Source organism: Lissotriton vulgaris, chromosome 1_1, assembly GCF_964263255.1.
Source record: "Lissotriton vulgaris chromosome 1_1, aLisVul1.2, whole genome shotgun sequence".
Classification (NCBI taxonomy): Eukaryota; Metazoa; Chordata; class Amphibia; order Caudata; family Salamandridae; genus Lissotriton; species Lissotriton vulgaris.
The window spans coordinates 36,638,380-36,782,558 of record NC_141685.1 but is presented as its reverse complement, the minus strand read 5'-3'; the positions used below and the strand labels follow the sequence as shown (position 1 = coordinate 36,782,558).

At 49.4% G+C, this 144,179-nt stretch overlaps 1 long non-coding RNA gene across 1 annotated transcript; it reads left to right on the top strand.

Moving 5' to 3' along the window:
* Window positions 1-52,619: 52,619 nt before the first annotated feature.
* On the top strand, window positions 52,620-127,150 carry LOC147737089 (uncharacterized). Its single transcript, XR_015309596.1, has 3 exons — window positions 52,620-52,672; window positions 54,504-54,618; window positions 126,557-127,150. It is a non-coding gene; the product is annotated as an uncharacterized LOC147737089 (long non-coding RNA).
* Window positions 127,151-144,179: the final 17,029 nt, after the last annotated feature.

The window sequence follows — 144,179 nt, the reverse complement described above, 5'->3', positions numbered from 1 at the left end:
AGGACTTTCAGGAATTTTCACCTGGCTAGGGCTGCTAGTTTTGGTGCCGCTACTCTGTTGATGGGGGTTCCTGGGGACAGTGTGCCCCTGGGGTCCACTGGCCTCCCTGTCCTTCACAGCCCTGGGCTGATTGAGGCAGGGTAGAGAGGGGCAGGTTACCTGCTCCAGACTGGGTCCCACCTTGGAAGGGTCCACTGACATCAGGGGTCAGCCAGGCCAGGCCTGGCTACCTCTGGGGCAGTTTCTTCACAAGGGGTAGGGTCAGTTCCCTGAGGAGGCTGACTCTCACCTAATGTCTGCTGGGGGAAGACTTTTCTTCCTCCCCAATGCTCTCTGTCTGAGTGGAGTGATCCATAGTTTCAGGCTTCACAACACTGAAATCTGTTTGAGTTTGGGCTGTGACCATCACAGCCCTTCCAACCTTTTCAGGAAGGAACTCTGTCTGGGTTTGGGCTGTGGCCATCACAGCCCTGCCAACCTGTTCAGGGAAGTCTGCTTCAGACTTGGCTGTGGCATCACAACCCTTCCAACCTTCTCAGGGAGGAAATCAGCTTGAGCTGGGGCTGCAACTGTTACAGCCCCACTAACCTTTTTGGGAAGGCCTACCATTCTGGAATGGGTTTCCTGTTCTACCTCAGCCCAGGCTGAGATCTCTAAATCATTCCCCAGCAGACAATCTACAGGCAAGTTAGAAGACACTGCCACTCTCTTGGGTCCAGTGACATCTACCCAGCTGACATTAACTACTGCCATGGGATAATTTGTCTGCACGCCATCAATGTTGGTCACCTGATAGGTGAACCCAGGTAAGAGTTGCCTTAAGGGGACTAGACTGTTAGTCACCATGGTGATGCTAGCCCCTGTGTCTCTGTAGGCTTCAACTTTCTGGCCATTGATATGGGGCTCCTGTCTGTACTTGCCCAACGTGTTGGGTCAAGCAGTGAAGTTGGCAAACCCCATGCCATTTTCACAGACAAGAGTAGCTGTGGTAGGGGACCTGGTTAGGCCAGAGTCCACCTGTGTTTCCCAAGTAATGAAGTAGTGAAGTAGTGTGGCTCACTGGTTAGAGGCGGCAGACCCGAGAGCAGAGGACGGCCTGGGACCAGGGTTCGATTCCCGGCGCGGCAGGTTTCTGGACCAGGGTCAGCGGACTCGATAATTCTCTCGCCTCGGTGCCCACTCTGATCAGCGATCACACTCGGCAACTCTGGGCATTAGCTTGCCTCATCTTCACTAACGGCCCCACCAGACCGCCGGGGATGCCTGGTCTCACCCTGGAGATACCCATTAAGGGACCATCTCTCAGGGAAGCCAGGAAGGGTTTCGCAGCGGTCGAAGCGCCTTGGGACCCTACGGGTAAGTAGTGCGCTATATAAATGCCAATACATACATACATACAAGTAAACCCAGCCAAATTCTTGGGGGCACTCCCACCACCTGGGGGATTACTACTAGTAGTAACAGGAGGTGTTGGGGTATTACTTGGAGGTATGTTTTCCTTATTGCTGGCCTTGGGGCATCTGCTGTCAGTTTTCCAATGGCCAGGCTGTTTACAGACATGGCAATAAGGTTTCTTAGCTACAGTGGAAGGAGTTTGGGACCCACCCCCTTCAGAGGATTTTTGGGGCCCTGTTGTGGGTTTGTCTTTTGATTTATCTCCACCCTTCTCCTGAGGCTTGGTTGTATCTTTCTTTTGGTCGCCACCCTGATTTTTAGGCCTAATCCTGGTTCTGACCCATTTGTCCGCCCTCTTACCCAATTCTTGAGGAGAGGTAAGATCAGAGTCCACCAGGTGCTGATGTAAACGCTGGTTCTGACAGTTACTAAGTATTTGCTCTCTCATGATTAGATTGTACAATCCTGTAAAATCTGTAACCTTACTTCCCAGCAACCAGCCCTCCAGAGCCTTGGTGGCACATTCTACAAAATCAGTCCAGTCCTGAGTCTGTGTCTTCTGGGTGTCTCTGAACAACAACCTGTATTGCTCAGTGGTTAATCCAAACCAATCAATCAGAGCACTCTTCAGGACAGGGTAGTTGTTAGCATCCTCATCTCTAACAGCAAGGAGCTTATCTCTCCCTCTTTCCGAGAAGGAGAGCCACAAGATTGCTGCCCACTGACTTTGGGGTACCTGCTGAACTCTGTAGGCCCTCTCCAAAGCAGTCATCCATTTGTGGATGTCATCCCCATCTTTGTAGGGGGGCACCATCTTACTTAGGTTTCTATTATCATAGGACCTGTCTTTATCCTTAGGGATATTGCTGCCACCAGTGGAATCTAATCCACTCTGTGTAGGCTCTCTGGCACGAGCCAGCTTCTCCTTGGTCAATGCAACTTCTAATTCTTGCTTCTGGATCCTCAGTTCAGCCTCTCTCATCTTTGCCTCATGCTCCTTCCTCTGAGGGGTAGTCGTCCTCCTCCTAGTAGGGGCATGTGAGCCTCTGGAAGCATTGGAATGATCAGATCCACCTGAGTTGGATCTTCTCCTTCTATACTCCCTGTTAAGTCTGCTTGAGGGTCTGTATGGGCCCTGCCCATGTAGACTCCCATGTAGACTTACGTTAGCCTGGTTTAGTCTTCCAACTAAGACCTGGCTATCCCCATCCTCGTCTGAATCATCCTGGCCCTGTTTCTGATCCTCATCATCATCATCATTATTATCATCATCTTCATCATCATTGACTACATCAGTGATAGGGGCTCCAGTAGTATCATCTTCAGAGGGGAGAACCTCTTCTCCATTCCCTCTAGGGTCTGGTTTGGGGATTTTTAGAGCCTCAGACTCATCGAAGCGCTCTAGGAGTTGTTGAATGGTAGGGTTTTGCCCTTGTTTCAGCTTTCTTGTGGTACACAAGTGCCTCAACTCCTTAAAATTAAGCATAGCAAATTTGGAGGGTCACCACCAACAGGGTTGAGTCCACTGGGCTCTCTTGCTCCAGACATTGCTCTAGTGAGGTGGATGTGTTGCAATCTACCTACACTGCTGTTTACCTACTAAACCTTCTCCAGGTGTTGTAGTCAGGGTGTGCTAAGCCCGATCCTCTACAACAGCTAGGTTCAGTAGAACTTAAGTATTCTATCCTTGTTTTTTGTGTACCTAAAGGTACTTGTATGATCTTTCAAATGATATTAAAAAAGATTACAACGGTAAAACAACAGCAAGCTCAAATCCCAACCGCTGCACACCAATGTGAAAAGTTGGCCTGGTATATGCTGCTCACTAGTTCTAGTGATCACCTTGTACCATGCCAAGCAACCCTTATGGTGGTGGTTGTAAGTCAACCTTATAGGCCAGCTATGCTAGTGGTATTGTGGACAGAGCAGTCTTAGGCTAAACTCTTGAGGGCATGTGAAGCCAGCTGTTTTACCATATGCAACCCCCTTGAATACCAAATGAAAGGACACCACACAAGATATATATTGAAAATATATATGTATTTATTTCTAAAAGTATCCCCTATACTCTTTATGAGCACAGAAGCACAATCGTTAAAACAAGTTAATGATAAAATATACAAAAGTTGCACAAATGATGGATGAGCCAAGTGGCCCGTCAAACCATATACTAAAATAGTGGTGTGAGAACCACCAATCGAACACTGGTAAGGCCTAGGGCCTTGGGAATCGCTGGGACTACACTGAGCTAACAACAGTTAGTGAACAGGAGGCCCACGGGATGCGCGTGCAGTTCTAAAAGTTACACGCGTGCACCCATTGATTACAATGGTGCGTAAAAGTCACAAAGTTACAGAAAAGGAGTTCTTCCGGATGGCCTAGAACCTAGCAACTTGAAGCATAGACACTAGAGGTGTATTTCTACACAGGAGCACCGGAGTGCCAGCTTTACCTCACCCACAGGAAGCGGGTGCACAGGTGTGAAATTGTGTCGGGTTTCGTCGTGCAGTTCGTTGGAGCCTGAAGATGAAGATGCTGCAGGCAACCAGGAGAGAAGAGTTCCGGTGGATCCAAGGGTGGATCGAAGATGCTGAAGACCTGAAAGCAGAGGGGACAGTGTTCAAAGTCACCAGCCAGTGACCGGCGTGAAACTAGGAGGGAACCAGGTGATGTCGGGATGCTTCAGGTTGATGTCGAGAAGTTTGTCTCTTCAGCCACGTGGACACGGAGTCATCGACGACAACCAGAAGTGATGCACGAGCTGTCCCACGAAGGCTCTAGCTGATGGTGTTGTCGGCTTCTTGATTGGAGCAAACAGGCCTTGGCTAATGCAAGCCACGCAGGAATTGAAAAAGGCTTCTTACTCAGACCAGCAAGGTCTGAGGGGCTGCTCCTTTTTACAGGAGCAAGGGCCAGTCTGGGGCAACCAGACCAGTGGTGTAGATTGTAGATTTCGTCGCCAAAATGGCCACTAGCCAGCGGGTCAGGGACCGGGCAGACGCGTCGAGCAGGAAAAAGCAAAAGGGCCCCACGCAGATCTCGTGGATGCTGGAGGGCTGATCTTTGGTGCAATTAGTGCTCGGGGCTGGGGCTTCTCAAACCCCAAAGCACAGGGTCGAAGGTGCCTCGGGTGCTGCGCAGTCAGCTTCTCTTGGACTTTCCAAGATGGCCGGTTCCCAGTCTCTCAGTGCCTCCACGGGTCTCAGCTTCACAGGGAATCTGGATCGGGCTGTGAGATGTCTGGGAGTCTGGGTCTTTTCAGGCTCTGGGCTCGGGCTCCATCAGGAGGCAGCGGCAAAGCAGTTGTCGATCGCTGGATGGTGTCTGTATTCACAGGGTGGTCACTCCTTGGCCACAAGGGAGATATTCTTCAGTCTTTTGAGCAGCAGAATGTCGAAGTCCAGAGTTTCTTCTTCTTCAAGTCGAGTTTCAGGATAATCTAAAATCTTGGGACACAGCTCCTACTCTTAAACCAAATCTAGGGGCTGGATTACCTGCTAGGTCCCTCCTATGGGTGGGACCAGGAAGGGGGGTGGTTACACCGCCTTTCCTTTGTCCAGTTTCGCGCCATGACTGAGGCTGGAGAGCCCCAGCACCGGTTTGAACTTGCATATGCACAGGGACACCTTGTGTGCCCCAGGCATGTCTCAATCTATTCAGCCCTCCCTAACCCACTACACAAAATCCTATCTGGGGTGGTGCTAGCACCTCCCAAGGCAGGAAACCCTTTGTCCAAGCCTCCCTCGCTGGAAGGACTTCTCCCAGCAGCAGGAGGTCAGACTTGTGTCTGTGGTCGCAGCATTCATTTTGTGATGCTGAGGCTCATGTTTAACTTTACCCGGGTTTCAGGTTAGGTACATGTCGTGTCCCTCTCGAAGGGTGGAATGCTACCCCTGTCGCCAGAATTGACGAGGGGGTAGTATTCCAATTCGTATGACACCTTACTCGACATGTTTTGAAAAAGCCAAACAAGAGTTAGCATTTAACCGCGAGGTTCATAATGCACTTAAGAGTATATGGTAAGGCTATATCCTAGAACAGCTAAACAAAGTGGTTCCAAAAGCTGCAGACAGGCTCAGCTCATGCCAGAGCACCATCTCACATGAAACCAAGCACTCTGCCTCCAGGATTGTTAAGGCCTGCCATAGGAGTGATTTATAGGTTTATATGCGTCTAGATATAAGGTTAGATATAGGAATACTATATCTGATTACACCACCTTGCCCCAGCTGAGTGATCAGCCAGTTGTGTCAAATTGTGGGGCCAGCCAGGGGTGGCATAATACTGCAGCCCCTGGTAGGCCATGGTGGCACCTATGCCCTGGGTACCTATGGTACACAGTACAGGGGCCTATAAGGTGGTCCAGTATCCAATTGGTAATGTACCTAAGGTACATGGAGTCCATTTTAAGGAGAGAGCAGATAGCCTGGGGCCCTGGATAGCAGGATCCCAGGCCAACTAAGTCGAAAACCAGCTAAACACTAGGCAAAAGTTGGGGGTAACCATAGTCAGATATCCAACTTCCTGCAGTGATCTAGAAATGGAATGCACAATATATACAATGTGTGAGGTGCATCGAATATATAATAAGGGCTAAGAGAGCAAGAAAGTCTCTTGTTTTGTACTTGTCTTTGAGTGATATGTACAAATGTAAATAATTGTGTATATATATATATATATATATGTGATATTAATGTATTTGTGTTCATAATAAGAGGATTGAAATTCAATACAGATTAATCTGAATCAAAAAATAAGTGTATGTTTGATGTTGGTTCTTTTGACTGCAGATACTAGAAAATATCAGATTCACTGAGGAAGATTTATTCTGATAGGAAGAGATCAAATTAATTTTCTCTTTATCTTACTATTGAGTATCTTTATTCATCCCGAGGCATTATTTTTTGTTAATATCTTCTTCAACAGAGGACGCTTCTATCTCTTCTAGGTTAGATTCTTCTGCAAAGATATCCAGAGTGTGTTGAATACTTTGGCGCTGCCTCTCTCGTCATCGAGCCTGAGATCGGGTAGAGTCCTCTTGGACCGAAACGACTTACAAGCGTCGCAGTGTTCCTCCTTGTGCTCCGGAGAAAGGCATAAGTTACAAACTTGATGTAGGTCGGTGCGAGGGTACTTGGCGTGGCACCCAGGACAGAAATGGAATGGAGTCCGTTCCGTTTGTAGAAGGCCGGCCCTACGTAGCCCGACGGTTGCCCACAAGGCTTTCTATCAATAATGGAGAGTTTGTCGATCAATCTGAAATGCGGAGAACAAAGAAATGCATACCTAACCAATACAGTTGAGGGTAGAGTGTATTGCTGCGCACCGAGGGGAACCCGAGGGACGGTTTCGGAGCGCAGCAATACACATCTGAACCCGTTGGGGGTAAAAAACAATCTAACAATGGAGTCAATGCCCATGCGCACTATCACCGAAAGGAGGAGTCACCTTACCTCGTGACTGGAAAGACTTCTTCAAAGAAAAAAAACTTGCAAACATCCGGACCCAACACAAGATGGCAGGAGTATGCAAAGCATGTGCATCTACAGCATACATGCTTCGAACAGAGGATTAATGGCCCCAAATCCCTGCCGTGGTATCTTGTCATGTTGTGGATGAGTGTGCCATGAGATGTGATGAGGCAGGCTATAGTGCTTGGTGTGATTTGGTCATTTTTGACAAGGTGGAGTGCTGAACGGGTAGGCAATTTTTGATTTTCTTTGTTTTTGAGATTGTGTGATATATTGCGGTACCTACTGTATGATGTAAGTAAATAAATTTCATTGCTAATATACCATAAGGATTTGGGGTGAGTGTTATTAGGGCCGAAGTCTTGCTGATTATATGCAGAATAACAGGTCTGGGAGGTCACAACTGACTAGAGCAGGTTAGCAGCTGCACAGGCCTTGGGCATTGATCCTATTGAGGATAATATGTGACGGGCACTGGTGACTGGAGCTGGCTAGCAACAACGCTAGCTTCTGGTATTCATTACAGGCAGGGTAACAATGCATGTCAATATTGACTGGAACTGATTAGCAGTAGAGTTGACCTCTGGTTTGTAGATTAGCTGTATTTAATGTACAGGGGTCACTACTGACTGGAGTTACTTAGCAGGATAATAGGTCTCATGGAGCCAATACTGACTGAAGCTGGTTAGTATGATCACTAGTCCCAAGGTGCTACTAATGACTCAAGTTGGCTAGGATGATAACAGGTCCCAGGGGCCAGTACCAACAGGAGCTGGCTAGTAGGCTTACATACAGGTCCAAGGGGCCACTACTGATTGGAGCTGGCTAAAAGAATAACAGGCCCAAGAGTGGTGGGGTGCGAGTGGCACCAGTGATTGGAGTTGGCTAGAAGCATTGACAACCTTTGGTATTGATTAAATGCAGGATTCCTGGTCACAGGAGGCACTGTTGAATACAGCTGGCTAGCAGCAGTGGTGGCCTCTAGGAAGAAGGAATTGAGAAAGCATAACTGGATATACTGGTTTCTTCAATACCGATAATTGGTTACACATGAACGCCACAACATGCATTGATATATTACATGACAAAATTACAATATTCTTATATTAATTTTAATGTGACTGTTCGCCTTCATATGCCTGCAAAGTTACATGATTCTATTAGGGCTCAGAACCATTTTATTTAGTGATGTCCATCTGCACACTTTCCTGCATCTTGTAGTAAATTGAACATTGACAAACAGAAGTGTTATTTCCAGAAACAGTGAATTCTGCAGCTTGTCTGTGTATCTTTTATCTGCACCTCACGGACTCCTCACATTCTTCTCGAGAGGAGATCCTGCCTCCTCCTCATTAGTGTCGTTTCAGTAACTGTTTCTATCACGTGTTCATGTTTCATTGACTTGTATTAGGAGAAAAGTGTATAAAAATACATTGTGTAGCATTAACATTATATACTCCAACTTGCTTTAGGGTGGATGCTCTCGTGCATTGCAAAGACAATTGTCACTTGTTAGTTTGCTTGGCCTTTTGCTATTTTTGCATTAAATGTATGATAGATTTGTTGGCCTCCCGTTGTGTTGTGTTTTATTTTACATATCATAAGAGATGACGAGGAAAATGACAGTCCAGTATACACATTCTTCATATAAATCAACTCACAGTATACGGTTCTGGAGGTTCAGTCCCACAGACATTATCTCTAACTGAACGCAGGCGCTCTAGGAAGCATGTGCTTTTCAAACCAGTTGCCCTCTGATGCGGCGTCCTCGCTATTGGATAAGTCAAAATGTCCTGAATTTTAGGAGGGTTGAGGTTCTTTAATTTCGACTCCATTTTACATTCAACTCCATTTTGTGTTGCCTTTACACAGGCAGAAAAATTACAAAAAACAATTTGATGGGACAGAATGTAGATCAATGTCTTACATTCACCCCAGTACAAGGATCTGGGCCTTTTTGCACTCCACACCACCCTGGGTTAGATAATGGCTTTATGCAAATCAGCTCTGACCCTGTGCCCCATGGGAACAGTCCAGTCCGAACTACAACAGCCATATCTTTCCCAGACCGGAATCAAGCATCCGAGGACCGGACCGGTTTCGAGGTAACACCTCTCATCAGCCCGGCTAGCTTGACTCCAGTGGTGTGGAGGCTCTGGGACCCACGTCTGAGCTACCCCAGTACACTCAGGGAGAAAATTACAAAAAACAATTTGATGGACAGAATGTAGATCAATGTCTTACATTCACCCCAGTACAAGGATCTGGGCCTAAATCCATCGTTTTTTGCACTCCACACCACCCTGGGTTAGATAATGGCTTTATGCAAATCAGCTCTGACCCTGTGCCCCATGGGAACAGTCCAGTCCGAACTACAACAGCCATATCTTTCCCAGACCGGAATCAAGCATCCGAGGACCGGACCGGTTTCGAGGTAACACCTCTCATCAGCCCGGCTAGCTTGACTCCAGTGGTGTGGAGGCTCTGGGACCCACGTCTGAGCTACCCCAGTACACTCAGGGAGAAAATTACAAAAAACAATTTGATGGACAGAATGTAGATCAATGTCTTACATTCACCCCAGTACAAGGATCTTGGCCTAAATCCATCGTTTTTTGCACTCCACACCACCCTGGGTTAGATAATGGCTTTATGCAAATCAGCTCTGACCCTGTGCCCCATGGGAACAGTCCAGTCCGAACTACAACAGCCATATGGATTAGTTACTTACCTGTAATCCTAGTTCTCTTCCAGGGGATCCTCATCAAAGTCATAAGCATTAGAATATTCCCGCCCATGCGCGGGACCCCAGAAACACTATATTATATGTGCCCCACATATATATATACACATAAAAAATAAGCAATAGCAGCCAAATCACATTAGAGCTGAAATATGCTGTGAAGAATTTCCACCATATATGCATAATAAGCATTAGAAACATGAGAAACAACTCCAAAAATTGTTAAGAAATCGTTTTAATGCTCAGAAAGCAGTAGAAATTCTCATAACTCACTGGAAGCATAGGAAGCTCCCAGGCTGCATTGCAAATACACAGTCTAACTAGACTGAAAAGCTAACCTGTAGCTGAATAGCAAAAAACTGACACTGTGCCTTTAAGGCACTCAGGACCCCCTGTATCCCATCATGCCCCAGGGGTGGCAGTTAGGTCAGTTGTTCTTTTCGGAGACTGACAACAAACCCAATAACAAACAGGATAACAATATCTCCTTAGTAAAGAATATCCTTTGCCCGGGGAGGCGGGAGGGTTGCTTATGACTTTGATACCCCTGGAAGAGAACTAGGATTACAGGTAAGTAACTAATCCTTCTCTTCCAGGGGATCCTCATCAATAGTCATAAGCATTAGAATAGAGTAGCGAGCCTCTGCTCATCTCTGCGGGCAAAGGAAAGATAAGACAGAAATCTCATCAATAAGCCTGAGTAGACTAAACAGACTACCCAAACAGATTCCTCAAGGAGGCTTGCCCCACTTGAGTGTCGGTCCTGGAATCAGAGTCGAGGCAGTAATGCCTCGTAAAGGTATGCACTGATTTCCAGGTCGCAGCCTTGCATATTTCTGACATGGGAACGTCATGCAAGAAAGCCACTGTAGCCGCCTTCCCTCTAGTGGAATGCGCTTTTGGAGACATCAACAAAGGTTTTCCTGCCAGTTGATAGGCCAACTTAATGCAGGAGACAATCCACCTGGAAATGGACCTCTTTGCTGCTGGAAAGCCAGTCCTCATTGCACCATAGTTCACAAACAGTTGGTCCGTTCTCCTAATCCCTTTAGTCTTTTCCAAATAAAACTTAAGCACTCTTTTAAGATCTAAGGAGTGAAGTGACCGCTCGGCCGGGGTCGACGGATTTGGAAAAAAAAAGAAGGGAGGGAAATAGACTGATTTATATGAAAATCAGAGATGACCTTAGGCAAAAAGGACGGGTGAGCCCTTAGAACTACCCTGTTATGGTGGAACACCGTATAAGGTTCCTTTGCACAGAGCGCCTGTATCTCACTGACTCTGCGTGCAGAGGTTATCGCCACCAAAAAAGCTGCCTTCCAAGAGAGATGTTGTAAGGAAGCCTTGTGGATGGGCTCGAAGGGTGGCGACATTAACCTTGATAGAACTAGATTTAACTCCCACGGAGGAGAAGGATTTCGCACAGGGGGATACACTTTCTTCAACCCCTGGAGGAAATCCTTGACCACTGGAACCTGAAAGAAAGACACCTGTTCTGGTGTCTTCCTGTAAGCCACAATAGCTGACAAATGAACTCTGATGGAAGCGTACTCCAAACCAGCAGTTGCGAGGGAAAGGAGGTATGGTAAGATGACGTCCTCCTGCCCCTTGAGCGGATCCAAATGATGATCCCTACACCACAAGTAAAACCTTTTCCACTTGAAGGAATAGGACGCTCTCGTGGACGGCCTCTTAGCCTCCTTCAAAATGTTCATGCATTCTGGAGGCAGGTTCAAATGCCCGTACTGCAGGACCTCAGGAGCCATGCTGTTAGGTTCAATGACGGGAGGTTGGGATGCATTATCCTCCCGTTCATCTTGCTCAACAGGTCCGGTCTGCAAGGGAGTCGTTTGTGTGGACACACAGACAGATGTAGAAGGTCCGGATACCACCACTGCCGAGGCCAGTCTGGAGCAACCAGGATCATTTCCATGTTCGTCCTGAGGAGCTTGGAAACCACTCTCGGAATCAGAGCCAGGGGAAGGAACGCGTATGCGAACATCCCTGTCCAATCCAACAGAAGAGCGTTCCCCTGCGTCCCTGGTCTGTGGAACCTGGACGCGAAGGCGTGGCACTTGGTGTTTTCGTCGTCTGCAAACAAGTCTATGGATGGACATCCCCAGCAACGAAAAAGCTCTTCTACTACTTCGTCGTGTAGCACCCAGTCTGGCTGATCTTCGAAGTGCCTGCTGAGTGCGTCTGCTTTGACGTTCAACTCGCCCAGAAGATGCACCGCCACTACCGTGAGACCTCGAGCGAGGATCCAATGCCATATTGCTTGAGCCTCCCAAGACAGTGGGCGAGATTTTGTGCCTCCTTGTTTGTTCAGATAGAACATGGTTGTCGTATTGTCTGTCTGAACCAGGACCGAGGTGGATGTGATCGCTGGCAGGAAAGCTTTGAGAGCCAGGAATAACGCTCTTAGTTCCAGCATGTTGATGTGGTATGTCTGCTCCTGCGCAGACCACTGGCCTTGAATCTGGAGCGGACCCATGTGTGCTGCCCAGCCGTGCAGGGAGGCATCTGTCACTATAGATTGGGTTGGAATGGGCTGATGAAACGGCACTCCCACCATCACATTGTGTCTCTGCGTCCACCATCTGATGGACTCTTTTGTCGCTTGGGAAGGATGGATTTGGTCTTCCCACCGTCCAGTTGCCTGGTCCCACTGATCCTCCAGAGCCTGTTGCAGAGGGCGCATTCTCAGCCTGGCGTGTGGGATGAGAAAGATGCAGGACGCCATGGAACCCAGCACGGACGCCACCTGTCGAGCTGTTGGAGGTCGAGACACTAGCAGAATCCCGCATTTCAGGTTCATGGAAGAAAGTCTCTCCTCCGAAGGAAACGCTCTTCCCACGCTTGTGTCCAGAACGGAGCCTAGGTAGTGGATGGACTGCGTAGGCCGCAGGACTGACTTTTCCAGGTTCACGTGGAGGCCGAGCCTGTGAAGCTGCTGCAGGCACAGATGCAGATCTTGCTCGACCCGTACCGGAGATGGCCCCTTTAGGAGCCAATCGTCCAGATATGGGTAAACGAAGAGACCCTTCTTGTGAAGAAAAGCCGCCACCACAGCCATACATTTGGTGAAGACTCGTGGTGCGGACTTGAGACCGAAGGGTAACACCTTGTACTGGTTGTGCTTGTGTCCCACAACAAACCTCAGGTACTTGCGATGTTGTTGCGCAATCGGGATGTGAAAGTACGCATCTTGCAGATCCACCGAACACATCCAATCTCCGGCTTGTAGATGAGGACATATTTGGTGAAGCGCCAACATGCGGAACGTTTCCTTGACGATAACTTTGTTTAGGAGTCGTAGGTCGAGTATGGGTCTGAACTTGTCCTCCTGATCTTTTTTGGGGACAAGGAAGTATCTGGAGTAAACCCCCTTACCTCGTAGAGCGGGAGGAACTTCTTCTATCGCTCTTTTTTGCAGCAGGATCTTTACCTCTCGTCGGAGCAAGCTTAGTTGGTGAGGGCAAGAGCTCTTTGGAGGAATGCTCTTTGGAAGGGTACGGAAACGTATCCTGTATCCATTGCGCAGTATATTCAGCACCCACTGATCTCTTGTGATGCTGACCCACTCTGCCAGGTGTTGCGAAGCATTTCTTCCCACCGGAGTGGGCTACGGCGTCAGAGGAAGCCACTGTTCAGGCCTTTCCTCCTCTTGTGGTGTTGGAGGACTGCTGATGGCCTCCCCTGCCTCTACTGGGCTTGCCACGAAACTGGGGTTTCCCTTGCGTTTTGTTCTGGGACCACTGAGGGGTTTGAACCCTCTGTTGAGCCCCTCTCCCCCTGTTGGATTTGAAGCGGCGCTTGAATTCCTTTTTCTTCTCCAAGCCCACCGCCTTCACTGTGTCCAGCTCAGTCTTCATTAGGGTCATCTCTTCGTCCGCGTGTTCCCCGAAGAGAGCGGAACACGAAAAAGGGAGATTTAGAATCCGATGCTGAGCATCCGGTTTCAGGCCCGTAAGGCGCAACCAGGCCGATCTTCTGGCACAAAAACCATGGGAATAGGAATGAGCCGAAAGCACCGCCCCATCCGCGGCCGTGCTTATCATCTGGTTCGCCACCAGACACCCCTCCGTAACAGTTTCCTCAAAGTCTTTCTGGTCCTCTTTCGGCAGCTTGGCTTTGAATCGTTCCTTCGAGTCCCATAAGGCCCTGTCATACCGACCCAGGAGCGCAGCCGCACTGGTGACCTTGAGAGTGGAGGCGGCAGAGCTGCAAACCTTCCGACCCCAGGAGTCTTGGGCTTTGCTGTCCTTATCTGGAGGGACTGAAGATGAACCAGCAAACGCATGTGTCTTCCTCGCCGCAGCCACGATGACCGAGTCCGCTGGAGGGTCAGACTTCACAAACACCGGGTCAGAAGCCGCTGGTTTGTACTTCTTCTGCATGCGTGCCGGTACTGCTCTGATCGCTGCTGGGGTCAGGAAAACCTCCTTGACGGGGTCCATAATCCCCGGAACCAAAGGCAGCAGAGGTCTGGAGATGGCCTTCTTGTGCAAGGTTTCAAAAATGACTGTCGTCGTCACTTGAGGGACAGACATTTCGATGTTCAGTTTAAGTGCACCTCTCTGCAGAACATCCAGGTACGTGCCAATATCATCCACTGGGGAGGACCTGGACGTCGGACTGTCTGTCAAAGTCGGCGAGTAGTCCCTCTTGGACGATCTGGTAGACGAAGTGGAGGAGGTAGACGGGGTACGTCTACGTCAATGGTGAGAGCTACGTCTTCGCTCCCTCGATCTCCTTGAGTACTCCTCTCGTCTAGGGGAGCGAGACCTGACCCGATCTCTTGGCCGATGTTCCCTCACGGGGGATCTTGCTGGAGACCTCACGGGAGATCTGCCCCGGGGAGATCGGGACCTCTTCCGACCCTCCCGTCTAGGTTCTCTAGTCAGAGATCTAGATCTTCTCCGGTCTTCCAATCTAGGTTCCCTCGTGGGAGAACGGGATCTTCCTGGCGCTTTGGAGGGTAGCGTCACAGGGGATGTGCGTCTGGGAGGGCTACGCTTGTCCATCTCCTCCACCAGGTTTTGGAGAGGAGACCTGTGGTGTGGGCTGGCATATTCCTGCATCTGCCTGGTAGGCCCCTCGTCTCTCCAATGTTCCAAGGACCTGTACCATCTAGGCGACAGCCTGATGCGTCCCGCTGAAGGATCTGGACGGCGTTCAGAGACCTTGTGTATAGGGCTTCTGGACCTTGAATGCTCAGTAGAGGATCCAGAGGACCGATAAGACGAATGGTGAGAAGCAGACACTGTCACCATGGCCTCATCTGAGTGTCTCGACGTCGAGCGTTCTCTTCTCGCAGCCGAACGCCTTCGAGGAGTCGGAGGATCAAACAATCTCGACCTCGGATGTCCATGAGAGGGTCTGTAGTCCCTCGACGTCGAGCGGCGAGGAGCAGCCGTCGATGGAGCTTTTTGCTTCAACGTCGAACGGTGGTGTCCTGTCACCGACGGGGACCTCTGCCTCGACGCCGAACGACGATGTCCTGTCGTCGACGGAGGTTTCTCCCTCGACGTCGAACGGCCTCGTCCTGCCGTCGACGGAGCTTTCTGCCTCGACGTCGAACGGCGTTGGCCAGCCGCCGACGGAGAACGGTGTCTCGACGTCGAATGCCTGTGCGACGACGGCGGAGGGGAATTGGGCACCCTCGACGCCGAGCGCTGCTGCTGCACCGACGGAGACCTAGCCCTCGACGCCGATCAACGAGCCACTGTCGACGGCGGAGGGGTCACCCTTCTCGACGCCGGTCGTCGCCTGGTTGACGACGGCGGAGGAGTAATGGATCTCGACGCCGACCGTCGCCCGGTTGACGGCGGCAGAGTAGCCTTCCTCGATGCCGAATGCCGCCCGGTTGACGACGGCGGAGGCGATCTTGATGACGGAGCTGGTGCTTTCGATGTAGTCGACGTACCTGGTCTTCCCCTCGACGGCGAGCCCGCCGTCGACGTCAGTTTCGAAGAGGAAAATTCCACCTGTGGATCTTTTCTCAGCGCCGAGCTCGACGCTGAAGTCGACGGGTGTGAAGACTTCTCCATTGAAGAGGCATGAGTCTTCTTGGAGCTCTTCTTCACTGGGGATTTCCCTCTCGAAGCTCTGTGAGCCAGGCCATAAATTCAAATTCTCTCCCTGTCCTTGAGAGTCCTGCCTGACAAGTTCTCACAATGAGGACAGGTCTCTGGATCATGGTCTTCAGGAAGACAAACGATACAGACCTCAAGGCTGTCTGTCTTGGCCTTCTTGCTGTTACAAGAAGGACATTTATCAAAGAGTGAAGGCATTTTTTCAGAGGAAAATGCTCTCCAAACTGCTCAAAAAAGCAGTATCTTACTTGACTAGGTGTAAGACGTCGAAGTAAGAACAAAAAGTTGTCAAAAAGAAGTGATTTTTCTGAGAAAAACCAGAAAAATAGTGGAGCTGTGTAACCAGGGTCCTTCACTGAAGGAGCCGGAAAGAACAACTGACCTAACTGCGACCCCTGGGGCATGATGGGATACAGGGGGTCCTGAGTGCCTTAAAGGCACAGTGTCAGTTTTTTGCTATTCAGCTACAGGTTAGCTTTTCAGTCTAGTTAGACTGTGTGTTTGCAATGCAGCCTGGGAGCTTCCTATGCTTCCAGTGAGTTATGAGAATTTCTACTGCTTTCTGAGCATTAAAACGATTTCTAAACAATTTTTGGAGTTGTTTCTCATGTTTCTAATGCTTATTAAGCATATATGGTGGAAATTCTTCACAGCATATTTCAGCTCTAATGTGATTTGGCTGCTATTGCTTATTTTTTATGTGTATATATATATATGTGGGGCACATATAATATAGTGTTTCCGGGGTCCCGCGCATGGGCGGGAATATTCTAATGCTTATGACTATTGATGAGGATCCCCTGGAAGAGAACTTTCCCAGACCGGAATCAAGCATCCGAGGACCGGACCGGTTTCGAGGTAACACCTCTCATCAGCCCGGCTAGCTTGACTCCAGTGGTGTGGAGGCTCTGGGACCCACGTCTGAGCTACCCCAGTACACTCAGGGAGAAAATTACAAAAAACAATTTGATGGACAGAATGTAGATCAATGTCTTACATTCACCCCAGTACAAGGATCTGGGCCTAAATCCATCGTTTTTTGCACTCCACACCACCCTGGGTTAGATAATGGCTTTATGCAAATCAGCTCTGACCCTGTGCCCCATGGGAACAGTCCAGTCCGAACTACAACAGCCATATCTTTCCCAGACCGGAATCAAGCATCCGAGGACCACACCGGTTTCGAGGTAACACCTCTCATCAGCCCGGCTAGCTTGACTCCAGTGGTGTGGAGGCTCGTCTGAGCTACCCCAGTACACTCAGGGAGAAAATTACAAAAAACAATTTGATGGACAGAATGTAGATCAATGTCTTACATTCACCCCAGTACAAGGATCTGGGCCTAAATCCATCGTTTTTTGCACTCCACACCACCCTGGGTTAGATAATGGCTTTATGCAAATCAGCTCTGACCCTGTGCCCCATGGGAACAGTCCAGTCCGAACTACAACAGCCATATGTTTCCCAGACAGGAATCAAGCATCCGAGGACCGGACCGGTTTCGAGGTAACACCTTTCATCAGCCCGCCTCGCTTGACTCCAGTGGTGTGGAGGCTCTGGGACCCACGTCTGAGCTACCCCAGTACACTCAGGGAGAAAATTACAAAAAACAATTTGATGGACAGAATGTAGATCAATGTCTTACATTCGCCCCAGTACAAGGATCTGGGCCTAAATCCATCGTTTTTTGCACTCCACACCACCCTGGGTTAGATAATGGCTTTATGCAAATCAGCTCTGACCCTGTGCCCCATGGGAACAGTCCAGTCCGAACTACAACAGCCATATCTTTCCCAGACCGGAATCAAGCATCCGAAAACCGGACCGGTTTCGAGGTAACACCTCTCATCAGCCCGGCTAGCTTGACTCCAGTGGTGTGGAGGCTCTGGGACCCACGTCTGAGCTACCCCAGTACACTCAGGGAGAGTGTACTGGGGTGTAGTTCGGACTGGACTGTTCCCATGGGGCACAGGGTCAGAGCTGATTTGCATATCGCCATTGTCTAACCCAGGGTGGTGTGGAGTGTAAAAAAACGATGGATTTGGACCCAGATCTTTGGACTGGGGTGAATGTGTGACATTGATCCACATTCTGTCCATCACCTGTTTTGTTTGCAATTGCCGCCATAAGTGCGCTGGGGATGCTCAGACGTGGGTCCCAGGCACTCCACACCACTGGAGTCAAGCTAGCCGGGCTGATGAGAGGTGTTACCTCGAAACCGGTCCGGTCCTCGGATGCTTGATTCCGTTCTGGGAAGGACATGGCTTTTGTAGTTCGGACTGGACTGTTCCCATGGGGCACAGCGTCAGAGCTGATTTGCATATCGCCATTGTCTAACCCAGGGTGGTGTGGAGTGCAAAAAAACGATGGATTTGGGCCCAGATCTTTGGACTGGGGTGAATGTGTGACATTGATCCACATTCTGTCCATCACCTGTTTTGTTTGCAATTGCCGCCATAAGTGCGCTGGGGATGCTCAGACGTGGGTCCCAGGCACTCCACACCACTGGAGTCAAGCTAGCCGGGCTGATGAGAGGTGTTACCTCGAAACCGGTCCGGTCCTCGGATGCTTGATTCCGTTCTGGGAAGGACATGGCTTTTGTAGTTCGGACTGGACTGTTCCCATGGGGCACAGGGTCAGAGCTGATTTGCATATCGCCATTGTCTAACCCAGGGTGGTGTGGAGTGCAAAAAAACGATGGATTTGGGCCCAGATCTTTGGACTGGGGTGAATGTGTGACATTGATCCACATTCTGTCCATCACCTGTTTTGTTTGCAATTGCCGCCATATGTGCGCTGGGGATGCTCAGACGTGGGTCCCAGGCACTCCACACCACTGGAGTCAAGCTAGCCGGGCTGATGAGAGGTGTTACCTCGAAACCGGTCCGGTCCTCGGATGCTTGATTCCGTTCTGGGAAGCACATGGCTTTTGTAGTTCGGACTGGACTGTTACCATGGGGCACAGGGTCAGAGCTGATTTGCATATTGCCATTGTCTAACCCAGGGTGGTGTGGAGTGCAAAAAAACGATGGATTTGGGCCCAGATCTTTGGACTGGGGTGAATGTGTGACATTGATCCACATTCTGTCCATCACCTGTTTTGTTTGCAATTGCCGCCATAAGTGCGCTGGGGATGCTCAGACGTGGGTCCCAGGCACTCCACACCACTGGAGTCAAGCTAGCCGGGCTGATGAGAGGTGTTACCTCGAAAACCGGTCCGGTCCTCGGATGCTTGATTCCATTCTGGGAAGGACATGGCTTTTGTAGTTCGGACTGGACTGTTCCCATGGGGCACAGGGTCAGAGCTGATTTGCATATCGCCATTGTCTAACCCAGGGTGGTGTGGAGTGCAAAAAAACGATGGATTTGGGCCCAGATCTTTGGACTGGGGTGAATGTGTGACATTGATCCACATTCTGTCCATCACCTGTTTTGTTTGCAATTGCCGCCATAAGTGCGCTGGGGATGCTCAGACGTGGGTCCCAGGCACTCCACACCACTGGAGTCAAGCTAGCCGGGCTGATGAGAGGTGTTACCTTGAAACCGGTCCGGTCCTCGGATGCTTGATTCCGTTCTGGGAAGGACATGGCTTTTGTAGTTCGGACTGGACTGTTCCCATGGGGCACAGGGTCAGAGCTGATTTGCATATCGCCATTGTCTAACCCAGGGTGGTGTGGAGTGCAAAAAAACGATGGCTTTGGGCCCAGATCTTTGGACTGGGGTGAATGTGTGACATTGATCCACATTCTGTCCATCACCTGTTTTGTTTGCAATTGCCGCCATAAGTGCGCTGGGGATGCTCAGACGTGGGTCCCAGGCACTCCACACCACTGGAGTCAAGCTAGCCGGGCTGATGAGAGGTGTTACCTCGAAACCGGTCCGGTCCTCGGATGTTTGATTCCGTTCTGGGAAGGACATGGCTTTTGTAGTTCGGACTGGACTGTTACCATGGGGCACAGGGTCAGAGCTGATTTGCATATCGCCATTGTCTAACCCAGGGTGGTGTGGAGTGCAAAAAAACAATGGATTTGGGCCCAGATCTTTGGACTGGGGTGAATGTGTGACATTGATCCACATTCTGTCCATCACCTGTTTTGTTTGCAATTGCCGCCATAAGTGCGCTGGGGATGCTCAGACGTGGGTCCCAGGCACTCCACACCACTGGAGTCAAGCTAGCCGGGCTGATGAGAGGTGTTACCTCGAAACCGGTCCGGTCCTCGGATGCTTGATTCCGTTCTGGGAAGGACATGGCTTTTGTAGTTCGGACTGGACTGTTCCCATGGGGCACAGGGTCAGAGCTGATTTGCATATCGCCATTGTCTAACCCAGGGTGGTGTGGAGTGCAAAAAAACAATGGATTTGGGCCCAGATCTTTGGACTGGGGTGAATGTGTGACATTGATCCACATTCTGTCCATCACCTGTTTTGTTTGCAATTGCCGCCATAAGTGCGCTGGGGATGCTCAGACGTGGGTCCCAGGCACTCCACACCACTGGAGTCAAGCTAGCCGGGCTGATGAGAGGTGTTACCTCGAAACCGGTCCGGTCCTCGGATGCTTGATTCCGTTCTGGGAAGGACATGGCTTTTGTAGTTCGGACTGGACTGTTCCCATGGGGCACAGGGTCAGAGCTGATTTGCATATCGCCATTGTCTAACCCAGGGTGGTGTGGAGTGCAAAAAAACGATGGATTTGGGCCCAGATCTTTGGACTGGGGTGAATGTGTGACATTGATCCACATTCTGTCCATCACCTGTTTTGTTTGCAATTGCCGCCATATGTGCGCTGGGGATGCTCAGACGTGGGTCCCAGGCACTCCACACCACTGGAGTCAAGCTAGCCGGGTTGATGAGAGGTGTTACCTCGAAACCGGTCCGGTCCTCGGATGCTTGATTCCGTTCTGGGAAGCACATGGCTTTTGTAGTTCGGACTGGACTGTTACCATGGGGCACAGGGTCAGAGCTGATTTGCATATTGCCATTGTCTAACCCAGGGTGGTGTGGAGTGCAAAAAAACGATGGCTTTGGGCCCAGATCTTTGGACTGGGGTGAATGTGTGACATTGATCCACATTCTGTCCATCACCTGTTTTGTTTGCAATTGCCGCCATAAGTGCGCTGGGGATGCTCAGACGTGGGTCCCAGGCACTCCACACCACTGGAGTCAAGCTAGCCGGGCTGATGAGAGGTGTTACCTCGAAACCGGTCCGGTCCTCGGATGCTTGATTCCATTCTGGGAAGGACATGGCTTTTGTAGTTCGGACTGGACTGTTCCCATGGGGCACAGGGTCAGAGCTGATTTGCATATCGCCATTGTCTAACCCAGGGTGGTGTGGAGTGCAAAAAAACGATGGATTTGGGCCCAGATCTTTGGACTGGGGTGAATGTGTGACATTGATCCACATTCTGTCCATCACCTGTTTTGTTTGCAATTGCCGCCATAAGTGCGCTGGGGATGCTCAGACGTGGGTCCCAGGCACTCCACACCACTGGAGTCAAGCTAGCCGGGCTGATGAGAGGTGTTACCTTGAAACCGGTCCGGTCCTCGGATGCTTGATTCCGTTCTGGGAAGGACATGGCTTTTGTAGTTCGGACTGGACTGTTCCCATGGGGCACAGGGTCAGAGCTGATTTGCATATCGCCATTGTCTAACCCAGGGTGGTGTGGAGTGCAAAAAAACGATGGCTTTGGGCCCAGATCTTTGGACTGGGGTGAATGTGTGACATTGATCCACATTCTGTCCATCACCTGTTTTGTTTGCAATTGCCGCCATAAGTGCGCTGGGGATGCTCAGACGTGGGTCCCAGGCACTCCACACCACTGGAGTCAAGCTAGCCGGGCTGATGAGAGGTGTTACCTCGAAACCGGTCCGGTCCTCGGATGTTTGATTCCGTTCTGGGAAGGACATGGCTTTTGTAGTTCGGACTGGACTGTTACCATGGGGCACAGGGTCAGAGCTGATTTGCATATCGCCATTGTCTAACCCAGGGTGGTGTGGAGTGCAAAAAAACAATGGATTTGGGCCCAGATCTTTGGACTGGGGTGAATGTGTGACATTGATCCACATTCTGTCCATCACCTGTTTTGTTTGCAATTGCCGCCATAAGTGCGCTGGGGATGCTCAGACGTGGGTCCCAGGCACTCCACACCACTGGAGTCAAGCTAGCCGGGCTGATGAGAGGTGTTACCTCGAAACCGGTCCGGTCCTCGGATGCTTGATTCCGTTCTGGGAAGGACATGGCTTTTGTAGTTCGGACTGGACTGTTCCCATGGGGCACAGGGTCAGAGCTGATTTGCATATCGCCATTGTCTAACCCAGGGTGGTGTGGAGTGCAAAAAAACAATGGATTTGGGCCCAGATCTTTGGACTGGGGTGAATGTGTGACATTGATCCACATTCTGTCCATCACCTGTTTTGTTTGCAATTGCCGCCATAAGTGCGCTGGGGATGCTCAGACGTGGGTCCCAGGCACTCCACACCACTGGAGTCAAGCTAGCCGGGCTGATGAGAGGTGTTACCTCGAAACCGGTCCGGTCCTCGGATGTTTGATTCCGTTCTGGGAAGGACATGGCTTTTGTAGTTCGGACTGGACTGTTACCATGGGGCACAGGGTCAGAGCTGATTTGCATATCGCCATTGTCTAACCCAGGGTGGTGTGGAGTGCAAAAAAACAATGGATTTGGGCCCAGATCTTTGGACTGGGGTGAATGTGTGACATTGATCCACATTCTGTCCATCACCTGTTTTGTTTGCAATTGCCGCCATAAGTGCGCTGGGGATGCTCAGACGTGGGTCCCAGGCACTCCACACCACTGGAGTCAAGCTAGCCGGGCTGATGAGAGGTGTTACCTCGAAACCGGTCCGGTCCTCGGATGCTTGATTCCGTTCTGGGAAGGACATGGCTTTTGTAGTTCGGACTGAACTGTTCCCATGGGGCACAGGGTCAGAGCTGATTTGCATATCGCCATTGTCTAACCCAGGGTGGTGTGGAGTGCAAAAAAACAATGGATTTGGGCCCAGATCTTTGGACTGGGGTGAATGTGTGACATTGATCCACATTCTGTCCATCACCTGTTTTGTTTGCAATTGCCGCCATAAGTGCGCTGGGGATGCTCAGACGTGGGTCCCAGGCACTCCACACCACTGGAGTCAAGCTAGCCGGGCTGATGAGAGGTGTTACCTCGAAACCGGTCCGGTCCTTGGATGCTTGATTCCGTTCTGGGAAGGACATGGCTTTTGTAGTTCGGACTGGACTGTTCCCATGGGGCACAGGGTCGGAGCTGATTTGCATATCGCCATTGTCTAACCCAGGGTGGTGTGGAGTGCAAAAAAACGATGGATTTGGGCCCAGATCTTTGGACTGGGGTGAATGTGTGACATTGATCCACATTCTGTCCATCACCTGTTTTGTTTGCAATTGCCGCCATAAGTGCGCTGGGGATGCGCAGACGTGGGTCCCAGGCACTCCACACCACTGGAGTCAAGCTAGCCGGGCTGATGAGAGGTGTTACCTCGAAACCGGTCCGGTCCTCGGATGCTTGATTCCGTTCTGGGAAGGACATGGCTTTTGTAGTTCGGACTGGACTGTTCCCATGGGGCACAGGGTCAGAGCTGATTTGCATATCGCCATTGTCTAACCCAGGGTGGTGTGGAGTGCAAAAAAACGATGGATTTGGGCCCAGATCTTTGGACTGGGGTGAATGTGTGACATTGATCCACATTCTGTCCATCACCTGTTTTGTTTGCAATTGCCGCCATAAGTGCGCTGGGGATGCTCAGACGTGGGTCCCAGGCACTCCACACCACTGGAGTCAAGCTAGCCGGGCTGATGAGAGGTGTTACCTCGAAACCGGTCCGGTCCTCGGATGCTTGATTCCGTTCTGGGAAGGACATAGCTTTTGTAGTTCGGACTGGACTGTTCCCATGGGGCACAGGGTCAGAGCTGATTTGCATATCGCCATTGTCTAACCCAGGGTGGTGTGGAGTGCAAAAAAACGATGGATTTGGGCCCAGATCTTTGGACTGGGGTGAATGTGTGACATTGATCCACATTCTGTCCATCACCTGTTTTGTTTGCAATTGCCGCCATAAGTGCGCTGGGGATGCTCAGACGTGGGTCCCAGGCACTCCACACCACTGGAGTCAAGCTAGCCGGGCTGATGAGAGGTGTTACCTCGAAACCGGTCCGGTCCTCGGATGCTTGATTCCGTTCTGGGAAGGACATGGCTTTTGTAGTTCGGACTGGACTGTTCCCATGGGGCACAGGGTCAGAGCTGATTTGCATATCGCCATTGTCTAACCCAGGGGGGTGTGGAGTGCAAAAAAACGATGGATTTGGGCCCAGATCCTTGTACTGGGGTGAATGTGTGACATTGATCCACATTCTGTCCATCACCTGTTTTGTTTGCAATTGCCATTACACAGGCTGCATGATTCACGAAGTGTCTCTGCCCTTTGGACTCCAACGTGTTGAAAACCCCCTCCGTCCTTGTCTTGAAACCCACCTCAGACACCAGCCGACCTAAACTAATCCTTGTATGGACCACCTAATTCCTGTATCATCTATCTGTTAGCCTTTAGTGTTCTTCTCGTGCTGTGTCTTATCTTTTGGCCTTCGCTATTCTCTCCCTGTGTTTTCCTATTACACAACCTTTCCTTTGAAGCATACAGACATGTTCTGCCATTACTGATTGACCTCTAGGTGCTGTCATTGATTGACTTATGGGATTGGGCAAAAACACGACTCAAGGGGGACGTTCTGGTTACATGATACCTTGTTTTGAATGTTTTCTTATTGGCTAATATTTGGCGGATCTTGCATGTCCATGTTAGGCATTTTGCATGCTTGAAAAAGCTAGGACTGCCCCTTACTTTTATGCTGAGTTTGTAATTCTCACATATATATAAGGCCTCTGTGTTCTGTACTCTTTAGACTGCCTTATTCAGTTGCTAAGGCTTCTGTGTGAAGTAGTCTCCCTCATTTGAGTTTAATAAAGATGTTCTTTTTATATTCGAGCTTCTATGTCAGATTCTTCTTTGTATTAGTGAGACCCCTGAGAATGAAGTTTGATTTCTTCAATGTTACCGTATCTAGTGCACTCTGTTAGACAGGGCTCACCTGTGGTAGTGAGATGGTACTAGGCACCTTATCACCTATGCATGGTGCAGGGCTTTGAGTTACAGAGCTCCTCACGCTGTGGAGAAGATTAGGTCACATTTACCCATTTTCCCATATTTGGTCCTGATGAAATGCCAACAGATTGCTCCATGACTACACAAGGCATGAAAAAAGTTGACCTGAAGTATAGACCCCAGCTTACCAGCAGGTCCATAGGTGATCGACACTTTCACACAGTTATAGGGGCCATTAGTTCCTCAATTTCTCTGCCACTGTTTTTAATCTCAACATGGACCAGGAAGATCACATTAAGTATATTGCGGCAACTGGTCGATAGTTGATCTTATATTCAGACTTTCACCAATCTCACATCTTATGACACAACATCCTCTGTCCTACTATGCGCATCCGGCGTTCTTAATAAAAGATCTCCAACAAAGTGCCCTCTGGTGGTGCCCGCCAGAAATTGTAGCGCCGGCCTGGTGAGGAGTATAGCCCAATGATGAAGCATGTCACCTTCAGGTGAGTAAACGCAACTTGTCTTAAAAGCACCTGCTTCCTAGGGTGTCTGCTTTCAGTTACGGATAATGTCGCTGGGACTGAACCTGCGGAACAGTATACTGTGATTTGACTGTTTTATTTTAACAAATGTACATAGCAGATATTGGCGCTTGCTCGTTTCAACAAAAATGATCGGATACCTGCCTCGGAGCGCACTTCTTACAGACGAGTATGGAGTTATCATGTTACTTCTACAGCTCCTTACCTGTGCGAGTTATCGGGAAAGATGCAGGGGGCAGACCCAAACCAGCCACACGTGGAGATCAATGACAAATACTGAAGAATTAACAGAGCTTCCAAGCTGGTAACCATTACTTATTTGACCTTGAAAATAAAAGACACGTTTTTAGTATTCTGGTGACTCATGACCATAAAAAACAAAGGTTATAAATTCAATATTGTGTCAAATACTTAAAAAATGGAACTGGATGTGCTGAATCGGATGTTGTCCCTGGTCATGTGTGACACCTTCCACCACTATTGCTTATGGGACTTGTAGTTTTGTTTTTCTCATTAAAAGGATGGGCTCTAAAGTCCCAGTGTTCTAAGCGCTGTTGGTTAAAATCAGAGGCCTGACGGAGGATGAAGCATGACACTGCTCTGCTTAGCAGTGAGATGATTGACAGTTCCCCAGCCCTTCCATTCTTTGACAGACAGAGGCTCGTCGGCCATTCATATTTTTTTGCAACGACAAAGAAACGTTTATTGCAGTTTGTGTCACTAAAGAGATAAAACGCCTGGGCGTGTTTTATTAACTAATGACAAACATGAACAATCAAGAACATGAGTTTCTGGAAAACTATCAAGCACCCAATCAGAATTAGCTGCTCTTCACACCCAGGAATTCTTGAGGCTTTGGAGAGGGTGAATTGCATGTGGTATAAGAGGAACACTACAGGACTCAAAGCTCCCTTCTCAGGGATGTACTGAACTGCCAGCCTCATGGCACACTTAGCCAGCTCTTCACCTCCTCCTCCTCAAACTGTTGACCAGCTATCAGGGCAAATGAGCCTGCAGCAAAGCATCGCTGGCTTGGTTCCACACCGGACCAGGCAAGGTGGTCAACTCCATACTCCTCCAAGTCAGCAAGCACTCTGGTCGAGCCAGTCCTAACCCCACATGAATGTTCCCCGTCACAACTATTTTAATGGTACTAAGTTATGTTTCTGCCAAATGATTGAGTCAAAAATTGAAAGGTTTTACTATGAAGTGCTGAAAGAAAAATCAAGAAGATTTTCAATATTTCTGAGTCTGCTGCAGTACACAGGAGCATTATTTCTCTACAGCAGCAAATCATGTATGCGCCCTGTAGAAAGCATGTTTGAATGAAAAATGGAAGGCATTGCAGCCAAAGATCTGTGCAACATCATAGCAGAGTGCAAGATAACTTGTGCTATTATTCCAGCAGAACGAAATGCCATTCCTAATGTGTACGTCGTTTTAAAGGCAGTGCCGGAGATGTATGGTCAGTGTTGTTCTTCTGCCAGTTAAAATACTACCTCCATTAATGTGCCAGGAAATAAAACACTTTGAGAAATCCTACTCTATGGAAGGGTGCTGCCTGCCACTATATTGCAGGTTACTTCCAACATAATCGGATTTATACATACATAATCCAGTGTGCTGCCAGCTATCAGGTCTGCACACAGCAGTCTGGAGCCACTCAGTAAGGAGGTAAGCTCTTCATTTCATCTTAAGCCCTTAGGTTACATTCACAGCCTGATAGATCCAGAGAACGTTATCCACGCTCTAATTGCGCTGAGCAGATAGACGTAGCCCTTCATAGGCTGTGTTGTGTGTTGGGTGATGCCTGGCATCATGTTATCGTTGGCGGGAGGATGAAGCTCTGATAGGAGCTACTACAAGAAGAAAAGAGAAACAGGACCACAGATCGCCACAGGGCGAAAACTGCCCAGAAGCTGAAGAAAGAACTCTGGAACAGCAAACCGCCTCCACCCTGGAGATTCTCCAGGGTAAGATAATTATGGTAATGAAATGCAAACTGCAGCATTAAGGTCACACACTACAACATCATTCCCTTTAAACCAAAGGTATCAGCCTACAAGAAAAAACTAAACAAAAAGCATCACAACTTGAAAATGCATTTCCAAATGCTGCAAAAGAGAAACAGTTAATACAAATTAATAATATTAAACTTTGTTGGTACCTTAGTAATGTGCTTACTTCTGGGCTTCACTCCATCTGCAGCAATAACGCTCTGAAAGGAGAAATTACTGCTGTGAGTCTCAGAGTCTTCAGTGTTACTGGCCTCAGTCACGAACACTGCGGTGTCGGAAGATAACTTTCTCTTATTTGGCTTTATAGATCCACAAGCCACGCCACCGCTTTTATCAGACACGCTACTGTCGGCAGCATCATAACTTCCGGCAGATCAGCAATGCGGATCTCACCACTCGCATTGGGTGAATATTCAACAAGCACGGTCTCGGCTTACCAAGCAGCACAAAAGTATCGGGTCTCATAACCATACCCCGAGCCACAGTTAGCTCTGCCGCCACTTGAGCACACCCAAACATCTCAGCACTTAAGCACCAGTCCCAGGGGAGACCATCTGTGAAGTCCTTGTTGACTTGCACCACTCCTGGGTCAGCACAAGCAGCATCATGGACAGCGTCTAACACCGCTGCCACAAACATTCATCAACATCCAAATCCTTGTCACCCAAACTACCCAAAAAGGGCTTTCTAGATAAGCAGCCAACCCTGTAGTGTCTGTCTCTGTGCACTAATTTGATGCCAAAGTTGTAATTTTAAAAACAGCCTTTGCTACATTACAGGGGCCTGACTGACACCATTATTGGGCATTCTGCAGATTAAAACATCACCCTCTTAGCGTGCAATATTGTCGATGTTTCGCCAAACACTGGCAGCATGGAAGAATGGCAACAACTGTTGTCGCACTCGAGTACGTAGGCACATGCCAAAAAGAACTGAAAAGATGATGGACCCTTACTAGGCTAAGCACCTGACTAACTATCCCCTAAACGGTATGTACACCCCTCAGTTCAAGCAAGGGGACTGTGTGCACACTGCATGGCACCCATCAACACTGTGCCTTTTCCCTAGGGAATTTTTTACAGTACAAACAACCGCAAAGGTGCACCACATAAGTTGTTACAGTTGTAATGGAAATGATATATCTTGGAGATGTAGTTGTTCTTCTTCAAATTCTTTATTTTCAAAAACATTCAGTCAAACATAAACAGCCGACGCGTTTCGTCCCAACCTGGGACTTCTTCAGGGCTTTAAGTTGTTCGGACGTCGCATGCGTGGGAGAAGTGCCGTGGCGTGGTCTTGGGCTCTCCTTGTACTTCCCGCTGTTAGTGATTTTATTCTCAGAATACTGGCGAGAAACAACAAGGCCGATATCTTAGTAAATTCTTCCAATAAATCCAGCACACGACGTCGCTGCAGGTGGAGGTCAGGAAGAGGGTTGTGGATGGGCGCCGGCCGTCTTTGATTGCAACGGCCGGCTGGGATACAGTGCCCACGACCCCACTCCATAGGAATTTCAGAACCTCCAGTCCAACACCGTTGATACACGCAATACAGCATACGTACTGAATCAATCCATATAGCAAGCTGGTATCCATCCAGGATTTATTGGAAGAATTTACTAAGATATCGGCCTTGTTGTTTCTCGCCAGTATTCTGAGAATAAAATCACTAACAGCGGGAAGTACCGTCACAATAAGACTTACTATAGCTGGCAAGGAGAGCCCAAGACCACGCCACGGCACTTCTCCCACGCATGCGACGTCCGAACAACTTAAAGCCCTGAAGAAGTCCCAGGTTGGGACGAAACGCGTCGGCTGTTTATGTTTGACTGAATGTTTTTGAAAATAAAGAATTTGAAGAAGAACAACTACATCTCCAAGATATATCATTTCCATTACAACTGTAACAACTTATGTGGTGCACCTTTGCGGTTGTTTGTACGTAGGCACATGCCTTTGTTTAGCCCCTGCATAGGCGAGCCAAAAGATAATAAGGTGCAGATAATGAATCATTATGCTCAGATATGAAACGGCGACCCGACTTACATAGTTTAGATGGCAGTTAGTAGTAATGTACGTTTCAGTTTTGATTATATGCTTATTGGAGGTACAGGTCTTATTGGTATCCACGAGTGACTACCTACTGCGAAATGCCAATCTATATTATTTCCCTTATATTGTTGTTCAAGTCCGAACAACAGGTTATTTTTGTGTGTTAGGATAGAATGTACATCAGATATTGTAGTACTGGCCCCGATAAGATATGTAATGATCATGCTATGTATGGCCTTGTTTCTGATTCATAGACCATGAAGTAGCAGCACCGGCGAGTAATAGCACAATGAGATTTTTCCATATGTGTCCAACATAATGCATGTATCTGGCAGCAGGACTGCAGTGTTGGTTTTATGTTCTCATTGTTGACACTTGCACTATTGAATGTCACAGGGGTTATATAATGTTGCGGTGGGCAACAGAAAGTACTGTATAAAACTATGATGCCAGGTATGATAAAATCAGAAAATACCAATAAAGATATTTAAACAAAAATAAGCATATAATAAGGCCACCTTCATCAGGACCCGCAGATTATCACACAAAAAAGTTCTCAAACACCCTGGGAAGACCTGGAAAAAACATGTATGGAAACGTCCATCGGTTACTAGTCCAAGGCGACACAAACTCTTTATATATAGACATTGATTGGACCGAACACATGCAAACATTATACTATACATAAGTCAAGTGTGATACAGTACACACGCGCCACCTTATACCCAGAAAAGATAGTGTCGTCAAACATCGAGGTCATCCTAATGTGTTCATCCTATAAGGCTCACTAAGGCACAAAATAACACACACATTGTTAATCTGCGCCACCATAATCCCTAGAGTTATAAAAAAGCAAAGGGGGAAGGAAACCAAGAGCTTACTCCATTTGTCCTCAGATACTCACTGTAATGTATCATGTATCAAAGAGCACACTGCTCATCACTTAAAGGTTAGTGTGCCCCAATACTCTGTAAACGTTCAAAGGTCTGCCTGGTTCCTAGCAGGGAGAAGAGCACACTGCTCATCACTTAAAGGTTAGTGTGCCCCAATACTCTGTAAACGTTCAAAGGTCTGCCTGGTTCCTAGCAGGGAGAAGAGCACACTGCTCATCACTTAAAGGTTAGTGTGCCCCAATACTCTGTAAACGTTCAAAGGTCTGCCTGGTTCCTAGCAGGGAGAAGAGCACACTGCTCATCACCCAAAGGTTAGTGTGCCCAATACTCTGTAAACGTTCAAAGGTCTGCCTGGTTCCTAGCAGGGAGAAGAGCACACTGCTCATCACTTAAAGGTTAGTGTGCCCCAATACTCTGTAAACGTTCAAAGGTCTGCCTGGTTCCTAGCAGGGAGAAGAGCACACTGCTCATCACTTAAAGGTTAGTGTGCCCCAATACTCTGTAAACGTTCAAAGGTCTGCCTGGTTCAGAGCAGGGAGAAGAGCACACTGCTCATCACTTAAAGGTTAGTGTGCCCCAATACTCTGTAAACGTTCAAAGGGTCTGCCTGGTTCCAGCAGGGAGAAGAGCACACTGCTCATCACTTAAAGGTTAGTGTGCCCCAATACTCTGTAAACGTTCAAAGGTCTGCCTGGTTCAGAGCAGGGAGAAGAGCACACTGCTCATCACTTAAAGGTTAGTGTGCCCCAATACTCTGTAAACGTTCAAAGGTCTGCCTGGTTCCTAGCAGGGAGAAGAGCACACTGCTCATCACTTAAAGGTTAGTGTGCCCCAATACTCTGTAAACGTTCAAAAGGTCTGCCTGGTTCCAGCAGGGAGAAGAGCACACTGCTCATCACTTAAAGGTTAGTGTGCCCCAATACTCTGTAAACGTTCAAAGGTCTGCCTGGTTCAGAGCAGGGAGAAGAGCACACTGCTCATCACTTAAAGGTTAGTGTGCCCCAATACTCTGTAAACGTTCAAAAGGTCTGCCTGGTTCCAGCAGGGAGAAGAGCACACTGCTCATCACTTACAGGTTAGTGTGCCCCAATACTCTGTAAATGTTCAAAGGTCTGCCTGGTTCCTAGCAGGGAGAAGAGCACACTGCTCATCACTTAAAGGTTAGTGTGCCCCAATACTCTGTAAACGTTCAAAGGTCTGCCTGGTTCCTAGCAGGGAGAAGAGCACACTGCTCATCACTTAAAGGTTAGTGTGCCCCAATACTCTGTAAACGTTCAAAGGTCTGCCTGGTTCCAGCAGGGAGAAGAGCACACTGCTCATCACTTAAAGGTTAGTGTGCCCCAATACTCTGTAAACGTTCAAAGGTCTGCCTGGTTCCTAGCAGGGAGAAGAGCACACTGCTCATCACTTAAAGGTTAGTGTGCCCCAATACTCTGTAAACGTTCAAAGGTCTGCCTGGTTCCTAGCAGGGAGAAGAGCACACTGCTCATCACTTAAAGGTTAGTGTGCCCCAATACTCTGTAAACGTTCAAAGGTCTGCCTGGTTCCTAGCAGGGAGAAGAGCACACTGCTCATCACCCAAAGGTTAGTGTGCCCCAATGCTCTGTAAACGTTCAAAGGTCTGCCTGGTTCCTAGCAGGGAGAAGAGCACACTGCTCATCACTTAAAGGTTAGTGTGCCCCAATACTCTGTAAACGTTCAAAGGTCTGCCTGGTTCCTAGCAGGGAGAAGAGCACACTGCTCATCACTTAAAGGTTAGTGTGCCCCAATACTCTGTAAACGTTCAAAGGTCTGCCTGGTTCCTAGCAGGGAGAATAGCACACTGCTCATCACTTAAAGGTTAGTGTGCCCCAATACTCAGTAAACGTTCAAAGGTCTGCCTGGTTCCTAGCAGGGAGAAGAGCACACTGCTCATCACTTAAAGGTTAGTGTGCCCCAATACTCTGTAAACGTTCAAAGGTCTGCCTGGTTCCGAGCAGGGAGAAGAGCACACTGCTCATCACTTAAAGGTTAGTGTGCCCCAATACTCTGTAAACGTTCAAAGGTCTGCCTGGTTCCTAGCAGGGAGAAGAGCACACTGCTCATCACTTAAAGGTTAGTGTGCCCCAATACTCTGTAAACGTTCAAAAGGTCTGCCTGGTTCCTAGCAGTGAGAAGAGCACACTGCTCATCACCTAAAGGTTAGTGTGCCCCAATACTCTGTAAACGTTCAAAGGTCTGCCTGGTTCCTAGCAGGGAGAAGAGCACACTGCTCATCACTTAAAGGTTAGTGTGCCCCAATACTCTGTAAACGTTCAAAGGTCTGCCTGGTTCCTAGCAGGGAGAAGAGCACACTGCTCATCACTTAAAGGTTAGTGTGCCCCAATACTCTGTAAACGTTCAAAGGTCTGCCTGGTTCCGAGCAGGGAGAAGAGCACACTGCTCATCACTTAAAGGTTAGTGTGCCCCAATACTCTGTAAACGTTCAAAGGTCTGCCTGGATCCTAGCAGGGAGAAGAGCACACTGCTCATCACTTAAAGGTTAGTGTACCCCAATACTCTGTAAACGTTCAAAGGTCTGCCTGGTTCCTAGCAGGGAGAAGAGCGCACGGCTCATCACTTAAAGGTTAGTGTGCCCCAATACTCTGTAAACGTTCAAAGGTCTGCCTGGTTCTCAGCAGGGAGTAGAGCACACTGCTCATCACTTAAAGGTTAGTGTGCCCCAATACTCTGTAAACGTTCAAAGGTCTGCCTGGTTCCTAGCAGGGAGAAGAGCACACTGCTCATCACTTAAAGGTAAGTGTGGCCCAATACTCTGTAAACGTTCAAAGGTCTGCCTGGTTCCGAGCAGGGAGAAGAGCACACTGCTCATCACTTAAAGGTTAGTGTGCCCCAATACTCTGTAAACGTTCAAAGGTCTGCCTGGATCCTAGCAGGGAGAAGAGCACACTGCTCATCACTTAAAGGTTAGTGTACCCCAATACTCTGTAAACGTTCAAAGGTCTGCCTGGTTCCTAGCAGGGAGAAGAGCGCACGGCTCATCACTTAAAGGTTAGTGTGCCCCAATACTCTGTAAACGTTCAAAGGGCTGCCTGGTTCCTAGCAGGGAGAAGAGCACACTGCTCATCACCCAAAGGTTAGTGTGCCCCAATGCTCTGTAAACGTTCAAAGGTCTGCCTGGTTCCTAGCAGGGAGAAGAGCACACTGCTCATCACCCAAAGGTTAGTGGGCCCCAATACTCTGTAAACGTTCAAAGGTCTGCCTGGTTCCTAGCAGGGAGAAGAGCGCACGGCTCATCACTTAAAGGTTAGTGCGCCCCAATACTCTGTAAACGTTCAAAGGTCTGCCTGGTTCTCAGCAGGGAGAAGAGTACACTGCTCATCACCCAAAGGTTAGTGTGCCCCAATACTCTGTAAACGTTCAAAGGTCTGCCTGGTTCCTAGCAGGGAGAAAAGCACACTGCTCATCACCCAAAGGTTAGTGGGCCCCAATACTCTGTAAACGTTCAAAGGGCTGGCTGGTTCCTAGCAGGGAGAAGAGCACACTGCTCATCACTTAAAGGTTAGTGTGCCCCAATACTCTGTAAACGTTCAAAGGTCTGCCTGGTTCCTAGCAGGGAGAAGAGCACACTGCTCATCACTTAAAGGTTAGTGTGCCCCAATACTCTGTAAACGTTCAAAGGTCTGCCTGGTTCCTAGCAGGGAGAAGAGCACACTGCTCATCACTTAAAGGTTAGTGTGCCCCAATACTCTGTAAACGTTCAAAGGGTCTGCCTGGTTCCTAGCAGGGAGAAGAGCACACTGCTCATCACTTAAAGGTTAGTGTGCCCCAATACTCTGTAAACGTTCAAAGGTCTGCCTGGTTCCTAGCAGGGAGAAGAGCACACTGCTCATCACTTAAAGGTTAGTGTGCCCCAATACTCTGCGAACGTTCAAAGGTCTGCCTGGTTCCTAGCAGGGAGAAGAGCACACTGCTCATCACTTAAAGGTTAGTGTGCCCCAATACTCTGTAAACGTTCAAAGGTCTGCCTGGTTCCTAGCAGGGAGAAGAGCACACTGCTCATCACTTAAAGGTTAGTGTGCCCCAATACTCTGTAAACGTTCAAAGGTCTGCCTGGTTCCTAGCAGGGAGAAGAGCACACTGCTCATCACTTAAAGGTTAGTGTGCCCCAATACTCTGTAAACGTTCAAAGGTCTGCCTGGTTCCTAGCAGGGAGAAGAGCACACTGCTCATCACCCAAAGGTTAGTGTGCCCAATACTCTGTAAACGTTCAAAGGTCTGCCTGGTTCCTAGCAGGGAGAAGAGCACACTGCTCATCACTTAAAGGTTAGTGTGCCCCAATACTCTGTAAACGTTCAAAGGTCTGCCTGGTTCCTAGCAGGGAGAAGAGCACACTGCTCATCACTTAAAGGTTAGTGTGCCCCAATACTCTGTAAACGTTCAAAGGGTCTGCCTGGTTCCAGCAGGGAGAAGAGCACACTGCTCATCACTTAAAGGTTAGTGTGCCCCAATACTCTGTAAACGTTCAAAGGTCTGCCTGGTTCAGAGCAGGGAGAAGAGCACACTGCTCATCACTTAAAGGTTAGTGTGCCCCAATACTCTGTAAACGTTTAAAGGTCTGCCTGGTTCCTAGCAGGGAGAAGAGCACACTGCTCATCACTTAAAGGTTAGTGTGCCCCAATACTCTGTAAACGTTCAAAAGGTCTGCCTGGTTCCAGCAGGGAGAAGAGCACACTGCTCATCACTTAAAGGTTAGTGTGCCCCAATACTCTGTAAACGTTCAAAGGTCTGCCTGGTTCAGAGCAGGGAGAAGAGCACACTGCTCATCACTTAAAGGTTAGTGTGCCCCAATACTCTGTAAACGTTCAAAAGGTCTGCCTGGTTCCAGCAGGGAGAAGAGCACACTGCTCATCACTTACAGGTTAGTGTGCCCCAATACTCTGTAAACGTTCAAAGGTCTGCCTGGTTCCTAGCAGGGAGAAGAGCACACTGCTCATCACTTAAAGGTTAGTGTGCCCCAATACTCTGTAAACGTTCAAAGGTCTGCCTGGTTCCTAGCAGGGAGAAGAGCACACTGCTCATCACTTAAAGGTTAGTGTGCCCCAATACTCTGTAAACGTTCAAAGGTCTGCCTGGTTCCAGCAGGGAGAAGAGCACACTGCTCATCACTTAAAGGTTAGTGTGCCCCAATACTCTGTAAACGTTCAAAGGTCTGCCTGGTTCCTAGCAGGGAGAAGAGCACACTGCTCATCACTTAAAGGTTAGTGTGCCCCAATACTCTGTAAACGTTCAAAGGTCTGCCTGGTTCCTAGCAGGGAGAAGAGCACACTGCTCATCACTTAAAGGTTAGTGTGCCCCAATACTCTGTAAACGTTCAAAGGTCTGCCTGGTTCCTAGCAGGGAGAAGAGCACACTGCTCATCACCCAAAGGTTAGTGTGCCCCAATGCTCTGTAAACGTTCAAAGGTCTGCCTGGTTCCTAGCAGGGAGAAGAGCACACTGCTCATCACTTAAAGGTTAGTGTGCCCCAATACTCTGTAAACGTTCAAAGGTCTGCCTGGTTCCTAGCAGGGAGAAGAGCACACTGCTCATCACTTAAAGGTTAGTGTGCCCCAATACTCTGTAAACGTTCAAAGGTCTGCCTGGTTCCTAGCAGGGAGAATAGCACACTGCTCATCACTTAAAGGTTAGTGTGCCCCAATACTCAGTAAACGTTCAAAGGTCTGCCTGGTTCCTAGCAGGGAGAAGAGCACACTGCTCATCACTTAAAGGTTAGTGTGCCCCAATACTCTGTAAACGTTCAAAGGTCTGCCTGGTTCCGAGCAGGGAGAAGAGCACACTGCTCATCACTTAAAGGTTAGTGTGCCCCAATACTCTGTAAACGTTCAAAGGTCTGCCTGGTTCCTAGCAGGGAGAAGAGCACACTGCTCATCACTTAAAGGTTAGTGTGCCCCAATACTCTGTAAACGTTCAAAAGGTCTGCCTGGTTCCTAGCAGGGAGAAGAGCACACTGCTCATCACCTAAAGGTTAGTGTGCCCCAATACTCTGTAAACGTTCAAAGGTCTGCCTGGTTCCTAGCAGGGAGAAGAGCACACTGCTCATCACTTAAAGGTTAGTGTGCCCCAATACTCTGTAAACGTTCAAAGGTCTGCCTGGTTCCTAGCAGGGAGAAGAGCACACTGCTCATCACTTAAAGGTTAGTGTGCCCCAATACTCTGTAAACGTTCAAAGGTCTGCCTGGTTCCGAGCAGGGAGAAGAGCACACTGCTCATCACTTAAAGGTTAGTGTGCCCCAATACTCTGTAAACGTTCAAAGGTCTGCCTGGATCCTAGCAGGGAGAAGAGCACACTGCTCATCACTTAAAGGTTAGTGTACCCCAATACTCTGTAAACGTTCAAAGGTCTGCCTGGTTCCTAGCAGGGAGAAGAGCGCACGGCTCATCACTTAAAGGTTAGTGTGCCCCAATACTCTGTAAACGTTCAAAGGTCTGCCTGGTTCTCAGCAGGGAGAAGAGCACACTGCTCATCACTTAAAGGTTAGTGTGCCCCAATACTCTGTAAACGTTCAAAGGTCTGCCTGGTTCCTAGCAGGGAGAAGAGCACACTGCTCATCACTTAAAGGTAAGTGTGGCCCAATACTCTGTAAACGTTCAAAGGTCTGCCTGGTTCCGAGCAGGGAGAAGAGCACACTGCTCATCACTTAAAGGTTAGTGTGCCCCAATACTCTGTAAACGTTCAAAGGTCTGCCTGGATCCTAGCAGGGAGAAGAGCACACTGCTCATCACTTAAAGGTTAGTGTACCCCAATACTCTGTAAACGTTCAAAGGTCTGCCTGGTTCCTAGCAGGGAGAAGAGCGCACGGCTCATCACTTAAAGGTTAGTGTGCCCCAATACTCTGTAAACGTTCAAAGGGCTGCCTGGTTCCTAGCAGGGAGAAGAGCACACTGCTCATCACCCAAAGGTTAGTGTGCCCCAATGCTCTGTAAACGTTCAAAGGTCTGCCTGGTTCCTAGCAGGGAGAAGAGCACACTGCTCATCACCCAAAGGTTAGTGGGCCCCAATACTCTGTAAACGTTCAAAGGTCTGCTTGGTTCCTAGCAGGGAGAAGAGCGCACGGCTCATCACTTAAAGGTTAGTGCGCCCCAATACTCTGTAAACGTTCAAAGGTCTGCCTGGTTCTCAGCAGGGAGAAGAGTACACTGCTCATCACCCAAAGGTTAGTGTGCCCCAATACTCTGTAAACGTTCAAAGGTCTGCCTGGTTCCTAGCAGGGAGAAAAGCACACTGCTCATCACCCAAAGGTTAGTGGGCCCCAATACTCTGTAAACGTTCAAAGGGCTGGCTGGTTCCTAGCAGGGAGAAGAGCACACTGCTCATCACTTAAAGGTTAGTGTGCCCCAATACTCTGTAAACGTTCAAAGGTCTGCCTGGTTCCTAGCAGGGAGAAGAGCACACTGCTCATCACTTAAAGGTTAGTGTGCCCCAATACTCTGTAAACGTTCAAAGGTCTGCCTGGTTCCTAGCAGGGAGAAGAGCACACTGCTCATCACTTAAAGGTTAGTGTGCCCCAATACTCTGTAAACGTTCAAAGGGTCTGCCTGGTTCCTAGCAGGGAGAAGAGCACACTGCTCATCACTTAAAGGTTAGTGTGCCCCAATACTCTGTAAACGTTCAAAGGTCTGCCTGGTTCCTAGCAGGGAGAAGAGCACACTGCTCATCACTTAAAGGTTAGTGTGCCCCAATACTCTGCGAACGTTCAAAGGTCTGCCTGGTTCCTAGCAGGGAGAAGAGCACACTGCTCATCACTTAAAGGTTAGTGTGCCCCAATACTCCGTAAACGTTCAAAGGTCTGCCTGGTTCCTAGCAGGGAGAAGAGCACACTGCTCATCACTTAAAGGTTAGTGTGCCCCAATACTCTGTAAACGTTCAAAGGTTTGCCTGGTTCCTAGCAGGGAGAAGAGCGCACAGCTCATCACTTAAAGGTTAGTGTGCCCCAATACTCTGTAAACGTTCAAAGGTCTGCCTGGTTCCTAGCAGGGAGAAGAGCACACTGCTCATCACTTAAAGGTTAGTGTGCCCCAATGCTCTGTAAACGTTCAAAGGTCTGCCTGGTTCCTAGCAGGGAGAAGAGCACACTGCTCATCACTTAAAGGTTAGTGTGCCCCAATGCTCTGTAAACGTTCAAAGGTCTGCCTGGTTCCTAGCAGGGAGAAGAGCACACTGCTCATCACTTAAAGGTTAGTGTGCCCCAATACTCTGCGAACGTTCAAAGGTCTGCCTGGTTCCTAGCAGGGAGAAGAGCACACTGCTCATCACTTAAAGGTTAGTGTGCCCCAATACTCCGTAAACGTTCAAAGGTCTGCCTGGTTCCTAGCAGGGAGAAGAGCACACTGCTCATCACTTAAAGGTTAGTGTGCCCCAATACTCTGTAAACGTTCAAAGGTTTGCCTGGTTCCTAGCAGGGAGAAGAGCGCACGGCTCATCACTTAAAGGTTAGTGTGCCCCAATACTCTGTAAACGTTCAAAGGTCTGCCTGGTTCCTAGCAGGGAGAAGAGCACACTGCTCATCACTTAAAGGTTAGTGTGCCCCAATGCTCTGTAAACGTTCAAAGGTCTGCTTGGTTCCTAGCAGGGAGAAGAGCACACTGCTCATCACCCAAAGGTTAGTGTGCCCCAATACTCTGTAAACGTACAAAAGGTCTGCCTGGTTCCTAGCAGGGAGAAGAGCACACTGCTCATCACTTAAAGGTTAGTGTGCCCAATACTCTGTAAACGTTCAAAGGTCTGCCTGGTTCCTAGCAGGGAGAAGGAGGTGATCTATCACGGTCAGATAATTTTAAACCTACTTATAACCCCTCTCACCCATCAATAGACAGCTTTCTTACCAACAATATTATATTTCTTTTCCCATAGTTCCTTTGATATGAATTTGGCACCTACGGAACACCCTGTCGTAACATCGGGTTTCCGTCTAGAAAACGACAATTTTTCCAAGGATTTTATTAGACTAAGGCATCCTTTTATAGAGTGGTTAAAAGGATTCCCATTTATGGACTTAGGGCAGGACAAAATACCTTGAATAAATGGAAGTACTCCCAACAGGAAGATCTTCTAAGAATAGCGTCTCTGTGTACCCACACAGCCGGAGGTCCAGAATCTTGGCTGCTTTTGTAACTTAGTTTTGATACTGTCAAAGAAAATAAAAATAAAAGAGGAGGAAAGTAATATCTAACCAAGAGTGGGACCCAGTCACATACCAAAATACACTAAGATCTAGGACTCAGGCATTGAAATGTAAACCAGCCCTTCAGATATTCCTATATGTCTACTACTCCTATAGCAAAATTGAATCAATCATAATGTTTGTCATCCCACTGTCTCAAACTGCATAGTGGTTAACACATCCAGCAGGTATGTCGTAGACTGGTTACCCATATTAAACCACCAAATAGGTGGTAGTGTTTGATAACATCCTCAAGACTCTCGTATGTTTCTTATACGGAACATGTCCCACAGGTTTTAAAAGGCAAGCTAGTAATATCTGCCCTCCACGCCGGTAGTGATTTGTGACAGTTTACTATCCTCCGCTAGACTGTACATAAGGGCTGGACTCCCATAGATTTTGCCCCGGTCGTACCGCTTCCCATTTTTTATTCATACAACACATTTGCCTGTTTTACCTCTGACTGCCTCCAAGTTACACGGAGCATTCATGAAACCCCCCAAAAAATGCGATACCGAAACTGACTGAATAACCCACTTCAAAAACTCACCTTCAACAACGACATGTGTCTCATCCAAAATAGCGTGACAGATCTGGGGTCTGAAGGGGGCAGATCTGGGGTCTGAAGGGGGCAAATCTGGTGTCTGAGGGGGTGGGGAGCAGATCTAGGGTCTGGGGGGACAGATCTGGGGTCTGAAGGGGGCAGATCTGGGGTCTGAAGGGGGCAGATCTGGGGTCTGAAGGGGGCAGATCTGGGTTCTGAAGGGGGCAGATCTAGGGTCTGGGGGCAGATCTGGGGTCTGAAGAGGGGCAGATCTGGGGTCTGAGGGGGGGCAGATCGAGGGTCTGAAGGGCAGATCTGGGTTCTGAGGGGGGCAGATCTGGAGTCTGAAGGGGGCAGATCTGGGGTTTGGGGGGGCAGATCTGGGGTCTGGGGGGCAGTCTGGGGTCTGAGGGGGCAGATCTGGGTTCTGAAGGGGGGCAGATCTGGGGTCTGTGGGGCAGATCTGGGTTCTGAGGGGGGCAGATCTGGAGTCTGAGGGGGGCAGATCTGGGGTCTGAGGGGCAAATCTGGAGTCTGGGGGGCAAGGGGAGATCTGGGGGGGGGCAGTTGTGGGGGGTCTGTGGAGTCTGAAGATGAAGGTAACTGCCCAGACAGACAGGGCTCCTTCCTCCTCTGCAGCAGGCTGGACACACCAGGAGAGGCCGGAAACGATGTCAGCAGCGCTGCTGGTGCTGTCTCTGCCGCCGCTGACCTCCTGAATGTCACGTATGTTCCTTTGCAGAAGTTTTAAAAAAATGAACCTATTGCTGGTATTTCACTGAGGGAGGGGGCAGAGCTGGCATGAGGGGCTGAATCTGAGACTCCTCAAGAGCACACCAGGCAAGGGTGAGGCCTGTCCTTGGACGGTGAGTGTCTTAAAAACACCCATGTCTTTGTCTTTACAGGCGCCAGTGCTTGTTTCCCTGCCGGTGCCTGGAGGCGGCGGTTCCGTCAGCGGCCACCAGAGGGCGCGCCTCTCCTGCAGATGAACCCACCTGAACTGCACATGGGATGGGAGAAGAAGGGTTTCCTCTACCGGGTCAGCAGTGGCAGAGACAGCACCAGCAGCGGCGCTGACATCACTTCCTGTCTCTCCTTGTGTGTCCAGCCTGCTGCAGAGGAGGAAGGAGCCCTGTCTGGTGGGCAGATACCTCCATCTTCATACCCCAACAGACCCCCCAGAACTGCCCCCCTAGATCTCCACCTGCCCCTAGACCCCAGATTTGCCCCTCAGTCCCCAGATCTGCCCCCCCTCAGACCCCAGATCTGCCCCTCAGACCCCAGATCTGCCCCCCAGAACCCAGATCTCCCCCCCTCAGACCCCAGATCTGCCCCCCTCAGACCCCAGATCTGCCCCCCCCAGACCCTAGATCTGCCCCCTTCAGAACACAGATCTGCCCCCTCAGACCCTAGATCTGCCCCCTTCAGACCCCAGATCTGCCCCCCTTCAGACCCCAGATCTGCCCCCCTTCAGACCCCAGATCTGCCCCCCCTCAGACCCCAGATATGCCCCCCTCAGAACCCAGATCTGCCCCCCTTCAGACCCAGATCTGCCCCCTTCAGACTCCAGATCTGCCCCCCTTCAGACCCCAGATCTGCCCCCCTCAGACCCCAGATCTGCCCCCCCCAGACCCTAGATCTGCCCCCTTCAGAACACAGATCTGCCCCCTCAGACCCTAGATCTGCCCCCTTCAGACCCCAGATCTGCCCCCCTTCAGACCCCAGAACTGCCCCCCCTCAGAACCCAGATCTGCCCCCCTTCAGACCCAGACCTGCCACGCTATTTTGGATGAGACACAAGTCGTTGTTGAAGGTGAGTTTGGGACGTGGGTTATTCAGTCAGTTTCGGTAGCACATTTTTTGGGGGTTTCATGAATGCTCCGTGTAAGGTGGGGGCAGTCAGAGGTAAAACAGGCAAATGTGTTGTATGAATAAAAAATGGGAAGCGGTACGACAGGGGCAAAATCTATGGGAGTCCAGCCCGTATATAGAGTCTAGCGGAGGATAGTAAACTGTCACAAATCACTACCGGCATGGAGGGCAGATATTACTAGCTTGCCTTTTAAAACCCGTGGGACATGTTCCGTATAAGAAACATACTAGAGTCTTGAGGATGTTATCAAACACTGCCACCTATTTGGTGGTTTAATATGGGTAACCAGTCTACGACATACCTGCTGGATGTGTTAACCACTATGCAGTTTGAGACAGTGGGATGACAAACATTATGATTGATTCAGTTTTGCTATAGGAGTAACAGACATTTAGGAATATCTGAAGGGCTGGTTTACATTTCAATGCCTGAGTCCTAGATCTTAGTGTGTTTTGGTATGTGACTGGGTCCCAAGATTGGTTCGATATTACTTTCCTCCTCTTTTATTTTTATTTTCTTTGGCAGTATCAAAACTAAGTTACAAAAGGAGCCAAGATTCTGGACCTCCGGCTGTGTGTGTACACAGAGACGCTATTCTTAGAAGATCTTCCTGTTGGGAGTACCTCCATTTATTCAAGGTATTTTGTCCTGCCCTAAGTCCTTAAATGGGAATCCTTTTAACCACTCTATAAAAGGATGCCTTAGTCTAATAAAATCCTTGGAAAAATTGTCGATTTCTAGGCGGAAACCCAATGGTATGACAGGGTGTTCCGTAGGTGCCAAATTCATGTCAAAGGAACTATGGGAAAAGAAACATAATATTGTTGGTAAGAAAGCTGTCTATTGATGGGTGAGATGGGTTATAAGTAGGTTTAAAATTATCTGACCGTGATAAATCACCTCCTTCTCCCTGATAGGAACCAGGCAGACCTTTTGAACGTTTACAGAGTATTGGGGCACACTAACCTTTAAGTGATGAGCAGTGTGCTCTTCTCCCTGCTAGGAACCAGGCAGACCTTTTGAACGTTTACAGAGTATTGGGGCACACTACCCTTTAAGTGATGAGCAGTGTGCTCTTCTCCCTGCTCGGAACCAGGCAGACCTTTGAACGTTTACAGAGTATTGGGGCACACTAACCTTTAAGTGATGAGCAGTGTGCTCTTTCCCTGCTAGGAACCAGGCAGACCTTTGAACGTTTACAGAGTATTGGGGCACACTAACCTTTAAGTGATGAGCAGTGTGCTCTTCTCCCTGCTAGGAACCAGGCAGACCTTTTGAACGTTTACAGAGTATTGGGGCACACTACCCTTTAAGTGATGAGCAGTGTGCTCTTCTCCCTGCTCGGAACCAGGCAGACCTTTGAACGTTTACAGAGTATTGGGGCACACTAACCTTTAAGTGATGAGCAGTGTGCTCTTTCCCTGCTAGGAACCAGGCAGACCTTTGAACGTTTACAGAGTATTGGGGTACACTAACCTTTAAGTGATGAGCCGTGCGCTCTTCTCCCTGCTAGGAACCAGGCAGACCTTTGAACGTTTACAGAGTATTGGGGCACACTAACCTTTAAGTGATGAGCAGTGTGCTCTTCTCCCTGCTAGGAACCAGGCAGACCTTTGAACGTTTACAGAGTATTGGGGCACACTAATCTTTGGGTGATGAGGAGTGCGCTCTTCTCCCTGCTAGGAACCAGGCAGACTTTTGAACGTTTACAGAGTATTGGGGCACACTAACCTTTAAGTGATGAGCAGTGTGCTCTTCTCCCTGCTAGGAACCAGGCAGACCTTTGAACGTTCACAGAGTATTGGGGCACACTAACCTTTAAGTGATGAGCAGTGTGCTCTTCTCCCTGCTAGGAACCAGGCAGACCTTTGAACGTTTACAGAGTATTGGGGCACACTAACCTGTAAGTGATGAGCAGTGTGCTCTTCTCCCTGCTAGGAACCAGGCAGACCTTTGAACGTTTACAGAGTATTGGGGCACACTAACCTTTAAGTGATGAGCAGTGTGCTCTTCTCCCTGCTAGGAACCAGGCAGACCTTTGAACGTTTACAGAGTATTGGGGCACACTAACCTTTAAGTGGTGAGCAGTGTGCTCTTTCCCTGCTAGGAACCAGGCAGACCTTTGAACGTTTACAGAGTATTGGGGTACACTAACCTTGAAGTGATGAGCCGTGCGCTCTTCTCCCTGCTAGGAACCAGGCAGACCTTTGAACGTTTACAGAGTATTGGGGCACACTAACCTTTAAGTGATGAGCAGTGTGCTCTTCTCCCTGCTAGGAACCAGGCAGACCTTTGAACGTTTACAGAGTATTGGGGCACACTAACCTTTGGGTGATGAGGAGTGCGCTCTTCTCCCTGCTAGGAACCAGGCAGACTTTTGAACGTTTACAGAGTATTGGGGCACACTAACCTTTAAGTGATGAGCAGTGTGCTCTTCTCCCTGCTAGGAACCAGGCAGACCTTTGAACGTTTACAGAGTATTGGGGCACACTAACCTGTAAGTGATGAGCAGTGTGCTCTTCTCCCTGCTAGGAACCAGGCAGACCTTTGAACGTTTACAGAGTATTGGGGCACACTAACCTTTAAGTGATGAGCAGTGTGCTCTTCTCCCTGCTAGGAACCAGGCAGACCTTTGAACGTTTACAGAGTATTGGGGCACACTAACCTTTAAGTGATGAGCAGTGTGCTCTTCTCCCTGCTAGGAACCAAGCAGACCTTTGAACGTTTACAGAGTATTGGAGCACACTAACCTTTAAGTGATGAGCAGTGTGCTCTTCTCCCTGCTAGGAACCAGGCAGACCTTTGAACGTTTCCAGAGTATTGGGGCACACTAACCTTCAAGTGATGAGCCGTGCGCTCTTCTCCCTGCTAGGAACCAAGCAAACCTTTGAACGTTTACAGAGTATTGGGGCACACTAACCTTTAAATGATGAGCAGTGTGCTCTTCTCCCTACTAGGAACCTGGCAGACCTTTGAACGTTTACAGAGTATTGGGGCACACTAACCTTTAAGTGATGAGCAGTGTGCTCTTCTCCCTGCTAGGAACCAGGCAGACCTTTGAACGTTTACAGAGCATTGGGGCACACTAACCTTTGGGTGATGAGCAGTGTGCTCTTCTCCCTGCTAGGAACCAGCCAGCCCTTTGAACGTTCACAGAGTATTGGGGCACACTAACCTTTAAGTGATGAGCAGTGTGCTCTTTTCCCTGCTAGGAACCAGGCAGACCTTTGAACGTTTACAGAGTATTGGGGCACACTAACCTTTAAGTGATGAGCAGTGTGCTCTTCTCCCTGCTAGGAACCAGGCAGACCTTTGAATTTTTACAGAGTATTGTGGCACACTAACCTTTAAGTGATGAGCAGTGTGCTCTTCTCCTTGCTAGGAACCAGGCAGACCTTTGAACGTTTACAGAGTATTGGGGCACACTAACCTTTAAGTGATGAGCAGTGTGCTCTTCTCCCTGCTGGAACCAGGCAGACCTTTTGAACGTTTACAGAGTATTGGGGCACACTAACCTTTAGGTGATGAGCAGTGCGCTCTTCTCCCTGCTAGGAACCAGGCAGACCTTTGAACGTTTACAGAGTATTGGGGCACACTAACCTTTAAGTGATGAGGAGTGTGCTCTTCTCCCTGCTAGGAACCAGGCAGACCTTTGAACGTTTACAGAGTATTGGGGCACACTAACCTTTCAGTGATGAGCAGTGTGCTCTTCTCCCTGCTAGGAACCAGGCAGACCTTTGAACGTTTACAGAGTATTGGGGCACACTAACCTTTAAGTGATGAGCAGTGTGCTCTTCTCCCTGCTAGGAACCAGGCAGACCTTTGAACGTTTACAGAGTATTGGGGCACACTAACCTTTCAGTGATGAGCAGTGTGCTCTTCTCCCTGCTAGGAACCAGGCAGACCTTTGCACGTTTACAGAGTATTGGGGCACACTAACCTTTAAGTGATGAGCAGTGTGCTCTTCTCCCTGCTAGGAACCAGGCAGACCTTTGAACGTTTACAGAGCATTGGGGCACACTAACCTTTGGGTGATGAGCAGTGTGCTCTTCTCCCTGCTAGGAACCAGCCAGCCCTTTGAACGTTCACAGAGTATTGGGGCACACTAACCTTTAAGTGATGAGCAGTGTGCTCTTTTCCCTGCTAGGAACCAGGCAGACCTTTGAACGTTTACAGAGTATTGGGGCACACTAACCTTTAAGTGATGAGCAGTGTGCTCTTCTCCCTGCTAGGAACCAGGCAGACCTTTGAACGTTTACAGAGTATTGTGGCACACTAACCTTTAAGTGATGAGCAGTGTGCTCTTCTCCCTGCTAGGAACCAGGCAGACCTTTGAACGTTTACAGAGTATTGGGGCACACTAACCTTTAAGTGATGAGCAGTGTGCTCTTCTCCCTGCTGGAACCAGGCAGACCTTTTGAACGTTTACAGAGTATTGGGGCACACTAACCTTTAAGTGATGAGCAGTGTGCTCTTCTCCCTGCTAGGAACCAGGCAGACCTTTGAACGTTTACAGAGTATTGGGGCACACTAACCTGTAAGTGATGAGCAGTGTGCTCTTCTCCCTGCTAGGAACCAGGCAGACCGTTGAACGTTTACAGAGTATTGGGGCACACTAACCTTTAAGTGATGAGCAGTGTGCTCTTCTCCCTGCTAGGAACCAGGCAGACCTTTGAACGTTTACAGAGTATTGGGGCACACTAACCTTTAAGTGATGAGCAGTGTGCTCTTCTCCCTGCTAGGAACCAGGCAGACCTTTGAACGTTTACAGAGTATTGGGGCACACTAACCTTTCAGTGATGAGCAGTGTGCTCTTCTCCCTGCTAGGAACCAGGCAGACCTTTGCACGTTTACAGAGTATTGGGGCACACTAACCTTTAAGTGATGAGCAGTGTGCTCTTCTCCCTGCTAGGAACCAGGCAGACCTTTGAACGTTTACAGAGTATTGAAGCACACCAACCTTTAAGTGATGAGCAGTGTGCTCTTCTCCCTGCTAGGAACCAGGCAGACCTTTGAACGTTTACAGAGTATTGGGGCACACTAACCTTTAAGTGATGAGCAGTGTGCTCTTCTCCCTGCTAGGAACCAGGCAGACCTTTGAACGTTTACAGAGTATTGGGGCACACTAACCTTTAAGTGATGAGCAGTGTGCTCTTCTCCCTACTAGGAACCAGGCAGACCTTTGAACGTTTACAGAGTATTGGGGCACACTAACCTTTAAGTGATGAGCAGTGTGCTCTTCTCCCTGCTAGGAACCAGGCAGACCTTTGAACGTTTACAGAGTATTGGGGCACACTAACCTTTAAGTGATGAGCAGTGTGCTCTTCTCCCTGCTAGGAACCAGGCAGACCTTTGAACGTTTACAGAGTATTGGGGCACACTAACCTTTAAGTGATGAGCAGTGTGCTCTTCTCCCTGCTAGGAACCAGGCAGACCTTTGAACGTTTACAGAGTATTGGGGCACACTAACCTTTGGGTGATGAGCAGTGTGCTCTTCTCCCTGCTAGGAACCAGGCAGACCTTTGAACGTTTACAGAGTATTGAAGCACACCAACCTTTAAGTGATGAGCAGTGTGCTCTTCTCTCTGCTAGGAACCAGGCAGACCTTTGAACGTTTACAGAGTATTGGGGCACACTAACCGAGGTCGTTGACGCATTTGGTAATCCACTGTCAGAGGTAGTGGGCATCGAAGTTGATGTCGGCGGTGTCAGTTGGCGGGTTCTGTTTCAGTGATGCGAGTAGCTGGTCTGTGGTGATTTTGCTCCAGCATCTGCTGGGGATTTGTTGCGTGCGGTGATGGGATGTAGTCTTTTTGAAGGTGAAGTGGATGCATCTGTGGTCGGTCCAGTGTAGTCCGGTGGAGTGGCTGAAGGAGACGTGGTTGCTGGCGGAGAAGATGGGATCAAGCATGTGGCTAGCGAGGTGGGTGGGGGTGTTCACCAGTTGTTTGAGTCCGAGGTTGGCAAGGTTGTCGAGCAGGGTGGTGGAGTTGTTGTCGTCTTTTTTCTCCAGGTGGAAGTTCAGGTCCCCTAAGAGGATGTATTCTGGTGAGGCTAGGGCGTGCGGGGTGACGAAGTCGGCGATGGTTTCGCTGAATTGTGTGCGTGGGCCCGGGGGTCTGTAGATGAGCTTTTCTCTGAGGGTGGTCTTGAGGTCGGTGTGAATCTGGAAGTGTAGGTGTTCGGCGGCAGGGAGTGTGTCTTCGGCGTTGGTCGTGATGTTGATGGTGTTTTTGTAGATGATGGCGATTCCTCCTCCGGTTTGCTTGATGCGGTCCTTCCGGATGATCTTGTAGCCGACCGGGATGGCTATGGCGATGTCGGGGGCCGAGGAAGCGTTCATCCAGGTTTCCGTGAGGAAGGCGACGTCTGGTGCTGTTGTGTCGAGGAGGTCCCAGATTTCGATGGCGTGCTTGTGGAGGGAGCGGGTATTGAGGAGGATGCACTTGAGGTGGTTGTTGTTGATGTTAGGTCCGGGCGGTGGTCTGCAGGTTCGGAGGCAGGTGAATTTGCAGGCTTGACAGGTGAAGGTTCCGTGTGTTCGCTTCGGGATAGCTTGGCAGCAGGCGGGTGGTCGTCCGATGTTGAGTGCATTGAGGGCGGCGGTGTCGTATTTCAGTCGAGGTCCTCTGCTCCGTCCGGGGCCAGGGGTTCTGGCGGTGGACGCGGTCCAGGCGCGGACAGGGGCAGACGGGCTTGCTTTAGGTGCGCCGTCGGCGCGCCCGCTGCACGGCCTCCATATGAGGGGCTGTGGGAGGGAGGAGCAGCTGAGAGGCGGGAGCGGGGTGGCAAATGGGAACAGCGGGGGCGGGGCCGCAGGGGCACAGTGGCGGGAAAATAGCACAGAGGGAGGTGGGGGGGGAGAAAGGGCACAGAAGCAAAAAATGGGGAAGGGGGCTCAAGGGCACAGAAAGCAAAAACGAAGGGAAGGGGGCACAGGACACAGAAGCAAAAAACAAGGGAAGTGGGGGCTCAAGGGCACAGAAAGCAAAAATGAAGGGAGGGGGGCACACGGCACAGAAGCAAAACGAGGAAACGGGGCTCAAGGACACAACACAGCAGTACAGGGGAAAAAGCGAGATGCAGTTGGCAAGGCCTCACGCAGCAACAGGCAGCGGGAGCAGGCTACAGCAGGCTACAGCGTCACTGGAGGTCCGTGTGGCGGCTGGGGGGCAGCCTACCTGTGGACAGGACAAGGATCTGCATTTCTAGGCACAACATCGTCCTGTAATCATGACACTGGGTACTATCATGTCTATTGCAGATCAACAGGTTGCACACCTTCATCGTTCACCGCGGCACCGCTTCAAAGGGCAGCTAGCATAGAGTCCCAGTCCGGCGCTATAGGGCATTTATGAAGCCCTGCCGTTTCCTCCCTATGTAGCGCCGTGTTCTCCGCCTGTACCCATGTTACAAGTGAACTTTTCCAGTCAACCATCTCTGGTGGCTCTGCATGTTTCCATTTTTTGGTTATTAGTCGTTTTGCCGTGATTAAACCCAGATCCCGGAATCTTGAGGTGATTTTATTGTGTTTTGATCTGGCATAGAGTCCTAAAAGGCAAATCTCCCAAGACAGCGGTAAGGGCCTGCCTGTGCAAAAGACTAGCGTAGTAACTACCCCCGCCAATATTGCTGTCGGGATGGGCAGGCCCAAAGCATGTGTAGTAAATCCGCGTCTGGTTGCAGAGGTGGCAATGTGGCAATATCTATTTATCTTATCAGGCGAGAGATACGCCCTCTGGAAGATAAACGTCTGTATACGTTTGAATCTGGAGTTTCTTGGTATGTGTCTGGAGCTTGCTAACACAGCATCCTATTCCTTTTCAGTCCATGGCCGACCTCTATCTGTTTCCCAACTAACACGAAGTCGCAACATGGGCTTGAGTGTGTGCATGAGGAGCGCTTCCACTAACCAGTGCACCACATGGGAGCCTTCCCCCATTACATGCAGGTATTGAAGTAGCAAATGTGTCTGTGGTGCCACCGTTAAGTCCCCCCAGACAGCTGATAGTGCTTTCAGAAGGGAGGCGTGTAAAAGGAATTGACCTGCCGGCAACTCAGCGTCTTCAGCTAGTTTCGCAAATGGCAATAGCCCACCGTCGCTGTAAAGATCACCCAGCGTGGTCAAACCTGCAGCGTGCTAGATCATCAGAGCTGTTTCTGATGTACCCAGCCTGCCACGTCATGTACCGAGCAGTGGAAATATAGGGGCATATGGGAGGGTCGCATGGTTAATATATAAGCTTCTCCTATAACATTGTATTGCCAATCCGAGATGTAGTTGTTTTGGCCTTGGAAGTTTTGCAACGGGGTGAAACAGATGGCAGATCTGAGAGTGGGTCCAGGGCCGTGCCATGGCCGCTGTGTCCTCCAGATTCTGACCAGCAAGCCATTTTGTTGCCCATTGAAGTTGGGCAGCCAAATAATACAGTTCCATATTAGGGACAGCCAGTCCTCCAAAACCAGTGTGAGCGTGCAATTTCCACAGAGCCACTCGCGGCCTCCCGTTATTCCATATGAAATTCCGGAAGAGCTATTCTAACTCTCGATAGCTTGGGCGGAACATAGAGCAGGAGATTTGAAAAATAATACAGCAGCTTAGGCAACACAATCATTTTCAACAGCGCAATACGACTGATAACGTTTAGGGGAAGAGTCTTCCAGAAGCGCACCTGATCCCGTAGTGCCGAGATTGCTCTCATCAGGTTACCCTCAAACAGGCTGTCAGGCATCCGATATAAAAAGATCCCAAGGTATCTAAACGTGGTGGGTTACCATGTGAGAGGTGAGCCATGTAAGATCACAGCTTCCTCTGCTGTGGCAGCGCTGAAGGGATACATCTCCGACTTGGTCCAGTTAACCCGGAGTCCAGACATTTCCTCAAAAGCTCGCAGTATATCTGCAATGGACGTCGGGATCGCAGTGATATTCCGAAGATATAATAATAGGTCATCCGCGTACAGGGAAATAGTATGTAGCCCATCCCCTAACGGAATGCCTCATGCCTCCCCATCTCCTCGGAGCATCATCACCAGTGGTTCCATTGTTAGGGAGAATAGCAACGGAAACAAGGGACAGCCCTGGCGTGTCCCACGTCACACCCTGATTGAGTCCGAGATCAACCTACCGGTGCGGACTCGGACATTGGGGCGCTGATACAATAGGTGAACCATATTTAAAAAGTGATCTCCTAGTTCAAATGTGCCTAAGACTGCCGCCAGATAAGGCCATTCCAGAGAGTCACAGGCTTTCTCCAGGTCAAGAACTAAGCAACCCGACCTAGGCCAACTATACGTTGCATATTGCTGTATTCTAAAAAATTACGAATATTAAGAGAAGTGCACCGGGCTGGAACAAACCCGTTTTGGTCAGAGTGTACCAATGTTTTCACTACGGGAGATAGACGCCTTGCCAATAGCGATGCAAAAACTTTGTAGTCAGTGTTGAGGAGTGCTAATGGGCGATAAGAGCCCAATCTTCCAAATTAACCTTTTAATGGCACACAGCAGCACACACAGAGTTCAAGGGTACTTACCCGAAACGCGTTTGGCGAAACATGGACAATATTGCAAACTAAGAGGATGGTGTTTTAATCTGCAGTCTGCCCAAGAAAAAGGATAAACCGACGTTGTGTGTGGCTCCTTCACTTTCGAGCACCTTCATATGGAATATATATGGCCTGCTCCGGCCAGGAAGGCGTCCCACTGCAAACTTGCGGTCCGCGCCTAGAAACTTGAAAGGTGCGTGTGGAACGGAGTGTCTGTTTGGGGTGAGGCGAAAAATAAGGCAGAGCTTAACATCACCTACAAAAGCTGCTTAATTAACTTTTCTAACAATTTAATTTTGGGAAGTATGAGCGGCATTCACTATGGTTGTGAAAAGGCTGAACTGCATGAACCACAATGCTTAGCGCGCATACGCCCATTGGGTCGTGACTTTAAAAATCAAACTCGAGTGCGACAACAGTTGTTGCCATTCTTCCATGCTGCCAGTGTTTGGCGAAACATGGACAATATTGCAAGCTAAGAGGATGATGTTTTAATCTGCAGAATGCCCAATAATGGTGTCAGTCAGGCCCCTGTAATGTAACGAAGGCTGTTTTTAAAATTATAACTTTGGCATAAAATTAGTGCACAGAGACAGACACTACTGGGATGGCTGCTTATCTAGAAAGCCCTTGTTGGGTAGTTTGGGTGACGAGGATTTGGATGTTCATGAATGTTTGTGGCAGCGGTGTTAGACGCTGTCCATGATGCTGCTTGTGCTAACCCAGGAGTGGTGCAAGTTCACAAGGACTTCACAGATGGTCTCCCCTGGGACTGGTGCGTAAGTGCTGAGATGTTTGGGTGTGCTCAAGTGGCGGCAGAGCTAACTGTGGCTCGGGGTATGGTTATGAGACCCGATACTTTTGTGCTGCTTGGTAAGCCGAGACCGTGCTTGTTGAATATTCAACCAATATTAGTGCTGATATCCGAATTGCTGGTCTGCCTGAAGTTATGATGCTGCCGACAGTAGCGTGTCTGCTAAAAGCGATGGAATGACTGGTGGATCTATAAAGCCAAATAAGAGAAAGTTATCTTCCGACACCGCAGTCTTCGTGACTGAGACCAGTAATACTGAAGACTCTGAGACTCACAGGAGTAATTTCTCCTTTCAGAGCGTTATTGCTGCAGATGGAGTGAAACCAAGAAGTAAGCACATTACTAAGGTACGAACAAAGATTAATGTTTTTCATTTGTATTAACTGTTCCTCTTTTGCAGCTTTTGAAAATGCATTTTCTAGTTGTGATGCTTTTTGTTTAGTTTTTTCTTGTAGGCTGTTACCTTTGGTTTAAAGGGAAAGATGTTGTAGTGTGTGACCTCAATGCTGCAGTTTCCATTTCATTACCATCATTTGCTTACCCTGGAGAGTCTCTAGGGTGTAGGGGGTTTGCTGTTCAAGAGTTCTTTCTTCAGCTTCTGGGCAGTTGTCACTCTGTGGCGATCTGTGGTCCTGTTTCTCTGCTCTTCTTGTAGCAGCTCCTATCAGAGCTTCATCCTCCCGCCAACGATAATAAGATGCCAGGCCTCACCCAGCACACAACACAGCCTATGAAGGGCTACGTCTATCTGCTCGGCACAGTTAGAGCGAGGATAATGTTCTCCGGACCCATCAGGCTGTGAATGTAACCTAAGGGCTTAAGATGAAATGTAGAGCTTACCTCCTTCCTGAGTGGCTCCAGTCTGCTGTGTGCAGACCTGATAGCTGGCAGCACCCTGGAATATGTATGTATAAATCAGATTATGTTGGAAGTAACCTGCAATATAGTGGCAGGCAGCACCCTTCCATAGAGTCGGATTTCTCATAGTATTTTATTTCCTGACACATTAATGTAGATTGTCTTTTAACAGGCAGAAGAACAACACTGACCGTACATTTCCTGGCACCGTCTTTAAAATGACGTACACATTAGGAATGGCATTTCGTTCTGCTGGAATAATAGCACAAGTTATCTTGTACTCTGCTATGATGTTGCACCACAGATCTTTGGCTGCAATGCATTCCATGTTTCATTCAAACATGCTTTCTACAGGGCACATACATGATTTGCTGCTGTAGAGAAATAATGCTCCTGTTTACTGTGGCAGACTCCGAAATATTGAAAAACTTAATGATTTCTCTTTCAGCACTTCATAGTAAAACCTTTCATTTTTTGACTCATACATTTGGCAGAAACATAACTTAGTACCATTAAAATAGTTGTGATGGGGAACATTCATGTGGGGTTAGGACTGGCTCGACCAGAGTGCTTGCTGACTCAGAGGAGTATGGAGTTGACCACCTTGCCTGGTCCGGTGTGGAACCAAGCCAGCAATGCTTTGCTGCAGGCTCATTTGCCCTGATAGCTGGTCAACAGTTTGAGGAGGAGGAGGTGAAGAGCTGGCTAAGTGTGCCATGAGGCTGGCAGTTCAGTACATCCCTGAGAAGTGAGCTCTGAGTCGAAGTAGTGTTCCTCTTATACCACGTGCAATTCATCCTCTCCAAAGCCTCAAGAATTCCTGGGTGTGAAGGGCGGCTGATTCTGATTGGGTGCTTGATAGTTTTCCAGAAACTCATGTTCTTGATTGTTCATGTTTGTCATTAGTTAATAAAACACGCCCAGGGGTTTTATCGCTTTAGTGACACAAACTGCAATAAACGTTTCTTTGTCGTTGCAAAAAAATATGAATGGCCGACGAGCCTCTGTCTGTCAAAGAATGGAAGGGCTGGGGAACTGTCAGTCATCTCACTGCTAAGCAGAGCAGTCATGCTTCATCCTCCGTCAGGCCTCTGATTTTGGCCACTGGGACTTTAGAGCCCATCCTTTTAATGAGAAAAACAAAACTACAAGTCCCATAAGCAATAGTGGTGGAAGGTGTCACACATGACCTGGGACAACATCCGTTTCAGCACATCCAGTTCCATTTTTTAAGTATTTGACACAATATTGAATTTATAACCTTTGTTTTTTATAGTCATGAGTCACCAGAATACTAAAAACGTGTCTTTTATTTTCAAGGTCAAATAAGTAATGGTCACTTGGAAGCTCTTTTAATTCTTCAGTATTTGTCATTGATCTCCACGTGTGGCTGGTTTGGGTCTGCCCCCTGCATCTTTCCTGATAACTCGCACAGGTAAGGAGCTTGTAGAGGCAACATGATAACGCCATACTCGTCTGTAAGAAGTGCGCTCGGAGGCAGGTATCCGATCATTTTTGTGAAACGAGCAAGCGCCAATGTCTGCTATGTACATTTGTTAAAATAAAACAGTCAAATCACAGAATATTGTTCCAGAGGTTCAGTCCCAGAGTCATTATCTGTAACTGAAGGCAGACACCCTAGGAAGCATGGCGTTTAAGACAAGTTGCGTTCACTCACCTGAAGGTGACATGCTTCATCATTGGGCTATACTCCTCACCAGGCCGGCGCTACAATGCCTGGCGGGCACCACCAGAGGGCACTTTGTTGCAGATGTTTTATTAAGTACGACGGATGAGCATAGTAGGACGGAGGATGTTGTGTCATAAGATGTGAGATTAGTGAAAGTCTGAATATAAGATCAACTATTGAACAGTTGCCACAATATAGTTAATGTTATCTTCCTGGTCCATGTTGAGAGTTAAAACAGTGGCAGAGAAATTGAGGAACTAATGGCCCCTATCACTGTGTGAAAGTGTCGATCACCAATGGACCTGCTGGTAAGCTGGGGTCTATACTTCAGGTCAGCCTTTTTCATGCCTTGTGTAGTCATGGAGCAATCTGTTGGCATTTCATCAGGACCAAATATGGGAAAATGGGTAAATGTGACCTAATCTTCTCCACAGCGTGAGGAGCTCTGTAACTCAAAGCCCTGCACCGTGCATAGGTGATAAGGTGCCTATTACCATCTTACTACCACAGGTGAGCGCTGTCTAACAGAGTGCACTAGATACGGCAACCCTCCTAAAATTCAGGACAAACTGACTTATCCAATAGCGAGGACGCCGCATCAGAGGGCAACTGGTTTGAAAAGCACATGCATCCCAGGGTGTTCCGTTAGAGATAATGTCTGTGGGACTGAACCTCCAGAACCGTATACTGTGAGTTGGTTTATATGAAGAATGTGTATACTGGACTGTCATTTTCCTCGTCATCTCTTATGATTTGTAAAATAAAACACAACACACCGGGAGGCCAACACATCTATCATACATTAAATACAAAAATAGCAAAAGGCCAAGCAAACTAACAAGTGACAATTGTCTTTGCAATGGACGAGAGCATCAACCCTAAAGCAAGTTGGAGTACATAATGCTAATGCTACACAATGTATTTTTATACACTTTTCTCCTAATACAAGTCAATGAAACGTGAACACGTGATAGAAACAGTTACTGAAACGACACTAATGAGTAGGAGGCAGGATCTTCTCTCGAGATGAATGTGAGGAGTCCGTGAGGTGCAGATCAAAGATACACAAACAAGCTGCAGAAGTCACTGTTTCTGGAAATAACACTTCTGTTTGTCAATATTCAATTTACTACAAGATGCAGGAAGGTGTGCAGATGAATATCATCAAATAAAAGGGTTCTGGCCCCTAATAGAATCATGTAACTTTGCAGGCATATTAAGGCGAACAGACACATCAAATTAATATAAGAATATTGTAATTTGGTAATGTAATATATCAATGCACGTTGTGGCATTCATGTGAAACCAATTATCGGTATTAAAGAAACCAGTATATCCAGTTATGCTTTCTCAATTCCTTCTTCCTAGAGGCCACCACTGCTGCTAACCAGCCGTATTCAGCAGTGCCTCCTGTGACCTGGAATCCTGCATTTAATCAATACCAAAGGTCGTAAATGCTTCTAGCCAACTCCGGTCACTGGTGCCACTCGCACCCCCACCACCATTGGGCCTGTTATTCTTTTAGCTAGCTCCAGTAAGTAGTGGCCCCTTGGACCTGTATGTAAGCCTACTAGCCAGCTCCTGTTAGTACTGGCCCCTGGGACCTGTTATCATTCTAGCCAACTTCAGTCATTAGTAGCACCTTGGGACTAGTGATCATACTAACCAGCTTCAGTCAGTATTGGCCCCCTGAGACCTATTATCCTGCTAAGTAACTCCAGTCAGAAGTGACCCCTGTACCTTAAATCCTGCAAATATTCAAATCCAGAGGTCAGCTCCTTTGCCAACCAGGTCCTGTCAATATTGACATGTATTGTTACCCTGCCTGTAATGAATACCAGAGGCCAGCGTTGTTGCTAGCCAGCTCCAGTCACCAGTGGCCCGTCACATATTATCCTCAATAGGATCAATGCCCAAGGCCAGTGCAGCTGCTGACCTGCCCTAGTTAATAGGAAGATTTTAACTATCACCTAGAACTGTTAGACAACCTAGACTCCTCCAAACTACTAGACCCCCTGGAGGCATACAGGTTTAGTCAAATAGTCACAGGATCGACTCACAAGGTAGGCCATACTTTAGATGGCATTTTCACCAACAATCCCGACTTTAAGTTCCGAGACATAAGGCCTTTGACTTGGACGGATCACAAGGCTATCTATTTTACTCTCAGAACCACAAATCCGGGCCGAGAGCCTGTGACGAACCCTGGTAAAATCAAGGTTCGAGGTTGGAAAAAGGTGCAGGGCAGTGTTTTTGAGACCGCTCTGAATATGGGCCCTGACCTACCCATATCTGATATTGAAGCCGCGGCCTCTGCATTCAACGAATGGATTGATAGGGCAGCTAAACAGGTAGCCCCTGTGAAAGAGATAGCCTTAAGGAAGCCAAGGATATCTTCTCCTTGGTATAGTCCTCAGCTTAAGGCTCTAAAGGTTGAATGTAGAAGAGCGGAAAGCCGGTGGAGACAAGATTATAGTGAGAGTAGCAAAATAATGTACAATCTTGCATTGCAGAAATATAAAAATTAGATAATCTCTGCAAAAGAGCATTATTTTTCCACCAAAATTAGAAATGCGGCCGATTGTATAAAGAACTTTTTAAAGTAATTAACTCTTTGGCAAAACCTCAGCAGAACAATGCTTTTAAGGCTGATCAGGAGATATGTAACAATCTGGCCCTTTTCTTTTAAAATAAAGTACAGATGATATCTGATGATCTTCTAAAAGCTCAGGGACTCCAGTATATTATCATACGCAATGCAGAGGATGCCTGGCCGGCGACGCAATGTAAACTCTCCTGTTTCCCTGAACTGGTAAACAAGGAGGTGCAAGAGCTGCTCCTCTCTATAAAATCAGGTTCTCCAAGTGACCCTTGCCCCCCTGCCATCATGCATCTAGCCCCTAAGAAGATTTGCGAAAAGTTGACGCCCCTTATCAACCAAGCACTGACAACGGGATTATATCCGGCTCGGTGGAAACAAGCGGCCATTAGGCCCTTACTAAAAAAAAACAGCCTAAACCCAGAGGTTTTAAAGAACTACCGCCCGATTGCAGGATTACCGATGGTGGCGAAGGTCATTGAGAAATCAATGAACAAAGTGCTGGGTGATTATTTAAATGCCAACAAGCTATTAGACCCAACTCAACATGGTTTTCGCGCCTGCCATTCCACTGAATCGGCTCTGATTGTTGCAACTGAGAAAATTCGACGGGTGGTCGACGAAGGGGGTAGAGCAGCCCTCACACTCCTAGACCTATCGGCTGCATTTGACACCGTGAATCACACGGTGTTAGTGCAACGGCTGAAGGATCTGGGGGTTGTGGACACTGCCCTTTCCCTGCTCACCTCCTTCTTGGAGGGTAGAGAGCAAAGGCTGGTTTGGGATGGACTGGAGTCCAAGAGTTTCCATCTTCCTTGGGGTGTCCCACAGGGATCATCCCTATCCCCCACACTTTTCAACATATATGTCACCCCGTTAGCAAGGCTCATCAAAAGACATGGTTTCGCATTGGTATCTTACGCCGATGACTCAATGCTTGTTATTTCCATCTGTAAACAGCCTGAGGTCACCGCTGCTAAATTCCACGCTTGCATATCTGAGATCATGGTCTGGATGAACCACAATTTTCTGAAGATCAACACAGACAAAACGGAGGTGATAGAATTTGGAGGGGGACCCCCCCGTATGGAACAACTCATGGTGGCCAGTTGAGGCTGGGAAATGCCCGGTCCCGGTCTCTAAGGTTAGGAACTTGGGGGTCATTTTTGATGATAAGCTAAACCTCTCAGCTCAGGTTAATAGCCTGACATCGTCCTGTTTCTTTCTCTTAAAAACTTTAAGAAAGATTTTCCCATTCATCTCGCAGGATCTACAGAAAACGGTGATGCTCTCCAAATTAGACTACTGCAACGCCTTGTTCATGGGCATAGATAGATTGCAGATGGGAAAGCTTCAGTCACTTCAGAATGCGGCAGCCAGGTTGCTTCTGAAATTCCGAGGGGCTGCCCCACCTCTTCAGGTATTAAATCACTGCATTGGTTACCAGTACTGCAGGCCTTGTGCCTGGTTCATAAGGCTCTTTATGGAGGGGGTGCCAATGAAGTTTCCAAGCTATTACGCCTTATGCTCCCCCTCGCCTTCTGAGATCCACTAATGTAGGACTTCTTAAAACCTTCAAAGTCAAACGAGCCAGATGGGGAGGTAGGACACTATCCAACAGAGCGGCACACCTGTGGAATAGACTACCTCTGGACATGAGATTTCAACCAAACACAAGGCTGTTTAGGAAGAGTCTGAAGACGCTGCTCTTTGTAACTTAGGCTGGCTCAGGTTGTAGCTTTCAGGATTATGGATTCACACACATTAGGGCCAAGACGCCACGGCAATCGAGCGCTTTATAAACATTAAAAATAGAAATAGAAATAGAATAGTGACCTCCCAGACCTGTTATTCTGCATATAATCAGCAAGGCTTCTGCCCTAATAACACTCATCTCCACATCTTTATGGTATATTAGAAATGTAATTTATGGGGGGAGGAGCCAAGCAGGCATTCGAAATGGCCGCATAGTCGCTCGGCTCCGCGAGCCCTTTCGCCCCACACGTCTATCCTGACGTCTATCCTAAACCGTGAAGGCATACTTTGCTGGGTGAAGGAAAACGAACACCTACCGTTAGCTCCCGGAGCTCCGGTGTGCAGCGGATCCTGAGAACTGTCCCCGTCTGCTATGCGGCCTACGCGGTGATGGGACCGGGGCGTTGCCTCGGCGGGGCCTCCGGCCGCGGCGGTAGCATCAACGTCCGTTGCTGACAATACGGGGCGTGCCGGTGGGTGCCGCTTCTGGCGGTGAAGACCCAGTCCGCTTGTCGGCGACCCTTGAGGAGCAGTGGGGTGGCACTGGATCGGAGGGGGCGCTCGACTCCTGCCCCCACTCCCCAAACTTTGTTGCCCGGGCACAACCAAGGTCTTCCCCCGATATTGGCGGGCGACTCCCGGGGCCCGGCCTGGACTTTAGCCTTTTGGTGGCTCTCCTTTCTGGGGCCTGCCCCACAGTTTGTTTGCCCTGGAGACGCATCCCGCGGCGCCCCCGTGGTGAGGCCTAGTCCCTGAGTGTGTAAGAGGGACGGGGCCTGCTGGATCAAGATGGCGGCTGGTGCCCTCCTCTACGGCCCGAGTCCAAGTTGGACGGCTGATGTACGGATGGGGCCGAGAGGCTCGCAACACATGAAGGAGTTCATTTCCCGAGACGTGATAGCTGCTTTAACAGTTTTGCACGAAACTATGCTTTGCCATGCTCGAGACTTGGGCGGAAGAATGGACGCCATTGCTGTTTCGTCGTCCTTGGCGGCCACGCCCCGATTCCACGGGTCTGCCGGTGAACTTGCTGCTGAGCCCATGGAGGAGGCTTCGGCTCCGCGGGGGCCCCGGGGGCCGTTTGAGGATCGGGCTCCCGTGCCCGAGCGGCCCGACTTGATTGCTCGTCTGGATGTCTCCTTGGGACGCTTGTCCAGCTGGCAGCTGGGGGTGGAGTGCTGTTTTTCCTCTCGGACTTGCCTGGTCGTGTCGCAGCGGGGGGTTGTTTGTGAGCTTCGGGAGGCTTCCGGGACAGGCGTTGACAGTGTCGGATCTTTGCTGTTTATACTTTGATGGGCTTGGATTGTTGCACTCTTCCATGGCTGCGCACCAGCCGGACTCGCACATACTGTTTGGACCTTCAGGATTGCGCAATAAATTGATTAATGAGAGGACTTCTGGCAGTGCCACTGCCAGACAGGGTTAGGGATGATGTGTTAATGGTCTATTGGTAATATCATTGACAGACGGTGCAGTGGCTATGTTCGATCGATATTTCATCGAGTTTATGCTCGGAGTTTGTTATTCTCCAGTACAGTATTAATTCCATCCTGGGATTTCTGTTGTGTAGGGGTGAAGGGCGGGGCCGGGCGGCACGATGAGGGCCCTCCTCCGCTTACTTTCTTCGCTTTCTTTCTCTGTCTTTCTATATTTCGGGTCTCTATTAGGGCGACAGGCACGCTGCTGGGGGGGTAGGCCATGGCCTTCTGCGGGTGTGCAGGGTGGGGGTTGTGGGGTGGGGTTTTGATCGATATTTGTTTCTAGGGCCCTTTAGTCTTATTTCCTTTTTAGTCTCGTCGTCACTCATGCTCTTTGCGGTATGTTTTGTGTTGAGGGGCGGGGGTTAGACTTGCTACCCGATGGGGCTATGCCTACCTTTCTCCTGCTTTGTATATCTTGCCCCCCGATGACTCCTTCATATCACTATTGTTTGCAGATATCCTGATTTGCACATTATTGTGGGACTGTGCATGATTGTGCGACACCATTTTAGTTTCTTATTTGAAAAATGAACCTCTTGAATCCTGATTTTCAGCTGTTGTTTGTGATTACAAGCTACGCACTGTTATTTTCTTATCCCGGGTCTCGAACTGCTATAACTACGTATAGTGCTTGCTTAACTCCAGCTATGTTTAACGGCCGGCCGGGATTGTTGTAGGCCCATACCTGTAACTGCATATACTACAAATAAAGGTTAAAAAAAAAAAAGAAATGTAATTTACTTACATCATACAGTAGGTACCGCACTTATTTCACACGATCCCAAAAACAAAGAAAATCTAAATTTGCCTAACAGTTCAGCATTCCACCTTGTCAAAAATGACCAAATCACACCAAGCACTATAGCTTGCCACATCACATGGCACACTCAGCCACATGACAAGATACCACAGCAGGAATTTGGGGACATTAATCCTCTGTTCGAGGCTTGTGTGCTGTAGCTGCACATGCTTTACATACTCCTGCCATCTTGTGTTGGGTCTGGATGTTTGCAAGTTGTTTTTCTTTGAAGAAGTCTTTCCAGTCACGAGGTAAGGTGACTCCACCTTTCGGTGATAGTGTGCATGGGCATCGACTCCATTGTTAGATTGTTTTTTACCCCAAACGGGTTCGGATGTGTATTGCTGGGCTCCGAAACCGCTCTTTGGGTTCCCCGCAGTCCACTCTACCCTCAACGGTATTGTTTCAGTACCCGTTTCCCTGTTCTCCGCGTTTCAAATAGATCGACAAACTCTACATTTTCGATAGAAACCTTGTGGGCAACCGTCGGGCCAGCCATCTGCAAATGGAATGGACTCCATTCTATTTCTGTCCTGGGTGTCACGCCAAGTACCCTCGCACCGACGTACATCAAGTTTGTAACATGTGCCTCTCTCCGGAGCACAAGGAGGAAGCCTGCGTCGCTTCTAAGTCGTTTCGGTCCAAGACGACTCTACCCGATCATCAGGCTCGATGACGAGAGAGGCAGCGTCAAAGCATTCAACACACTCTGGATATCTTCGGGGAAGAATCTGAATAAGACGAGATAGAAGCGTCTGCCATAGAAGAAGAGGCCCATCTCTATGCCAGAGCGCAATCATTGGGGCAATCTGGGGCAGCCATGTGATTGCAATTCTACATCATGCCAGTACCATAGGCGACTGACGAAATGTATAGGTTATCTTGCGCCCTTCTGGCATCTAAAGAGGCCTAATAAACAGTATTTGAGTGTCAGCTCAATACTTAGTTATGTGGCATGAACCATTTCTTCGACAGCTAGTTGCCAGAAGGAGTGTATTTCATCGCAGGACCATGGTTAATGTAAGAAATCAGCCCCCACAATGTTGCAGCGCAAGCATATATTTGGGCAAGACCCGACCATTCGATGAAGGTCTTGTGGCGTTAAATAGGTTCTATGCAGAAAATTATGATGTATCAGTAGAAAATGGGCATTACTAGAAACCATGCGTATTAGTTCACAGGCCCGCTGCCAGTCTTGTTCTTCCATTGGAATGTCAAAGTCTAAATTCCAGGCCTCTCGGGCCCGTGTATAGTGTCTACTGTATCTTATCACATTGTTCTGTAAAGATGCATAATTAGGTGTCTACACGCTCCATAGGTTAGCAGAATCTCAAGGGTTTGAGTATGCGGCGGAGCTGTCGGATAGCATGGCCCGGTGTGCTTAGTTGTGTCTGCCAAGCACGCATGTTGTAAAAATTGCCCCTGGCTTAGACCAAACTCTTTGCGGGCATGTTAAAGGGGATAAGTCTCATCTGGGTACAATTCACACTATTGTTCGCATCCCCCTCCTTCCATGCCCGGAAGGACATACTGAGTGCCATCTGCCTGATTGGTTTTAATATCCAGATTGGGAGCCCCCTATGGAATGGTGCGTGCTTAAGTACTCTCACTACAAACCATTGCCATACTCTGGCCGTCTGTTGCACAATATATGGAGTATCTCTCGATGTACCTGATTCCATCCATTAACATCTCTGGAAGACAACCAGCGTCCACCATTCCCGCCAAGAGCTGCATTTTCCAACTAGGGTCTGTGTTGAGCGATCGAGCTGCGTGTTGCAATTGAACAGCATAATATTAGGGGTCCAAATGTGGGACCTCCAATCCCCCGCTGCATAAGTCCTGGTCAGTGTGGCCAAAGCCACTCTGCTATGTGTAATGGCTGTGTTGAAAGATTTAACAAGACCATGAAGGGCATGATTGGTGGATTTCCTGAAAAACTCAAAAGAAGATGGGATGTCTCACTTCCATGCCTGCTTTTTGCCTATTGGGAAGGACCAGAGAAGGGAGTGGGGTCCTCCTTATTTTAGCTTCTATTTGGGTTTCCTGCCAGGACCACTGTGCCTTGTGAAGGAGGGATTGGAGAAACCTCTTGTTGAACCTTAGCAGATATAGTGGACTATGTGCTTGGCGTTTGCTCCAGTATGTGGAATAAGCAAGCAAAAACATTGCGGCCAGCCTAGAGCTCCAGAAGCTCTGGTAATGCTAAAAGGCTGCTATGGTTGAGTTCCAGCCGGGGCAGATGGTGTGGGTTTTGGGTCCTGTGGCTCCTAGGACTCTGCTAGGTAAGTGGAGTGGACCCTACCCTATCCTAGAAAGAAAAGGGGCGGTCACCTACCTGGTAGACCCTGGCTCTGACAGGAACCATAAGAGGGTCGTCCATGTCAACCGCCTTACACCCTACTATGACATGGCTGATGTGACCTTGTTCATGGTTACAGATGATCAGGAAGCAAAGAGTGAACCTGTCCCTGACCTGTCCGACAATCCGAAAGATGGGTCGGTGGAAGGTGTGGTCTTGTCAGACACCCTACCTGCCCATCAGGCGACTGATTGCAGACAAGTCCTAAATCACTTTCCTGAGCTCTTCATTTTGACCTCCTGCCAGACTCGCTGGTGTATCCATGATGTAGACGCTGATGAAAGACTGCCGGTCGAGAATAAAACATACAGGTAGACTGAACATGTGAAAGAGAGCATCAAAGCTGAAGTAAGCATGAGGCTGGAATTGGGAGTTCTAAAGCCTTCTGAGAGCCCCTGGGCCTGCCCAGTTGTCTTAATCCCCAAGCCTCATAGCCAGGATGGTAAGAAAGAAATGAGGTTTGTGTGGACTATTGGGGCGTGAATGCTGTGACCAAAAGCGATGCATACCAAATTCCATGGGCAGATGAACTTATTGACAGGTTGGGAGCAGCCAAGTATCTGAGTATGTTTGATCTCACATCAGAGTACTGGCATATAGGTCTGACTCCAGGAGCAAAAGAAATATCTGCATTTTCAACCCCAGATGGGTCTTATCAGTTCACTGTAATTCCCTTTGGTTTGAAACAGGCACCTGCCACTTTTCAAAGGTTGGTGAACTAAGCCCTTTGCTGTATTGGAATCCTTGAGTGCAGCATATCTACGCAATATTGCTGTCTTTAGCTCCACCTGGCAGGATCACCTGATCCATCTTAGGAAAGTACTGTGGGCTCTGAGAAGTGCAGGCCTCGTTATCAAGTCCTGCAAGTGCCAGATAGGGCAGGGAAAGGTTGCATACTTGGGTCACCTTGTTAGTGGAGGCCAGGTTCAACCCTTACAACCCAAGATCTAGACCATTCTGGACTGGGCGGCTCCAACTACCCAGACTCAAGTGAGGGCCTTCCTTTGCTTCCCTGGTACTATGGGAGGTTTGTGAGGGATTATGGCACCATTGTGGCACCCCTCACAGAACTGACTTCAAAAAGAATGCCACAAATAGTGAACTGGACTGTGAGCTGTCTAAAGGCTTTTGACGCGCTGAAGAAAGTAATGCACTCTGCAGCTGTTCTGAAAGCTGCAGATTATGTCAAGCAATTCATTTTGCAGACCGATGCCTCTGAACATGGTATAGGAGCAGTGCTATCCCAAACACATGACCAAGGTCAAGATCAGCCAGTGGCTTTCATCGGTAGAAGGCTAATCACAGGGAACAGCGTTGAAGTGCCATTTAGATCGACCCCTTTGCTGTGGTTTGGTCCCTTGAGAAGTTTAGGTCAAACCTCTTTGGCTCTCACTTCCTAGTTCAAACCGACCACAGGCCTCTCCGATGGTTAATGCAAATGAAAGGTGGAAATCCCAATTGGCTAAAGTAGTCCATCTCCCTACAGGAAATAGACTTTGAGGTGAAACAGAGACCTGGGAGTGCCAATGCAGATGGACTTTCCAGGTTGTGCCATTTAGACGATGGTAAATGTTACGTTATGTTCAAAATACTTATAAAGCGCGTGCACACCACAAGGTTTCATGGCGCTGTGGACAAGGGAGTCCTGCCGCTAAGTGATTCATTCATAAGCCTGGTGAAAGAGCCAGGTCTTTAAGAGTTTCCAAAATTGAGGATATGATATCCTCAATCTAATGTCCTGAGGGAGAGAATTTCAAAATTGAGGGGCCAGGACCGCAAATCTTAGTCCCCCCAATTTCAGCGTTTAAAGGACGAAGTAGCTAGGGGATTCAAATGGGAAGACCTAAGATCCCGAGTGTGGATATATCTCTGGACCCGAGTAGATACAGACAATGGGTAGTTGCCACTTTAATAACTTGTCCAAGTCATTAGATATGGTACAAACTCCAGCCAATCAGGCTACAGCACCCTCTGGAACCTTCTCCTCAGAGGCTCAGGCTCTCAGATTGTCTACCGCACGTCGTGTGAAGGGAGTCTCCCTGAGCTCTGCTCAGCACCTTTACCTTTTCCCTTCAGAAACTCTTCAGAATATCTTCACTGCTTTGTCTACTACAAAGAGATCACTCATCAAACACTGTGAGTCTTGTGGGAAACTCCGGATTCGTTCCGAAGACCCCCACAAAAAGTGTATCTACTGCCTACACACCCTGAACATCAGGTGAGAGATTGTAAAATCTGCAGGACTTTTCCTCAAAAGACTTTAAGAGACAGAGAGGGACGTCTACTTCTGTGGTTACAGAAACTCAAGACCAAGGATGATCCCTTATCAGATGTTGAGAGTGATTCCGCTCTCAGGACTGTCATCCCTAAGAAGAGCGCTTGTGAGGCGGAGATGGTATCTGCTAAGGTTAAGATGCTCAAGAAACACCACACCTCTACTCATGAAGGCCAGACTTCCTCCTCAAAAAGGGCTCCTGCTCCTTCTAAGGGACTACTTATGCCCTCTACGCCTCCGAGACCTGCCTCTAAGTCTCAGACGTCTTAGTCTATTCCTGCAACAAATTTGCCTAAAAAATGAGTTCCTCGTCGACAATGACTTCCGTCGCCACTTCTACAACGACGACTTCCACCTTCTCTTCTCCTCAACCTACAATGATTATGTCGTCAGCGTCCTCTCCATCGACGTTTGCCATGGTGTCGGTGAAGCCTAGGTCTTCTCCAACCTCCCTCACTTCGTCGTTGACGTAAAAGAGGTCTCTCTCCGGTCAGTCATCGACGGATGCCTCCACGCTGACGAGACGGTCGATGGCTCTCAAGGCTCCACCTGCTTCGTCGACGGTTGCCTCGTCGACAGCACAGAAGCCTTTCCTTACGGAAGTTCAACCACGCTCTTCGTCGTTGACCGCTGAGTCGGCGGCGGCATCCTTGATTCCATCTTCAGCTTTGATGTTTCTAGTCCCCTTGAAATCTTCAGCAACACTTTTGCCGCCTTCAGGAACGACGGATGTTTCCCCACTTCAATGTCAATGTAGGAACTTTTCTTTGGATCTATTGCCATTTCAACCATCTCTAAATCTTTCTGTGGAGCCTTTTGACTATGGGGCTAATGAGGAGGTTTCGGAAGAGGATGACCGTTTCCGTGCTGCTCGTACTCCTTCCGAGCTTCTCATCAAATGACAAGATATTGATGATGACCAAGGATATGATTATTACCCTGAGCCTAATACTCAACCACTACTTGAGAATCCAACTGTGCAGATGCCCATGTCTCTCATCACTAATTTGCACCAGGTGCTTGATGACTACTTCCGCCGATTTCCTCCCTCGGAGTCGGCCTCATCTGTCCCACAGGCGCCTCTTCCTCTGCCTTCATCGATCATCAGGCCGCCCCTCTGGTGGCATCGATGTCTCATCACCCGGAGGACGCACACACAACTGACGACGACAGAGAAGAAGGGGAGTGGGTGGTAGATCCCTCCTTACTGAGTGGGACAATTATTAAATTCAGACTCCGTCACCTACTGACAAAACTGAAGAGCCGACCTGGCACACATCCCTGTGTGCTATTCCCATGAACACTGCTAGAGGGATGTCTTACACATATCTCAGGCAGTGAGTTAAAGTTCGCAGATTTATATATTGCAGCTCATCACCTGTGATGGTTTACAGACGTTGTCTATGGGTACCGGGAGATACAGTGATTGCCCAGAATCACAGGATGTTGCTTCTGAAGCAGAGACTCAAACCCGGATCCCCAGTTCCCGAGTTGGCAGCTCTGGCTGCTGCACCACATCCCCCCCTCCTGTGAGGGCATATCTGCATGAAATGCCCCTGATGCCCCTGCAATATCCTAGTCGATTCCTGGATATTGTAAGGGACCAGGGAAGTCATAGTAAGTACATAGGCTGGACACTCGTCATTATGAGTTCGCCAGCTCCATGATGGCCTCACTGAAATATGTGATGTTTGGCACCAAGCATCTCAACATAATAAACTTGTGCTGATTCCAGTGTAGATTTTATTACAAATTGCACACAGAGGGCCCCTTAGAGGTGTCCCCTGAAACCTACCAATCCTTAGTGTGGTCATTGGCTGGCCTGAGCCAGCCTGCTACCACCAGAGTGTGTTCTGACCTTAGGGGAGAGTGCCTGCGCACTCTGAGGCTGAGAACAATGCCTTTCCTGGGTGGAGGTGTTCACATCCCCCCTGGTCAGGAAGAGCCATCCGCGGTGGGGAGCTTCAGAGGTCTTGCCTCCTTTGTAATGCAACCTCAGCCTCTCCTGTTCGAAGGAGCTGGCCTCCGTCCTGTCCTTACCTCCTTTTTGGCGGCAGGACAGGCCGGAAACCTTTGGTAGAATAGGAGATGTGCCCCCCTCTGCCAACTACACCCCTCGGTTGCTGGAGGCTAGGCCGGGTACACTTTTCAGTGCCCACCATCTTGAAGATGATGCGACTTATCTACTTAGGGCTAGGACTGTGTCCTCCTCTCACAGAAGGTGGGCATGTTAGAGGGCCCATTCGACACTACCTGTCACTCTCTTGTAACACCCTTAAATCTAGTTTTTAGGTGGCATCACCAGTCCATGAACTTCAGTTCCAGACGACCTAAGAAGAGCCAGGCACTACCGATCTGCACCAGCAGAGAAGATTGCAGAGAACTACTGTACACAGGTGTTCCAGGACCTTTTGTCTAAAGTAAAACCTGGGGGGCGTGGCTAAGATGGCGAGTTGAGCGGACGTGTTTCGCGTGGCTCCCCGGCCCTAACCCCGAAAATCCAGAGTAATAGCTAGGAAATCCCCCTGAAACTCCTCCACGCCGCTGCGACAGGGCTGGGCCACAAAGCGACGCACTTTTTGCCTACTTCTGCAACGGCGGCGGGAGCCTTCACACCGTAGAAGCCGGGACCGGCGCAATGGCGGCGCCGAACTGCCCAGCGGAGCCCGCGGCCTGACGACGACCTGCTGGAGTGGAATCCTGCCCTGCCGGGGACGTTAAGGGGCAACTGGACCGCCGGCGCAGCGGGAGGCCAAACCTGGGCGATCGACGGGTCCGACGGGCCCGAGCACCACCTACGGCCCCAGCTGGCCTCCACTACCTGAGGCCCCGGCGTTGGGCCTAGCCTGGACATCTGCGGGACTCGACCCCAGGTGAGTGCCGAACCGGATCCCTGGGCGGACACAGCCCGCAGATTGCACCAACGCAAGGACCCGCGCCCAGACTCAGACGATGGGTCCGGACCCGGAGGGCCGAGTCCCACACACCAGCTAGCGGCCCTCCCGGCGGATAGGCGCCAATTGAGACCCCGGCGCCGGGCCTAGTCGGGAGGCAGGAGAACATAGCCAGACAGGCGGCCTCCAGCTGTACCGGAGCGCACAGACGGGCCTACACCTGTACACTGGCATCGCACCACTGGCGCCTACGACTGGCAGCGACGCACGATGGGCTATCGGACCCGGTCCTGATGAAGTCGGGCCCACACTTCCGAGGCCCCCCAGCTCAGGTCAGTGCAGCGGCGCCTTGGCGCACCCTCAATACCACAGGAGGCATGGCCTTGGGAGCTTGACCCTAAGCGGCCCAAAGCGGCATATTGAGAGCGGTTGACCGGACCCGGAGCCTGCGGCCTCAGACCCACACGGCGGCAATCACAGGGAATAAGCTCAGGGCGCCTAAGCGAACTACGCCTTGCCGAGGTCCCTGCCATCGCTGAGCTGAGCCAAGCCTTGCCGGTGTCCCGCTGCCACTGGGCTGACCCTGCCGGACCTGGCCCGACTGCGCAAGGAATAAACGACTAGACCCAGACATCCGGAGAGGCCTACACCATAGGAGAGGGGGACACGCAAGCACCGATAGAACCACCCCACCGGCCCCCATTGCCTGCAGCCGCACGCAGCACCCCAAGGAACACTGGACTGGGCAGTGAGTGGAAGATACCTCGGGCCCTAACCCGCTGCACAGCATCATCCTGGACTGGCTGACGTAGTCCCCCCAAAACGTCACCTCTGCACCCACTTCACCCAGCTTCACTTACTGAGACTCTGGGAAACGCTCTGCCTTTGGAGCCCTCCTGATCCACCCCGGTGACTGGGGTTATGGCAAACACAAGTCGCAGAGCAGGCCGCACAATACCGGACATGCTAGCCAAGACCGCCACAAAAGGAGATAAGGCCCGCACACCCCCATCGCCTACCACCCAGGCCACCGCTACACCGCAGGATGACGGTAGCGCCCCAATCATGAAGGCGTTCCTGGAAACCCTATTTAATACCCTGCGGGACGACTTTACGGCCCTGAAACAGGATCTGGCCGGGGAACAACGAGAATTGCGCAGAGACGTGGACAGCCTGGGTGAACGGGTGGAGGCAGTGGAGACCACAGACCAAGCTCGCAGCGAAGAAGTTGAATTCTTGCGGCAAGAGGTGCTCCAGCTCCGAGAACAACAGGTAGACCTTCAGGCGCAAGCGGAGGACCTCGAAAACCGTTCCCGGAGGAACAACATCCGCGTGCGGGGAATTCCATTAAAAGCCAAGGGGAACAGCGTGACATGCTACCTACAAGAGCTCTTCAGGGAGATCCTTGGGGAACCAGCCGACTTTGAGGTCCGCATTGACCGAGCACACAGAGTGGGGCTGAACAGACGGGGCCCTGCCCCTCCACCAGACGTTCTGGCCTTCCTCCCCGATTTCCCGCTGAAATACCGTATCCTGAGGGAGGCACGCCAGAAGCAGCATCTCACCTTCCGAGGCCACTCGGTGGCCTTATTTCAGGACCTCTCGGCCATCACACTACAGAAACGGAAATCCTTCCGAACTGTCACGACCTTTCTCCAAGAGAAAGGGATACCATATGTTAGACGGGACCTGGAGGGTCGGCCGAGGAAAAGGGGAGAGGTCTCCGGGGAGAGCCGTCTCCAGCGATCGTACAGACAAGTAACTTCCCCCCCACAGAATAGGCACCACACAAGGATAAGATTTAACATTTTTATAAGTAAACTTGAAGTACGGTAGGATGGTACAAGGAGGTCTGGACTCAGGGGTCCCCTCGATTCTAGTCTCTTGGATAGGAAAGGGGTAGCGGGACAGTCTTATTACCAATCTGGTAGGTACAATGAGATGGTGGATAGCTCTCAATCCTCGAGCTCGGCGTTCTTGAAGGACGGGTTGCGGCAGCGCCAGCAGATCCCGGAGTGGTCGAAGGTGGCAACGGGCCGCGGCAGCGCCAGCAGGTCCCGGCGAAGATGGTAGTTACAACGGATCGCGGCAGCGCCAGCGGGTCCCAACGACGATGGTAGTTACAACGGATCGCGGCAGCGCCAGCCGGTCCCAAGGAAGACGGTAGATTGCAGAGGGCCGCGGCAGCACCAGCGGCAGGACGACAGTTCACAAGGAGGGGCTACGGCAGCGCCAGTAGTCCGTCAAGGATGAGTTCTTCTCGGTGTCTCTCGACTCCAGGATACAACTGCCTTCCTGCTCTGGAGCTGCCCCAGTTATAGGTCTGGCGCCCTTTGATGTCCGGACCCTCGCACTTGGAGGTCGGGAGGTCCGGGATGAGGGAGTCCAGACACCCAGCAGGGGGGTGGAGCCAGCGCCCGGGGAGGCTGGGGCGATCGGCACCTGGCGGGGGAGAGCCATCGACACTTCTTTCTCCCATTGACCTGCCAAGTGGTCCGTTCACCTCCTGGGTGGATGGTGGTGCCGGGCTGTCGGGGCCTGGCCAGGCCCAGGGTTGGGGTCGAGCTGAGGCCACGCGGCCTCGTGGTGCAGTGTCTAAGATGGCGGCCGGGCTGGGCAATGGTGCTGGTGGGGGCCCGGGCCGGTAATACAGAGATGTCCGGGAGCAGGGGTCCCGTAGGGGACGGTTTGTGAGTCGCTTCTGGGAGTAGCACCTGGATAGCCGGTGTCCGGGCCCTGTCGTGCGGGGAGGGAGCGAGCCCATCATGTGGCCCTGTCCAACATGCGTCCCCCCCAGCTGAAGGCGAGGAGAGTCACCCATCTTCTTGGGGACTTTCCTCGTCGAGGCGGAAAAAGCGTGACAGGCCATTCGCGTTGGCGTGGTCTTGGCCAGGGCGGTGCTCCACAGTGAAGTCCATACCCTGCAGGGAGATGGACCATCGCAACAGCTTGGGATTCTCCCCCCGCATTTGCATTAACCATTGCAGGGGGCGATGATCTCTCTGCACCCGGAAGTGGGTACCGAAGAGGTAGGGCCGGAGCTTCTTGAGGGCCCACACTACTGCGAAGGCCTCCCTCTCGATGGTGCTCCAGCGCTGTTCCCGGTCCAGTAGGCGTCTGCTGATGAAGGCTACTGGTTTGTCGACTCCCTCGGGATTCAGTTGGTCGGAGGCATCAGTCTGGACGATGAACTCTCGGCTGTAGTCGGGAGCCTGGAGCACAGGGGCGGTGCACATGGCGGCCTTCAGCTTCTCGAAGGCCGCTTGACAGTCAGGAGTCCAGTTGACTCTTTTTGGCTGGTTCTTGGATGTAAGTGCCGTGAGGGGCCCTACAATGCTGCCATAGTCCTTCACAAACCGCCGGTAGTATCCGGTGAGCCCCAGGAAGGCTCGGACCTCAGTTTGGGTGATAGTGGCTGCCAGGACTGGATGGCAGCGATCTTGAGCTGGAGGGGGGCCACCAGACCGCTCCCCACTTGGTGTCCGAGGTAGGTCACGGACCCCTGGCCAATCTGGCATTTGCTGGCCTTGATTGTGAGGCCGGCCTGTTGGAGGGCCTGCAGGACCTCTCGGAGGTGGTTGAGGTGGTCTGACCAGTGGCGGCTGTACACCGCGATATCGTCCAGGTAGGCGGCGCTGAAGTCTCCGAGGCCCGCCAATACCTGGTTCACCAGTCGCTGGAAAGTGGCGGGAGCATTTTTCATGCCGAATGGCATCACTTTGAACTGGTAGTGGCCATCCGGGGTGGAGAAAGCTGATCGTTCTTCGGCCCTGGGGGTGAGGTCGATCTGCCAGTACCCCGCTGTCAGGTCGAAGATGCTGAGGTAGCGGGCAGCCCCCATGCGGTCAATCAGCTCATCTGCTCGGGGAATAGGGTGAGCGTCGGTTCGGGTGACAGCGTTCAGCCCCCGATAGTCAACACAGAATCGGAGCTCAGGGGTGGTGCCGGGGGTAGCAGCTTTGGGGACCAGTACGACTGGGCTGGCCCAAGGGCTGTCCGAGGGTTCGATGACTCCGAGGGTGAGCATCTTGGAGACTTCGGCTTGGATGCAGGCACGTGCCCGATCTGGCACGCGGTACGCCCGATGTCTGATGGGGGGACTGTCCCCCGTGTCCACGTCGTGTAGGCACCAGGGGGTGACCCCTGGGGTGAGGGAAAAGAGAGCCGCGAACTGCAGCAGGAGCGCCCGACAGTCTTGGCGCTGCTCTGAGGTCAGGGCATCTGACAGCCGGACCCCGTCTACTGAACCATCCTTTTCACGTGTCCTCAGTAGGTCAGGGAGGGGCTCGGAGTCTTCTTCTGTCCCACTGTCGGTAGCCATCAATAGGCTGAGCTCCGAGCGCACAAAGTGAGGCTTGAGTCTGTTAGCGTGGAGGACCCGGAGGGGGTTCCGGGAAGATTCCATGTCGATGAGATAGGTGACGGGGCTCTTGCGTTCGACCACCTTGAAGGGCCCCGTCCACTTATCCTGCAGAGCACAAGGTTCGGTGGGGGACATCACCCAGACTTGCTGGCCAGGTACGAACTCTATGGAGGAGGCGTTCTGATCGTACCATTTTTTCATGTCCTCCTGACTGGCTTCAAGATTGGCTTTGGCGATTTCTCGGAACCGCCTGGTCTGATTGCGGAGGGTCAGGAGGTACTTGTAGACGTCTGGAGGGGTTTTCAGGGGGGCCATCTCCCAACCTTCTTTGACTAGACTGAGGGGCCCTCGAACAGGGTGCCCGTACAAGAGTTCGAAGGGGCTGAAGCCGAGGGACTTCTGAGGGACTTCTCGGTAGGCGAAGAGGAGGCATGGGAGAATCACATCCCACTGGCGGCGGAGGGGCTCTTCTAACCCCATAATCATTCCCTTGAGTGTATGGTTGAACCGCTCAACCAGTCCGTCCCCCTGTGGGTGATAGGGGGTTGTGAATCGGTAGGTTACCCCGTACTGCTGCCAGAGGGATTTCATGTATTTCGAAATGAAGTTCGTGCCTCTGTCGCTGACGACTTCCCGGGGGAAGCCCACTCGAGAGAAGATCCCCATTAAGGCTCGGCCGACCACCGGTGCGGTTACAGTTCGAAGGGGGATGGCCTCGGGATAGCGGGTGGCATGGTCCACCAGTACCAGGATAAAACGATGTCCTTGTGCTGTTCGGGGGTCCAGGGGCCCCACAATGTCTATTCCCGCTTTTTCGAACGGGGTGGTAACCACGGGAAAGGGCTGCAGGGGTGCCTTGAGTTTGCGGCCGCTCTTCCCGCTGGCCTGACAAGTGGGACAAGACCGGTAGTGGTTGAGCAAGTCATTTCTCATTTTGGGCCAGTAAAAGTGGGTCACCAGGCGGTTGTAGGTTTTGTCCTGACCCAAGTGTCCGGCCAGGGGGACATCGTGGGCCAAGTTCAGCAGGAAGTCTCTAAAACGGAGGGGCACCACTAATACTCGACTGGCCCCCAACTCGGCGATTCTCTGTTCACTGTACAATAGATCATTGTCCCAATAGATCCAGTGAGCCCCGGCGGTATCTCCCGCGCTCTGGGCGAGGGCTTGTTGTCGTAGTCCCTCGAGGGAGGGACATGTCTTCTGTTCTTGACGGAATTGCTCCTGTGTGGGTCCCCCTTCTTGACGCCACTGGGCCAGGTCTGGGAGGTCCTGGGGCTGAATAAGTTCTTCTGGGGTTTGTTCTGGGGGGTCGACGGTGGCGGCGTCCCCCACTGGAGCGATCGGGGGAGGAGGTGCTGGCCATTCGGGTTCTTCTGGTCGGGGGATGGTGCGGGCCGCCATGGACCGGGTGGTTACGCACGCCCAGTCTGGAAGGCCCAACATCCCCAGGTGCTCTCTTCTTTCTACAGCGGCCCACGGGGAACTCTCAAGATCGTTCCCCAGGAGACAGTCCACGGGGGCATCATCACGGACCGTCACCTTCAGCATGCCGGATACTCCTCCCCACTCGAAGGGGACGCAAGCCATCCAGCACATGCTCTCTGAATTGTCGGCTGACCGGACGGGGCAGAGAATGTTCCGTATTATTTGCTCGGGGGTCACCAGGTGACAGCGGACGGCCGTCACACTGGCCCCGGTGTCACGTAGGGCTTCGGCCTTGCGCCCATTGATGCTCACCCACTGACTATACTTTCTGGTGTTGGCGGGTAGGGGAGCCCGCGGGACCATGTCTCTCCCCCCTAGGCACGCCAGGACCATGGCGGCCGGCTCCCACTCTTGTTGCTCGTGTTCGTACTCTTCCTGGTCCTCGGAGACTTGCTCTTCACCGAGGGCGGCGGCTGCTACCTGGCGGGGCCTCGGAGTCTGTTCTGTGGACAGTTCGGGTCATTGGCGTAGTGACCCACTCGCTGGCATCGGTGACACGTGACATTGGCTCTGAACCCCGGGCGCATCGGGGGGTTGCCCCTGTTGGCCGGGGGCGGGGTGCTGGTGGCGGGAGCGGCCGGGACGGTGTCTTTCCCCAGGCCCTGGCCTCCTCCTCCTCCTCGGGGGCGGTGGAGGCCTTGGTTGTTCCGGTTCTGCTCGTTCGGGCCACCCCGGCCCACTCGGGTGCTCTCCCATCGGTCAGCCTCGGCGGCGAGCTGCCGTGGATCAGTCATTTTACTGTCGAGGAGGTGCTGCCTGAGCTCGACAAAGCAGTTATTGGAGAGGTGCTCCCACACAACAAGGTTAAAAAGCTGCTCGTAGGTAGTTACGTTGCTCCCCTTGATCCACCCCTCGAGGGCTCGGCTGAAATAGTTCACATATTCCACCCAAGTGGTACCCGGGATTCGTGTGCAGTCGCGGAACCTCTGGCGGTACATTTCGGGTGTCAGCCCATATCGAGTGAGGAGGGCGGCCTTCATGTGGTCATAGGACGTCATTTGGTGATCCGGGAGCTGTAACAGGGCATCACGGCCTTCGTTGACGAACCTCCCCCATAGACAGGCTCCCCAGTCACTTCGATCGATCCGGTGGGAGGACATGGCGATCTCATAGGCCTTGAACCACTGTTGTATGTCGTCGTTTCGGTAGAACTCTCGGACGACATCTTTGGGAATGTGGACCTTTGATTCTGAAATTCCTGGGGTGCGTGGTTGCTCGGTCACCCCCAGGTCCATGCCTTGCTTACGTAGTTCTATTTCGGCTAGTTTGCGCTCGTGTTCATATGCCAGTCTTTTCTCCCCAAGCTCTCTTTGTCTTTGTTTTTCCTCTCGCTCTTCTCGGAGCTGTAAGTGTTCTAAGTTCAGTTTTTGTTCCGCTAGTTTTAGTTCTCCATCCATTTTGAGCCGTGCCAACTCTAATTCATGCAGTCTGGATTTCTCTCGCTCTTGGATCTCTTCCCGGGAGAGACCTGCCCTCCTTTCCTCGGGAGGAGCGGGGTCAGTTTCCGGGGCTTCGCTATGTTGGTCCCGGGGACCAGCGGGGTTTACCTCCGCCCATGCTTCTAGGGCGTGTTTAAAGTCATCTTTTGTGCTCAGACCGGTGGTAGCAATGCCCAGTTCTATACAAAATTGTTTTAATTCTCGATGGTTGTATTCCTCCAGCTTGTCCATTTGGAATTTCTCTGCAGACCCGCTCTCTTGGGCCGGCATTGTGGTTTAGTCGTGGGGTGAGTTGCTTTCTGTACGATTACGCGTTGGTTCGGATCGCGCCGCTGGCCACCAATGTTAGACGGGACCTGGAGGGTCGGCCGAGGACAAGGGGAGAGGTCTCCGGGGAGAGCCGTCTCCAGCGATCGTACAGACAAGTAACTTCCCCCCCACAGAATAGGCACCACACAAGGATAAGATGGAACGTTTTTATAAGTAAACTTGAAGTACGGTAGGATGGTACAAGGAGGTCTGGACTCAGGGGTCCCCTCGATTCTAGTCTCTTGGATAGGAAAGGGGTAGCGGGACAGTCTTATTACCAATCTGGTAGGTACAATGAGATGGTGGATAGCTCTCAATCCTCGAGCTCGGCGTTCTTGAAGGACGGGTTGCGGCAGCGCCAGCAGATCCCGGAGTGGTCGAAGGTGGCAACGGGCCGCGGCAGCGCCAGCAGGTCCCGGCGAAGATGGTAGTTACAACGGATCGCGGCAGCGCCAGCGGGTCCCAACGACGATGGTAGTTACAACGGATCGCGGCAGCGCCAGCCGGTCCCAAGGAAGACGGTAGATTGCAGAGGGCCGCGGCAGCGCCAGCGGCAGGACGACAGTTCACAAGGAGGGGCTACGGCAGCGCCAGTAGTCCGTCAAGGATGAGTTCTTCTCGGTGTCTCTCGACTCCAGGATACAACTGCCTTCCTGCTCTGGAGCTGCCCCAGTTATAGGTCTGGCGCCCTTTGATGTCTGGACCCTCGCACTTGGAGGTCGGGAGGTCCGGGATGAGGGAGTCCAGACACCCAGCAGGGGGGTGGAGCCAGCGCCCGGGGAGGCTGGGGGCGATCGGCACCTGGCGGGGGAGAGCCATCAACACTTCTTTCTCCCATTGACCTGCCAAGTGGTCCGTTCACCTCCTGGGTGGATGGTGGTGCCGGGCTGTCGGGGCCTGGCCAGGCCCAGGGTTGGGGTCGAGCTGAGGCCACGCGGCCTCGTGGTGCAGTGTCTAAGATGGCGGCCGGGCTGGGCAATGGTGCTGGTGGGGGCCCGGGCAGGTAATACAGAGATGTCCGGGAGCAGGGGTCCCGTAGGGGATGGTTTGTGAGTCGCTTCTGGGAGTAGCACCTGGATAGCCGGTGTCCGGGCCCTGTCGTGCGGGGAGGGAGCGAGCCCTTCATGTGGCCTGTCCAACACCATATTCATGGGGCCATCCTTTTCGAATAATCTTCAAGTGGCAGGGTGCCCTACACCAGATGAGATCCTTCGTTGACACCTGTACCTTGCTGGGCCTCGACGCTGAGGAGGAGGAGCCGCCTGGGGGACTGTCGCAAAGGCGGCAAGGCGGGGGTCCCTCCTCATCGCAAGCTGATGGATGGCAGCAAGTAAGGAGACGACGCCACCCTAAGAAAGGCCTCAAACCAGACCCTGAAACAGTAGCCCAGGAACAGGCTGCTGCTATCCAGGAGGTGGTCAAGGACACGACGAGCCCGGACTGACGGAATGAGGTTTGGGGGTTGATTTAATGCATCTAATTCACAGAAGGGGGGGGGGGGCGGGGAGCCATGGGAGCTAATGGTGCCGCGCTCCTCTACATTGAACCTTCATTTACTGACTCTACAGGCCATGTCTGACTCTGGATAGGCCTGGGACTATGACTCAAATTTGGGACTCACAAGTTGAGGTTGGGGGGAGGGAGAGGGCGGAGCGGGCAGTTGGGGAGAGGCTGGGTGGGTTATCTCTGGCTATTGGAGGGAGCAGCGTTGGGAAGTTGGGGTCAGGGTGGGATCCAAGGGTGTTGTGGGGTGGGGGTGTTGGGGGGTAGGGGGTGGGGCGGGCCCTCCTTGTCCAAGGCCATTTTATTTTGAAGTTCCAAGTCCTGTTCGGCGGGACGCGCTACTTGGCACAGGCCACTCTAACCAGTTAGAATATCCCGCCCACTGACTATTCTTTCCCTCAATGTAAGAGGGCTCAATAACCCCATTAAGCGCCGAGCGATCCTCTCCCTCCTGGAATATACTGCAGCCGATATATGCCTTCTACAGGAGACGCATCTGCTGCCAAAGGACCACCACCGCCTTAAATCCCGAGCCTTCCCCTTGCAGTTTTTCTCCTCAGCAGCTAAGAAAGTGGCAGGAGTAGCAATATTGGTGTCCAGGTCCTGTCCCGGTCAGGCCCTACAGAAGGAAGCAGAGCTCAAGGGTAGGCTGCTAGTACACCGCTTTCTGATGGGGGACACGCATTCCTAATAGGTTCCATATACGCACCTAATGAGGGCCAGGAGAAATTTCTTCACGCAGCACTAGAGATCTCAACATAGTGTTCCACAACACAGCTGACCGCTCTAACCAGCGATACGGGCAAGTAGGGGCACTCTCTGAGGCAGCTCGCACACACCTGGCTGACCTGGGTTTGACAGATTTATGGAGACACCTTCATCCTCAAACCACGGCATACACTTACTACTCGGCAGCTCATAAGACATACGCGAGACTTGATTATTTGTTATGCCCCCCCCCCAAGCTGGTCCTCCGCGCACAAGATGTCGACATCCTACCGACCTCACTATCAGACCATTCCCCGATGCTGGCATCCTTTCTCTTCCCGAGCACACCCGGCCGCCGTCCACGATTTAAGCAGACGATCGCAGCACTTCCCCCTGAACACGGTGGTGTGGGGGTTCCTGATCTCACTCTGTATTTCCAAGCAACACAACTCCACACCTTGGTTGAATGGCATCAGCTAGAGTCAGGCAAAACCTGGCTCTTCCAAGACCATGCGGTGGCAGGTAAGCCTCTTCAGGGCATCCCGTTTCTGCCTAAGGGACATAGACCACCTAACCTCTATGCGTCCCACATCACGAGCACAGTCCTGGAGATATGGGACAAGGTGGCGGTCCGGCATGAACTGACCTCATTCCCCTCACCGATGACCCTGCTCTTTGATAACCCCGACTTTACTCCGGGCCTGGACCCCAGGGCATTCACGGATTAGAGACGCACACTCCCTGCAGGGAACTGGGACACATGTTTGATTTAAATGGGATCCTACCCTTTCAGAAAGTAAAAGAGGATTATGGCATTACGGAAGAGGATCGTCTGCCCTATCTACAATTACGTCATGGGGCTTTACAACCCGCGGTCAGACCTGGTGCACAACGCTTACTCACCGCATACAAGAAGTGGCTCCTGACGCGCTCCTCAGATAAGAAACTGATCTCAGACTTATACCAACAACTCCTCCTCACCAACAAATTCACACACAACGCGGGGAGGGTCCGGTGGGAGAGAGACTTAGGAAGGCAGCTCACACACAAGGAGTGGGGGGGTACATATCACAGGGCCAGACACTCAGCTTACCACACAGGCCTCACAGAAACTCTGACTAAGGTAGCCACCTATTGGTACCACACACCAGAACGTCTACACCAATGGGACTCCCGTGTTAGTGACCGGTGCTGGAGGGGCTGTGGAGAACAGGGCACATTGGAGCACCTACTATGGAGCTGCGACTACTTGCAGCCCTACTGGAAATCCATTCTACACGAGATAGACTCCCACCTAGACACTCAACTTCCCAGATTCCCAGCATATGTCTTGCTCGGCCTCCCTAACACGCTAATGTACCCATTGAAGTCCAGGAGAGGGCATTGGGGGCAGCTGTACAGAACATTGTGGCACACTGGCGGTCTGCTCAACCGCCCCCGCACACTGTCTGTCTAAACAGACTCTGGACAATATTGGGGATGGAAAAGTTATCTCTAGCAAAGACGGGACAGAGCGAAGAGTTCGCTGCTCTTTGGCGGCCGTTCCTGACTTTGCTTACTGGCGAATTCAGGGAACTAAGTTGCCCCCGTTACTTGCGCTTACTGCGACTGGCTGACACCCCAATTGAGGAAGTAGACGCCCGGCCACGGAAGCGCGAGTCCATACTCAGGGTTTAACATACATCCCCATACCCGAGATGGAGGACTATCTCCCTGCACTTGGTTTTTCTTTTTCCTTTTTATGGCTTTGCCTTACTGGACAAGGAGGGGACGAGGGAGGGAGTGGGAGGGGGCGGAAATCGAGACCCAAGCTTCCCACGACAGGGGCCCTGTTCCAGGGACGCCGCTTGTATTTCTTTTGCATTCCAAATGATAGGAGCTCCCTGTATGTGGCTCAGTACTGATATACCAATTGACAACTGTGGTCTCTTTGTTTTTTCTGTTCTGATGAAAATAATAAAAGATTTAAACCATAAAATAAAACCTGGATCCCCTATGAACTGCTGCCCACTACACGTCCTAAAAGAAGCCTTCACCGGCCTCCCGGGTCCAGCCCGCTCTCTTCTGAATGAGTCCCTAGTCCAGGATTGCGTCCCTAAGGCCTTTAAAGAGGCAATTGTGGTTCCCCTTCTGAAGAAATCAGGGGCAGACCCCCCGATCCTGTTGAATTACCGCCCATTCTCCTTGCTGCAAAGGTACTGGAGGCTCATGTGGTAATGTAATGTAATGGACACTTGTATAGCTCAGCTGTCACCCAAAGGGTATCCCGGAGCCTAAAGATTACCAACCAGCAGGGACAGAGCAGAATTGTCCAAGATCACTTATCTGGGGAAAAGTCTAGTTTTCAGTTCCTTCCTGAGCCGAGACGGCATTCAGTTGCCTAAGTTCCAGGGGAAGATCATTCCACAGCCTGGCTGCTGTAAAGCTGAAAGATCTTCCACCCATTCGAACCTTTTTTGCTCGGGGGACATAGACCAGATTCGCAGAGGAAGGGTGGAGGGATCTGGCGGGGGCATACCATACAAATTTCCTTTGTACGATTTTAGGCCCAGTTTTGTGTACAACCCTGTGGACAATACAGAGTGCCTTAAAGTGTACTCTCTGTACAACGGCAGCCAGTGGAGATCTTTTAAGGGCAAAGAGGCCGAGGCTCCACGTGGCGGGGTCATTGCCAATTTAGCCGCCATAGTCTGTATTCTTTGTAAGTTCTTTAACAATCAGCCTGGAGCACCCAGTAGGAGTGCATTACAATAGTCTATTCTGCTCAGGACAATACTCCGTACCACTAAAGGTCTAGCAGAAGTGGGTGGTGAAGTGCCTGTCCAATTTTATTGAACAATCCAACTATCGCGACTCACATTAAGCTGGGTTTCGGCCTGCCCACTCAATGGAGACCGTAATTCTGGCGTTATTGGACTCCCTGCGAGAGAAGGCTGACGGGGGTACTCCTCAGGCCCTGGTGCTGTTGGATCTCTCGGCCGCCTTTGACACGGTCGACCATGGTATCTTGGTGGATCGTGTCAAATAGGCTGGCATTCAGGGCTCATCCCTTAGCTGGATTAGCTCCTTTCTAGAGGATCGATCCCAAGCAGTCTAGAGCGAGAGTCCACCATGAGCTGACCTCTTATAGACTCCTCGATGTTACCTGCAGCCTCTGCAAGGAGACCCCCTCAACCGTGACCTGCTCTGGTATGCCTTTTCTGACACCAAAAGGCACCCTTGCAACCACACGTCCTGGGCTTTGGTGAAGAGGACGAAGGGTGTTGCTACGTCCCAGAGAATCAAAACTTACCATGACAGCTTTCGGTTTCCTTCGACCGGCCTCCTGGCCCGAGCCTGCAGACCTTTTCCAATTTGGCCTGTCTTTGATGCTGTGTTGGCATCTTGCACCCTGTGTCCCTCCGCCGCTGGTGGTGTGGTGTAGTCATGGTGCTGCCTTGGGCCATGTCCAGTGTTGGCCTCAACCCCCAGAGACTCGTTCCCCCAAGCGCTGTTACTTACCTGTAAGCAGCCTCTGTCCGATTGCCCAAGTCCCCCTTAATTTGTATTGGGTTTCCAACCTTGAACTTGCACCTGCACCTGGGCGCCCACGTGCCGCTAGTGGTGCACTGTTGGTTCTGAACTGAACCTTGTCTAATACTAACCTTAACTTCCGAAGAATGGTCCTGTAAGGAGATGTTCCCTGTATGTATGTTGAATGTTTTCTTCACCCCATAGGTTAACATTGCAAGGTCTGGAAATTGCACTAATTGTTCACTTTTTATATTGAACAGAATTTCTATTGCAAAACGTATTTACTCAAGATGAAATTCTGTGGTTCCACAAAATAAATGTAACCAATTGTCATTTTATAAATTGTTCTCAAATTCATTCATGAGTGTGTGTCATTTATTGCCCCTTTGTGTACAACACTGTGTGTCATTTATTGCCACTGTGTTTACAACAAAGGCTTAACACTACCCTCGGATACGTCTAACTGCTCCCCCACACTACCACAAAAGAGCATTAGTATTATCTACTTTAGCCTCCGTAAAACCTCTGGGGATCCACTGGACTCTCTGCACACTCTACCTCTTTTTGGCATAGTATAGTGAGAGCCGACTCCCCACGCTCAAGTACTCACACTCAGACATAGACAGACAGACACACACACTCTCTCTCCTACACACACATTCTCACACATACCCTCCCTACCTCACACAAGAAACATATGTTTAGCTTCTACATGACACCTTCAACTAGGACCATTAGTAAATAGGTTCATGCAGAGTGCAGAAGATCCTACGAGTAAGAATATCTGTGCAGTCATCCCCGTGACAGGAAAGAAGAAATGGAAATGAATTAATAAAATGCTTTAGGAGGCTAAGTATTCTTAAACTAAGAAATGAATGAAAGATAAACCAGGAATAGAGAGAAACAAAAAAATAAATAAGAAAGAGAAAAAAGAGTAAAATAAAGATAATAACAACAAGGAAAATAGAAAGTACGAAAGAAAGAAATGAGGCTCCCATGTATTATATTCAGTGGTGCTTGTAATATGGCGGCCAAGATATCCGTCACGTTTGTGTCTGAGTAACCAAGGCCAGCGAACTCTAAATCAGGCTCTTGACACTTTGCAATGTTGCTGCTGTTAACTGTGCACACTTACTTCCTCAGAAGTCACGGACAAGAGACACCTGGTCGCCTGTAACATACTTTTTATAATTACAAGGGTGTGAAAACACCACATAACACCGCATAAACAACAAGTGCAGATTAAACCACAGGGTTCAAATAAACCCCCACACACACACCGTAAGATTAAACCATACAAGCCTCAGTAACAGGTAGATAATACAAAGACTGATGGACATAATGACGCAGAGCTAGAGATACATGCATAGCAGAGACAAGATAAAGGTCTTGATTTGGAGTTTGATGAGCAGGGTACTCCTTCACAAGCGTGGTGGAGTATCCTGTCCAACGAACGGATGGTCGGCCTGATCTAGTGCAAGTCACGTGGATTGGCATGTGTCCAGCCTTTCTTGGGTGGCGTCGGAATAGAACGGATGGTCTGCCTGATCTAGTGCAAGTCAGGTGTATTGGCATGTGTCCAGCCTTTCTTGGGTGGTGTCGGAATAGAACGGATGGTCTGCCTGATCTAGTGCAAGTCAGGTGGATTGGCATGTGTCCAGCCTTTCTTGGGTGGCGTCGGAATAGAACGGATGGTCTGCCTGATCTAGTGCAAGTCGGGTGGATTGGCATGTGTCCAGCCTTTCTTGGGTGGCGTCGGAATAGAACGGATGGTCTGCCTGATCTAGTGCAAGTCGGGTGGATTGGCATGTGTCCAGCCTTTCTTGGGTGGCGTCGGAATAAATACATCGGACGGCCATTCCTTTTCAGATCACGCAGTCTGAAGTATTTTTCTCTTATTCAGGACCACCAGGGAATACTTGGCAGTCGTGATGAGAATTTCTTTTTAAATCAACCCCACTTCCTGGGGGAAAATTAATCAGGGAGAAAGTTCCAAGGGTGTGAGGGTGATAAGTTATTGGTTTTTAAAAACAAACTCCAGCTTTGGAAGCTTGTTTTTGAAAAACACAAAAGTTGGTGAATAGTCGCCTGAAACATGGCAGCCGCTCACCACCCCTGCGGTGCCTTCAGAGGAGCCACCGTGGCTGCTGCTCCTCTGAAGGGCCAGAGAGCGTCACAGGGCCAGAAGAGATCTCTAACAAGTCGGGTGACCCTTTGGACTTTAAATCAAACCCATAGCCTTGACAAATGACAAATAGAGAAAAGAGAGAGTTAATTAGAATGCTGACTATATGTGATTTCTTATATGTGAATAAGTAAATGACAATGCGCTGCTGTGTTTCTTACCTTAACGATGCCTTTTTAAAAACAAATCTGCTATATAAGTCGCATTGGTTTATCTCTGCAATGTCAGCTTAACAAGTTACTGGTTATGTTAAATCATGTCATACTGGAAAAAGATAAAAAGCAAATAAAAGAATTGTTGTCTAGAAAACATAAAAGGACCAAACTTCAGCTTGACAAAGCAAGCGAGTTTCAGTCCCGCCTCTATGTTCAATCCAGTTCCGGGGCCAAGGGATGGGCGGGGGCTACTGGATTGAGGTCACTTTCCTTTGATGTTACAAGACCTGTCCTAGTAAGGCTGTACAAACTGACCAAGTAAACCCTTATCTGAAAGAAACAGGTTAGTGTTAGATTCCTTTCCTTAGAATATCCCCAGGCGTAAGGCTGGATCTGGAAAGTTTTCCTCAGCAGTACCCCTGCACATCGCTAAGCGCCGTCTGCGGCTCCGTGTCCGTCGTCGGCGTCGTGATCGCCAGGATGACGTTGTCGGAGTACTTAGACGCCGCTCTCGCGCGCTGACGTCAGTTCTTCTTTTTTCCACGCCAGCATGCGCAGATCTGGGAAGAGCAGTACTCTAGTAATTTTTTTACTAACTTTTTGATCTGTTTTGATCACTTTTTCGAGTAGACTTCGACTCGCAGTGCCAATAGGGATGCCTGGGTTTAAGCCTTGTGACACCTGTCACCGCCTGATGTCGGTGACCGACCCACACCGTCGGTGCCATTACTGCCTCGGGCCCGACCACGATGACAAGTCGTGCCCCGACTGCCGGGCCTTGACCTCGAAGGCTAAACGGGAGTGGTCCTGTAAGCTGCTCGAGTTCCTGTTGTCGGCTCCACGCCGCTCGAGGTCCCGGTCGAGGAGGAAGTCGAGGGACTGGTCGCGGAGCCGCAGTCATCGCCGCTCGTCGAGTTACCACTACTCGTCGGGCTCCAAGTCCTCCGGTAAGTCGAGGCATTCGAAAAAGAAGTCGAAGAGACGTCATCGCTCTTCCGACTCCCCCCGACGCTCGCGCGACGCGGCTTGGGGTTCGGGCGACACCCCCCCGCGTGGCTCCACCGGAGCCGTAGGCGAAGCGTACAGCTTCATACCCTCCGGTCCCTGGGCTGCATGCGACGTCGGAGGAAATACGTGATTTCATCGTGGCCATGAGGACACACTTCCCTCCGTCGGACTCTGTCGAGGCGCCTTCGGGTCCCGCGGATCTGACTGGGGGACCTAGCGGGCAGGTGGCTCTGGCGCCGTCAGGTGCTTCGGCCCCGGTGCCGTCGTCGACTCCGGTCCCGACGCCGCAGGGCCCCGCATGATCCAGGCCTGAATCCGCGTCGTCATCAGTCGACCTCACGACTCCTCCGCTGGCGCCGAACCCGAGGGTGTCGCTCCCGGTGCCGTCTTCGGACAACACCATCCACGGTTTTAGCCCCGGTCCGGGTGCGATGCCGGAGCGGCGCCGTCTCCGGCGCCGATGGGTGACCAAATCACCTACAACCCGGCTCCATAATTTTTGCCTGGTTTCCAGGACATGGATGACGGGGAGGACTGGGAGGGGTCTGAGGACCCTCTGGCACAGCAGTGCCAGTTAAGCCAGGACTGGGCAGATAAGCTAGGGGAGGCCAGTGGTCTAGACACTTCACCTGACACTGGATTTGTCTCTCCTCCCTCCGTGGCCTCGGAGGAGGCTTCTACTTATAGCGTGGTATTGAACAGGGCAGCTAAGGCCTTGGCTCATGAGCTCCCTGTCGCGGCCGTGAGGACTAACCTCCTCACTGAGGTGCTCAAACCGCAGGCAAGCTCCTCGGAGCCTCTGCTGCCGTTTAACGAAGCCCTCACCGATGTTCTGATGGGCACCTGGTCCAAGCCCTTTACAGGTCTCCCTGTCGATCGGAACGTGGTCCGACGCCACCGCCGGGCTCCGGGCGACCCCTGCTTCACTGGCTCCCTATAGTGGCAAGAGTACAATTTAAGGCTATGTGTATCCTACACAAAGCCTTTCATCGCACAGGTCCCGCCATCCTGCATCCCTTGGCTACTCCCTACGTCCCGTCCCGTTCCCTCCGCTCCTGCACCCTCCGGCTGGCCACTTCCGCCAGAGTCAGGAAAGCTCGATGGGGAGGCTGCTCTTTTTCCCATACTGCGGCCAAACTCTGGAACACCCTCCCTCTATCCCTTCGAGGCAACAGTAACCACCTGTCTTTCAGGAAAGCCTTGAAAACACACTTGTATGCCAAATTCTGCTGACCTGCCCTGAGTCCGCGCTAAGCAAATTCAGTCACAAGCGCTACGAGGCCTCCGGGTAGTTTAGCGCTATACAAGTGCAGTTTTCATTCATTCATTCCCACAGAAGCCTCTTCCTCTACCTTCATCGATCATCAGGCCTCCCCCTTCGGTGGCATCTTTGTCTCATCACCCAGAGGACGCGCACACAACTGACAACAACAGAGAAGAAGGGGAGTGGGTGATAGATCCCTCCTTACTGAGTGGGACAATTATTTAATTCTGACTCCGTCACCTACTGACAAAACTGAAGAGCTGACCTGGCACACATCCCTGTGTGCCATTCCCATTAACATTGCTAGAGGGATGTCTTACACATATCTCAGGCAGTGACTTAAAGTTCGCAGATTTATATAGTGCGGCTCATCACCTGCGAGGGTTTACAGACGCTGTCTATGGGCATCGGGAGATACAGTGATTGCCCTGAATCACAGGATGTTGCGCTGAAGCACAGAGTTGAACCCGGATCCCCAGTTCCCGAGTCGGCAGCTCTGGCTGCTGCACCACATTCTCTTCCCCCTGTGAGGGCATATCTGCATGAAATGCCCCTGATGCCCCTGCAATATCCTAGTTGATTCCTGGATATTGTAAGTGACAATGGGAAGTCATAGTAAGTACATAGGCTGGACACTCGTCATTATGAGTTCGCCAGCTCCATGATGGCTTCACTGAAATATGTGCTGTTTGGCACCAAGCATCTCAACATAATAAACTTGTGCTGATTCCAGTGTAGATTTTATTACAAATTGCACACAGAGGGCCCCTTAGAGGGATCCCCTGAAACCTACCAATCCTTAGTGTGGTCATTGACTGGCCCGAGCCAGTTGTTACCACCAGAGTGGGCTCTGACCTCAAGGGAGAGTGCCTGCGCACTCTGAGGCTGAGAACAATGCCTTTCCTGGGTGGAGGTGTTCACGTCTCCCCCTGCACAGGAAGAGCCATCCGTGGTGGGGAGCTTCAGCGGCCTTGCCTCCTTTGTAATGCGACCCCAGCCTCTCCTGTTCGAAGGAGCTGGCCTCCATCCTGTCCTTACCCCCTTTTTGGCGGCAGGACAGGCCGGAAACCTTTGGTAGAATAGGAGATGTGCCCCCCTCTGCCAACTCCAGCCCTCGGATGCTGGAGGCTAGGTCAAGTACACTTTTCAGTGCCCACCATCTTGAGGATGATGGGACCTATCTAGTTAGGGCTAGGACTGTGTCCTCCTCTAACAGAAGGTGGGCATGTCAGAGGGCACCCCAGGCAAAGGGTCCATTGGACACCACCTGTCACTCCCTTATAATGCCCTTTAATCTAGTTTTCAGGTGGCATCCCCAGTTTCTGAACTTCAGTTCCTGATGACCTAAGAAGAGCCGGGCACTACTGATGTGCAATACCAGAGAAGATTGCAGAGAAGTATTGTACACAGGTGTTCCAGGACCTTTTGTCTAAAGTAAAATCTGGATCCCCTACGGACTGCTGCCCATTACACATCCTAAAAGAAGCCTTCACCGTCTCCCGGGTCCAGACCTCTCTCTTCTGAATGAGTCCATATTCTAGGGCTGTGTCCCTAAGGCCTTTAAAGAGGCAATTGTGGTTCCCCTTCTGAAGAAATCAGGGGAAAACCCCAGATCCTGTTGAATTACCGCCCAATCTCTTTGCTGACCTGGCAAAGGTACTGGAGGCTCATGTGGTGAAGTGCCTGTCCAATTTTATTGAACAGTCCAATCCAACTATCTCGACTCACACTAAGCTGGTTTTCGGCTTGCCCACTCAATGGAGACCGTAATACTGCGAGAGAGGGCTGACAGAGGTACTCCTCAGGCCCTGGTGCTGTTGGATCTCTCGGCCGCCTTTGACACGGTCGACCATGAGATCTTGGTGGACCGTGTCAAGGAGGCTGGCATTCAGAGCTCAGCCCTTAGTTAGATTAGCTCCTTTCTAGAGGATCGCTCCCAGTCAGTCTAGAGCGAGAGTCCACCATGAGCGGACCTCGTGTGGACTCAACGTTACATGCAGCCTCTGCAAGGAGACCCCCTCAACCTTGACGTGCTCTGGTATGCCTTTTCTGACACTAAAAGGCACCCTTGCAACCACACGTCCTGGGCTTTGGTGAAGAGGACAAAGGGTGTTGCTACGTTCCCGAGAATCGAACTTACCATTACAGCTTTTGGTTTCCTTCGACCGGCCTCCTGGCCCGAGCCTGCAGACCTTTTCCAACTTGGCCTGTCTTTGATGCTGTGTTGGCATCCTGCACCCGGGCGTCCCCGTACCGCTGGTGGTGTGGTGTTGTCATGGTGCTGCCTTGGGCCATGTCCAGTGTTGGCCTCAACCCCCAGAGACTAGTTCCCTCAAGCCGCTGTTACTTACCTGTAAGCAGCCTCTGTCCGATTGCCCCAGTCCCCCTTAGTTTGTATTGGGTTTCCAACCTTGAACTTGCACCTGCACCTGGGCGCCCACGTGCCGCTGGTGGTGCACTGTAGGTTCTGAACTGAACCGTGTCCAATACTAACCTTGACTTCCGAAGAATGGTCTTGTAAGGAGATGTTGCCTATACGTATGTCGAATGTTTTCTTCACCCCGTAGGTTAACATTGCAAAGTCTGGAAATTGCACAAATTGTCCACTTTTTATATTGAACAGAATTTGTATTACAAAACGTATTTTCTCAAGATGAAATTCTGCGGTTCCTCTAAATAAATCTGACCAAGTGTCATTCTATAAATTGGTCTCAGATTTATTCATGAGTGTGTGTTATTTATTGCCCCTTTGTGTACAACACTGTGTGTCATTTATTGCCACTGTGTGTACAACAGTGTGTGTCATTTATTGCCACTGTGTTTACAACAAAGGCTTAACACTACCCTCGGATACGTCTAACTGCTCCCCCACACTACCACAAAAGAGCATTAGTATTATCTACTTTAGCCTCTGTAAAATCTCTGGGGATCCACTGGACGCTCTGCACACTATACCTCTTTTTGGCATAGTATAGTGAGAGCCGGCTCCCCACGCTCAAATACTCACACACACTCCAACATATATAGACAGACACACACACTCTCTCTCTGTCTCTCTCTCTCTCTCACACATTCTCACACATACCCACCCTACCTCACATCAGAAACCTATATTTAACTTCTAAATGACACCTTCAGCTAGGACTATTAGTAAATAGGTTCAATCAGAATGCAGAAGATCCTACGAGTAAGAATATCTGTGCAGTCATCCCCGTGACAGGAAAGAAGAAAAGCAAATGAATGAATAAAATGCTTTAGGAGGCTGAGCACTCTTAAACTAAGAAATGAAAGAGAGATAAACCAGGAATAGAGAGAAACAGACAAAGCAATAAGAAAGAGAAAAAAAGAGTAAAATAAAGATAATGTAAATGTAAATGTAAATGTATAGGCATTTATATAGCGCACTACTTACCCGGAGGGTCCCAAGGCGCTTCGACCGCTGCGAAACCCTTCCTGGCTTCCCTGAGAGATGGTCCCTTAATGGGTATCTCCAGGGTGAGACCAGGCATCCCCGGCGGTCTGGTGGGGCCGTTACTGAAGATGAGGCAAGCTAATGCCCAGAGTTGCCGAGTGTGAACGCTGATCAGAGTGGGCACCGAGGCGAGAGAATTATCGAGTCCGCTGACCCTGGTCCAGAAACCTGCCGCGCCGGGAATCGAACCCTGGTCCCGGGCCGTCCTCTGCTCTCGGGTCTGCCGCCTCTAACCAGTGAGCCACACTACTTCACTAATAATAAAAACAAGAGAAATAGGAAGAACGAAAGAAAGAAACAAGGCTCCCCTATATTAAATTCAGTAGTGCTTGTAATATGGCGGCCAAGATATCCGTCATGTTTGTGTCGAGTAACCCAGCCAGCGAACTCCAAATCAGGCTCTTGACACTTTGCAATGTTGCTGCTGTTAACTGTGTACCATTAGTTCCTCAGAAGTCATGGGCAAGAGATACCTGGTCGCCTGTAACATGCTTTTTATAATTACAAGGGTGTGACAACACCGCATAAACAACAAGTGCAGATTAAACCACAGGGTTCAATAAAACCCACACACAAGATTAAACCTGTACTAAACCCACAAGCCTCAGTATCTGATAGAGACTGCTAGCCGTAGATTCCTTAACGTAGAATTATCCCCAGGCGTAAGACTGGATCCGGAAAACTTTTTGCCACAGGTTCCCTGCGTACCGGGGAGACGGCATCACGCGACTCCGCCCAGGCGTCGTCCGCGTACGTGACGTAAGCGAGGTCACTTAAGTCCCACCCGGCGCGCCTACGTCAGTTTTTTCCTTTTCCGCGTGCAAATAATAAATAATCTTGTCAGCTGGTGCTCGCCACCCTCCCTATTTTTTAATTTTAATACTTTGTAATATATTATATTTGTATATCGATTTTACTTATACTTTTAATCTGGTCTCATGTAAAGCTTTATATAATCCTTTGGATCAACAGTTCAAAATTTTAGATTTTAGATTGTGTTTGTACTCTGCTTTTATGGTTGAAAACTGCCGAAATAAAGCTCTATTGACTTGATATCTTTTGGTGGAACACTGAATGCCTTTGGGCTTCAAGACATGCACGTCGTGTGGGCGCCTTATGTCGGCGACGGACCCTCACCTCATTTGAATGTGGTGTTAGGGGAAGATCACGGCACCACTGATTGTGAGGCATGTCAACTGTTGAAGCCGAAGTCGCGGCGGGAGCGCTGGAAGCAACTACTCTCTGCAGCGTCTCTCAAGATTGGCTTCATCTCCTCGATCAGCCTCCGCAGAGGGTTTCAGAAGTGGCCGTCCTCGTCGGTGTCCTCATCCCTCTCCGATGTCGCACGAGCGTCGCTCCCCGGTGGGCAAGTGTTGCAGCTTGTCCTTGGGGGCTGGTGTTCGGCCTGCCGAGGGCGTGGGTTCTTTGCGGCTGATGCGGCTCCGCGTGTCGTCCTCCTATCTACCGTTTCCCGTTGAGGGGGCGTCGAGTGCCCAGATGGAGACCTATGCGGCGGCTTTGCAGGCCTCCCTGGCATCTCCTCCTTCCCCTTCTGGGACGTTGGTGGATCCCTTGCATTGCGCTGGGCCCTCCGCGGTGCCCCGGCGCCGACTGGCTCGGCTCCAGGCTTGGAGGATGTGGTGCTGTTGGTGTGCAGCCCTTCGGGAGTCCCTCCTTCGGACCACGGTGCCTCTGCCTCGCCGCAAACTCCTGCGGGAGTCCCTGTGATGTCGCGGGAGGTCCGCGGGGCGTGGGTCGCATCCCAGAGCCCCGCTTGGCCCTCTAGACAGGCGACAGCCTTGTCCACGGCTGAGCTTACGCCGCTACGGCGCCAGCGCCTGCTTGTCCAGGAGGAGCCACAAGGGTCAGTAGACCCCCTCGTCCTGCTCTGGGTCGAGGCTGGACGGGGACCCTTCGTCCCCCTCCGGGCCCCTCTCGGCCCTCCACTCAGGCGGCTGCCTCAACGGAGGTTGAGTCGGAGGTTGTATCGGCCCTGGTGGTGCTGCATGGGTCGGCGGACTACCTACATCACATTCTGGGCCGAGGCTGGCAGAGGGCTTCTTGTCACTCCCCTGGTCCCTCGCGTCCCTCCACGCAGGCGGCTGCCTCGTCGGAAGTCGAGTCGGTGCCGTTCCGGCGCTGCCCCTTGGCCACTTCGGCTCCAGTCCCTGGCGCTGCGTGACTTGGGGGAGCCCTGTCCAGCGTCTCCTTCGGCGCCGGATGGTGATGACGTCCTGCCTCAGGCTGCACACTCTACGGCGCCGGACAGGCTTCGAGTCGCGGATTCGTCTTCGGACGCTCCCTCTTATCTGGAGGTTGGGTGCCTGCTGGTGTCATCCTGCTGCATGGTGGCTTTTTCAGCCACATCATCAAAGGGCGGATCCCCACCATTCCCGAGGCCGCGGTGTTTGCCGGAGGTGCAACAGGTCCCTCACTCTTCGGTTCCTCCTTCTAACTTCCAGGTCTGGCCTTTGCCCGCCCCGCTTGGCTTCGGGGAGGGCCGCCTTAGTTTACAGCCGTCGCCCACGGAGGAGCTGCTTTCTCCACTGGAGGGCCCTATGGAGGCGGGTGTGGCCTTCGCTCATGCAGTGTCCACGGTTGTGGGTATTCTGCGTATGGGTGACCCGGTTGCTCATTTCCCGGCAGACCATCTTTTGGAGGTTCTCCACCAGGGCTCTGGTGGGAGGGAGCTATTGCTACCCTTTGAGGGGTCGCTCCTTTCTTCCCTGATGGGGACCTGGGGGCATCCTGCCACAGGCGATCCGGTGCCCCAACACCTCCTGCACCGGCACCTTCCAGCGCCACGTGACCCAGCGTGTCTTTCCCTCCACCCCTCTGCCTCCAGTCCACTTTTGCAGACTGCTTTTCCCTCCTTTCCGCCACTATTGTCTCCGCCGTCGCGGGAGGCCCACTGGCTGGACTCTTGGGGACACAACATGTTCGACTCGACCTGCGATGCTTTGCGGGCCTTTAACACCTTATGTGTGTTGGCTAGGGCCACCTCTTCTTTGTGCATGGGATCCGCTGCTTCACAGGAGACTGTTCAGGTCGACTTACGGCATCATGCGTTCGATGGCTGGGAGCTAGTAGCCTTTATTCTCTGCTGAACCCTGGACATCTCGTAGGTGCTGGGCCATGCCACGGCTACCTCGGTCGCCCTCCGTCGGCATGTTTGGCTTCGGGACAGTGTGTTCCCTGAAAATGTTTGGGAGCGGCTGGTTGATCTTCCATTCGGTGGCACTCTGTTATTCCACCATCCAGAGGTTCTTGGCAGGGTTCCGTCCTCCTCCTCCTCCTCCTCCTCCTCCTCCTCCTTCTCCTTCTCCCCCTCAGTGACTGCTGAGTTGATCTTTTTCTTGGACCTTCTTTTGGGCAGGTTGCCCTGGCTGTGAGGTGTGTTTTATGGCCACTCGAGTCCTCCTTGCTAAGACTGTGGCTTTGTTGGCTGCTGGACGGCCCTTTGTTGACTGTGTGTGTTTTTGCTCGAGTTATCTGCACAGAATTGGCCCTGAGATTAGGCCTTCTGTTTTTCTCTTGGGCTGCTTGGAAAGCCTTCTGCAGGTTTTTTTTCCCCCGTGGCTCTTTCGGTTTTTCCTCTGCTGCGGAAGTTTCTTCCAAAGAGGGATCCCATGTCTTGGGACTTAACGTACCCTATGTGGGGTAGTCGTAGCTGTTATATAGCTTGCGCTCTACTAGGGAGTTATGGTCGCCTTCGGGCCTCTGCTCTCCATGGCGTTTATGTATGTTGCTGATGCTTCTTTAGGTCGTGTGCACGGACCCCTCATAGTAGTGTGTCCGGGCATTTCCTCGCCTTCATGCTCCTGTCCTGGAGGCTGGGTGGGTTCTGTGTTTCTCCCTTTGTCAGGCGTAGCCTGCCCGGTCCTCCTGGGGCCCCAGGCTGTTCGTCCTGCTTCCGGCGGCTCATTGCAGCCGGCGCAGCTCTGTCTGATCTGTTGCCTTCCGTCTATGGTGTGCTCGCCTTCTTTTTCCTCGTTTCCTTGGGCCCTCTAGGCTTTTCTTCTTCCTCTTCCTTGCCCTGGCATTGGATGGAAGCTCTGTTGCCTTGTAGGGGTGTGGGGTGCTTTGGCCTCCCTGGCCTTGCCCTTGGTTCCTGAGAGTGACCAGGCTTTCTTCTTCTTCTTTTGTCTTCTTCCCACACCACTCTTGGTTTCGGGGGTGTTCTGCTTGTGGGGGGCTGGGAGGACGGGGCTCTTCACCCTGTCCATTGGATTAGTTCCCTGTGGGACCCTCTGTCATGTCCAGGCTGGTGGGGTCCTTCCGCAGACCCTCCTTTTCCGTGGGTATGGCTTGGGTATCTATTCTACGTTAAGGAATCTGCAGCTAGTAGTCTCTATCAGATGTACGAGTTACTTACCTTTGGTAACGATGTATCTGGTAGAGACGATTCTAGCCGCAGATTCCTTCACGGCCCGCCCTTCCTCCCCACTCTACGAGGACCCTTTGGCTTGCCCTTCTGCACTCGCCTCCCGCTGGATGGCTATGATGAATGAGTGCATTCTTTCGCTCTCTCGCCAAGACGTTGTCTTGCTTTGTTCCTTCCTCTTCCTTCGCAATGTGGAGACTGGGTCTATAGGTACTCCTGTGCCCCTCTGCTCTGGTTGCTCCAGGATTGAGGCTGGTTTTCTTTCGTCCCTCTTGTTCCTGAGGGTCCTGGCCCCTCTGCTATAGATACTATACTATATATAGATATAATAATAATAATAATAATAGGGGCATTTGTAAAGCGCTGAGTTACGCACACCGGCGTGTCCCCACGCTATGGTGAGAGAGGCGGAAGCTGGGATTTTAACTGAGGGGCGGGCAGTCTACCCGACATATAGGTATGTTTTTAATTTAGCACGGAACCTAGTTTCTGCCGTTCTAGTCGTAGCTCCACTGGAAGTTTGTTCCAATGATTTGCCGCTAAATACCTGAACGATCTACCTCCCATGCGGGCTTTCTTCACCTTGGGGATTTTTAACAGTCCCCCACCCGCAGATCTTAGTGCTCGAGCAGGTTCATAGGGTTCAATCAGGCTCTGCAGTGGCCGAGGTGCCCTGCCATTCAAGATACGATGGCAGGTGCAAAGGGCCTTGTACTCTACTCTGCTCCTCACGGGGAGCCAGTGTAGCCTCTGCAAGGCCTCCCTCGAGGGCGCCCTTTTGGGCAGCCTGATGATCAGGCGTGCTGCCGCATTCTGTAGCACTTGAAGGCGACCAAAACTTTTCCCAGGTGCCCCCAGGTACAGCAGGTTCGCATAATCCAACCTTGCGGTCACCAGTGCATGTACCAGGGTTTTACGGGCCTCCGTGGGCAGCAGTTCCAGAATTTTCCTCAGCCTTTTTAAGACTCCAAAGCACATACCCACCACACGGTTGATTTGGGGCCCGAAGGTGAGACCCGCATCAAACCACACCCCCAGGTTTTTTGCCTCCTGACAGGGGGGGGGGGGGTCGGCCCCAGACAGGATGGCCCCCAAGCCGACGACGAAGCAGACTGGTCTCTCCCCACCACAAGCACCTCTGTCTTGCTGCCATTGAGTTTCAGACAGTTCATTGCCATCCAGTCGGCAAGATCTTTCATACACGACCGGAAACTATCTGCCGCAAGACAGGGCGCGTGCGACAGGGAGATGACCAGCTGCGTATCGTCGGCATAGGATACTATCTGAAGGCCATGGTTCTCTACAATGGAGGCAATAGGCGCTACATACAGGTTAAAAAGGGTCGGGCTCAGGGACGAGCCCTGAGGCCCACCCTGGCCCAAAGGAACCCTTTTAGAGTAGCAATCTCCTTGCCTCACTTGGAAGCCCCTGCCAGTTAAGAAGGCCTGGAGCCACCTCTGCTCAGACACTGTAGCAAGGTGGAATGTACTACAGTGTCGAACGCCGCGCTGAGGTCCAACAGGATCAAGGCCATCGTTTGCCCCTCATCTACACCCTGTCTCAGATGCTCTGTTGCCATCAGTAGGGCAGACTCCGTCGAATGGCAAGGTCTAAAGCCGAACTGCGTGGTGTGGAGTAGCCCTGCCTCCTCCACATATTCCATGATTTGGGCATTTACCACCTTCTCAGCCACTTTAGACATAAAAGGCAGGAGAGAGATGGGCCGCAGATTTTCTAACACCTCAAAACTCATATGAGGTTTCTTCCGAAGGGGGAGCACCACTGCCTGTTTCCATCCCCTAGGTAACATGCCAGTCTTAAAAGAGACATCCAGGACATGCCTTATGTAGGGTTCCAGGACCTCCAGGCTGTCCCCCAGACGTTTAGGGGACACCGGATCAAGAGGGGAGCCAGATTTTACAGAAAGACATATCCTGATTAGCTCTTTAGGAGGGGGGGTGATGAAATTTGTAAGAGGCCCCAGGCTCTCCGTGCCCCCAGATGTTACTTCAAGCTCTACCCCTGTAGAAGGAGGGTTCGGGAAGGTCGAGTAGATCTTTGCAACCTTACTAGAGAAGTAGTCGGCGATACGATCACATGTTTCCACCGAACAGTTCTCCGGGTCTGCAGATGATTCTATAGTTGTCAAGGACTTATAAATGCAGAAGAGCTCCTTAGCCGAGTTCTTTGCCCCTAGGATTTTTCCTACATAAAAGGCCGCCTTCGATTTCTTAATCAGCCTGTGATGTATCCGCCTCTTTTCTAAAAACAGTTCCCTGGCCTGACTGTCATACGCTACCCTCCATGATCTTTCCGCCCGTTTACATTCCGCCTTGGTCAGCCGCAGCTCTCCATTAAACCATGGGGCTGTTCTCTTCGTGCGGCCGCCCGCGGATGACCGGCTGAGTGGCGCAGTGTGATCTAGCGCCTCTGTAATGCGCCTATTCAGGTTCAGGTCAGCCGATTCTATGTCCTCCCCACCTGGCTGGCCTCCGCGTGTCAGCGCTTCATTAAATTCCCCTAAGGAAGTGGTCTGTCCAGGGGATCGGCTCAGCTGCGGAGACTTCGACCCCTCCCCAGTTTGCAAAAATCGGGTCCAAAAGATGGCCTTGACGATGAGTGGGACTTGAGATCTTCAGTTCTAACTGAAGGGCTTGAATGTCCCTGCAGAACTCCTCCCTCCCTTTATCCCCTGGGCTATTCAGGTGTAGGTTTAAGTCTCCCAGTAATAAGAATTTGTCCCTGTGTAACGCTGCCTCCGTCACGTTATCTAGCAGACTCTCCCTAAACTTGGTACAAGGCCCCGGAGGTCTATATATAAGGAAGCCTTTATCGTCATTCCCCCATTGATTTTTATGGTGAAGGCTCCAGCCTCGCTATCTGCGACTGGGGTCATCTCCATTAGACATCCGAGATGTTTTTTAAAAATAATCGCAATCCCCCCTCCTCTCCCCACTGGCCTGTCCTGCCTAACCATTGAGTAGTTTTCCGGCATAGCCTCAATAATATCCGAATCAGAGAACTGGTCCAGCCACGTTTCCGTAAGAAACAGCAGGTCAAACTGTCTTTCCGTGAGCTGATCGAATATATTAAGCCTGTGCTTCCGCATATAGATATAGATGCTATACTTCCTATAGATGGTTGCGATATTTTCGGTCAGGGATTAGTTAGCAGCTGGTCCTCCAGTGGGGTTGCTTCAGGCAACTGCTCCCCTTCCCAGATGTGACCTTGCAGAGCGTGATCCACCTATAAATGTCAGAACCGTTTTTAGTCACCTAATTTATACTTCTGTTGTAGGATCGTGAAGGACACAAGCGCCTGTCCCCTCTACACGTCGCCCGGCCGCTCTAAGCTAATCTATCCCCATTTTGTGAAGCCCTGCAATACTCCCGCTGCACTTAAGAGATCGCCATCATACAGTGGAGTAATTTCAGACAGCTTACCTTCTCAGCCTAAATACTTGGTAGCCTCTCTCCACACCCTTAACAATGTTTGGGTATGGGTGGGTAGGGTGCACTCATATTTTCTTTGATACAACACCGGGGTTGGGTAACCTCTCTTGTCCATGGCCAATCTATCTACCCGGTAAGCAGGTTCCTCACGGTCCGCAAAAACCCAGTAGTTGACTGCCACCAGCTGCGTGGCCCAGTAATACTTGAGAATGCTCCGGACCGCCAGTGCACCTTAATAAACTCCCCTCTGCAACTTACTCATCGTGAAGTGCCACCATCCCACAACAGGAGCCGAAGTTCTCAGTCTACCTTTTGAAAGAAAATGTCCGGTGGGATCTTAAAGGACGTTTTTTGCACGATGTACAGGAGATCGTGGAGGGTTATCACTTTAAATATGGCTACCCGGCCCAGTAAGGAGAGCCGGAGCGCCTGCCTATTTGGGGTATGCCTGCGACACCGATCTAATTTCGGGAGTTTGTTCCTGCCTGTGGCTCTCTTGTAATGAACACGCCCAAATAGTTTGTTTGAAATATACTTTTATTTTGTAGGTAAAGAATAGAACACAGGTCCAGATAGACCCAGCGTTAAGCCCACAACCCTATTTAGGGCCGGCAGCGTACTGTAAGAGAGCCTCCAAGAGTATGGAGAAGCAGTAGCAAAGTAGCTTGAACACATCATGTCGCCTACAACCCTTGTTGGGCCGGCCGTGTGACAACAACAACACTAAGAGGTAGTAGGAAAGACAGATTACGCTCAAATATTTAAAGCCATGTAGTGCCACCCGAACTGTGCCCCTAGAGTGCAGCCGCAGGGTCCCTGCCTCCAGCAGGAATATTAAGGACTTCTTCCAATTGATCTTATATCTTGAATGGTCTCCAAATATGTGAAGAATTTGTAGGATTCGTTCACTCGAGAAAGGCTGGTTGAGTGTCATATAGCAAAGCGTCAGCGTAGAGGGAGATTCTCTCATCCAACTCCTGATCAACTGGAGTACCTCATATGAGAGGTCCTGGCGAACCCACGCACATGAGGGGCCACATACAAGAGCTTGACAGCAGCGCCACTGGGTTAGCAAAGGAATCCCCTGTTGCATGTGGTACGCCATTAAGGTGTCAGAGATTTAAGCGCGTTCCCTGGTGTAGCATAAAGCCCGATTGATCAGGATGATCCACTGTTGCAATTACTGTCTGCAGGCAGATCGCCAGGGCCTACTCAAGGACCTTAGTCTCAAAATTAAGCAGGGGGGTAGGTCTATAAGACCCACACTCAGTTGCCGGTTCGTCCATTTTTGCGATGACCACCACCTCAGATGTTATTTGGTCCACTGGGAGACACCCTTATTTTCAGGCAGTCTGAAACCTCCTCTGGAGGCACTCCCTGATTTTATCCATCATGCTTTTATATAATTCTATGGGGAGCTCATTGGACCCCGTCGCTTGCCCTATTTGTTCCTATTGTCTTATTTATTTAGTCTACTGTCAGCTCTTGGTCTAGTGCGTCTCGGTCCTCATTCGTTAGCATTGGCAGGGTCAGGTCTTTCAGGAAGTCTCTCCCGGTATTTCCGTCCCCTTGTTGTCAGTGTCCTCAAGGATCCAGTTCCGTCCTTTGTCTTGTCTCTCTAACCATGCAAGCAACTCATTGGCTTTATCACCGACATCATAGAGACAATTCTGGGTAGCCAGCGCATGAGTGCCCGCTATTTTCCATTAGTGCTCTTAATGTGTGCTGCTTCAGTTGATGGTGTAATGGGAGAGAAACTGATTCCCCACTTCCCAAGCGTGCCTCCAGGAAAGCACATTCCTTGTCCTCAGCTTCGCACTTCAATTTACGTTTCTTCGGCATTCCCCCAATCAAGGCTTGTGTCTGGCCTCAAATCACTGTCTTAAATTCATCCTATAGCACGCAAGCTGATTCAACAGGCCGCCCGTTCTCCTTAAAATAGAAGTCTGCTCCATCTCTCATATGAGCTATGAACTTCTTGTCTTATAAATATCCCAGATCAACCCTTGTGGGTAGGATGAAGTCCACAACCGGACCATCGAGTTGCACCTCCACCAGCGAATGGTCTGAGATTCCCCCTGCTATGTGTGTAGCGGCTCTAAAATCAACTTTATGAGGGGTGTGGCCAAGATGGCGGAGTGAGAGGACGCTTCTTCTCGATGCTTCCCGGTCCGACTAGGCCCGAGCCCTGAAATATAGCTCTTTATCCCCCCCCGGAGCTTAACGGCACGGGGAGAGATAGCGGAACCTGCAGAGACAACGCTGGTCGAGTCCTAGCCTCCGTCTAGCCTCTGGACAGCCCGTCGGACGGTGTTGAAGGTCCGACCCGGGAGGCGCGAGGAGGAGGAGGCCGACCCCAGAGCACGCCGGCCGGACGCACGCCGCGCCCAGTGCCGCTTGGAGTGAGCAGCTGGTAGAGACGCCGCAACGCCTCGATCAAGAGGTCCTGGAAATTTGGAGGAACCACCGTAGAGGCCCAGCAGAGTGTGACGCTTGAGTCCCGGCATACCCATCTGGCCGTCCCCGGGAGGGCATCGAAGGGACAAGGGTGCGGACCCGTGGCCTTGTGCGGAGCCCTCCCCCCTCGGCTTCTCCGGCGGCAGGACCCCACAACTTAGTGAACGCCGAGGCTCGCAGCGACGCCGGGGTCCCTGGCGGCCCCACGCCCTGCATAGTCGGGCCCAGAGCGAATCCCGGCCATTAGCACTGTGACGCACGACGAATTTGGCGAACCCCCGTCAGCACTGGCGGAGGAGACCTACCTGTCCTCGGTTGACCTTCCCTCCCTTGCTCCAGAGCAGGCAGAATATCTCGAGAGGGATATTCGAGTGGAGGAAGTAATCACAGCCATTTCCAGGCTTAAACACGGGAAAGCCCCGGGCCCCAACGGTTATACCTCCCTCTTTTTTAAGACTTTCTGCCCCATGCTGGCCCCGATCCTCACGCGCCTCTTTAACTCCTTCTCCGAGCCTGGAGCTATTCCCCCGGATCTGCTTAGGGCAACGGTTTCGGTTATCCCCAAGCCGGGGAAGGACCAGACACAATGTGGCTCTTACAGGCCTATCTCCCTCTTGAATGTCGACCTTAAGTTGTACACTGGGATCTTGGCGGCCCGTTTAGTGCTTCATCTTCCGGGTCTAGTGGACTCGGATCAGGCTGGATTCGTCTCAGGGAGGCAGACGGTGGACAACACCAAGAGGGTAGTTCATGTTCTGGAGAAGGCCTCCAGAATACCCGGAGAAAGGATGTTACTAGCAGTCGACGCAGAGAAGGCCTTCGACAGGGTGCACTGGCCATATCTAGAGAGAGTTTTGGCGAAAGTCGGCATTGGCGAGAAATTCCGCACTCTGGTGTTTAACTGCTATTACTTTCCATCAGCAGTGGTACGGGTTAACAGTTGCAGTTCTCATCACTTCGCGATCGAAAGGGGTACCAGACAGGGGTGCCCATTATCCCCCCTCTTATTCGCGCTTTATATGGAACCTCTGGCCCAAAGAATTCGTCAAAATCCGAATGCCCTGGGAGTTAAGATGGGGGAGTACACCCACACTATCAGTCTGTATATCCGGGGAGGTCGCTCCCTGCTTGCATCCACGAGATGGAAGCCTTCGCTGCCATTGCGGGCTTTAAGATGAATATGGGGAAATCGGCGGCCCTTGACGTCTCACTCACCGTGGCCACCAGAACCGATTTGCAGAGGCGATTTCCCATGCACTGGTCGAAAGATCTGGGGCCTTACCTGGGCATTCTTCTGGCGCCTACACTACCTGCCATGGTAACTGCGAACTACACCGCCTTAGGCTCTAAAATTAAGGAGGAACTGGGTCGCTGGAGCAAGGGCACATTATCCTGGCTGGGTAGGATCGCCGCGGTGAAAATGACCATCTTGCCGCAGGCACTTTACCTATTCCGCGCCCTGCCACTGCAGCCCCCAAAGGGATGGCTGCTTCAGACTCAGGCGGACATTGCACGCTTCATATGGCAGGGCCGTAAACCCAGACTCAAGAGGACCTTGGCCACTCTGGCACCCGAGGCAGGGGGGCTCGTAATACCGGACCTCCGTAAATATTTTCAGGCAGCCCAACTAAGGTATCTGGTGGAGTGGAGCAAATGGGAGTCCGACAAACACTGGCTCTTTCAGGACCAGGCAGTTGCGGGCCGGACCTTGCAAGAAGTGCCCTTTCTGCTGCGGATACATCGCCCCTCCAATTTATATGCATCTTATGTCACACGGGTCCTCTTGAGGGTGTGGGATGCCACGAATCTGACTCACTCACTTACCACCTTCCCCTCTCCTCTTCACGCCCCTGATCGATAACCCAGACTTTAGCCCTGGCATGGAACCAGGGGCCTTTACACGTGGGCGAATGGCCGGGTGCAGGGCTCTTTTTCATTTGTATGGCCCGGAGGGCATAATCCCGTTCCCGGAACTCAGGAAAGAATATCAGTTGCCGGAGGTGGAACGGTTGCGCTATATGCAGGTGCGTCACTGGGCACTGTAACCACAGACTCGAGAGTCGGCAGACCGGAAGCTTTTACCATATGAGAAATGGCTTGTAACACGCACCTCAGACAAAAAACTCATTTCGGACTTGTACAAATTGCTGCAGCCCTCCCCCTTCGACATCTATGACCCAGGTAGAGAACGATGGGAAAGAGAATTAGGGAGATCCTTGAGCCGTAAGGAATGGGACAGCATTGCATATAGGGCCCGACACTCTGCATATCACACTGGGCTAACGGAGACATTTACAAAAGTATCCACATATTGGTATTACACGCCCCAAAGGTTACACGAGATGAATCACAACATTGACGCCACCTGTTGGCGAGCATGTGGGCAACCGGGTACCCTCACTCATGTTTTATGGGAATGTCCGATACTAGCTTCCTACTGAAAGGAGGTTTTAGACTTGATTGACTCCAACTTTGAGATTGAATTGCCTCGTTTCCCAGCGTATGTTCTGTTGGGCTTGCCCAACGGACTGATGTATCCTCTGAAGTCGCGTAGAGGGAGGCAAATTGCGATAGCACTGGGTTCTGCTGTACAAAATATACTTATTCACTGGCGCACTACCACACTTCCCTCCACCACAGGATGGTTGCATAGACTATGGCATGTCCTGGGAATGGAAAAATTGTCGCTCATGGTGGCAGGAGAGGTGGAACAATTTAATGAACTATGGCAACCGTTTCACTCATTGCTTGTGGGGGAATTTACAGAGCTTACGTGCCCCAGATATCTCCGCCTGTTGAGGCTGACTACATTGGCAGACTTGGAAGGCCTATGAGCCTAGATGTGAGGGCACGGGAGAGAAGGGAGCGGTCTTTGGAGGGGTGGGTGGGTGTTGCATTGGGGCACTGGACGGGGATGGGGGGAAGGGGCATGGTTTGGTTCGGGGAGGTAGGGAGTTGGGGGTTTGTTCACTTTGAAGCACCTTGTGGTAGCATACGCACCAGCTATTGCATCTGAATGTACACTGCTTTTACAGGATCCTAACGCGCTGGTGCGCTATTATATGACTGTATCGGATGCTTGCTCCCATGTGTCAACTGTTTGTCCTTTCTTTTGTGAATGCTTAATAAAATGCTTTAAACCTAAAATCAACTTTATGGACAGTCTGGCTGAAAAGATAGTGCAGGCATGCCGAACTACCATGTGCGTCCGGTTCTGATACCCCCTTACCCTCTAAGAGCATTTAGGAGTATCATGAATATAGTATAGGTGCAGTTCTGTCACTCCAGTCACCCCAATGCGTGTATGCTCTGTCATAAGCGTCTTACCCTTTCACAGGATGAGAAAGTCTTGTCTGGGTCTCTTTCCTGTTTCCCGGCACTTGAATGGCAAGCCCAAAGACTCGAGAGAGCAGTGACCCACCAGCAGGCTTTTGTGGAGTGCTTTTGTCCTGGATGTAGGGCTGAATTCAGTAGGGCACCACTCTGTCTTTTCTTTGCAGTTGCCTGAAGATCAGCAGTCCCAAGGTAGCAGTCACACCTGGCCTGTCGGTAAGTGCAGCCCCTCTGGAAGCCCGACCGTCAGCAATTGAGCCCACACTGTGGCCGGGTGGACCACAGGGGTAAGCTCAGATAGGGTGTTCGACACTTGAGTAAGTGTAGTCCCTCATGGGCCTCTGACACAGAGTAGTCAGGAATTCAGCCACTAAAAACCCAACTCAGGCTTTCCAGGAAGCCAGTAGATTCAGACCCTGTTGTGTTAGGAGTTTGGCAAATGCAGCCTTGAACGGCCCGGTTGGCAGCACACAATCGTCCAACTGGGCCTCAACAATCACGTTGTCGTAGAGTATTATTTTCTGCCTTGAACTATTGGGAGAGTCTTGAGGGTGGTGGTGGGGGGTGTCCCTTAGACTAGCGGTTTACTCTGTCGCACTCTCACATTGTATTTAACCTACGCACACCAACACCCTAAACACGCACATGATGTTAGCGCAAAGTTTAGGCACAGGTATAGAAATGTAGCATTACATGTGTGTGTCAGTAGGACACCAATCCACTGACCATGATGCAAAGATCACATTAGGCTATGGATTCTTACAATAGGCTCCATTGCCACAACCGCTCTAGCTGTTAAACCCATGACAGTCCTCTGCCTTAAATAAGGACTGTTAGACGGACCGGGAGGGTCGGCCGAGATTACGGGGAGAGGTCTCCAGGGAGAGCCGTCTCCAACGACTGTACAGATAAGTAACTTCCCCCCCACAGACGGACACCACACAAGATTGAAGGTTAACGAGACTTTATATGCAATTCTTAGGTTACGTCGATATGATACAAGGAGGTCTGGACTCAGGGGTCCCCTCGGTTCTGATCTCTGGTTGAGGAAAAAGGGTAGCGGGACAGTCTTAGTTACCAATGAGTTAAATAGCTCTCAATCCTCGAGCTCGGCGTGGTTGCTGATCGGGCCGTGGAGGAGCCAAGCAGGTCCCGAGATGGATGAAGGATGGTCGACGGGCCGTGGAGAAGCCAAGCAGGTCCCGATGAAGATGACGGTTACAACGGTCCGCGGCCTCGCCAGCAGATCCGGACGACGGTGAAGGATGAAGGTTACGACGGCTGTGGCAGCGCCAACAGGCAGGACGATGGTGCACAGGACAGAGCTACGGCAGCGCCAGTAGTCCGTCCAGGATGAGTTCCTCTTACGTCTCTCGACTCCAAGATACAACTGACTTCCTGCTCTGGAGCTGCCCCAGTTATAGGGCTGGCGTGCTTTGATGTCCGGACCCTCGCACTTGGAGGTCGGGAGGTCCGGGATGAGGGAGTCCAGACACCCAGCAGGGGGGTGGAGCCAGCGCCCGGGGAGGCGATGGGCGAGCGGCACTGGGCGGGGGGAGAGCCATCGGCACCTCTTTCTCCCATTGACTTGCCAAGTAGCCCGCTCACCTCCTGGGTGGAGGGTGGTGCCGGATTGTCTGAGGCTGGGCTAGGCCCAGGGTTGAGGTCGATCGGGGGCCAGGCGGCCTCGTGGCGAGGTGTCCAAGATGGCGGCCCGGGCTGGGTGCAGGGGCCGGCAGTGGATCGGACCCACGAGGTTATCATGTTCGAGGGCAGGGGTCCCTGAGGGGACGTAGGGCGTGCAATGGTGGTGTGTGGTGCTTGCGTGACTGGGCTCGGGCCTGGTCGAGCCGGGGGAGAGCGGCCCGTCATGTGGCCTGTCCAACATGCGTCCCCCCCAGCTGAAGGCGGGGAGAGTTACCCATCCTCTTGGGGACTCTCTTCGTCGAGGCGGAAAAACCGGGACAGGCCATCGGCGTTGGCGTGGTCGGACCCAGGCCGGTGTTCGACTGTGAAGTCCATACCTTGTAAGGAGATGGACCAGCGTAGCAATTTTGGGTTTTCCCCCCGCATATGCATCAACCACTGCAGGGGTCGGTGGTCAGTCTGCACCCGAAAGTGGGTGCCAAAAAGGTAGGGCCGGAGCTTCTTGAGGGCCCATACCACAGCGAAGGCTTCCCTCTCTATGGTGCTCCAGCGTTGTTCCCGGGGTAGGAGTCTCCGGCTGATGAAGGCCACCGGTTGATCGAGGCCTTCGGTGTTCACTTGGGACAGGACCGCCCCAATGCCCTGGTCGGAGGCGTCCGTCTGGACGACGAACTCCCGGCTGTAGTCTGGGGCCTGGAGCACAGGAGCGGAACACATGGCGGCCTTTAACTGTTCGAATGCCGCTTGACACTCTGGGGTCCAGTTCACCTTCTTGGGCTGATTTTTTGACGTGAGTTCGGTGAGAGGCCCCACGATGGTACCATAGTCTTTCACGAACCTTCGGTAGTAGCCCGTGAGGCCCAGGAAGGCTCGCACCTCAGTTTGAGTGATAGGGGGTTGCCAGTTCTGGATGGCGGCAATTTTCAGCTGTAGGGGGGCCACTAGGCCGCTTCCCACCTGGTGTCCGAGGTAGGTCACCGACCCTTGTCCAATTTGGCATTTGCTGGCCTTGATCGTGAGGCCAGCTCGCTGAAGGGCTTGCAGCACTGCTTGGAGGTGGTGGAGGTGCTCGGTCCAATGGTGGCTGTACACAGCGATGTCGTCCAGGTAGGCGGCGCTGAACTCTTCGAGCCCCGCCAGGACCTGATTGACGAGCCGTTGGAACGTCGCTGGGGCATTCTTCATGCCGAAGGGCATGACCGTAAAGTGATAGTGGCCATCGGGGGTGGAGAAGGCAGAGCGTTCTTGTGCTCGGGGTGTGAGGCCGATCTGCCAATAACCTGCCGTCAGGTCGAAGATGCTGAGGTAGCGGGCAGCGCCCATTCGGTCGACCAGTTCATCTGCCCGGGGGATGGGGTGTGCGTCCGTTCTGGTGACTTCATTCAGGCCCCGGTAGTCGACACAGAACCGGAGTTCTGGTGTGGTTCCGGGGGCGGCTGCTTTGGGGACCAGTACGACCGGGCTGGCCCATGGACTGTCTGAGGGCTCGATGACCCCGAGCGTGAGCATCTTAGCTACTTCCGCCTGGATGCAGGCCCGTACCCGATCAGGTACGCGGTAGGCCCGGTGGCGGATAGGAGGGCTGTCTCCGGTGTCTACATCGTGCACACACCAGGAAGTGACACCTGGGGTGAGGGAGAACAGACTGGCGAACCGTGATAGGAGGGCTTGGCACTCTTGCCGTTGTTCTCTGGTGAGGGTCTCCGAGAGTCGGACCCCATCCACGGAGCCGTCTTGCTCCTGGGTCCGCAAGAGGTCAGGGAGAGGCTCGGAGTCGTCTTCAACCCCATTGTCTGTGGCCATCAAGAGGCTGAGTTCTGTTCGTGCAAAGTGGGGTTTCAGTCTGTTGGTGTGGAGGACTCGGAGCGGATTCCGGGCGGACTCCATATCGATCAGATAGGTGGCAGGACCCTTGCGCTCAATTACCTTGAAGGGTCCCGTCCATTTGTCTTGGAGAGCGCACGGTTCTGTGGGGGACATTACCCAGACCTGTTGCCCCGGCTCGAATTCAATGGATGAGGCGTTCTGGTCATACCATTTCTTCATGTCCTCTTGACTGGCCTCTAGGTTGGCTTTTGCTAGGTCTCTGAACCGCCGGGACTGGTTGCGGAGGGTGAGGAGGTACCGGAAGACATCTGGAGGACTCTTGGCCGGAGGCATCTCCCAGCCTTCTTTGATCAGGCTGAGTGGCCCCCGTACTGGGTGCCCATAGAGCAGCTCGAAGGGGCTGAAGCCTAGGGACTTCTGTGGGACCTCCCGGTAGGCGAAGAGGAGGCACGGCAGCAGCACGTCCCACTGGCGACGGAGGGGCTCTTCCAATCCCCCGATCATCCCTTTTAGCGTGCGATTGAACCGCTCAACAAGTCCGTTTCCTTGGGGGTGATAGGGGGTCGTGAAGCGGTAGGTGACCCCACACTGTTGCCAGAGGGACTTCATATATTTAGAAATAAAGTTCGTGCCCCTGTCACTGACGACTTCTCGGGGGAACCCCACACGGGAGAAGATCCCCATCAGGGCCCGGCCGACCACTGGGGCTGTCACGGTCCGGAGAGGAATAGCCTCAGGGTAGCGGGTGGCGTGGTCCACTAGTACCAGGATGAAGCGATGGCCTTGTCTTGTACGCGGGTCCAGGGGTCCCACAATGTCTATCCCGACCCTCTCAAATGGGGTCGTGACTACTGGAAAGGGTTGCAGGGGAGCCTTTAATTTGCGGCCGCTCTTCCCACTGGCTTGGCACGTGGGGCAAGATCGGCAATGCTGGTGCACATCGTTTCTCATTTTGGGCCAGAAGAAGTGGGTCACTAGGCGGCTGTAGGTTTTATCCTGTCCCAGGTGCCCTGCCAGGGGGACATCGTGGGCCAGGTTTAGCAGGAAGTCTCTAAAGCGGAGGGGCACCACTAGTACTCGGTTGGCCCCCAGCTCGGCGATTCGTTGCTCGCTGTACAATAGATCATTGTCCCAGTAGACCCAATGAGTTCCGGAGGTATCCCCGGCGCTTTGGGCGAGCGCTTGTTGTCGGAGTCCCTCAAGGGAGGGACAGGTCTTCTGTTCCTGACGAAATTGTTCTTGTGTGGGTCCCCCTTCTTGAGCCCACTGATCAAGATTAGCGAGGTCGGAAGGTTGAGCAAGTTCGAGGGGGATGCCATGGTCGGGGGTCTCGGCGGGGGCGACCGGAGGCGGTGGCGCCGGCCATTCTGGTTCTTCCGGGTGATGGTTGGCACGGGCGGCCATGGACCGGGTGGTGACTCACGCCCAGTCTGGGACGCCCAACATCCCCAAGTGTTCTTTTCGCTCCACGGCTGCCCACGGGGAGCTTTCCAGGTCATTTCCGAGGAGGCATTCCACGGGGGCGTCGTCTCGGACCGTTACCTTCAACATGCCGGAGACCCCTCCCCACTCAAAGGGGACGCAGGCCATCCGACACAGACTTTCCGAGTTGTCGGCTGATCGCACAGGGCAGAGAACGTTCGGTAGATATTGTTCTGGGGTCACCAGATGACAGCGGACGGCTGTCACACTGGCCCCGGTGTCTCGAAGGGCTTCGGCCCGTTGTCCATTGATGCTCACCCATTGGCTGTACTTCTGGGTGTTAGCGGGTAGGGGGACCCGCGGGACCATGTCTCTTCCCCCTAAGCACGCGAGAGTCATGGCGGCTGGCTCCCACTCTTGATACTCTTGCTCGCCTGTTTCTTGTTCCTCGGAGATCTGTTCTTCCCCTAGTGCCGCGGCGGCCACCTGGCGGGGTCTTGGACTCTGATACTGCGGGCAGCTTGGGTCGTTTGCATAGTGGCCGACTCGTTGGCATCGGTGACATGTAACATTGGCTCTGTATCCCGGTCGCGCCGGGGTGCTGCCCCGGTTGGCCGGGGGGGTGGTGCTGGTAGCGGGGGCGGCCGGAGTATTGTCTCTTCCTCGTCCTTGGCCCCCTCCTCCTCCTCTGGGTCGGTAGTGACCATTGTTGTTCCTGTTCTGCTCGTAGGACCCATTCCGGCCCACTCTGGTGATCTCCCACCGGTCAGCTTCGGCTGCGAGCTGCCGGGGATCGGTTAACTTGCTGTCGAGGAGGTGTTGGCGTAGTTCAATGAAGCAATTGTTGGACAGATGCTCCCATACCATCAGATTGAACAGCTGCTCGTAGGTCGTGACGTTGTTCCCTCTGATCCAGCCTTCGAAGGCTCGGCTAAAGTACGTTACATAGTCCACCCAAGTTGTACCTGGAATGCGTGTGCAGTCTCGGAACCTCTGACGGTACATCTCGGGCGTGAGGCCATAGCGGGTGAGGAGGGCCGCTTTCATATGGTCGTAGGAGGTCATCTGGTGGTCTGGGAGCTGTAACAGAGTATCGCGGCCCTCATTGAGGAATTTGCCCCATAGGCCGGCTCCCCAGTCGGCTCTATCGATCCGGTGCGCAGTCATCGCGATTTCATAGGCCTTAAACCATTGCTGGATGTCGTCTTCTCGAAAATATTCTCGGACCACATCCTTGGGGATGTGCACTTTTTTCTCCGCGGTCCCTGGGGTGGACGGTCTGTCGGGCACCCCTAACTCTTTATTCTGTTTGCGCAGGTTGATCTCGGCTAGGTTCCGTTCGTGCTCGTACGTTAGTCTTTTTTCCTCGAGCTCCCTTTGCCTCTGTTTCTCCTCTCTTTCTTCTCGGAGGCGAAGGTGCTCTAAGTTTATTTTTTGCTCGGCCAATTTGAGTTCTATGTCCATCTTGAGTCGGGCCATTTCGAGTTCGTGTAGTCGGGCTTTTTCTCTTTCTTGGATCTCGTCTTGCGAGAGACTGGTTCTTTGCCCCTCAGGGGCCGTGTTGGTATTTTTCGCGGTGCTTTGCTCAGGGGCTTCGACATCCCCGGTCTCTGCCCAAGATTCTAGGGCATGCTTAAAATCGTCCTTGGTACTTAGTCCGGTGGTAGCGATACCTAGTTCGATGCAGAACTGCTTTAGTTCACGATGGCTGTATTCCTCTAGTTTTTCCATTTGGAACTTCTCAGTTGATCCGCTCTCTTTAGTCGACATTGTTGTTCGTTGTGGGGTGAGCTACTCTCTGTACGTTATGCGGTGATTCGGATCGCGCCGCTGGCCACCAATGTTAGACGGACCGGGAGGGTCGGCCGAGATTACGGGGAGAGGTCTCCAGGGAGAGCCGTCTCCAACGACTGTACAGATAAGTAACTTCCCCCCCACAGACGGACACCACACAAGATTGAAGGTTAACGAGACTTTATATGCAATTCTTAGGTTACGTCGATATGATACAAGGAGGTCTGGACTCAGGGGTCCCCTCGGTTCTGATCTCTGGTTGAGGAAAAAGGGTAGCGGGACAGTCTTAGTTACCAATGAGTTAAATAGCTCTCAATCCTCGAGCTCGGCGTGGTTGCTGATCGGGCCGTGGAGGAGCCAAGCAGGTCCCGAGATGGATGAAGGATGGTCGACGGGCCGTGGAGAAGCCAAGCAGGTCCCGATGAAGATGACGGTTACAACGGTCCGCGGCCTCGCCAGCAGATCCGGACGACGGTGAAGGATGAAGGTTACGACGGCTGTGGCAGCGCCAACAGGCAGGACGATGGTGCACAGGACAGAGCTACGGCAGCGCCAGTAGTCCGTCCAGGATGAGTTCCTCTTACGTCTCTCGACTCCAAGATACAACTGACTTCCTGCTCTGGAGCTGCCCCAGTTATAGGGCTGGCGTGCTTTGATGTCCGGACCCTCGCACTTGGAGGTCGGGAGGTCCGGGATGAGGGAGTCCAGACACCCAGCAGGGGGGTGGAGCCAGCGCCCGGGGAGGCGATGGGCGAGCGGCACTGGGCGGGGGGAGAGCCATCGGCACCTCTTTCTCCCATTGACTTGCCAAGTAGCCCGCTCACCTCCTGGGTGGAGGGTGGTGCCGGATTGTCTGAGGCTGGGCTAGGCCCAGGGTTGAGGTCGATCGGGGGCCAGGCGGCCTCGTGGCGAGGTGTCCAAGATGGCGGCCCGGGCTGGGTGCAGGGGCCGGCAGTGGATCGGACCCACGAGGTTATCATGTTCGAGGGCAGGGGTCCCTGAGGGGACGTAGGGCGTGCAATGGTGGTGTGTGGTGCTTGCGTGACTGGGCTCGGGCCTGGTCGAGCCGGGGGAGAGCGGCCCGTCATGTGGCCTGTCCAACAAGGACACACTTGGTGTGACCCTCCAGGTCACAGGACCGGTCCAAGACCTCTCATAGTCCCTTGTTAGAAGTTGCACAGTACTGGAGTGGCAGAAAAATCTCATGTAATTGTTGTTTTTTTACTTTGTGGTAGATTTACCCCAGTAACGTCCAGTTACAAGTTTTACGCCATGGACTGGGCAGTTGCCACGAGGAACAGATTCTTCTGCCTGTCAAACCACATGCCATTCACTATTTCATAGTGTTTTTCTGCTTTTATTTACCACTTGTTTTAAGCAGGTGGTAGATATATGCATGTGGTTGGTTGGGGGAGATAGGTGAAGCAGGGGATTGAAAGGGAAAGCATTTTCTAACAGAGGGAGTAAGGTAAATTTTATTTGCATGATTAACAAAAATCGTACAATTACTGCATTCTTAAACGAAACACACCAATTTAAATACAGACCAACAATTTTAAAATTTCAGAAAATCCAAATTAGTTTTCTTAAATAACATAAACACAATTTATAGACATTACATCAGATCGTCATCTTTCCAGGACTTAATATAAATTGTGTCAATTAATATTTCTGTAATTGATGTGTGATATAAAAATATTCTTAAATGACGTCCTTAATTATCTTAGACATCTAAATTTCCTGTGGGCAACTCTCAAGTATCCAACTTCTTTTTAACAAGTATTAAAAATTTAGTAAAATTGGCGTTCATTTTAATATTCGATGGTCTAAAAAAAACTACCATGGCATGTCTGCAGATACGAACACCTCTGCCAATGAAGCAGTTTTTCAAATATCGTTTTCTTTCCGCCATCATTAGAACACATACACAAACAAAATGCAAAATACTTTCATCCTATAGGTTGCATTGTCGGCTTAGATGGTCTCAACCAGGGCACTACATGTTTTAAGCCAGGTAAGTTGCCGAATCGTGCTTTCATAAAGGTGTTTTTGGTTTGTAGAGACCATGGTATTTCTAAATATGGTTGGACCTTAAGACTTGTATATTCCTGGACCAACATCCATGCGTGGGATCTCTTAATAAACAGTTCTTTGTCTTTTAAAAGTGACATTTTTTTATTTTCAAAAACCTTTATTAAGGAATATCAACATGGCAGACACAATACACCGTGCAGAACCGCCGCACGCGGTAGCAAGTTAAATTACAATACAGACATTGAGTTGCAATTGGGTTACGTTTACAACAATTCAGTAAAACCAGGAATGTTAAAGTCACAGAACCACAGTCCAAGATGAAGCGTTTAGCGCTTCATCTTCCGGGTCTAGTGGACTCGGATCAGGCTGGATTCGTCCCGGGGAGGCAGACGGTGGACAACACCAAGAGGGTAGTTCATGTTCTGGAGAAGGCCTCCAGAATACCCGGAGAAAGGATGTTACTAGCAGTCGACGCAGAGAAGGCCTTCGACAGGGTGCACTGGCCATATCTAGAGAGAGTTTTGGCGAAAGTCGGCATTGGCGAGAAATTCCGCACTCTGGTGTTTAACTGCTATTACTTTCCATCAGCAGTGGTACGGGTTAACGGTTGCAGTTCTCATCACTTCGCGATCGAAAGGGGTACCAGACAGGGGTGCCCATTATCCCCCCTCTTATTCGCGCTTTATATGGAACCTCTGGCCCAAAGAATTCGTCAAAATCCGAATGCCCTGGGAGTTAAGATGGGGGAGTACACCCACACTATCAGTCTGTATATCCGGGGAGGTCGCTCCCTGCTTGCATCCACGAGATGGAAGCCTTCGCTGCCATTGCGGGCTTTAAGATGAATATGGGGAAATCGGCGGCCCTTGACGTCTCACTCACCGTGGCCACCAGAACCGATTTGCAGAGGCGATTTCCCATGCACTGGTCGAAAGATCTGGTGCCTTACCTGGGCATTCTTCTGGCGCCTACACTACCTGCCATGGTAACTGCGAACTACACCGCCTTAGGCTCTAAAATTAAGGAGGAACTGGGTCGCTGGAGCAAGGGCACAGTATCCTGGCTGGGTAGTATCGCCGCGGTGAAAATGACCATCTTGCCGCAGGCGCTTTACCTATTCCGCGCCCTGCCACTGCAGCCCCCAAAGGGATGGCTGCTTCAGACTCAGGCGGACATTGCGCGCTTCATATGGCAGGGCCGTAAACCCAGACTCAAGAGGACCTTGGCCACTCTGGCACCCGAGGCAGGGGGGCTCGGAATACCGGACCTCCGTAAATATTTTCAGGCAGCCCAACTAAGGTATCTGGTGGAGTGGAGCAAATGGGAGTCCGACAAACACTGGCTCTTTCAGGACCAGGCAGTTGCGGGCCGGACCTTGCAAGAAGTGCCCTTTCTGCTGCGGATACATCGCCCCTCCAATTTATATGCATCTTCTGTCACACGGGTCCTCTTGAGGGTTTAGGATGCCACGAATCTGACTCACTCACTTACCACCTTTCCCTCTCCGTTCACGCCCCTGATCGATAACCCAGACTTTAGCCCTGGCATGGAACCAGGGGCCTTTACACGTTGGCGAATGGCCCCGTGCAGGGCTCTTTTTCATTTGTATGGCCCGGAGGGCATAATCCCGTTCCCGGAACTCAGGAAAGAATATCAGTTGCCGGAGGTGGAACGGTTGCGCTATATGCAGGTGCGTCACTGGGCACTGCAACCACAGACTCGAGAGTCGGCCTTTACCATATGAGAAATGGCTTGTAACACGCACCTCAGACAAAAAACTCATTTCGGACTGATGTATCCTCTGAAGCCGCGTAGAGGGAGGCATATTGCGATAGCACTGGGTTCTGCTGTTCAAAATATACTTATTCACTGGCGCACTACCACACTTCCCTCCATCACAGGATGGTTGTATAGACTATGGCATGTCCTGGGAATGGAAAAATTGTTGCTCATGGTGGCAGGAGAGGTGGAACAATTTAATGAACTATGGCAACCGTCTCACTCATTGCTTGTGGGGGAATTTACAGAGCTTACGTGCCCCAGATATCTCCGCCTGTTGAGGCTGACTACATTGGCAGACTTGGAAGGCCTACGAGCCTAGATGTGAGGGCATGGGAGAGAAGGGAGCGGTCTTTGGAGGGGTGGGTGGGTGTTGCATTGGGGCACTGGACGGGGGTGGGGGGAAGGGGCATGGTTTGGTTCGAGGAGGTAGGGAGTTGGGGGGTTTGTTCACTTTGGAGCACCTTGTGGTAGCATACGCACCAGCTATTGCATCTGAATGTACACTGCTTTTACAGGATCCTAACGCGCTGGTGCGCTATTATATGACTGTATCGGATGCTTGCTCCCATGTGTCAACTGTTTGTCCTTTCTTTTGTGAATGCTTAATAACATGCTTTAAACCTAAAATCAACTTTATGGACAGTCTGGCTGAAAAGATAGTGCAGGCATGCCGAACTACCATGTGCTGCAGACAGGTGCGTCCGGTTCTGATACCCCCTTACCCTCTAAGAGCATTTTGGAGTATCATGAATATAGTATAGGTGCAGTTCTGTCACTCCAGACACCCCAATGCGTGTATGTTCTGTTGTAAGCATTTTACCCTTTCACAGGATGAGAAAGTCTTGTCTGGGTCTCTTTCCTGTTTCCCGGCACTTGAATGGCATGCCCGAAGACTCGAGAGAGCAGTGACCCACCAGCAGGCTTTTGTGGAGTGCTTTTGTCCTGGGTGTAGGGCTGCATTCAGTAGGGCACCCACTCTGTCTTTTCTTTACAGTTGCCTGAAGATCAGCAGTCCCAAGGTAGCAGTCACACTAGGCCTGTCGGTAAGTGCAGCTCCTCTGGAGGCCCGACCGTCAGCAATTGAGCCCACACTGTGGCCGGGTGGACCACAGGGGTAAGCTCAGACAGGGTGTTCGACACTTGAGTAAGTGTAGTCCCTCATGGGCCTCTGACACAGAGTAGTCAGGAATTCAGCCACTAAAAACCCAACTCAGGCTTTCCAGGAAGCCAGTAGATTCAGACCCTGTTGTGTTAGGAGTTTGGCAAATGCAGCCTTGAACGGCCCGGTTGGCAGCACACAATCGTCCAACTGGGCCTCAACAATCACGTTGTCGTAGAGTATTATTTTCTGCCTTGAACTATTGGGAGAGTCTTGAGGGTGGTGGTGGGGGGTGTCCCTTAGACTAGCGGTTTACTCTGTCGCACTCTCACATTGCATTTAACCTACGCACACCAACACCCTAAACACGCACATGATGTTAGCGCAAAGTTTAGGCACAGGTATAGAAATGGAGCATTACATGTGTGTGTCAGTAGGACACCAATCCACTGACCATGATGCAAAGATCACATTAGGCTATTGATTCTTACAATAGGCTCCATTGCCACAACCGCTCTAGCTGTTAAACCCATGACAGTCCTCTGCCTTAAATAAGGGAACACTTGGTGTGACCCTCCAGGTCACAGGACCGGTCCAAGACCTCTCATAGTCCCTTGTTAGAAGTTGCACAGTGCTGGGGTGGCAGAAAAATCTCATGTAATTGTTGTTTTTTTACTTTGTGGTGGATTTACCCCAGTAACGTCCATTTACAAGTTTGACGCCATGGACTGGGCAGTTGCCACGAGGAACAGATTCTTCTGCCTGTCAAACCACATGCCATTCACTATTTCATAGTGTTTTTCTGCTTTTATTTACCACTTTCTTTAAGCAGGTGGTAGATATATGCATGTGGTTGGTTGGGGGAGATAGGTGAAGCAGGGGAGGGAAGGGGAAAGCATTTTCTAACAGAGGGAGTAAGGTAAATTTTATTTGCATGATTAACAAAAATCGTACAATTACTGCATTCTTAAAGGAAACACACCAATTTAAATACAGACCAACAATTTTAAAATTTCAAAAAATCCAAATTAGTTTTCTTAAATAACATAAACACAATTTATAGACATTACATCAGATCGTCATCTTTCCAGGACTTAATATAAATTGTGTCAATTAATATTTCTGTAATTGATGTGTGATATAAAAATATTCTTAAATGACGTCCTTAATTATCTTAGACTTCTAAATTTCCTGTGGGCAACTCTCAAGTATCCAACTTCTTTTTAACTAGTATTAAAAATGTTGTAAAATTGGCGTTCATTTTAATATTCGATGGTCTAAAAAAAACTACCATGGCATGTCTGCAGATACGAACACCTCTGCCAATGAAGCAGTTTTTCAAATATCGTTTTCTTTCCGCCATCATTAGAACACATACACAAACAAAATGCAAAATACTTTTGTCCTATAGGTTGCATTGTCATCTTAGATGATCTCAACCAGGGCACTACATGTTTTAAGATAGGTAAGTTGCCGGATCGTGCTTTCATAAAGGTGTTTTTGGTTTGTAGAGACCATGGTATTTCTAAATATGGTTGGACCTTAAGACTTGTATATTCCTGGACCAACATCCATGCGTGGGATCTCTTAATAAACAGTTCTTTGTCTTTTAAAAGTGACATTTTTTTATTTTCAAAAACCTTTATTAAGGAATATCAACATGGCAGACACAATACACCGTGCAGAACCGCCGCACGCGGTAGCAAGTTAAATTACAATACAGACATTGAGTTGCAATTGGGTTACGTTTACAGCAATTCAGTAAAACCAGGAATGTCAAAGTCACAGAACCACAGTCCAGGGCTACAGCCTCCCAAGGGGAAGCACGCATAGAAGCACAATAACAGATGAAAGTCTAAAGCAGCAGGGGCCCTGATGGGAAATAGGGGAGGTGGGAGCATTCACTAACCAACACAGGCGGCCGCTGCGGACCCAGGGCCGGCGGGGAGCACAGTGGAGGTAGCGGCGCTGGGGTGGGAGCGGGAAAGGAGATAGACCACCAGGGGGGCCCAAATGTCGACAGGTCGGGACCTGGCAGGCATTAAATCCCAAATTTCAGAGAGAAGTCTGGCATTGAGATGCATCCTCCAACCAACTCTCGACCCTAGGAGCAGGCCGCCAACCCCAACACATGGCCACCCTACGTCTGGCGAGGACCAAAAGCATCGAAATCAGGCGGTGGGAAGCATCAGGGCAAAACTTAACAAAGCCAAGAATGCACAGGGGAGGGTCTGGGCGCACTGCAGCACCGGTGATGTCAGAGACGGTGGAGCACACCGCCTGCCAGAACTCAGAGTCCTTGGAGCAGAGCCAAGCTAATGGGCAAAGTCTGCGGCGGGAGCAGCGCAACACATACAAGTATCTCCGGGGGTGAGCCCGAACCGGCGGAGCCTCACTGGGGTGCGGTACAGTCTGTGCAAGTACTTGAAGTGGATCAGGCGGAGCCGGTAATTCAGGGACAACTTTTTGGTTTGATTACAACCAGTCGGCCTCCAAAATGTCAATTCCATGGAGTGGGTTGAGTCCAGGCGTAGATCCGAAAGTCAGGCGCACCCATCCCACCAGCAGACATAGGGAGGGTGAGGATATCGTAGGCCACCCTGGGTTGTTCACATGCCCAAATAAGCAAAATGACTAGAGAGCGAAGTTTGCGAAAGAAATGAGAGGTGAGGGGGATAGGTATGTTCAAGAAGAGTTAGAGGAATTTAGGCAGGACCACCATTTTTGCTATGACGATACGGCCAGCCAAGGATAGCGGCAGTCGGCTCCACGAAGGGATTCTCGATTCAAGCCAATCAGCAGCCCGCCTTAAGTTCTACGTCCACAATTCATCCAAATCCCTACTTAACCAGATGCCCAAATAGCGCGTGGGGCCGGATGCCCACACAAATGGAAAGTCCGGTGTCAAGGGAACAGTAGCATCAGTCAGGGGAAATAGGACCGACTTACTCCAGTTCATCTGGATGCCCGAAAGCCCGCCAAAATGTATGATTTCCCGAACCAGGGGGCTAAGATTTTCCTGGGGGTGGCAAGCATATAGGGTGATGTCATCCGCATACATTGAGACCAGGAGAGAGCGGGAAGGGAAACCAATGCCCCTGAGTGTATGGTGTTGTCGTAGCCTGGCAGCCAGGGACTCCATGGCGATGGCAAAAAGCATGGGCGATAACGGACACCCCTGGCGAGTGCCGCAGGCAATGTTGATCGGGTCAGATACCTGACCATTAATGAGGAGACGTGCGGAGGGACTGGTGTAAAGGAGTTTGATATTACGCAGAAAGTGAGCGCCGAAACCCATACGCGGTAGAATGTTGAACAGGAACGGCCACCCCAAGATATCGAACGCCTTAGTGGTGTCGAGTAGTGCGGCCACTGCCAGCAAGTTAGGGTTAGTTTGATGCAGGACGGAGAAAATGGTGCGAAGATTATGTGAGGTTGCCCTGCCAGGTATGAAGCCAGATTGATCAGGGAGATTTGGCGAAGCTTTTATTATCTATGTTTATTAGGGAATGAGGACGGTAGGAGTCATGACGGTCGGCAGGCTTGTTAGGGTTAAGGAGCAAATTTATCAATGCTTCGCGCAGGGACTGCGGGAATAGCCCGGTGTCGAAAGACTCATTATACATGGCCGCCAGATGCGGTTCCAGGATGTCAGCAAACGATTTGTAGAACGAGGCAAGCAGGCCATCCAAGCCAGGGGCCTTGTCGCTAGGTAAGCTGTTGATGTCTGCCAATATTTCTTCCCTGGAGACTGGCTCTTCAAGAAATATTCTATGGTAGTCTTCGAGCCAGACGAGGGCGAAGGACTCAAAATATTGATCGAACTCCTCCAGTGGCAAGGGAGTGCTGGCACAATAGAGGTGAGAGTAAAAGTCGAGAAAACGGGATTTAATATCTACCTCAGAGGTGGTCCTGTCCAGGCTCTGTCACTGAGAGCAGGTATATAGGAGGCAGCGCGCGGTGGACTTAGGAGGTTAGCAAGGGTACGTCCCGGGCGGTCACCCTCCCCAAAGCTGCGCGCTCGACCCTCTCTACCAAGGAAGGACAGTTTACAGCCGGCTTCATCCGAGAATTCGGTATGCTTTTGGCAAAGCAGCGCCAGCGTCTCAGGGCTGGAGCACGCCGCCTGGGCGGCATCAAGCCACGAGTATTTCACTTCCATCGGGAGCAATTTCGCTTTTATTACTTTTATTATTGGGGTAAAAGTTGGGCCTCCCAAGAAGCTATAAAGTAGGCGAAAAGCCCCTTGTAGACTTTTGGCTCTTTTCTTCATCTTCATTTTATGATATGAAAAAGATCCTTTCACGTCAAACAGTATCCCAAGATATTTATAACATTGAACTTTTTCTAGCTCTCGCTTTTTGTGTGACCATTTGTATTGGCTGCTCTTCCGATTCTTGGTACTGACTTCCATTACTTTTGTTTTGGTTTCGTTTATTGTCATTTTGTTCTCAATTGAATACATTGATTTTTTGTTTATTAATTGCTGCAGTCCTACCTTTGTTTGGCTTAGCAGGACGACGTCATCAGCGTATAATAAGTTCGATATTTGTTTCTCAGCCAGCTTTGGTGAGTCTGCTAACTCATTTTTCATTGCAAGAGTAAAGTCTGATAAAAATAGATTAAATAAATATGGAGCTAAAACACACCCTTGCTTTAAGCCGTGAGTTTTTAAAATTTTCCTCGAAAGCTTTGAACCATTCCCTAGCGGGACTCTTGTCCAGGTATCAGTATATAACAATTGCATTGCATTTAAAAGGCTGGAGCTAATGCCATAACGATCCAGTTTCCTCCATAAAATCTGCCTATTTACGCAGTCAAAGCAGCTTTAAAATCAACTAAACATAAATATAATGGCTGTTTTTTTGTTTTATATTTTTCCTTTAAAATTCCCAGTGTTAACACTTTTGTTGTTGTACCTTGACCGTGTACAAAACCTGATTGGTTCGGTGGAATAAATGGTTTTCATTAGCCCAATCAATTAACTCCTTAAGTAGAACCAATGCAACTAATTTAGCTTCAATATCTTGGAGCGTAATTAATCTGTAATTGGATGGGAGGGACCAGTCCCAACTTTTATATATAGGAGAAATGATAGATCTCTTCCATGCCTCAGGGACGGTTCTTGATTGGAGAGCATGATTAAATACTGCTGTTCGATAGTTCGACCAATATGATGCTTTCTCCTTATACAACACAGCGGGAATCCCATGTGGGCCTGGGGCACCATTGGATCTCAGATTCTTTATTAATTTACATACTTGGTTTTCTGTTATCGCTATTGAGTTATTATTCTTTTCTCCTCCTATTCCATTTATAGCCCAATCAGTAGAATTCACAGCCATGTTAGGAGTAGGATTCAAATGCACATCTGTGAACGATACCCATTCAGATTCAGTTACTGTTGATGAAGTAGATTTCCTACTAGATCTACTCAGTTTGTTTACTAGAATCCAGAAGCCTTTTGACTTACTCCTTTTGCAAGCATATAGAGCTTTTTACCACAACAATTGCTTTTCTTGCATTTTGTCCTTCCAGACCATTTTCCTTACTCCTCTATTTATCTTTTTAAGTTTTACTCTGTAAATTAAATTAACTTCAAACTTTTTTTACCAATCTCAGGATTCTGTTACGTCCTTTTTTTAATTGATGGCTTTCAAACGAAATTTTCACCAATGAACATGCTGTGTTTTTTCCTCCACTGACCTTTATTAGCATATTATTGAGGTTGACTGGTAATTAATTGCTTTGTGAAGAGAGACCATTTTTCGACAGCATTCGAATATTATCCTTCAAAGTGAAAATCAGCAATTGCCTGCGCAGTGTTTGTAATAGAATCTTTGGTGTTATCTGACCAATATAGTTTCTTATAATTTACTTTCATTATTTCTCCCGGAAGTGTTGTATAGTTTTTAAATCTTAGGCCATTTAGGTTTAACTCCATTATTTGTTGATCGTGGTCTCTTATATATATTCCCTCTATTTGATAAGACAAAATGCTATGAAATAGATTCAACAATGCTGTGGTATAATCTATTCTAGACCTATGATACCCTGCTTGAAAAGTCCATGCTGATGGCGAATCTTGGGGAAATTGCTCATTTAGCACCCTTAGACCTATGGTTTCTAATTCTTTTACAAGAGTCTTGCCGATTTTTTCATTCTTTTGTTCCCTCATGCCCATTGTTGATGAAAAACTTGGAATTGACCCTAAGTAATTTTGCCATTGTATTTCAACATCTCTATCGTAAGAACATAGCATATTCATGTTATAATCCCCGGTAATAATAATCTCAGTTTGGCCCGGTAATAATAATCTCAGTTTGGGTGTCATTGTCCAGTTGCTGCAATATCATAATTATCAAATTGGTCGCCATTGTTCTGCGTAATTATATATGTTGATTACTACAAGAGATTTAATTATATTTTGTTCCTTGTATTGTATTTTGGCAATTAGATCATCCTTTTGACTTGGGACGTCCATTTCACTTTCCATTTTTAGCTCAGTTGATATAAAAATAGCCAAACCCCCACAAGGTCTGCCATAGTTACTTGTTCTCTTAGCTAATGATTAATAAACCTATACCCTTCCAATCTAAAAGGAACTAAAGCCCAAGTGTCCTGTAAACAAATGATTTGAAAACAGCACAAAGTAGCTAATTGGTTATTCTGAATCCTTGCTTAAACGCCATTTATATTCCACAAACATAATCTGACCCTTTCATTCATAATTCTTGGCCCCCTTAAAGGAACTTCAGATTGTAGATGTCATTCCTGCCAGACATTATGGAGGGCTGCTGTTAGCCAACCTAATTTGGCAGTGTCAAATAATAATTCTCCTATTTTTTTCCTCTCATTATTTTAAAAGATGCCCGTTGGTCATACCTATGTTTGTTTTAAATATTGAGTATTTCTTATTATTCTCGGTTCTCATTTGGTTATGATTTTGTTGAAACAAAAGGGCTGGGATAGAAAGGTTTCAGGAGAGTTATTTTTGTTCCCCAGTCCTGAAAGAGATTATGTTCTTGCATAATAAGGCTGGCGGCAGTAGAAGATGTCCAAATTACTAATGTTGATTCTCGATTATTATTCTTGATTATGAGGAATTGAATTGATTCTATGTCGGTACATTTAATTTTCTTTAATGAGGGTACTGCATTACACAATTTTAATATGCTCCCAAGAGTCAAGATATCATTATTACCCCTAGATTTATACTCCGGCGTAAGAATTACCTGCACCACTCCTTCTTTTTGATCTGGGTTCTTTAATTTAATTTGTTGCAGGCTATTTTCACCTTGAGCATGTTCAATTAACCTTCCATTATGAATTCTAACAGTTTGAGACTATGATTGTCGATGTTTATGTAACTGCTTCATTTCGGTTCCCAGATCTTGTGGTAATTTAATATCCTTCCAGGTTTTTAACAAATCTCTATTCGTTTCATCCTCTCTTATACTCTCACTCTTTGCTCTATTTGTTTCCAATTGTGATGGCTTATTTTCCACCTGTTTATTACTTTCCTCCACTTGCAGCATTTCTAAGGACTGAATTTTCCCATTCTCTATTATTTCCATACTATCAGCTTGCTTGTTTAAGCATTTATTTTTCATAACTGCTTGTACCTCCGATAGATCCTTATTAAATAGAGGGTAAAAGGGTTTTGTTGGTAACATTTGTTTAGCCTCACCTTCACAATATGATATTTGGTCATGGTTGTTTCCAGTGTTCAAGCTCACTATATCTGATGCATTTGTATTTTTTATACTTTTAGAAGTTTTATTTCTTGGTTTCTGTTGTTTTTTCCTCTGTCTTTTTGATAGATGAACTTCTGGAGCTGCGTCTGTCAATGTTGATTGTGTCGAGCATAGGTTTATCACTTCTTGATCTTTTATTTTATCATCTATTTTTTCTTTAACATCAACAGTATTGTCTTTACACTTTATTGTATCTTTGGAGGGGCAGTCGGTCTTGATGGGTTGAATTCCCACATTAGGAAAATTCCCTTTTACATTGTCAATTATCGTTTTTAAAATATCCGGAATGGTAGCAAATTTGTTAATTAGTGGGGCACAACTACACTCTGCATACGTAGATATTGACCGAGATTGTGCCCTTACTATTAGATTATTTTGCGTTGTTATCTTCTGCTCAATTCCGGTAACAGAGGATGCTATAGCGCTCAAGAGATCTATTTGGACCTCAATTTTGTTGGACTGATATGTTAAAGCTTCCAGAGTTAATTGCGAGGTTTTGAAGAATAAATCCCAAATTGCTCCCGCGTTCCCACTTCCAGGTACCTGAGTACCTGGGCTATGATGTTGCCCATTTATGAATGATAGGCCCTTATACTTCTCTTTTTGTGGTCCTTGAAAATCATGTCCCTCGTTCCAAGAATTAATGAATTGTGGACTACTATTCAAAACGTCTTTTTGATATGGAGTACTCCAACGAGGCAGAGTTTCTGGATTGCTGTGTATTCGTCCTTATTAATTTGAGATCCGTTATTTTGATTAAATTTCGGCTGGTCCAGTTTTTTGAACGGAATTTATTTTAGACAGAGTAAGATCCGATATCAGTGGGGTATTGGCTTCCCTTATGGTTTTCACCCCACCATTTAGTTCATTTGGAGCTTCGTGCTCTGGCTGATTAATTTGGCCCAAATTAGACGGTTCCCCTATACCGTTAGCTCTTCTATTGGCGTTGGCTGCTTAGTTGGTAGTAATTGCTGAGTATCTCACATTGTTAGATTTGTGCATTTTGGGTCCTCTTGTTGTGAACGACCAGTAAGTGGAATAGTTAACATCTTTAGGTCCGTTATTTGGCCCTAGTGGTTGACTTGGTCCTTAGTTGAATTTGACATTCATTTGACTTCAGTTTCAGACTCAGGGTGGCCTGGTTCACTTACTCCTTGCTTAGGGAATATAATATTTGTTCTACTCAGTGGTTTAATTGGAGTTTGAAGATCAGATGGGTCAGTTAGCAATGTTAGCATAGCACCAGTTGGATCTTTCATAAAATCAAACTTTGACGGCGGCTTTCCCAGTTTCCCAAATGTATGGACCTTAGATGATTTAAAGGACTGTATGTCACCTGCCTGTTTTATTTTAACGTATCTAATATTAGTGTTTGTTGTATTTTTCTTTTCCTTTTGATAGGAGGGAAAGGTGGCCGCTCCTTTCCTGACCTCATAATACACCCTCTAAGGCGAAGAAGCCTTGCTTCTTTCAGAGAATCAAACGGGCCAGTGACAAGACCAAAGGGTGCTTTGGTAGGACAAAAACACCTCCAAGGGAAAATACCCCCAAGGCACACCTCAGTACAGAATCCACCAGTACTGCTGGTTACTTATTTAATTAATTAATTAATCGATTGATTAATATCCGGGCTCCTGGTAGGAGTGTAGTGTAGGCATGCAGAGTAATTCAGGGGTTGAGGGGTGCTTCAACAGGGTCAAAGTCTATTGTCACTTTCCCCGTTGAATAATTTCTCAGATTTTGTATTAGAGACTTATTACAGACTCCAATGGCTCAGCGACTTACGGACTGATCAACTTTAACTATTTGCCATACGCCACACACCTCTTGCCACTTGTCACCCACCACTCACTGTTCATTGCTTGTTCGTTGCTATTCATCGCTGTCAAGAGTACAAGGGAGAATGCTGGCAATCATTGAGGAGCAAGTGCGGGATCCAGAGCCAGTCCCACTACAGACAGCAGATGTAGGCACTTCACTCCACTCCTCGGCTCCGTTCTGCTTTGCTCAATGCTTAGTAAATATGTAAAATCAGGCGGCAGGCCAAGGCTCCTCTGGGCCCTCTGTGCTCCTCTGTGCCCTGCAGCAGCCGCCGCACCAGCAGCACCGCAGGCCAAGGCTACTTTGACCCCTGCAGTGGCTGCCGCACCAGCAGCACCAGCAGTGCCTTAGCACTGCAGGGCCGGCAGCGGCCGTTCCTGCCCCCAAAGCAGATCCGTCGAACTTAAAGCACCCGTATAACAGGACACGGGAGAAGCGGGAGAAACCTTCGGGAGCGGGAACCGGTCACAAAGCAAACCCGGGCAGTCGCCCCAGGCTCCGCTTCTCTTGCTTGTTAACTCCTCCTCGGCTCGGCCTCTCAGCTCTAATCGGTACGCTCTGCACTCAATGTCGAATCATAGGCCGACAACGACTGTGAACACCAACAGAGGGAAGAATTGTGTTTTTCCCCCAGTTAGTAAAGAAAACAGCACCCAGAGTCTTATACGTCTTTTCAGTCTAATTTTTCTGACTGGAAAAAAATTGTGTCCTGATTTTCTGCACCTAGTAAATACAGGTGCAGAAAAACCTAACAACTGATAATCAGGTGGAATAAAATGAACACATGAAAGTACGCCTTCATTTCATTGCCCTTAAGTTCATACTCTGGGCCATAGTAGAGGGATAGGTCTGGCATAGTCCTCGCAGCACACAATAGATTTGCTTGAGGCAGAGGCCAAAACTCAAAAGTCAGGATAGCAGATACAAGTAGGTGGTAACTCAGGGCAGGGGAGAATGCCTGTTGTCTGTGGCGGAGTCCTTAGCGTCCCAGAAATCTGCATTACAAATTAATTAATAGTGTATATTTTTTAATATCAGTTTGGTCCCAGTCCATATGACTTTAATATCTGCCTTTGGGATTCTATGTTACAACTCCATAGGGTACATGTATCCTTTGTGAGCTTAATAAAATGCTGAAAATTCTACAAATCCTCACTCCTACATCCAAGTACTCTCATGCTACCATTCTACACTCTGCACTGTCTGAAGAACAGCTCAACATTTTCGAAATTGTGCCTTGATTTGGCTTGTAAATTATATTTTTGGAAATGTACATGTATTAACTATTTAATTTTAATACTATAGGTGATTGAAATTACGGACGAAGAACGCAAGATTTAGCACTAAGCAACTGAATGTCAGTGCCATAAGAAGGATTATTTTGAAAAATTGAAGGACATCAAGCATTCTACGTTTAAACAATTTCCAAAAATCTAAGTGTGGCGAGGAAAGTACTATACCTGTAAGTGAAGTCTCTAATTTTGCATTTCATTAACCCAGAGCAAAGCCATATCTGTGCACACAATATCAGAAATATGTAGAAACACCACTTCAGCATCCTCATCTGAAATATTATCAGAAAGACAAATTGCCTCAGCATGACAGAATAACGTTCATCTAAAGCATCATGTAATTCTAGAGAGGAAGCACATACTGCATAAAAGAAAGTTACAATAAAAGGATTCTTCTGGATACCATCAAAGAAAAGACACTGAAAGAAGACTCCGAAGCTGACACGTTAACAGCCAAAAGATTGGAAAATCACCTTTGTTCAACAACCGTTTTTAACCAGTTACGCAAGTTTGAGACTATCTGCCTCGGGATATAACACCTCGACCCACTCTGCTCCCTTGCAAAAACCTTAAAAATTCGCCACTTTATTGTGTTCATGACCATCTCAGATTGTTTCCTTTTTATTGTGTACTGTTCTGTAATTCTATGTAAATCGCCTCAACATTATCTGTTGTGCAGGAGTGATATGTAATATTGTTAAATATAAAAATGCATTAAAGGAGCACCGTTGCACTATAGCTAATGTAAATAAATCCTCGTCTTTAGAACTACAAACTTTAACCTTACACCAAACATAGAAAGGGTAAAAGGAACTGATGTTCTGCGACTAATGATCCACAATAGTACTGTGCCGTTCTAACGCCCTCAGTTACTGCCATTACGTCAGTGCAAAAAGGTACTTATCAGTTTAATCATTAAATATCAGACTAACACCTTATTTCTGCATTGCTAAGAACCTATACAAATAGATTTGAGAAAAACTTCAGTCACAAAATAAGTTGCTGCCGGAGAGGCTATTACCTAAACACTATTATCTGCTAGAAAAATTTCAACAGGTGTTACAGGGCTGCTTCCCGACATATTCTGCTCAATTCAAGTGTTAAGAAAATTACACACAATTTCTTTTATGGATAAATGCTGAACATTATCTAAAGAAACCCGACTCTAAAATCAGGTTCACTCTTACCGTGGCATATAAGCAAGAGAAAACTAAACGTAGAGATATTAACTCTACGAATACACCTTATAAAAACACGGAGTGTGAAAACAAATTCAGTGTTCAAACTCACCTCACTCGAGGCAAAATAACCGAAGTTGGTGAAAAAAGTTACCTGTGCCAAAAAGATACAGCCATAAATCTTATCGCACAGAATTTGACAGAATGCACACTGGGGAAAACCACTCTCAGTGCAATGTATGCCAAAAAAGTTTCAGGCGTAAATCTTATCTCACTGAGCATATGAGAATCCACACTGGGGGAAACCACTCTCCGTGCAAAGTATGCCAAAAAAGTTTCAGGCGTAAATCTTATCTCACTGAGCATATGAGAATCCACACTGGGGAAAAACCTTATCAGTGCTCTGAATGCCAGAAAAGGTTTAGTATCAAACCGAGTCTATATCGACATGCATTAACCCATTCTGTGGAAAAACTTTACCAGTGCGCTGAATGCCAAAACAGTTTCAACCGTAAATCTTATTTCACTGAACATATGAGAATCCACTCTGGGGAAAACCCTTATCAGTGCTCTGAATGCCAGGAAAGGTTTTGTAACAAACAAAGTCTTTCTCGACATGTAATAACCCACTCTGGTGAAAAACCTTACCAGTGCTCTGAATGCCAGAAATGCTTCAGTGACAAAAACAATCTCAGTCGGCATAGAAGAACCCACACTGGGGATAAACCTTATCAGTGCACGGAGTGCCAGAAATGTTTCATTGACAAAAACAGTCTCACTCGGCATAGAAGAACCCACACTGGGGATAAACCTTTTCAGTGCTCTGAATGCCAGAAATGTTTTATTGAAAAAAGCAAACTTACTGAACATACAAGAATCCACTCTGGGGAAAACCCTTATCAGTGCTCTGAATGCCCAAAGCATTTCAATCGTAAATCACTTCTAACTGCACATTTGAGATTCCACACTGGGGAAAAACCTTATCAGTGCTCTGAATGCCAGGAAAGGTTTTGTAACAAACAAAGCCTTTCTCGACATGCAATAACCCATTCTGTGGAACACCCTTATCAGTGCTCTGAATGCCAGAAATGTTTCAGTATAAAAAGTAGTCTCACACGGCACATAAGAATCCACACTGGGGAAAAACATTATCAGTGCACTGAATGTCACAAATGTTTCAGTGAAAGAAGCTGGCTCACTCGGCATATAAGAACCCACACTGGGGAAAAACCATATCAGTGCTCTGAATGCCCAAAAGATTTCCAACTTAAATCACTTCTAAAAGCACATGTGAGATTCCACACTGGGGAACAACCTTATCAGTGCTCTGAATGCCAGAAATGTTTCAGTGAAAAAAGCCATCTCACGCAGCATATAAAAACCCACACTGGGGAAAAACCTTATCAGTGCTCTGAATGCCAGAAATGTTTCAGTGAAAAAAGCCATCTCACACAGCATATAAAAACCCACACTGGGGAAAACCCTTATCAGTGCTCTGAATGCCAGAAATATTTCCAAGACAAAAGAAGTCTTTCTCAACATACAATAACCCACACTGGGGAAAAACCTTATCAGTGCTCTGAATGCCCAAAATATTTCAAACTTAAATCACTTCTAACTGCACATGTGAGATTCCACACTGGGGAAAAACCTTATCAGTGCTCTGAATGCCAGAAATGTTTCAGTGACAAAAAAAGACTCCCTAAACATACAAGGACCCACACTTGGGTAAAAGGTTATCAGTGCACTGAATGCGACAAATGTTTCAGTGAAAAAAGCAGTCTCACTCAGCATATAAGAACCCACACTGGGGAAAAACCTTATCAGTGCTCTGAATGCCACAAATGTTTCAGTCAAAAAATCAATCTCATTCATCATATAAGAACCCACACTGGGGAAAAACCTTATCAGTGCTCTGAATGCCACAAATGTTTCAATGCAAAAAACAGTCTCACTTACCATATAAGAATCCACACTGGGGAAAAACCATATCAGTGCTCCGAATGCCAAAAATGTTTCAGCCAAAATTCTCATCTCACTGAACATGTGAGAATCCACACTGGTGAAAAAAATTATCAGTGCTCTAAATGTCAGAAAAGATTCAGAGGTAGAGATGGTTACAAGCGCCATAAGAAAACACACTGTCAAAATAATTCAGTGCTCCGAATGCCAGAAAAGCTTCAATTTTAAACTCAATCTCACTCTACATGAGCAGACGCACCCAGGGGAAAAACATCATCAATGCTGTGAAAGCCAGAAATTCCTATTTGATAGGCACAGCCTCACTAACCATAAGCGACTCCATACTGTTGAAAAACCTTATGAGTTCTCTGAATGCCAGAAAATCTGCAGAGAAAAACGATATCTCACCATGAGAAACTCCACCCTGGAGAAAGTCCTTATGCCATAAAAGCTTGTATCTGAAAGACAGTGTTATGCTTCATGAGAGATCCCACTCTGGGGAAAAACCTTATGAGTGCTCGAAATGCAAGCAAAGTTTTGGTTACAAATTACTTCTCACTTGACATGAGCGAACTCACACGGGAGAAAAAAGCCTTATGTGTGTTCTGAATGTCAGATAAGGTTTAATCACGAATACAATGTCACTTCACATGAGAGAATTCACACTGGTCTAAAGCCTTAAACAGGAGGGGAAAGCCAGAACGTAATACTCGGAAAGGAGATGTCACTTAACATGAGAAATGCATCCACACCAGGTGAAAAGTAAGGCATTTCTTGAGTTGCAGAAAAGCTTCTAACAACCTGACTTTACATGAGAGAGCACATATTGTAGTTGCAATAGGATTCATCAAGAAACTCTTGCAGGATAACTAAGGCTGCCCGCATGCTACCTCCAAAGAAATTTCTGGCCTGGAATTTTTTTTAATTGCAACAGTATCCACAATTTGATTATCTGAAAGTTAAAAACTCTCAAGGTCTTTACTTTACACAGAGAAGTGTTAGTACTTGCAAAAATCAACTAATTGTCAAAAAAATCACAATAATAATTTCTTAAATTTTACTGCACCCAAAAGGTTTCTACTCACCCTTGTTTCTTAACATATGACTGATATCTATATTTTCATGATAAGATTAAGCCTAGGCGGAGTTCCTCAGTGAAGAACTCTGCGAAGTGACAAGAAAACTCTGGCGGTCTACGCGGAGTTCCGCAAGCAGCGGAGTGCGTAAGGGTCATACTGTTCGTGGTGATTTTGATCTCCTGGTGTTTGTCCCGCCCTGTAAAAATAATCGTAAATAGCACCTTGTGCCGTACAAGAGGGTGCAGCTGCTTCTAGTCGAGCTGCAGCTTTGTCAATGCGAAGGAAGGTTTCTCAACGCGAGGTGGTTGTGTCCTGCCGCGACCACTCACATTGAGAAATCCGACGACCCGCTTAGAGAAATCGCGCAAGGGGGTTGATTTTGCTCGCCAACTAGACGTTGGCGAGCGCGAGCAAGGAAAAATCTCATCAGGAGGTGGATTTTCCCTGCTCCGGCACATGACGTTGAAGAGCGCGAGCGTAGAAAAAAACCTTGCTACGCTCCATGGAGCAGAGTTTTTAGGAACTATCGGAGCTCCGCCGAGTACAGAAAACTCCACGAGCAAAGTTCACCAACCAGAATGAGATAATATACAACAGCAGGAAAACATAACAAACCAGTTACTTGCCTTCGATAACGCTCTTTCTGGTGGATACTTCTTTACCTGCAGATTCCTTACCTTGTGAATTTTCCCCACACGTCAGACTGGATCCTCAAACTTTAAAGCAGTCTTCCTGCTTGCAGTAGGAGACATCATGCATCTCAGTGTTGACATCATCCTGCTCCAGAAGTGCAAGTGTAGACGCATGGAAGCCCTTCCCATGTGCACTGTGTACAACTGCAGAGGTCTATGAGTTCATTATCTCACAGGTCTGTATCACATATGCAGGCCCTGGCCAGATATTAATTCACCGTTTTTATCATGGTTAGAATTCAGATGAGGCCTTTTCATTTCCAAAAATTGTAATTGTATTCTCAGCAGCAAGTGTATATATAAATCGTTGAGTGATGACTGCTCAGTGCTCAAGATGAAAGAGATATGATGATAAAACCGTCCGATCCACATTTTGTACACAAAATCAGGGCTGTAAATACTTTCGTACAATACAAGTTAAGCAAAGGCTATTCTTAGAAGACATCATTTATATGAAATAGTCCATGTATAGTCAAAGTTTCGACCGTTCCAGTTAATTACCGTGGTCTCATCAGGACGGTAGATCGCCGCTTCTCCAATATGCTTCTCAACTATATTCAATACAACCCAGTAAGGATTCTTCTGTATCTCGGGGCAGCGTACCTGGGAGGAAGTCAAATTCAACTAAGCAGTTCCAGGTCCTGTTCGCCGGACCAAACAACTGCAGCCAGTGAATCCTCGGCTCGCTGTCAAACAAGTTTGTGTGACACTTCCTGCTGAGACCACCGTCATTGACTGTCTTGTCTGTGAGAAGCTGCACCAGCCCTCCTGTGATGGTGGGCCGGAAGACCTTCATCGCCAAGTGAAATGCTCGCAACTCCAACAGCTTGATGTGGAGTTGGGTCTCTGCCGGTGATGAGGGTTCCCTAATCTATGTCTCCCATATGGCCTTCCCATCCCAGAAGTGATACATCCGTCTCCACTGTTAAGTCTGGGTGGAATAGGGAGAGGGGTCTGCCACTGGCACAATCTAATTCACCTGAGAAAATGTTGGATACTGCCTACAATAAGGTGAGTCAGTGTCTGGAAGGACACGAAGAGGTTTTGCGGCTGTGCCAGCTGTAACAGCAGGTCACACCGTGGCATGATGTCCTGGACGTTGCCTTTGTGTGCCATGGCCATGAAAGAACTGTGAGACCTGCTGGGTTTGCAGCAGGGTCTGGCGCTGGCAGTGTTGAAAAACACTACTGTAGCCAAAAGGGGACGAGATATGTGATGAAATTGCGTGGCGGAGGCAGACAGGCCCAAGGAATCTATCTGGGGCCTAATACATTTTCTTGCTTAAAAGGTTGAGAGCCATCGAACAGCTTGTCCATTAACGAAGCTTTGGAATCTTTATCTCCTCAGGAAGCCTGCAATGTAAATCCATCCTGCGTTTGAGGCAGAAGCTAGTGTTCACTGGGTTAAATTACGGATTAAAGTCCACAAGTGTGACGGGGTCATGGAAACCTCTTACGAGATCTCTTAAGGAGGATCACAATCCACAACTCTAGCAGTGCACTGACTATTTTACTGTGGTAAAGGATGACAGGTCTCGCTTCCCAGGTCAGCCACAGTACAACCTCCTGGATCCTTTCTGGTATTACCTGAGACAAACAGGTTGAGGGTTTTGAATGCTTCTAGTCCATTATATAAAACTATAGCATTAACACAGTTTGACTCAAGAACTAGGCGTTTTTTGTCCGATTTTTCAATTTCTACATTTAAATCTTGCTTTGATATTTTTTCTCTTCCATCCTGCTAATGTATATTTTTTACTGAGAACACTTCGATAGCAAGATTTATTTTAAAGGATTATGACAGAGCGAGGGGGTCTTTGACAGCAGGTGATGCCAAGGGTGCTCATGTTCTGATAGATGGTGACATATTAGAAAATGAATATCAGAATATTGGAATGCTAAGAGCTGAAGACAGTGGAGTTGCTCAGGCCAATAGTGACTGGTATAGACCTTCTGCTCAGACATTCCAAGGTTTGACTTTCTTTTTCTCCCTTTTTAATATATAACATTTTACCTTCAGTGGATGGACTAGACTTTCAGCCTCGGGCTATAGCGGTTGGTAAAGACCCTCTAGCTACCAACCCCCCATCACTCTGGTTCAGGACCTTCAACACGCAGTGTAGTTTTAGGCAGAGCGCTATCAAACTTTAGTAAACATTGTGGAGTTGCTTTTTTAATCCATAACCTGATTATTTAATCTCACAATTCTTTACTACCAGAACATAGTATTTCATTTTTAAAACAAATCTCCTAATCAGCCTTTGAAAAAATAAACATGGCATTGTATTACAACGTTAGTAAGGAATTTACAGTTGCATTTATAAGACAGTTACATTTCGCTGGCAGTGGATTTCTGGAGATATTCTACTGCTTGTTTAATTGAGGCCAGTTGAATTGCCAAATTACTATAATAACAAGCATTGGCATAGCCAATAGGTCTCGCCTTTGGGACCTTGTAAGTATTTAGTTATGCAGCACAATATCCTTGGTGCAACAACAACAACTGTTGCATGGCTAAACACTTATAAGGTGTCAAAAGTGAGACCTATTGGCTATGCCAATGCATGTTACATCTTGAGTTCTTATGCGTCCACTGTATTCCTGTTTACACTGTATTCCTTTTTTTGGTGTTTTTAAAAACATTTTCTAAGACCGTGAATTGACGAGGTTTCATTTTTTTTCTCTCCATTGATATGTTTTCACCCTCTTTTGTGGATTTTTTGCAAACTGTTCACAATTTCTTTCCATTCTTTGGCACTACCAGTGTTGCATAGTGCATAGGTTTCAGTATTTAGTTCCCTTTTTTGCTGCGGGTGATTTTGGTATGAATTCAGACTTTCCTTATGCACTTTTACTCTGACTTTTTCCTAATCACGTTGGGTTACCATAAGGCAGACTTTGTATTTGAAATTCATCTTCCCCTTGTCACCTGATCTTATTCTGTTTTTTTTCCTGACTGCAATAGACTTCTATGCAGCTATATTTAAACTCGGTTTGTACAAATTTACTTCAAACATTTTTGTTTTTCTTTTCTTTGCAGGTGGTTGATCTTGCCCTTCTTTCATTACTTTGTGTAAAGCTTTACATTGTGATTTGATTTTCTGTTGCTGTTTTTTTTTTAGGTGCACGTACTTTAGAGCAGAAGTGGTTGCTTTTTAAAATAAGTTTTACCAGCAAGCACAAGGAAATGATGGACGGAGCACTGAAACTTTTCAGACACTCACCCCCAGTCACAGATCTGGGTTGAGTCCATCATCGTTGTTTAGCTCACTTCGCCAACCCCAGTTCAGACCAGGCCACGTGCAAATCAGTCTTGACCCTGTGCCTCATGGGAACAGTCCAGACCGTTCTGCCAAGCCAGGTCTTTCAAGGACCGGGAACCAGCATCCTGGGACCGGTTTTGGATTAATACCTCTTATCAGCCAGGCTAGCTTGAATCCCAGGATGCTTGTTTCTGGTCCAGTTAAGATCTGACTTGGTAGTTCAGTCTGGACTGTTCCCATGAGGCACAGGGTCAAGACTGATTTTTACATGGCTGGGCCTAACTGGGGTGGAGAAGTGAGCTTAAGAACGATGATGGATTCAACCCAGATCTGTGACTGGCGGTGAGTGTCTGAAAAGTTTCAGCCTTCTGTCCATCATCTCCTTGTGTTTGCTTTGTTTGCCCTAAGTTGGCAGGGCACGCCCAGACATGGGTCCCTTGCTTACTTTGCCACTGGATTCAAGCTAGCCTGGCCGATGAGGGGCTTTACCCCGAACCCTGTCCCAGGATGATTGTATCTGAAAGAGACTATTAGATATAGATTTGTTACCTTAGAATTACCCCCAGGCTTCAGACTGGATCCAGAGAAATGTTTTCTTAGAAGTACCCCTGCGCCTCAGTAAGAGGGGTCGGTCGACTCCGTGTCCGGCTTCGTAGTCGTGAGATGACATTGTGGTGTCTACTTAGACACTGCACTTGCGCGCTGACGTCCGTTCTTTTTTCTGCGCCAGCCAGCCCAGATCTGGAGAGAGCGTGCCTCTTAGTCAGTTTTTGACTAAACCCTTTTTCGACTTTTATCGACCTCATTTTTTTTTTTATAGATTTCTTTTTATTAAACAATTTCGACATACATCACAGCAATTACAGTCTGGCAAGCAACATCATCATCTTACATTGTTGACATTGATATTGCAACGTAAATCAGGATAAATGAGCTGAATAAATCAAGGGGATTCTGGAGTGTCCGTAATGACCTGTCGATTTGGTGGGGTGCAAATGTCGCCTCTATAGTGATTCCACGCTCCCCACACCCTACTCCGTTTCCCAGGCATCCTCTGGCCACATAGACCGACTGTTCCCTATACATACTCCAGTCTAGATCTTCCTCCCATTTCCTTAATTGGGGTGGCTGGAGTTCACCCCACTGCTGTACAATGCTTCTTTTCGCAATCATGTATGCCAGGGTTACCCATTGCGTCGTGTTGGTATTTAAATCTGTGGGTTCCCAGACGTTGAGGATACACCTTCGCGCCTCTGGCTGCAAGTTTACCCCCAATACCTCCCGCAAGGTGTCATGTATGTGTCTCCAGTATGATTTTATATATTGACAGTCCCACAGTATGTGGAGTAACGTCCCTGGTTCTCCACACCCTCTTTTACACTCTGCACTCTCTGTCTTTCCCATCTGAACCAGTCGTGGCCCTGTTACATATATTCTGTGCAGGACCTTTTTTTTGAGTCTTCGACTTCTGGTAGCACAAGGGATGTCCCATCGTTGGACCGGCTTCAAGCCCTATGACTGTCACAATTTGACGTTGTCACCGCTCCGCATCTTGTGTGCCTTTGGTGCCTGGAGCATGACCACGATGCGAAGTAGTGCTCTGACTGCCCAGCCATGAACCTGAAGTCTTTGCTGGAGCGGTCCAGAAAGCATTTGAAGGCCTGGCAGTCTGCACCGTGCAGCTTGAAGTCCTCATCGAGAGGAAAGTCATCACCATTCCTCTTCGAAGTCTTCGCACTCCTCAAGTAAGTTGATGCACAAAAAGAAGGCAAAGAAGCATCTTCGCTTTTCGCCTTCTCTCTGTCCGTCGGCCAACGCGATGCGGGTACCGGAGCGTCGTCACTCTCCGGCTCCTTCCTCGGTGCACATTTCCTAGAGCGTCCCCATCCCAGCTTTGTCAATTTAACAAAGTACTGCACAGGAACTTTGGGCAACCCGACTCCGCAGGCGTGCCTTCGGGCCCCACATACTCGGCTAGGGGCTGTAGGGCTTCGATGCCGGCGGCTCCGGCCCTTGCGCTGCAGGGTCCCGAAGGATCCTGGCCTGGATCCGGATTGGTGCTGGTCGCCTCACAGTACCTTCTCCGGCGCCGATGCCAGTGGAGACGCCCCAGACGCCGGGTGTGACCCCAATATCTTGCAAGTCGGTGCAACCCTTTGTCTGTTCATCATTAAGAAATATACTGTCGTGAGGCTCCTTTGACTGAAACTGAGTCGCAGGATATGGTAACAAAGTGGCTGGGTTCAGTTTTGCGCACCTCTTCAAGGTAATAGTCAGGCGAGCACTAGTTAAGTGTTGTGTCTTAGTCTGATTCAAAAGTGCATCGACTGCATGGGGTACTAGCACCAACAGTTTATGTGACAAAACTATCCCTTCACCCTGACGTATGGACACAGCTGTTGCTGCAACTGAACGGAAGCATCCAGGCAACCCACGAGCAACAGGATCAAGTACTGCTGAAAAATATGCACAGGGACGCTGCTTATCACTATGTGTCTGCACTAAAATTGACAATGCACATCTATCTTTCTCATGTACATAGATTGTAAAAGGCTTCGTATAATCTGGAGTACCTAACACTGGTGCTGAACAAAGAGCTTGTCGTAACTGTCGGAAAGCATTCTCACATTCATCTGTCCATTTAAGGGGCACTGGAGTGTCTTTCGTCAAAAGCGCTAGCAAAGGTTTAACAATGTGTGAAAATCCTAATATCCATTTCCTACAAAACGAAGTCAAACCAATAAAGGCACAAACATCTTTCTGAGTAGAAAGTACTAGTGTGTCTAAAATTGCTTGAATGTGATATGGTGTCAGTGCACGGCCCTCCTTACACAGAAGGTGACCTAAGTAGGTCACCTTCGGTCTACAATATTGCAATTTCTTCCTTGACACTTTATGATGGTGTGTAGCAAGAGAAGAAAGCAAAGACAAAGTGCACCTCTTCACACAGTTCAGGTGTATTGCCTGCCAACAAGGTGTCATCGACATGTTTTATGAGAGTCACTGCTTTAGGCAAAACGAAAGAATCAAGCTGTCTCTTCAATGCTTGACTGTAAATACTAGGACTCTCAGTATAACCTTGAGAAACTCTACAAAATCTATACGATTGATTATTCAAAGTGAAACCGAACAAATATCGGCTATCAGGATGAATAGGGATCGAAAAGAAAGCGTTCTTCAAGTCTATCACGGAGAATATAGTTGCTGTCGGAGGAACCAAAGTAAGTAGTGTTGTTATGTCCGAAACCACAGGATATTGCGTTACTACAATCTTGTTAACTTCTCGCAGATCAATAATGAATCTGTAAATCCTTGTGTCAGAATCTTTTTTCAAAATAGGAAGAATAGGACTGTTGCAAACATTGTAAGGGGCTACCTCCTCAACCCCCGCCTTGATCAAATTATGAACAATGCGTAGAAGTGCTTCTTTGCCTTCCTGTGAAATTTTATATTGGGGCAATCGTGGCAATGAAGTGCCCTCCTTGGGCCCGATTCACAGAATGAACTTAAGACTCAATCCTAAACTTACTACTATTTTGGTATTCACAGAATGAACTTACTACTTTCTGTCTTAAGACAAACTTAAGACAAATTCCTAACGTCTGTGAATACCAAAAGTAGTAAGTTCATCATGTGAATACCAAAATAGTAGTAAGTTTAGGATTGAGTCTTAAGTTCATTCTGTGAATCGGGCACCTTGACACTAATATGCACTGGTGGGATAACCATCTGTCCTACATCTGTTTCTGAAGTAGCCCACAAAGTACTAGGGAGTGAAGCTAATGCAGTATCCTCTTTAACGAGATAAGATCTCTCAATTGTGGGGTAAATAACATGTACTCCTTCAGGTGAACATCGTATCGTAGCCCTGAAATACTTGTGCATAACAAGACCCACAATATTGTCTGGTGTGTTCGGAGAGAGCAAAAATGGACATGGAGCAGTGGACTTATCAACATGGAATGCAAGTGGTTGTGACAATGGGCTAAGGGAAGGTGTTACATCGAACTCTATCGATGTAATGGTTGAGCCAGACAGGGGAGCCCTTGGAACCAATTATTTAGATAAGGCGCTACGAGTAGCTCCTGTATCAACCAGAAAATGATCAGTAGAACCCAAAACATGTACTGTAACATAGGGACCCCTCTGATCTACGGGAACTTCAACTGATTCCTTACCCCATCCTAGGCAATCCTATGCATAAGCATAATCTTGAAAATCAGACGGCACATAGTCGGACATTTGATATTGGTTCCTTCTATCAAAAGTGTTAAACCCATCCTGCCCACGTGTATTAGCATCAAACCTAGCACGATCACCTGTGCTTCCTCTAGGCCCTGAATATCCTGAACGATTCATCATTTGTCCCCGTCCACGTGGATACTGCTGAGCATGCAGTGCCGGACAATCGGAAGCCCAATGTCCAAATCTCTTACAGTACGCACACTGGTCAACAGACAAATTCGAACGAGTATAAGAAGGAAAAGACGAACCATAAAATCCATGTCCACTTCTATCACTACCTCTAGAAGGCAGACCATAAGCCTGAGCCATCATAACCTTCGTTTTTAATTCTTTAGTCTTCTTATCCTCATTACCCTTTGCTTCTAATTCCTGCCGTTCATAATATTGAGCCATAGTTAAAGGAGAAACCGGAGAAGAGGTAGTCCATGAGCTCTCACTGGCCTTTAGGCGATTAGCTATTCCTGGCAACAGGTTTGCAACATATTTATCGACGAACAGATGCCTGCCTGTGTCATCTGTCAAGGACTGGCCACTAAAATCGTGGCATGCCTCCTCAAAGCGCATAAAGAAATCTGGCACTGACTTCTCAGCCTTTTGCTTACACTACAATAATACAGTCCAATCTATCTTTTTGGGCGGAATAATCGTTTTTAACTTTACTAGTATGGCTGCAGGAAGATCTAAAATTAACTGACATGGTTTCTGTGCGGGTTCCCTCTCTACATTCAATCATTCTAAATCTTTCCATACTGGCCCAAAAGTCGCATGATCATTAACCTTACGTACAATTCTCCACATATCAGGGGGTAATATCAATCTGACAAACAAATTATATCAGGCAAAGTCATAGTACAAGAGCTAATGGCTCCCTCAACTTCCTCATAAAAAGCTGCTGGATTTTACCGCGGATCAGGTAATGCAGTTTTAAGAGCCATAACATCCGCTCTATTCCAAGGAGTGTAAACCCAATTATAAATAAAATGACCCTTTGCATCAGAGGAAGCCTTATCATCACTCATACCCGCTCCTTTAGGAGGAACAAACAAAGGTGCGGCTTCCCGCATAGGTTTCGCATGAACTATCAGTCTTATCTGTTTCGAAGATAGAAGCTTGTGCTACGCCGGTCTGAGATGTTTGTGCAGCTGCGTTCGCTGCCTTTTTCCCCTCTTGCAAACGGACTGCCTCAACACGCAATTTAACCAAACTCCTGATTGAGTCAGCCACCTGAGAAAAGACAAAAAGACCATCACGCATTTGCTTACAATCATTTGCTATATCAACAGGCTCCAAATCGTCAGAATGCTTCCTAAACCGTTCAACAACTTCTGCAGCAAACACTTCTGTAAAATATACTTGCTCCCTTTCCTGCCAATCCTTCATGTCACCTAAAAGTTCAGAAGCAGAAGCAGTACTACGGGCGGCTTTGCGAGCAGTAGATCTAAGCTCAGCAGAACGCGCAGTGATCAACATAGAACGAGTAGCTCGTGCTTTATCCCGATCTGTAGGAAAATCCTCATCTGACTCATAAGGAGCAGAAGAAAAAATAGACGGAGGCGGAGAACGATCTATTCAGAATAGAATAGAGTGGTCGCCGAACAGCATATTGACCAGTTACCTGTAAATGGCGCTCCCTCTCTTCTCTCTCTTTTAGTTCTTTTATTCAATTATTTTTAATTTCTAATGCTTTCGCATGGATGTTCTTTCGCTGTTCTTTTTCAATCTAGGCTTGTTTACGCTTCATTTGTTCACGCACTTCTTTCGCCCACATTCGCACACAGTCAAACATATCTTGCCTAGTCTTTCACTCAAACCTACATTGTTCCACATACTGAATCTTTCGCAAATCAAATGACCCATGCATAGGCCAACGCAACACAGGATCCTTATGAGTATATTTATTCCATAACGTACTGTACATTACAGAAGAAATACCATATTTAATCTACATATGCCTATTAGGCGACCCCTCCGGGGCGGCCGGTTGTACTTCATCAAGTCTCAAACTGGTACCACTACAAAAGCAACATATCCTACGAAGTGTGCTAGAAACAGGCATGCCAATAAAAGTGCAAAATATGCAGTATAATAACCAAAGTAGCACTTAAGGTACCTTTAGTACAATGTGCCATTCAAATCAAGTCAAATATAGAAAAGTCTCCTCATTTACTGCCTATATAAATTGCAATTTATATATACATCACATACAAATCCAAAGTTGGCCAACACAAATTCCAAAAGCCACAGTAAGTGTGGCTAAACTAGCTTACCAATCCCAGTCATCAAAACCAACAACAAGCGCCACAGAACAACTCTTACCAATCACTTGGTGTCCAGGTTCCAACTGCCAGTTCTCAAAATCGACCAAATGGTCACTGCACTGCGAATCAACAGAAGAGATCGCAGTCGAGCACTGGCACCACCTGGACGGTCAGATCAGAAAGAAAGGAAAAACACCGTGGTTGCCAAGACTCGGGTCTCCTCGGGCAGCAATCGCGTCCAAAGCGAGATTCCAATCCTTCGCTTCGACTACTCCTTCAGGCATCTGAGTCGCCGATGAGCCCCGTGTTGGAGTGCCAATTTGTAGAGGTGGGCATCAGCCAGGCCTACCAGTGCTAGGAGTTCGCCCTTCTCTACACAAGTCCCCAGACCAATAGGATAGAAGTTGGCACAGAAACTGGAATAGAAAATACAAAGTTTATTAAACCTCATGAGGTGGAACTACATTCACACAACACCCTTCGGAGTGTATGAAGTAGCACACTGAATAGAAGAAGCTTGGTCCTTTTATACCCACACAGGGGCTCAAAAGAAGGCGGTACAAGTACAAGAAGAAGGTTTTAGGTACATATAAGGTCATACAGAAAAGGCTCAGTCAACAAATGGGAGGATCTAGCAGTTGCTAATCCTCGTGAACACATCCTGACAGTTACATACTAGGGACAGCTGCAAGCTCAACTGAGCATGTGCGAAGCAGAAGAGCCTAAATATAACCTGTCTCTAGGCAGATTTCAAGAGCAGATAACAGCAAGGTAGGACAGATCACATGGCACGCACATGGTAGCACATGGCAAAATGGCTGCCAGAAATACAAAATGGATTCCAGAAAACAGACAAGATAGCCTCTAAATACAAGATGGCTTCTGCTAAGGCTAACCCAATCGCTGCCAAATTACAACACTAGGGTCTATCGTAGCATTTCACAGAGGGAAAATGCATACAAAGTTATGACCCAATGGTATTACATGCCCGCTCGACTGCACAAAATGTTCCCTGCAACGTCCCCCTTGTGCTGGAGGTGTTCGAATGCATCTAGAGACTTCATTCACATTTGATGGGATTGTCTGCTCCTGACCCTGCTCTGGAAGGAAGTCCTTAGTCATATTAAGGAGGTACTGTGCTACCCCCTGCCTGAGTCCACAAATACGATCCTTTTGGGCCTTAAACCTGATAACCTAAAATCACTCACTCACAGCGATTGGACTATAGCACTTCACATGCTTGGGGCGGCTAAACAACTTGTAGCACTATATTGGAAAAAAGCGGAGACTCCCCCAATTGCCGCTTGGTTCGTGTGCTTCTGTATGTAATAACTATGGAACTTTTTACAGCGTGACTGCAATCACGAGACACCCGCTTCACCGCTGTTTGGAGACCCTTAGTTAAATACCTTTGTAAAATAGAACATGCACGTTATTTACCCTCCAAGCTTAGAGCGCTGCGACTCTTTGAGGATGCTATACTCCCGCCAGATCCTAACAGGCTTCTCACATAATCAGAACAGTTGTGCACACCAATCCTTTCAATAAGCATTTAGGCCTTCATTCTCCACACCTGACACCGTCACACACCTAATCCCGTCCGTCCACCCAACCGCCTACGTTGCTGTATACCTCTCCTTTCTACTATCTCTTTTTCCGACCCTTTTCTGTCCATCTACCGCTATCCACTTTATATGGGCCTCTAGCCCGTGTTCTCAATGTTATTGGTTTTAAACAGGTCATGAGACTTCTCACAACACGCTAATATTGTTATATGTACTAGATCACGCGGCCGGCCTAACATGGGTTGTAGGCGACATGCTGTGTTCCAACTAGTTTATTAATGCCTTTTTCTATGCTGGGAAACACTTGAAAGCAACGCGGCTAGCCCTAAATGGGTTGTGGGCTTAATGCTGTGAACATCTGGACATATGTTCTACTCCTGATTTAGACAATAAAACAGATTTTTTTTAAAAGATATTTCGATATGTTTGACAAAAAAAATAGGTAAATTTCATGACAATATTGAAATGGGAAATAACAGGAACAAATATTCACACCACATTACAAAAATATTACAGACTACATTTCGGCAATATAGGAAATACTGAGGTTCATGTACTAATAATCAATTTGGTAAAAAGTGGTTGCTTGTAGACTAAGCACACTACTGTGTCTGTGATTGCTTTTAAATAAAAGCATTTTTAATGCACCCCATTTAACTTTCAGATTCACAAATGTACCCTTGGGTTGCTACCTCCTGTTACTGTTTTTCAGCCCACATATGGTTTCAAAGCTTAATACATACCTTAGGGATGTATTAAATATTCAGAAGGGAAACTATTAACATTCCCCTTCCAATTTCTAAATTGTTAAATGGGCTTAGAACATTTCAAAAAGGGGTTTAGCATTTGCAAACTCTGTGAATTACCGAACCAGGGGATTTTTTTAACAATGAAACCCTTGGTACATGAGGCCATTTTTCTCAATTCTATCCAAATTAAGTTTGATAATAATGTTGGTTGAATGATAAAAGGTGTACGTACCTATTTAGGGTTAGTGTTGCTTCAGATCAAATAAAAACCACCACACATAACTTACACAATACTTAAAGAATTTCTGACATCCTGCTTTAATGTTTTGTTAAATATATTTGCAAATGTTGTCACTTAAACAGAAAAGCGGCTAAAGCAGTCTCTGGACATAAAATAGGATGTAATCATAATCTTTAGATACATTTTCTGAGTTTCAGGAACAATGTGTGTCTTCTGGGTTTACTCTAAACCACTTTAATAAACATATTCAATCCTTTTAGATTTGATCTGTTTGTACTGGTTTCTATTACAGACAATAATCTAGATTCAGACCAAGGATCAATTCCACCCATGGCTTTCAAAGTCTATCAATGATCTCTATTAGTGTTATCGCAACTAAAACTGTAATAGAACTGATCTGAGAGA